Below are 144,179 nucleotides of genomic sequence, written 5' to 3'. Positions count from 1 at the left end.
AAATCTCCTTAACAAACTCTTATCTGTAAAAGTAAGAATGAAAAGGCAGTGTAGCCCCAAAGGCTATTGTGTGAGTTAAAAAATGATTGTACCCTTATGGTTGAGAAGACCACTAGTATCCCATCATGCTAAGCAGGTGACAGTTGCTTCAGTTTTTTTAAATAAGTTACCAGTAAATGCAATACTTTCCTCCGCTATGTCTACTGGGGAGAAGTGAAGACTGCTTCTAACTGCAACAGATATTCCCCTACAAGAGACCTGGAGTTACAGGTAAGAAACTATGCTTTCTCTCGTAGAGGATCTTCTTTGATAGTCATAAGTATTTGAACAGAATAGCTAACCCATTCTCCATAATCGCAATGGCAAGAACAGAGGAGCGAACATCAGACTAGGCAAATACATTTCTGATGGCAGCTAATCCTACTTGAGCAGCTGTTCTAGCATCAGAGTGAAAACAGTAGAGTTTGGTGAATGTGTTAACAGATTTCCATGTAGCCGGTTTACAAATTTCAGCAATAGGGACATTTTTCATCAAAGCAGCTGTAGCTGTGTTGCCCCTTTTGGAATGGGCCTTAGGTCTTGCCAACAAAGGCGTGTTGGCCTTCTGGAAACACAAAAGTATGCAGGATACTATCCAGCGTGAGAGGGATTGTTTGGAAGTGGCCAAACCTGTACGGACCAGCCCATAGTTGACAAAAAGTTGGTTCAATGCGCACATGTTGCACGCCTTGTCCAGATAAAATTTCAAGAAACTCCTTACATCTAGGTAAATGAAGGGTTCTCTGCTGGAGTAGTAGGATTCTGAAAAAAGGTTGGCAAAGAAATCTTTTGACTGACATGAAAATCCGAAATTACTTTAGGAAGAAATTTCGAATGGGTTTTGAGAACTACCTTATTAGAGTGGAAAACTGTACAAGGTTGGTTATCACATATTAACTGGATTTCACTAACACTATGAGCTGATGTGATCACTACTAGGAAAGCTGCTTTCCAAAAGAGATGTTGTAGAGATGACTTATGAATAGGTCAAATTAATCTTGCATTAAATATGAAAGGACTATGTTAAGCTCCCACGGAGGGGAAGGACGCCTGACGGGAGGGAAGACCTTTAACCCCTCAAGGAAATCCTCAATTACTCGGATTTTTTTTTTTTTTTAAAAAGGTTTGTGAAGGGCATTTCCTGTAGGCAGTAAAAGCCGCCAAATTAACTTTTATGTAAGAGAACTGTATGCCAGATTTTGCCAAATAGAGGAGCTAGGGAAGGATGGGTTCTTCTTGACAATATGTAAAGTCTAAGCTCTTGGAAGAGCATCGAATGCAGAATCTCTTTCACTTGAAGGCATAAGCTGTACGGGTTGACAACCGCTTAGCCTCTGAAAATGTCCATGCAGTCTTATGGGTGCTTCAGGTGTCCATACTGCACTAGCTCAGAAGCTAGCTATGTTGTCAAATTTAAAGAGGAGAGAGTGGAGTGAACCATCTGGTCTCCGAACTTCGTTAGTAGGTCTGGCAAGCATGGCAGATTGAGATGTGGATGCTGTGACTGGTGGATATCCATGACCCACCACTGACGTGGCCACTCAAAGGCTATCAGGATGAGTCTGGCTCTCGTGTGGGACAGCTTGAGGAGGACTGCCTGGATGAGAGGGACTTGAGGAAAGGCGTAGAGAATTTTGCCTGACGAGTCGATCCACACGGCATTCCCCAGGGTCCCTGGCTGAAAGTGCCCTGAGGCAAAGTCTTGGCATTTCTTATTTTCTGCAGGGGCAAACAAGTCACTGCGCGGAGTGCCCCACACCCTGACGTTTTGCAGGAAGTCCCTGTGAAGGATCTATTTGTGGTTTTCTTGCATGGCCCTGCGGATGGCATCTGTCTGCACATTTTGCACCTATGGAGGTGAACTGCCGTGATCTGCATGTTTCTGGCTATGAGCCATCCCCAAATTGCCTGTACTTCGTGGGACAAGGATCTAGACCTCATTCCTCCCTGCTTGGTGAGGGAGTACATGTTGGTTGTGTTGGCTGCCTGAACAAGCAGGGACTGGGTCTTGAATGACAAGCAAAAAGCTTTGAACAATAGGTGCCTTGTCCTGAGCTTGAGGAGGTTGATGTAATAGGTCATCTACTTCGAGACCATTTGTCTTGTATTTGCAGATGGCCCATGTGGGCTCCCCACCCAAATAACGATGCATCCGTTACTATGGTTTGAGAAGGGGCCTGTTGGTGGAAAGACACCCCGTGAACGTGGTTGGTCAGAGAGCATCAACACGTCAGAGACTGCCTCAATGAGAGGAGAGGATAGTCTTGTCTTCCCAGTTGCCTGTCACTTGATCCCACGGATTCTCAAGACATTCCTGAAGGTGACGCATGTGAAGGTGTGCATTCAGAGTGAGGAAGCTACATGAGGCCATTGAGCTGAGGAAGAGGACACCAACCTCACCGTGGGATAAAAAGCTTTCATTAGTGTGACATTTCCGAAGAATCGATGAAAATCTCTCCTCCGGACACACACTTGCCTGCATGGTGTAGAGGTTGTCTCCTAAATACTGCAGAATCTGAACTGGATTGGAGATTGACTTACTGTGGTTGATGTGTAGACCCAACCACTGGGAGGACTTCGCAAGTCCAGTTGTAATGTTGTTGTGTTTTTTGTGAAGTTGACGCTTTGATTAGCCAATTGCCTATATAGAGATGGACAAAGATTCGGTGCCTTCTGGGATGTGGAGCCACTGCTGCCATCCACTTGGTGAAAGTTCTGGGAGCTAACTTAAGGCCAAATGGAAGACCTGGTATGGATAGTGGTCCTGCCCCGCTACAAACCAAGAACATGTGGTTTTTCTTTGCAATGGGTACATGAAAATAGGCATTTTGGAGGTCTATAGAACACAGCCAATCTCCCTGACGTAGTTGGGGATAGGTCTGAGGTAATGGCAGCATCCAAAATTTCCCTCTCCGAAGCCATTTGTTGGCTGTTTTTATGTGGACAATGGGTCTGAACTCATTCTTGTCTTTTTTCTTCACCAGAAAGTATCTGGGGTAGCTATCTGTTCCCTGTTTGTTGGGGGGGACACCCTCCACCACATTCTTCTGAATCAAGACATTGACTTCTTTCCGAAGTATGTGCAAATGATTGTTGGATGGTTTTGTTGGTATGGTCAAAGGGGAGCCGGTGAATCTGAGACAATACCCATTTTGAACAATATTCAGCACCCAGGAGCCTTTTGTGGTCTTTTGCCACTCTGCCAGATAATGTGTGATGCTTCCCTCCACTGTAGTGGGTAACAGAAGAGAAGGAAGATTTATTGTTTGGCACCTGTTGTGGGTTTACCCCCTTGGGTGGGTTGTTGCAAACCTCCTCCTCTAGATTGCCTTCGTTGTTGGTGCTGCTGGTAAGGTTGCTGTTGGCAACTGGTACGAATGAGGGATTTGAACACCAAGGATAAAACCGGTATTGCTAAGGCCTGAAGGGACGTCTTGGTTCTTTCTAGGCCAATAGCCTTTAGGGTTTCCATTTCCGACTTCATGAAAGTCATATTGTTATCCTTATGGCTGCCAATGAGGGTAGATCCAGAAAATCAAAGATTCAAATTCTGTTGCTGTGACTCAGATTTCAACGAGGTGAGCCATAGCCAAGAATGTCCTTTCAAGGATATGCCATGACAATATAAATGAGCTGCTAATAACGAGGAATCTGCTGCAGTACTGATTACTTGGTTTGATACCATGAGGCCTTTGTTAACTATCAGTAGGTAGTCCTCTCTATTGTTCCCGGGAAGACTGTCAGCAAATTGTTGGATAGAGTCCCAGAGCGCTCTATCATATCTACCCAGGAGGGCAGTGGCACTTGTGGCCTTCATGGTTGTTACAGCCGTGTTACAAACCTTGTGACCCACAGAGTTTAATTTCTTGCTCTCCCTACAAGGAGGAACAGAAGAAGCATGAGTGGTAGCGTGAAACTTCTTGGCTGCCAGAATGACTACTGAGTCAGGGGGTGGACCCACCCTAACGAATAGAGGATCTTGTTCAGGAGAGCTATATTCCTTCTGGAGCTGTTTGGTGATTGCTGTGGTGAGAAAATACTCCACTGCAGGCTCCAACGATCCTGGCAGCAATGGAAGTAGGGGCCTTGATGCAGATCTTTGTTGAAATGGCTCAAAGATAACAGATGTGGTTGGAGTAGGAACTGACATATGGATGTTTAGCTTTGTTGTGCCCCTTACTAAAACCTCTTGGAAGGTGGATATGTCGTCCATCGGAGAGATGCGAGGAATCTGTTAATGCCGGTGAATAGCGTCCTGTTGAAGAAGAGGACACTGTGTGTTTGGATCGATGTCTAGAAGCCCTTGTCCGATAATGGTGGCTGCAATGGAGAGAGCCCCTAGAAGATGACGAAAGCCTGGAATGATGCCTGTGGTGATGTGATTCCTGGCCGCGATCTGGGCTGTGGCAGTGGTGCAGGTGGATGCACAGGAGTTGCAGGTTGAGGAGAAGGTGGAAGTGGTGGAGGTAGAGGATGAGGTGGAGGAGACCGCAAATTCAGCAGTACTATTGGTGATGAAGGGGATAGGCAATTGAGTACTCCAAGTTGATATATGTCGAGATGGACTTCGACGTAGATGGTGACCGCCGTCAACAACACTTCAACGTTTAATAGCTCCTTGGTGTCGAAGGATCTGTCCTCAACGTCGATACGCTCCTCGATGTCAATCTCACAGTGCGCATTGATGGTGTATGGATTCCACCACGTGCCGATCAGTGTCGTTTCCTCAATGGCGATCCAGTTCTTGATGGCGAGCAAGACAATGCCGTACTTGTTCTCAACGTCGACTCTCTCGGATTCGACTGGGAAAGATGGTATTTTTTGAACTGGCAATCTTTTTGGACCTTCCACGTCCCTTCGAGGCAGATATGAGAGCCCTGGTAAGGGACTGACCCTCTCCTCGCTCTCAAGTCTCACCTTGAGGCTGGACTTGCTGTCTGCGCTATTCTTCCATTCCATTAAGGCAAATCTCTCTCCGGATACAGCGCAAAAAAGTCTTGCACTGCTAGCAGTGGTCTAGAAGAGGACTAGAGGTAAGGCAGATAATACAGACATTACTATGGTCTGATTTAGCGGATTCCTCCCAGAGGCAGGACACTTGTCAAACAGAGAAGGCATAAAAATGGAAAAAGTGCCTCAAGTTTGTCAGAAAAAGCCTCAAAATGTCAGAGAATGATGAGACGTTGAGTGAAATAGTTTTAAAAGAAATTCACATATGAATTTAGACGAAAAAAGACTTAAAAGGCCAAGATCAGTGCTCCATGATCCTGTGACCAGGTACTGGAAAAAAGAACTGAAGCAACTGCCATCAGCTGAGCATGATTGGAATCAGGTAGTATCTGCAGCCTTAAAGGCACTGTCACTTTGTAGACTCACATAATAGACAAAGTGACTACACTGTCCTATTCTTCATCCCTTACTTTTACAGAAAAGTGATTGTGAAGGAGATTTGAGCTCTGGTGTAAAACATTTACCTCAAATTATGCATGAATTTGGGTATAAAAACCCTTTTCTAAATACAATCTAAAGAACTACACCACTGTAGCCTGTTTGCCCATGCTGCATATTATTTTTTTTCATAAGTGTTTCTACAGGACTTCCTGAAGTAAGGCAAACGCCTACACTTAAGAAGATATTACAGAAAGAAGTGTTCCGGGATACCCACACGTGGGCAGAACTATTCAAATGCTTATGACCATCAATGGAGATCCACTACGAGAGAACTCACATTATTTTTACTGTAGCAAGGCGAAAGCCTCATCTGCTAACATGGAGTTTTACTAGTCCACATGTTAAGTTTTCATTTCCATTTGGGACCACCTAACCTGGTGCTCCAAGGTATTACATTTATTGTTACATTATCACCAAACCTAATGCTTAGGTCGGATTTAAGGTAACTTTTAATTTCAAGATGACTTTAGAAAGTCACTACTTTCTTGCCCCTAACTACTGGTAGCTGCTTCTGATTAGCTGCAGTAATTCCCACTCAAGACAGCCTGCTGTCCTTCTAAAAGGAGGGAATCGCTCCCAGGATGGAGGACAAAGGGTTTGTTGGAAGGAAATATGACCACCTGCCAGGATCGCTCAACAGCAGTGTCTACCGATGGCCCAGCTTCAAAGGGGGTACCTGCCTCAGTGAGGTAAATGAGAGTCCCACCTTAGCTTACTCACTCCTTTGTGTAGGTAAGACTGGCGTCTCCTCCAGAGTGAGAGGGAACCTGTTGCAGAACCTATTTAAGGTAGGGTGCCTCACTATGTAGACACATCTCATTAGTGGGCCCATGGCTCTGTCCCAGGGAAGAAAGGTCCCAACATCTTGGATTGTAGCAGAGATGTGCCAATTATACAGGAAATAATGTATAAGTGAGTAGGGTCGCCTCGCATAAAACTGCAGCTCCCTAGGGAGTCCTCAGACCCACAAACTTGGAATCGACATAAAGCTCCATTTGGATCAAAGGACACTGCCCTCCTCCATAAGCTTAAAACCCTCAAATATGAATATAATTAAATACTTAGCTGCCATGCCCACATCTGGATCACCAAACCCAAAGACAAGAAATTTATCAAACAAAATAAAGACAGAACAAAAATGGCCATTTATCTTAAATATAAAGGACCTAAAGAATCTAATGGCAATTAACGGTCTGTCTGGAAACACTCAAACAGAACCCTGTCTCATTGTGCATTCTTTCAAAGAGCTCTATTCTAAACTCTATAACCCAAACTCTTCTTCCAGACTAGAAGACTGCCAGTCTTACCGCAATAATATGGACATGCAATTGCTAAGTAGTTTTGAAAAACAGATTCTCAACAACAGTATTACTGCCGCAGAAATTACCTTGGCCATTAAATCTTTAAAAAAGGGCAACGCACCAGGCCCAGAGGGTTTCCCCCTGCAGCTCCTATACAAAATTCCAAGATGTCCTAATCCCAGGCTTTGAGAAATTACTCTACCATTTTAAGGTTTCAGGGACAATCTTAGGAATTGCCCCAGAGGCTATCATCACAGTTATTCATAAAGATGAGAAAGACTTCCTTGACAGATCAATATTTTCACTAAATGTTGACTGCAAAATCTGTGCCAAGATTCTTGCTCCAAATCTAGAAAAGGTCTTACCCTTTTTAATTCACAGGTCACAAATTGGATTTGCAGCAGACTTTTGGGAATATATAATTGAAAAGGCAACATCTTAAATGTCACTAGCAATGGCCATGACACTGGGAGCAGATAAGGCCTTTGATACAGTTTCTGCTCCTTTTCTATGCTCGGCCTTCCAAAAATAGAATGTGGGTGAGAAATCTGAAAAATTCTATTTGCCCTCTATACTCAAACAGCAGTACATATTAACTCACAAGGTACTAGACAAAGCGGGCTCTCATCCCACTCCTTTTCTTACTAGCCGTTGGACCTTCATTATCCTCAGTAAGAGCTGACTCCGCAGTTAAAGAGATTCCCATTCCCGGACTCAGTGTCTAAAATAGCAGTTTAAACAGTGGAAGGTCTAAACTTCATAGAGGAAGCACACTGCACAGTCATTTTTATTTGTAACCAGATAAACACTATGCTAAGTTATCTGGTTACTCCCTAAGCTATGATAGAACTGACATTTCCCCTCTCAACAATCTATGAACACCCTCAACAATAGAGGATAGCAAATTACCATAACAAACTAAACAACGTAAATACCTAGATCTCCATTTTAAAAGAAATCTAGAGGAGACCAGAATTCTTACTGAAGAGATCCTTATCAACAAACTTAAAAACCATGTATCCATGTGGACTCTTAAATACATGACCTGTTGGGGCAAACTTGAACGTGTCAAGATAATGCTTGCACTTCCAACTCAATTTTTGTCTCATTTATTCTTCCTTTACAACTCTCCTCTAACTTTTTCAAAAGCCTAAAACTAGTTTTGGATTTTGTCTGAAGGACAAAAAAGGTCAGAATCTCTAACAAAAATTGACAATAACACCAAGGTGTAGTTAACCTACGTACCTTTTAAAAGAACCAAACAGCTTTCTTGTGCAGACATGCTGTTTTGTGGGTCCATCCAGACGGATCTGATTCTCCACTATGAGCACCTATCTAGAAACATCTCATACACCCCTATTTCCATAGTCTCTTCCTTAAGGATGAAGAAAATTGAAGTACCACACCTGTTTAGCATTATGGGGAATAGTTAGAACCATTAAGTTATTGGATTAAAAAAGCTTACAAAATTCAAGGCTCCGATTATGTCTCGCTGTGGAGCAACGTAAAAATAATGACTGAGGGATCCTCGACTGACTGGGCATACAAAGGGATTCTTTTTATCAAAAATCTAGGCTGCCAAGAACACCCCCATCCCAATGCGCCTGCTGTGACACACAGGTCATGGCTTACATAACCCAAATTTTTATAGTTTAGCTTAATAAGTTTAAGGTGGTCATCAATAAACTAAGCAAACCCCATGGATCTGACCTTACCGATCTCACAAAATTATCATTGCAAACCCAGGCTACTGCAAAAGTCTATATTAAAAACTTAAACCATGCCCACAGTAACACATCCCTAATAACTACATATAGAATACATGTCTGTAATCTAACCAAGCATCCACTTGCCCCACTTCAATGGATAAATCTTACATTTCTTGATATAATGGAATCTTCAAGCAAACACAAAATCTACCCAGTATTAACACAACGCAAAACCTCGACACTACACAGAACATTCTGGACCCCAGAACGACTCCACAATTTGGGCCTTACAAAGTCTGATGAAAGGTAGACCTGCCAAATACAAATGGTTCTCTGAATCACATGATCTTTAATTGTTAAATCCTTCTGGTTGTAAACGGAATTTACCATAAATAATACTTCACATAAAACTAATGCTCACATCGATTTAGAGTTAGGCCCCTGGTCCATCATGCCTGTGCCTAACATCAGTAGTCATGACTTTTACCTCCTAAGACCTTCTTCCAGAAAATAAAAACCAAAAATGCATCCTGTGTGAATGAAATTCATTTAAGAACCTTTCTTACCATACATGGTGGATTTCAGAGTCTTTCACTAGAAGCACTGTAAATCCATTTAGCTGTAACATCCAAAACCTGTGCAAGCTATGGAAAAAACTATTATACAAAAATCCAAACTGCCATGAAGAACAATGTAATCCTTACATATGGTTCTTAACATGTGCAATGACCAAAACTTCCATTCCTGCTCCAAAATCCACACAAGACTGTATTGCTAGTGCCCAACAAAATAAACCCCACATCTATGTCTCAACAAGAGCTTATACACTTCTCCATTACCAACGGTCAATTTCCTCTTCCTTTCTCCCTCCTTTTTCTATTGCTTTATTTCATAACTAGTCAATGATGCACAATGCATACTTTTCTTAACTGTACTTCCTTTATATATTCTCTATTTTCACTCATGCTAAAACAAGTGTTCTTAAGACAGCTTGGCCTACAGTGCGTGTTGCTGTGGAAAAAAAAAACATCAACACAGTAGTGTTTTGTAAATGTATGAGGAGTTGACCATATGGCTGCTTTACATATATCAACCATTGGTATGTTTCCTAAAAATGCCATTGACGCACCTTTCTTGTAGAATGTGCTCTAGGAGTAACCAAAAGTTGTCTGTTTGCTTTGATATAGCATGTTTGAATGCATCTAACAATCCATCTTGCTAAACCTTGTTTTGATATAGGATTGCCTTTATGTGGTTGTTGAAAAGCAACGAAAAGTTGCTTTGTTTTTCTAAAATCTTTGGTTCTGTCTATATAGCACATAAGAGCTCTTATGAGATCTAGGGTAGGAAGATCTCTCTGCCACAGAGTCTGGCTGTGGAAAGAAGACTGGCAATTCTACTGTTTGGTTGATGTGAAAAGGAGATACTACTTTTGGTAGAAATTTTGGATTTGTTTTAAGTACAACTGTATGTTTGTGCACTTGAAAAAAGGTTCTTCAAGAGTGAATGCTTGTATTACGTTAACTCTTCTTTAAGAAGTAATAGCTACAAGGAAGGCGACCTTCCATGTTAAAAACTGAATCTGACAAGAGTGCATGGGTTCAAAAGGTGGTCCCATGAGTCTGGTAAGTACGATATTTAAATTCCACAACAGAACAGGTGTTGTTCTAGGTGGAATAATGCGTTTTAATCCTTCCATGAAGGCTTTAATAACTGAAACTCTGAATAGAGAAGTATGATGAATAGTCTAAGTCTGCAGATATTGCAGTAAGGTGTATCTTGATGGCTGAGAAAGCTAAATTCGATTTTTGCAAATGAAGTAAATAGCATACAATATCTTGTATAGATGCTGTAAGTGGATCAGTGTTTTTAGATTGACAGTAGTAGACAAATCTTTTCCACCTATTTGCGTAACATTGTCTAGTAGTAGGTTTACACGCTTGTTTAATTACTTCCATACATTCTGGTGGAAGCTTTAGGTACCCAAACTCGGACTTCAGGCGCCAAATCGCTAGTTTGAGAGCATTGTGGTTTGGGTGTCTTATTTGATCTTTGTTCTGTGCTAACAAGTCTCGTCTGTTTGGGAGTTTGGAATGAGGTACTACAGACAGATCTAGGAGTGTTGTGTACCAGTGCTGGTGTGCCCATGTTGGTGCTATTAGAATCATGGTGAGTGATGTTTGACGTAGTTTGCTGACCAGAAAGGGAAGGAGTGGGAGAGGGGGAAAAGCGTAAGCAAATATCCGTGACCAATTGATCCATAGAGCAATGCCCTTGGATAGAGAATGTGGGAGTCTGGATGCGACGTTTAGGCATTTTGTATTTTCACATGTTGCGAATAGATCTATCTCTGGTGTTCCCCACTTTTGAAAGTACTTTTGAAGTACTTGGGATTGAATCTCCCATTTGTGTGTTTGTTGGTGATTTCTGCTTAGGAGATCTGCCAGCTGATTGTCTATTCCTGTAATGTATTGTGCTAACAGATGAATGTGATTGTGAATTGCCCATTTCCATATTGTTTGGGCTAGTAGGGACGGTTGCGATGAGGGCGTCCCACCTTGTTTGTTGAGGTATTACATGGTTGTCATGTCTGTTTTTATTAGAACAGTCTTCTGTTTGAGAAGCGGTTGAAACGCTTTTAGGGCAAGAAATAAAGCTGATGATTCTAGGTGGTTTATGTTAAACCGTTTCTGCTTGGCATCCCTTTCCCCTTGAATGGTATGATTGTTGAGATGAGCTCCCCAACCTATCATGGATGCGTCTGTTGTGATTATGTTCTGAGGCACAGGGTCTTGAAATGATTGCCCCTTCATTAGATTGCTGAGATTCCACCACTGAAGGGACATATGTGTTTGCTGGTCCATCAATACTAGATCTTGAAGTGGACTGTGTGCTTGAGACCATTTTTGTGAGAGACACTGTTGTAAGGGTCTCACGTTTAGTTTTTCATATGGAACTATAGCTATGCAAGATGCCATCATCTCTAGAATCTTCATGCTAAATCTTACAGTATATTGTTGATTTGGCTGTATTTGTGGTATGAGATTTTGGAAAGCTTGTATCCTTTGTGGATTTGGATAAGCTGGGGCTTTTTGAGTATTTAGGTTCGCACCTAGGTAAGGTTATACTTGTGCTGGTTAAAGATGTGATTTTTGGTAATTGAGAGTAAACCCTAGCGTATGCAAGGTTTCGATCTTATAATGAGTGTGTTGTTGGCATTGTGTAAAATTGGTTGATTTTATTAGCCAATCGTCTAGAAATGGAAAGACGTGGATGTGTTGTCTTCTTAAGTAGGCTGCTACTACTGCTAGATACTTTGTGAAAACACTTGGAGCAGTTATACCGAACAGCAGCACTTTGAAATGGTAATGTTTTCCTGCTATGACGAACCAGAGGTATTTTCTGTGAGCTGGATGGATGAGTATGTGGAAATACGCATCTTTGAGGTCTAAAGCAGTGATGTAACTTTGCAGGATGTCATTCCACTACTACAAAGACAGAGTTACCTTGTGAAAATGTTCTGACAGGATGTATAGATTGAGAGGCCAGAGGTCCAAGATGGGCCTGAGGGTGCCGTCTTTTTTGGGAATGAGGAAGTATAGTGAGTAAACTCCTCTTCCTTCTTTAGAATGTGGAACCAATTCTATTGCTTGTTTCAATAGCATAGATTGTACCTGATTTGTTGCAACAGAACGCTGTGTTCTGGGGACAATTTGTGGTATCGTGGTAGAATGTTTGGAGGGGTGGAGATTAATTCAAGGCAATAGCCATTACAGATAATTGATAATACCCAATTGTCTGTGGCGATATTTTGCCAATGAGAGTGGAATTGCTGTAGTCTTCCCCCCCACAGGAGAAGTGTGGAGTGGAAGGAAGTCACTGCTTAGGGGGTGTAGTGGCTTGCTTTGAGGTTTTGGAACTTGCCTCTGTTCCTAAAATATTGTCCTCTATAGGACCATCTAAACTCCCCTCTTTGATATTGGGTTTGTTGTCCCTTCTTTGTCTGGGAGGTAGAAGCATCAGAGGACTGTGGCTTAAAGCCTCCTCTAAACTGGGGTCTATGAAAGGAGCCTCTATATGGCTGGTATTTAAAACCCCCATGGCTTTCGCAGTATCTGAGTCTTTTCTCAGTTTTTCATTAGTGGTGTCTATTTCTGTGCTGAATAGATGTTTCTTGTCAAAAGGCATATTAAGCATTGCTTGTTGAATTTCTGGTTTGAAACAAGAGGAGCGTAGCCATGCATGCCTTCTAATTGTAATGGCAGTATTGACACTCCTTGTTGTATGAGCAGCATCGAGGGCAGACCTTATCTGGTTATTGCTTATAGCCTGTCCCTCTTCCACAACCTGTTGGCCTCTCTTTTGATGCTCCTTTGGGAGGGGCTGTATGAGATCTTGCATCTCGTCCCAATGGGCCCTGTCATATCGGTCTAGAAGTGCCTCAGAATTGGCAATTCTCCATTGGTTAGCCGCTTGTGTGGTGACTCTTGCCAGCTGCGTCAAATGTCCTACTTTCCTTATCAGGAGGAGGTGCGTCTTCTGATGACTGTCTGTTTGCTCTTTTCCTTGCCGCACTGAATACCACTGAGTCTGGAGGGACCTGATGTGTGATATAGTCTGGGTCTGTAGGGGCAGGCTTATATTTTTTGTCAATCCAAGGAGTGATGACTCTAGCTTTGACATGCTCATTAAAAATGTGCTCAGCATGTTTACCCATTCAAGGCAACATTGGGAGACACTGGTACCTGGAGTGCGTGGAAGACCGTGTGTTAAATAGAAAAAGTCTTCTTCCAGGGGTTCAGAATGCATAAGCACTCCATGATAATCCGCTGCCCTAGAGATTACTTGAGTGTAGGCAGTGGTGTCTTCTGGAGAAGGTTTAGATGGGTAGAGGTCTGGATCGTTGTCCGGAATGGGATCAGTCAGAGATCCCATGGGTCTACTGTATCGCCATGTGAATATAATGAATGCGTTGGAGAAGGCAATGGTGGTCAAATATTGTGAGGTGAAAAAGAATGCTGTGGAGAGTGAAGAGGAGAAGTAGGGAGAGGTACCTCTTTTGTTTCTGCACTTTTACTGGTGGTTGACCAGAGTCCAACTCCTCTTAAAAAGCCAGCTTTCTTTTAGTCTTTAAAGAAGGTGCAGTGATGATTTGTCAAGTCTCCTTATGTATATGGATTCTCAATTGTCTTTCATCCATAACCTCTAATATTGGCTCAATCGCAGTCTCTTCTTCAGAAGCTTTGTGAGATTCCAGCATGGGCTTTGAGATTTGCTTTCATTTTCTCAAAAGTTCCTGATCCTCGGTGTATGAGGATTTTTACAGCTTCAAAGTTGGATCTTTTTCTGTCCCAAAAAAGTAGTCGATTGTTCTGGCTCCAAAACTGTGCCGAATTTTCGACTCCGATGCACGAGGTCGTTTACTTGAGCCTGAAGTGGAAGCTTTAACCAATTTAAATAGACTCAGAGGTGGACGGAGGAGTGGCCTTTTTCAGCACCATCGCCGACGGTCGGTCGCCAACAGTCTTTTTTCAGGCCAAACCATGGCTTTTCGGCTGTGGGGTACCCAAGGCCTTGGGAGGTTTTTTATGTAAGGGTGTAGGGGCAGACGTACTCTCATGCTGGCCAGCTGTGATGGGTCTATCGTCTTCCAACTCTTGTTCAGAGTCAGTGTCTCGGATGGAGACTGCCGTCTGCACCTGCTCTTCCTCCATGACGTGGAGATGTTCGGTGCTTTTTGATGTCATTTCCAGTCTTCGGGCCCTGCAATCTCTCAAGGTCTTCTTTGATTGAAACGATCAACAGGCCTCGCAATCTTCCTCCCGATGGTCTGGATAAAGGCACAAATTACAAACCAGGTGTTGGTCTGTATAGGGATGCTCCGCGCGGCACCGAGGGCAGAATCGCAATGGAGTCCGTTCCATCAGGCTTTCCACACGGTAGGCCAGAGTTGGGCGCACACACCCCGAAGTGGGGAAATGAAGGTTCTGATGGTACTACCGGTTCGATGCTAGATGGGAAAAACAATCAAAATAATAATGACGAATAAGTAGGTTTTCTGATTCAAAATCTCGGAGCAAGAGGAAACGCGCCCAAACCCGACAGTGGAAAGAAAACAATCTAACAATGGAGTCGATGCTCATGCGCACTGTAACCGAGAAGAGTCACTCGATACCGTGACTCCGAAAAGACTTCTTCGAAGAAAAACAACTTGTAACACTCCGAGCCCAACACTAAATGTCGGAAGAGATATGCATAGCATGTGTATCTACAGCTAAACATGCCATCGAACATATATATGTAGGTAGAACCAAATAAAGGGGTTTTGATTTGAAAAGTCTTTGTATCCTGTGTATTTCCCTAACTTCTTTGAATTACTAAAGGTTAATTCAGTTTTTGAATTCTGGTTGTTTTGATAGTCACAAAATAATTTGGTCAGATTGAATGTTGAATATATTTGGAATATTTGTAGGATGTTTTTTAAAACCTATAACCAACAAGGTTTTCTCAAATCTGCTCGATAATTCTTTCCTCACAGGATTTGTTCGTAAATGTCAAATTTATCGACAGGTGAAGTTGAATTGTCCTTTTTATAACATGTGAACGAAACTCGCCTCAAAGAAAACTTCTCCTCATAACAAACGTTTGACTTGTTTCTAATGGTTACATATTATTGAAAGGTTAAACTTGAATTGTCCTTCAGAAAGCGTGCAAAGCGGAATTTGCCTCAAAACTTTTACCTCATAACAAGCGCTCTTCTCACACATCTGGATACCTGTCAGGTCTCAGTTAAGAGTGAAGCTCTTTAGCGGCTTGCGCGTATTGTAGCAACCAAAACTGAATGCAACACTAGAACTGTAATTGAGCCCTTGGACTACTCATCGGCCATCTTGGATTTCTCGTTTCTGCATTTCCTTTGCAACACATGCAGCACGACTCAGGCAAACCATCTTCCAACACTGACTTTGCCTTTTCCATTGTGGATACTTCGTTACACATACTCCTACTGCTTTTCTCTTTCGTTTTACAGTTGTTGCATGGCATTTTTGATGGTTCTTGACAGAACTACTGCACTAGGCTATCAGTATAATACTTTCGATACCCTTTATAAAAATAAAAAAAACTTCAACAACCACCAAATCAAGTGCAGTCACCCTCTAGACACTCCCTAGAGAGGCAGAATCGCTCATATTTTCAAGCACAAGTAGGAATAACATCCCTAGTCACAAGGGGAGACTCTCAGGAAAGAAGGGTGGGTCGCATGTGAATCTATGGAAGATACAAATATTGGGTAACTGCAGTTACAGGTAACTTATTTAAACTATTGTAGGCAAAAGATGTACCTTTAGAGGATGGTGGGTAAATAAAAAAAAACAAAAAAAAAACACTGATAAACAATTTAACGTAAAATATCTATATATGGGTATGTAATTATAACTATACACATTAATATACATGGAAATCATAAGTATGCATACCTAAAACAGTTCGATAAATAAAATTAGACAATCAGGAATATACAGCAATCTGAAAAGCATTTGAATGTATCATGAATGAAACATCTCTATTGAAAGAGGCTTCCCTTTTCGAAAAAGATGGCATAGCACCACTTGTCCAACGGCTGCATCATTGTGCTGTGTCGATCTGAGGCAGTAGTGCTGCGTGAAGGAGTGGGTGCTCTTCCATGTCAAAGAACGGCACATCATGGCCAGCAGTATTGCCTGCAAACAGAGCAGCAGAAGTGGATACTGCCCTTGTAGAGTGCGCTTTAGCTCTTTTTGTTAGAGGTTTGCCCACTTTAGAGTGGCAAAACTGAATCGCTGCTGAAATCCATTGTGCTATCGTAGTTTTCGTCACGGCAGTCCATTGGTGTCCTTGTCCATAAGAGACTAGCAATTGATCCGTCTTGCAAATATGTTTGGTACAATGAAGGTAAAATTTGAGACATTGTTTAATGTTCAACATGTGTAAAGTTATTTCTGTTGGTGTGGCTGGACTAGGAAACATTTTTTCGAAGAATTATCGGTTTATTGAGATGGAACTGAGAAGGAACCTTCGGAATAAATTTTGGATTTGTTCTGAAAAGTACAAACTTGTCAGTGAAATGTAGGAAAGGTTCTTGGGTAGTCAGGGTTTGGATCTTACTACCCCTTCTGGTAGATGTTGGAGCCAGTAACAGAGGAACTTTCCATGAGAGGAACTTTAGCTCAGTCTTATGAATGGGTTCAAAAGGAGATTTTTATCTTTTCCCGAAGACCACTTTGAGATGCTGTTCCGGAGGAGGAGACTGCACTTGCGGGAAAGTTCTAAACAACCCAGTCATAAATTGCTTAACGAGTTTTGTGGAACACAGAGATAGAGTCTGTGCAGATCACCTGTACCTTGAAATTGCAGCCAGGTGGACTTGTACAGAAGCCTAAGCAAGGCCGGATTTGGCCAGTGATAGGAGATACGGCAAAATATGCTCTGGAGAGGCTTCGAACGGGTGTAAATCATTTTGTTGACACCAGGAACAAAACCTTGTCCACTTTAACCTGTACGTCTTGTTCGTGCCTTCCACTCTTACTTTGGATATGATCCCTTTGCATTCTTGAGTGATGTTGAAGTCTCGAAATTCACAGAACTCCGGAGGCATGGGTGTAAATGTAGAGAAGCTCGTTCAGGATGTAATATTTGGCCCTGATTCATTGTCAGGAAGAGTTTGAATCTTTGGAAGGAGTATAAAACGCCACCGACGGCAAACTGAGTTCTGTGTACCCGTGTTGCCTGGGCCACTTGGGAGTAATTAGAATAAGGTGACAGTGTTCAGCTTTTATCTTGCTGAGGACCGTGGGAATCAGTGGGAAAAGCATGTGCATATATTCCAGACCATTGTATCGAAAGGGCATTCCCCCCCCCCCCATGACCCTCGGGAGTATCGACTGGCATAGAACTGGCATTTAGCATTGCTGTCTGTGGTGAACAGATCCAGTGCTAGGATCTCTCATTGTGAAAATATTTTGTCCAGCTGTCTTTGGTCCAGCTTCCCCTTGCGGCAATTTTCTTCATCCATGCTGTAGGAAGTTGGCTCTGTATGCACTATTTCAAAGTAAGAAATAGCATGCACAGAGTCCAAGGGTTCCCCTTAGAGGTAAGATAGTGGCAAAAAGAGATAATTTTAATGCTCCATTTTGTGGTAGTGTGGTCGAGCAGTAAGCTTATCAGAGGGTAGTGTTAAGCATTTGTTGTACACACACAGGCAATAAATGAGGAACACAAACTCAGACAATTCCAGGCCAATAGGTTTTTGTATAGAACAATATCTTTTCTTAGTTTATTTTAAGAACCACAGGTTCAAGATTTACAAGTAATACTTCAAATGAAAGGTATTTCACTTAGGTAACTTAGGAACTTTGAATCAGCAAAATAGCATGTACAGTTTTCACAAAAATGGCAATAAGCTATTTTAAAACTAGACAGTGCAAATTTCAACAGTTCCTTGGGGAGGTAAGTGTTTGTTAGTTTTGCAGGTAAGTAAACCACCTAAAGGGTTCAAAGTTGGGTCCAAGGTAGCCCACCGTTGGGGGTTCAGAGCAACCCCAAAGTTACCACACCAGCAGCTCAGGGCCGGTCAGGTGCAGAGTTCAAAGTGGTGCCCAAAACGCATAGGCTTCAATGGAGAAGGGGGTGCCCTGGTTCCAGTCTGCCAGCAGGTAAGTACCCGCGACTTCAGAGGGCACACCAGGGGAGTTTTGTAGGGCACCAGGGGGGGGACACAAGTCAGCACAAAAGTACACTCTCAGAGGCACGGGGGCGGCCGGGTGCAGTGTGCAAACAGGCATCGGGTTCGCAATAGGTTTCAATGGCAGACCCAGGGGTCTCTTCAGCGAAGCAGGCAGGCAAGGTGGGGGTTGGGGGGCTCCTCGGGGTAGCCACCACCTGGGCAAGGGAGGGGGCCACCTGGGGGTCCCTTCTGCACTGGAGGTCAGATCCTTCAGGTCCTGGGGGCTGCGGGTGCAGTGTCTTTACCAGGCGTCGGGTTCTTGGAAGCAGGCAGTCGCGGTCAGGGGGAGCCTCTGGATTCCCTCTGCAGGCGTCGCTGGGGGGACAGGGGGGTCAACTCTGGCTACTCACAGGGTCGCAGTCGCCAGGGAGTCCTCCCTGTAGTGTTTCTCCACAGGTCGAGCCGGGGGCGTCGGGTACAGAGTACAAAGTATCACGCTTCTGGCGGAAAATGTGGAGTCCTTTTAAAGTTGTTTCTTTGTTTCAAAGTTGTTTCTTCTTTGGAGCAGAGCCGCTGTCCTCTGGAGTTCTTGGTCCTTTTAGATGCAGGGTAGTCCTCTGAGGCTTCAGAGGTCGCTGGACCCTGTGGAACGCGTCGCTGTTGCAGTTTTTCTTGAAGTGGGGAGACAGGCCGGTAGGGCTGGGGCCAAAGCAGTTGGTGTCTCAGTCTTCTCTGCAGGGCTTTCAGGTCAGCAGTCCTTCTCTTCAAGTTGCAGGAATCTATCTTGCTTGGTTCTGGGAGCCCCTAAATACTCAATTTAGGGGTGTGTTTAGGTCTGGGGGTTAAGTAGCCAATGGGTACTAGCCCTGAGGGTGGCTACACCCTCTTTGTGCCTCCTCCCAGAGGGGAGGGGAGGGGAGGGGGGGGGAAACACATCCCTAATCCTATTGGGGGAATCCTCCATCTGCAAGATGGAGGATTTCTAAAAGTCAGTCACCTCAGCTCAGGACACCTTAGGGGCTGTCCTGACTGGCCAGTGACTCCGCCTTGTTTTTCTCAATATCTCCTCCGGCCTTGCCGCCAAAAGTGGGGCCGTGGCCGGAGGGGGGCGGGCATCTCCACTAGCTGGAGTGCCCTGGGGCGCTGTAACAAAGGGGGTGAGCCTTTGAGGCTCACTGCCAGGTGTTACAGTTCCTGCAGGGGGAGGTGAGAAGCACCTCCACCCAGTACAGGCTTTGTTACTAGCCACAGTGACAAAGGCACTCTCCCCATGTGGCCAGCAACATGTCTGGTGTGTGGCAGGCTGCTAAAACTAGTCAGCCCACACTGGAAGTCGGGTATGGTTTCAGGGGGCATCTCTAAGATGCCCTCTGGGGTGTATTTCACAATAAAATGTACACTGGCATCAGTGTGCATTTATTGTGCTGAGAAGTTTGATACTAAACTTCCCAGTTTTCAGTGTAGCCATTATGGTGCTGTGGAGTTCGTGTATGACAGACTCCCAGACCATATACTCTTAAGGCTACCCTGCACTTACAATGTCTAAGGTTTTGCTTAGACACTATAGGGGCAGAGTGCTCATGCACCTATGCCCTCACCTATGGTATAGTGCACCCTGCCTTAGGGCTGTAAGGCCTGCTAGAGGGTTGACTTATCTATGCCATAGGCATTGTGAGGCTGGCATGGCACCCTGAGGGGAGTGCCATGTCGACTTAGTCATTTTCTCCCCACCAGCACACACAAGCTGGCAAGCAGTGTGTCTGTGCTGAGTGAGGGGTCCCCCAGGGTGGCATAAGACATGCTGCAGCCCTTAGAGACCTTCCCTGGCATCAGGGCCTTTGGTACCAGGGGTACCAGTTACAAGGGACTTACCTGGATGCCAGGGTGTGCCAATTGTGGAAACAAAGGTACAGTTTTAGGGAAAGAACACTGGTGCTGGGGCCTGGTTAGCAGGCCTCAGCACACTTTCAAATCATAACTTGGCATCAGCAAAGGCAAAAGGTCAGGGGGTAACCATGCCAAGGAGGCATTTCCTTACACATGCGGAGGGTGTCCACTTGAGTGTTGTGCACTCCTGACGTGTTCGGCCTTCAGGGACATTTTGTGGGTCGTGAGGCAACTCCATAGCCCCTGGGCTTTGTGAGATATTGTTAGGGATTTGGTTCCTCCTTGATTGTTGATGTAATACATGTTAATCATGTTGTCCGCATTGATCAGCACTGAAGATTCTGCTATTCTTGGAAGAAAAGCTTGTAGGTTGAGAAAATGACTTATTGCCAGCCTGTTGATGTGCATATTCTGTTGACCTGCTGACCAATTCCCTGAGATTTGTAGGTCCTTAAGTGGCCTCCCCAGCCATTAATGGAAGCACCATGGTGATTACGAAATCGAGAAACAATGGCAGAAATGTGAGGCCTTGTGATAGATGAAGCTTGTGAGACCACCATCTTAACGTGTCTATCATCCTTGGGATTATGAATATCAAGTCCTCGACGGAGCCTTGCGGTTGGATCCATTGAGGCTGTAGTTCTTGTAATGATCTAATTAACTAATCTTGGTGTGTGAATGGGACTAAATTGATAGTGGAAGAGCCTGGGAGTGACTTGAATAGTCACACCGAAACATACTTTTTTCCTGATATTTTGCAAGCCGTCTTCTAGTCTCGCTTGTCTTTCCTGCAAGAAGTTGGCTTTGTTCTGAAATGCATCTAGGTAAGCTCATAGAAATGTGGGGCACTTGAGGACTTTTGCCGGTTCACGTTGGGACGCAGTTTGAGAAACAGCGACAGGCAGGCTTTTGTGGCTTTGGCTCCGTGCCTTGGAGTTGAAGCTTTTAGTAGGCAGTTGTCTAGGTAAGGGAATACCGGATGACCTTGCTTTTTGAGAGTGGCTGCCACCGGGGCCAAGCATTTGATAAATATGCAAGGGGCTGGCTTGAGGCAAAATGGAAGAACTCTGAATTGGTAATGGCTACCAGCTGCAGTGAAACTGAGGAATTTACGGTGTTTGGGATGAATGTGGATATGGAAATATGCGTGTTTTATGCCGAGAGAGGTCATGCAGTCCCTGCTGTTTAGTCGGTGGAGGATGCCAGAGAGAGTAATCACCTGAAACGATTGTTTGCAAAGAAACCGGATTATCTTCAGGAGATCTAGGATAGGTCTCCATTCCCCTGATTTCTCGCATACAAAGAAAAACAGGGATAGAAATCTTTTTCCCTTCTAAGAAATTGGAACTCTCTCCATTGCTTCCTTGGAAAACATTAGGGCTGTTTTTTTAGTAAGTGAAGATGAAGGGGTGCAATCCCGTAGGTGGATTGTTTGGTGGTTCCCCATAAATTCCAAGGTATGGCCATAGGTGACAAGGTACAATGCCAGTTTGTCGGATATGATGCTCTCCCAATGATGGAGATGCTTGGAGATGTTAGCACCTATGGAATAAGAAGGTTGCGTAGCTGGTACCTGGATGAGGTCATTGCTTGTGACTTGTATCTCGGGTCTGATGTGTCAGTTTCAGCGTGCTCTTTGTTTGGAGACACCTGCTGTAGATGGCTGGTGGTATATCGTTGCTGATATGAATCCTGTACTGGGTTGATAGGGTGGATACTGCTGGGAGCTCTGGCGTACGCCTCTATAGGTGAAGGAACCATGACCGCCCCGTGCGTCTTGAAAGGTCAACTTCCTATACTGCAGGGATCCGAGGGATTTAGCCGCGTCAGTATCTGTCTTAACCCATTGGGTGCCTGGGACGTAATGGTTACGTCCTGGGCAGCACAGGTATTTTTCTTCTTTCTTTTTTTTTTTTTTTTTTTTTAACAAAAATTAAGGAAAGCGACCCCAAGGGTCGCTGCCCTGGGGGCCAATCATTTATTAGGCCATTTCTGCCCCGAGGGCAGATAGGCCTATTTTAATAAGGCCGATCTGCCCCGGGGTTGGGATGCTAATAAGCCACTAGACACCAGGGTTTTTCTTTTTTTCTTTACAAAAACAATGAAGGGTCGCTCCCCTGGTGGGCAATTTTAGGCAAGGGTCACTCCCCGGGTAGGGGTGTCAAACTTATTCTAGGCCATTTCTGCCCCGGGATTGGGTGGGGGAAGGTTAGGGTGGGAGACACAGGAACCACTTAGACACCAGGGATTGGTGTGTGTCTGTGTTTTGTTTGGGGAGGCTGCCTCTTGGGCAAGGGTCACTCCCCTTGGGGGCACCTTACTGTCGGCCATTTCTGCCCCCCCCCGCAAGCAGATTGGCCTATTTGTGTAAGGCCTATCTGCCCCTACGAGGGGTAGAAAGCCCAGCAATGACCAGTGAAGATTTCTTTTTTCCAAAAAAGAGTGTGGGAACCCCTACCTCAAATAAATGGGGACAAAGTTGTTCTGCCCACAGGGGTGCAGATGGGGCAATTACCCCTGATCCACTCCCCGGAGGGAGGGGCAGAAAGCCTACTATGATGCCAGGGAATTAAAAAAAAAAAAAGTAAATAGTGGGGTTATGGCTACCAACCAGTATGGGCATGGTTATGCCCCCACCCCAACTGAAGGGGGTAACAGTCTTTCAGCTCTTCCCACGCACACTAAAACATCTTATCCCATGGCAAGCAAGAGGACATTTGATTATTTTGGGTTTTGGTTAAGACATTTGGGCCATGAGAGCTTGGCTAACTCTCAAAATCGTCCCACTTAGAATGGTGAGGGCTTCACATTTTGGATATTGGGGCGCTGCCATGTCGAAATATCTACGAGACCTAGACACATCTGAAAACTAAACATCTGGGTGAGTCCAGGGTGGTGTGCTTCACATGCACCTGCACCATTTTCCTACCCACAATGCCCTGCAAAACTTTCCTTGAAATCACACATTTTCCCCACATTTATGTGATGGAACCTTCCGGAATCTGCAGGAATCCACAAAATTCCTACCACACAGCATTGTCACATCTCTACCGATAAAAATTCTGCCCCACTTATCAGCACAAAATTTTTTTTTTTTCCCCCAAACCGCCCTTTTGGACCCACTCTGGTTCCCCCCTCAATTTCGACATGTTTTTGGGTCTTCCCTGTCACAGGCACTTGGCCCACCTACACAAGTGAGGTATATTTTATACCGGGAGACTGAGGGGAACGTTGGGTGGTAGGAAATGTGTGCTGGTGCAGTGATCCCACACAGAAATTTGAGGCTTGCTGAGGATTCTGGGTAAAAAACAAACAAACAAAAAAAAAACACTGGGGGATCCCACTCAAGTCACACCTCCCTGGACTCCTTTGGGTGTCTAGTTTTCAGAAATGTCTGGGTTTGGTAGGTTTCCCTAGATGGCTGCTGAGCCCAGGACCAAAATCGCAGGTGCCACTCCTCCGCAAAAACAAGCAGTTTTGTATTTGATAATTTTAATGTGTCCACGTGGTGTTTTGGGGCACTTCCGGTCGCGGGCATTAGACCTACCCACACAAGTAAGGTACCATTTTTAATCAGGAGACCTGAGGGAATGCTGGGTAGAAGTAAGTTTGTGGCTCCCCTCAGATTCCGGAACCGAAATTTGAGGAATAGTGTTTTTTTTGTTTGCCAAATTTTGAGGTTTGCTAAGGATTCCGGGTAACAGAACCTGGTGAGAGCACCACAAATTACACCATCCTGGGTTCCCCAAGGTGTCTAGTTTCAGAAATGCCCAGGTTTGCTAGGTTTTCCCAGGTGCCGGATGAGCTAGAGGCCAAAATGCACATCTAGGCACTTTTCAAAAAACATGTCAGGTTTCAATGTAAAAATGTGATGTGTCCATGTTGCGTTTCCTGTCGCGGGCACTAGGACTACCCACACAAGTGGGGTACCAGTTTTATCCTGAGACTTGGGGAAACACAGAATAGAAGAACAAGTGTTACTGGCCCTTGTCCCTCTACATTTTTCCCATCCAAATGTAAGACAGTGTGTAAAAAAGACGTCTATTTGAGAAATGCCCTGTAATTCACATGCTATTATGGGGACCCCCAGAATTCAGAGATGTACAAATAACCACTGCTTCTCAACACCTTATCTTGTACCCATTTTGGAAATACAAAGGTTTCCTTGATACCCATTTTTCACACTCTATATTTCACCAAATGAATAGCTATATACCGGTATACAATGATAACCCATTGCAAGGTGCAGCTCCTTTATTGGCTCGGGGTACCTAGGGTTACTGATGAACCTGCAAGCCCTATATATCCCCGCAACCAGCAGATGTAACAGTATATTGCTTTTGAAAAATCTGACATTGCAGAAACAAATTACGGAGTAAAACGTGGAGAAAAATGTATTTTTCACCTCAATTTCAATATATTTTTATTTCATCTGTTATTTTCTTGTAGGATCTACACAAATGATCCTTTGCTGGATTCAGAATTTTGTCTACTTTTTACAAATGTTTAGCTGTCTGGGATCTAGCACTGGTTTCACACCCAATTCTGTCACTAACTAGGAGGCTAAAAACACACACAAAAAAAAGAAATTGTAAAAATGGGGTATGTCCCAGTAAAAAGCCAAAATTGTGTTGAAAAATGTGTTTTTCTGATTAAAGTCTGCCTGTTCCTGAAAGCTTGAAAGATGGTGATTTTAGCACCGCAAACCCTTTGTTGATGCCATTTGCAGGGAAAAAAACAAACACAAAAAAACAAACAACATTTTTGCTGTATTTTTATTAATTTCTCGGTGCCTTCCAGGGGAACTCACAAACTCTGGGCACCTTTAGAATCCCTAGGATGTTGGAATGAAAGTACTTAAATTTGGTGTGGGTAGCTTATGTGGATAAAACGTTGAGGGCCTAAGTGCGAACTGCCCCAAATAGCCCCCAAAAAATGCCTGCCACCTGAGGTGGAGAAAGAGGCCTGGCAGCGAAGGGGTTAATGGCAAGAAAAACTTCATCAGTGTGCTTGCCAAAAAGTGTGTCCCCATCATATCCCATATCCAGTATTTTCAACTAAACCTCAGGTCTGAATGAAGTTTCCTTAAGTCATCCCTGGTGTCTAAAGACAACTGCACCTGCAAGTTGCTGGAATCCTGTGGATGCAATGTCCATTGCGCAGTCAACCACGGCAGAGGTGCGCTCACCTTCTTGCAAGATCTTTTTTGGCATCAGGTTTTTGATCTTCAGGGATGAGCTCCAATGATGGTAAGGTACTGGTGTCTCACCACATCTGCAGGCTATAATGGCCTAGAATAGCCAGAGTTGGCAGCTCTGTCAGTGATCGCAGATATGATGGAGAACCTCTTGCCTATAGTGCCTAGGCAATGCCCATCTCCATCTGTTGGTAATGATATTGGAGCAAACTGTTTTTTCGATCTGCATTGAGCCGCTTGGGAAATGACAGTCTCAGGTCTGGGATGTCCTGTCAGGCATGCAGGGGAAACCTCTAGGGCTCTATTATTTTTTTTGATCAATATGCAGTAGAACAGCTGTCACTGTAGCCTGTTCTTCATGATCTTGATACCCTCTTGCCAGATATATTCAATTAAGGGTATGACCCCGACTTCTTTGTCTGTTCTTTAAAAATCATAAATAAAGCAGTTGGACTGCTTGACTGCTATGGGGAGATGCAATCTGGCTCCTGCCCTTTCCATATAGTTGAGAAATCCTCTGATGTCTTCTGGAGACTAAACAACCGGATGTTGTGGAGATGGAGATGGTGTGGTTATCACAATCGTCCCAATCAACAGATGGAGATTGAGGCTCCAGAAGCTCACTCTCCTCTCGGTCATCTGAAAAAAATGGGCCGCTCCAAGGTGGTGCTGCGCTATGGGACGGAGGCGTCAACCTGGGAGTGGCAGGTGGAGGAATGACTGTTGGGGCTGGAGAAGCAGGCTGTGGTGCTGTCAGTGTCATTCTTCTGGCTTCTGTGGAAAACGCTTTCAATAGCCAGACAGCATAGCCTGAAGATCCTGGACCAAGGAACGTGTATAAAGAAATCATACTGGGTTTTTTTTTTGGGGGGGGGGGGGGGGGGGGGGGGGGGAGGAGGCCGTTCAGAATACCATGTGAAATGTTTAGAGTGTCTGTATGCAGAAGGCTGATAATTGTGTCCTTCCTCATAGTTGTCCTCCTGGCATTTGATGTAAAGTTCAGAGGGGCTATGAGCTTGCCCGAGCAGGGCCTCACTATCAGAATCCTCAATATCCAATAGATGGCTTGGGATTAGAGGCAATAGGTTGGTTGTGAAGAAACTCTAGGTTGGAATGATGTCTTGGTAATTTTGATCTTCGTCTACGATGTCGTTGACGGTAGGTTTGTCCTCAACATCCGTTGTAACCGGAATCATTGTCAACAGAGGTCATCAGTGAGGCAGTCATCAGAAGAGGTAGCATCGGAGGAGCTGTTGTCAACCACATAGCTGTGCTTTTAGTCGCCTCCACAGTGTTAAGATGGGAACATCGGTGGGGGCTGTCGTCTTTTTGCTGTTGAGGGTTTTGATGACGACATAGTAGTGATGGTCGATGTTCTTGAAGTCGAAGGTGATGGTGTTGACGATGGAATTTTAAAGGCAGATTTTTTACTTTTGATGTGTCTGAAGAGGAGGCATGAGGGAAATCTTTATCTCAGGTAGAAGGTGTAGAGGGAGCAGATAAGGATGTCTCTAAAAGAACTGTTTTTGTTTCACCTTTTTCTTTGAGTACTTCAGTTGATGATAGGTTTTGAGGGATTCTCTGCTCTCCTCAAAAGTTCCTTTTCCTAAGATCTGGTCCTTTTGTGAGATTTATAGGTGGCCCTGTCCTCGTCAGAAGATGTTCTCTGGGCTTCAGCTTTCTGCAGCCACAAAAGGAGCCTATCTTTTGTCTTTTACTGTTCTAGTGGAGAAAGTGTGGCCTATTTTGCACTCAAAGTAAATGCAATTCTAATGTGGGTCTTCCACATGTACCCTTTCACTCCCACAGGTCTTGCAGGGACGAAAAAGGCTTTTAGAGTTGGACATGGTAGAAGAAAAAAAGCTCTGAATAGCTTCCTGAAAAGAAAAACTGAGCTGAGTTCAGGGAGACTCCCTTCATACTGACTGGTCATTGTTGAAGTTTGGTCATTTTTTAAAAAGACAAAGACAGGCTAATAAACTGATGGTGTAGTGCCATTATAGGCTTTGATAGTTTTACAAACTGTTACCATGGTACTGCAGGACTCATACTTCAACAACAGGGAATGATTCAAGTATGTAAATCTATTAAAGATCCAATACTGTATAACTTTGTCCCAGACACTCATGTTTGAGGCTTATATACTACTGCTAAGACTGGAAAGCAGTGAGTTATGAAAATCTTACAAAATTAACTGGTTCCCTTCTTCTGATTTCTGCCTTTTTGGTATCTAATTAAAGGCTAAAATATATGGAAAATGTCACTTGCCCAGTGTACATCTGTTCGTGGCATTAGTCGCTGCAGATTCACATGCTGTGCACATCCCGCCATCTGGTGTTGGGCTCGGAGTGTTACAAGTTGTTTTTCTTCGAAGAAGTCTTTTCGAGTCACGAGATCGAGGGACTCCTCCCATTTCGGCTCCATTGCGCATGGGCGTCGACTCCATCTTAGATTGTTTTCCCCCGCAGAGGGTGAGGTAGGAGTTGTATATGCTAGTAATAGTGCCCATGCAATGGAGTGAATACGTATGTACATAATGTAGTTTAAAGTAATATATATATTTACAAATATACAGATGTTCAAGATCAACTTCTAAATGGCTACAGGCTCCCGGGGAGGCGGGTGGGCGCATGTGAATCTGCAGCGACTAATGCCACGAACAGATGTATACTGGGTAAGTGACATTTTCCGTTCGGTGGCATGTGTAGCTGCAGATACACATGCTGTGCATAGACTAGTAAGCAGTTATCTCCCCAAAAGTGGTGGTTCAGCCTGTAGGAGTTGAAGTTGTCTGACACAATGTTCGTAGTACTGCTTGGCCTACTGTGGCTTGCTGTGTTGTTAGCACGTCTACACAGTAGTGTTTGGTAAATGTATGAGGCATAGACCATGTAGCTGCCTTACATATTTCTGTCATTGGAATATTTCCTAGAAAGGCCATGGTAGCACCTTTCTTTCTAGTTGAGTGTGCCTTTGGAGTAATAGGCAGTTCTCTTTTAGCTTTAAGATAACAGGTTTGAATGCACTTAACTATCCATCTAGCAATGCCTTGCTTAGAAATTGGATTTCCTGTATGAGGTTTTTGGAAAGCAATAAATAATTGTTTTGTTTTGCGAATTAGTTTTGTTCTGTCAATGTAGTACATTAAAGCTCTTTTGATGTCCAATGTATGTAGTGCTCTTTCAGCTACAGAGTCTGGCTGTGGGAAGAACACTGGTAATTCTACTGTTTGATTTAAGTGGAACGGTGATATGACTTTTGGTAAAAATTTAGGGTTTGTTCGTAGAACTACTTTATGCTTGTGTATCTGAATAAATGGTTCTTGTATGGTAAATGCTTGAATCTCACTTACTCTTCTTAAAGATGTGATGGCAATTAAAAATGCAACTTTCCATGTTAAGTATTGCATTTCACAAGAGTGCATGGGCTCAAAAGGTGGACCCATGAGTCGTGTTAAGACAATGTTGAGGTTCCATGAAGGAACTGGTGGTGTTCTTGGTGGTATAATTCTCTTTAGACCTTCCATAAATGCTTTTATGATTGGTATTCTAAATAGAGAAGTTGAGTGCATAATTTGCAGGTAAGCTGAAATTGCTGTAAGATGTATTTTAATGGAAGAAAAAGCTAGCTTTGATTATTGCAAATGTAGTAAGTATCCTACGATGTCTTTGGCAGATGCGTGTAAGGGTTGAATTTGATTATTGTGGCAGTAATAGACAAATCTTTTCCACTTATTTGCATAGCAATGTCTAGTGGTAGGTTTCCTAGCTTGTTTTATGACCTCCATACATTCCTGTGTAAGGTCTAAATGTCCTAACTCTAGGACTTCAGGAGCCAGATTGCTAGATTCAGCGATGCTGGATTTGGGTGTCTGATCTGTTGTTTGTGTTGCGTTAACAGATCTGGTATGTTTGGTAGTTTGACATGAGGCACTACTGAGAGGTCTAGTAGTGTTGTGTACCAAGGTTGCCTTGCCCATGTTGGTGCTATTAGTATGAGTTTGAGTTTGTTTTGACTCAGCTTGTTTACTAGATATGGAAGGAGTGGGAGAGGGGGAAAAGCGTAAGCAAATATCCCTGACCAACTTATCCATAACGCATTGCCCTGAGACTGATCTTGTGGGTACCTGGATGCGAAGTTTTGGCATTTTGCGTTTTCCTTTGTTGCAAATAGATCTATTTGTGGCGTTCCCCAACTCTGGAAGTAAGTATTCAGTATTTGGGGGTGAATCTCCCATTCGTGGATCTGTTGGTGATCCCGGGAAAGATTGTCCACTAGCTGGTTCTGAATTCCTGGAATCAATTGTGCTATTAGGCGAATGTGGTTGTGAATCGCCCAATGCCATATTTTCTGTGCCAGGAGACACAACTGTGTTGAGTGTGTGCCTCCCTGTTTGTTTAGGTAATAGATCGTTGTCATGTTGTCTGTTTTGACAAGAATGTGATTGTAGCTTATTATGGGTTGAAATGCTTTCAGCGCTAGAAATACTGCCAATAGTTCTAAGTGATTTATGTGAAACTGTTTTTGGTGAGTGTCCCATTGTCCTTGGATGCTTTACTGATTGAGGTGTGCTCCCCACCCTATCATGGAGGCATCTGTTATTACGTATTGTGGCACTGGGTCTTGGAAAGGCCGCCCTTGGTTTAAATTTATACTGTTCCACCATTGAAGCGAGGTGTATGTTTGGCGGTCTACCAACACCAGATCTAGAATTTGACCCTGTGCCTGTGACCACTGTGATGCTAGGCACTATTGTAAGGGCCGCATGTGCAACCTTGCGTTTGGGACAATGGCTATGCATGAGGACATCATGCCTAGGAGTTTCATCACCTTTTTGACTTGTATTTTTTTATTTGGATACATGGCCTTTATTACATTGTGAAATGCCTGAACCCTTTGTGGACTTGGAGTGGCAATCCCTTTTGCTGTGTTGATTGTCGCCCCTAAGTATTGCTGTGTTTGACACGGCAGAAGGTGTGACTTTGTGTAGTTGATTGAGAAACCTAGTTTGTGTAGGGTTTCTATGACATACTTTGTGTGTTGTGAACACCTTTCTAGAGTGTTGGTTTTGATTAACCAATCGTCTAGGTACGGGAACACATGTATTTGCTGCCTTCTGATATGTGCAGCTACGACTGCTAGGCACTTTGTAAAAACTCTTGGCGCAGTTGTTATTCCGAATGGCAACACCTTGAATTGGTAATGTGTTCCTTGGAATACAAACCTTAAGTACTTTCTGTGTGAAGGATGTATCAGTATATGGAAATATGCATCCTTTAAGTCTAGTGTTGTCATGTAGTCTTGTTGTTTGAGTAGTGGGATTACGTCTTGTAATGTCACCATGTTAAAGTGATCTGATTTGATGTAGGTATTTAATGTTCGGAGATCTAATATAGGTCTCAGAGTCTTGTCTTTTTTGGGTATGAGAAAGTACAGAGAGTAAACTCCTGTTCCTTTCTGGTGTTCTGGTACTAATTCTATTGCTTCTTTTAGTAGGAATGCCTGAACTTCTAGTCCTAGAAGATCTATATGTCGTTTTGACATATTGTGTGTTTTCGGTGGCACGTTTGGAGGGAATTTGAGAAATTCTATGCAATAACCATGCTGGATAATTGCCAGTACCCAAGTGTCTGTTGTTATCTCCTCCCAATGTTTGTAAAATTGTGTTAGTCTCTCTCTCCCCCCCCCCCCCCCCACAGGTGTTATGTGTTTTATGTGTTGGGGATGTGTGACTTGGAAGTCACTGTTTGTTTTGAGGGGTTTTGGAACTTCCCTCTATTTTTTGGGAATTGTGCCCCTCTATATTGCCCCCGAAAACTTCCCCGCTGGTATTGGCTTTGATAAGTGGGCCTTGCTGGTGAGGTTGTGGCCTCTGTAGGTTGACCTCGAAACCCTCCCCTAAATGGTGTTTTGCGAAATGTGCCTCTGCTTTGTGGGGAGTAGAGTGCGCCCATGGCTTTTGCGGTATCAGTATCTTTTTTGAGTTTTTCAATAGAAGTGTCGACTTCCGGCCCAAACAACTGCTGTTCATTAAAGGGCATATTCAGCACGGCTTGTTGTATTTCCGGCTTGAATCCTGACGTACGCAACCATGCGTGTCTCCTTATTGTTATTGCAGTATTTACTGTCCTTGCAGCTGTATCTGCTGCGTCCATTGATGACCGTATCGGATTATTGGAGATACTTTGTCCTTCTTCTACCACTTGTTGTGCCCTTTTCTGGAACTCTTTGGGTAAGTGTTCTATGAAATGCTGCATTTCGTCCCAATGAGCTCTATCGTATCTTGCCAAAAGTGCTTGTGAATTGGCAATACGCCATTGGTTTGCTGCTTGTGCTGCAACTCTTTTACCCGCAGCATCGAATTTGCGACTCTCCTTGTCTGGAGGTGGTGCATCTCCCGAGGTATGAGAGTTTGCTTTCCTTCGGAGCTGCCCCAACAACCACAGAATCTGGTGTTAATTGCTGCGTAAGATAAACAGGGTCTGTTGGTGGTGGCTTATGCTTTTTTTCCACCCTTGGAGTTATGGCTCTGCCTTTAACAGGCTCCTGAAATATTTGTTTTGAATGTTTTAGCATTCCTGGGAGCATAGGTAAGCTTTGGTATTGGCTATGAGTGGAGGAGAGTGTATTAAATAAAAAGTCATCCTCAATTGGTTCTGAATGCAAGGTGACGTTATGAAACGCAGCTGCCCTTGAGACCACCTACGTGTAGGATGTACTGTCTTCAGGTGGCGACGGCCTTGTAGGGTAACAGTCTGGGCTGTTATCTGATACAGGAGCATCATAAAGGTCCCATGCATCAGGATCATCTGGACTCATTGCAGTATGAGTCGGAGATTGCATCAGTGGTGGAGTGGCTACCGGTGATGTGTGCATTGATGGTGGTGGAGTTGTTTGTCTTGCCACCTTTGCCTGTGGCTGCTTGTCCTTTTCTTTAAAGGCAAGTCTTCTTTTCATCTTAATTGGGGGAAGAGTGCTTATCTTCCCTGTGTCTTTTTGAATGTGTAGCCTTCTTTGAGTGTAGTCTGGCTCAACAGATTGAAGTTCCTCTCCGAACTTATGTCCTTGCATCTAGAAGGACAATCCCTTTTCCTCTGTGTAGGAACCCGTTTTCGGTTCCGATGCTGGATGTTTCGGAATCGAAATCTTTTCGGTCGCCTTTTCGGGCTCCGAGGCAACCTTCTTTATTTTCGGCGTTGTGGTTTCTCGGTGCCGAACCATTTCGGTGCCACTGTCTCGGTGCCGAATCTGTTCGGGCCGGTGTCTCGGGCCCGAGATTGCTGTGTGGCGGTATCTCCACCCGAGTCGGATGACTTCGCCACATGCATGCCCTTTTACGGTGCTCATGATCGGTCACCTATCTTTCGGGTTAAGCCATGGCCTGTTGGCGGTGGCGTCCCCTGGGCTTTTGTTGTCTTCTCGTGAGTTTTATGTTTCGATGTCTTACTCACGGTTTTTGGTGTTTCTTCGGGATCGAGCTCGTCCGAGTCCGATTCATGGATGGAGAAGGTTTCTTCTTCCTCCTCGAAACGCCCTTGTCCTGTCGGCGCCGACGCCATCTGCAGTCTTCTTGCTCTTCGGTCTCTTAATGTCTTCCTCGACCGAAACGCTCGACAGGCTTCACAGGTATCCTCCTTGTGCTCTGGAGACAGACACAAGTTACAGACCAGATGCTGATCTGTATATGGATACTTGTTATGGCATTTTGGGCAGAAGCGGAATGGGGTCCGTTCCATCAGCCTTGAAGAGACACGTGGCCGGGCCGACCAGGCCCCGACGGGGGGGATCGAAAAAACCCTGAAGGGCCACCGGAGCTCTTCAAAAGTTGGTGTCGATCTGTTATAACTAACCAGATACCGAACGCAAACAATACCGACGATTTTTCCGAGATTCTAACTAACTTTCTGACCTGAAACACGGAGTGAAAAGGAACACGTCCGAACCCGATGGCGGAAAAAAAACAATCTAAGATGGAGTCGACGCCCATGCGCAATGGAGCCGAAATGGGAGGAGTCCCTCGATCTTGTGACTCAAAAAGACTTCTTCGAAGAAAAAACTTCTAACACTCCGAGCCCAACACCAGATGGCGGGATGTGCACAGCATGTGTATCTGCAGCTACACATGCCACCGAATATATATATATATATATATATATATATATTTTTTTATAAATTGGAGTGTTTTTCTTTTTTTATTCTGCTGTCATTCTTACTGACTGGTTTTGGTACTGATAAATGCTTTACACTTTTCCCTTTGTGAGTTAATCCAGACTGCTCTGTGCCACAGCTACCCACGACTGAGCTAAGGTTTGATTAAAAAAAAAACTTACCTGGGCCTGATACCAATTAGTGAAATTACTTGGTGATGTCTCACAACCATTCCAATAATCCACTTTTCTCACAATAAGATTCTGCACTGCTACAAAACCACATTTCCCATGTTTTTTTAAATAACGCCTTTTTTCTTCTATATTAACAACTAGTAATAACTCAGCTCTTAAAACCTGACATTGCTTATTTTCTTAAAAGCTAAACAAGTGCTATTTAGGTACCCTATCACAATAGCAAAGGCCTGAAAATGACAAACTTCCTGAGAGTAGCCAATAGATGGCGACCTTGTCAGAGGCACCAGCGACATGGTGGGGGTCGCAGAGAAGGTGTGGTTGCTATGTAAAATAAAACACAAAAGTTCAGGAGACCAGAGCAGCCTAACTTAAACACAATGTTAAAAGTAAGATAAGGAACAGATGCGACACATGCGCAGCCTCAGTACTTGCACAACTTTTGCTCACTGATAGACAGAAGATGGCTTGCTTACAGCTGGAGAGACAGATTCCTATTTTTGATACAGAAACAAAGTCATCCACAAGGGGGAAAAAAAAGACTCACTTTTAGATATTTTTATTAAAACAGGTGTGTCTACCAGGGAAAAGTACAAAATAAATTTGGTCCATCAAAAAACAATGTTAAGTTAATAAAAACATGACATTTGCCAGGATCCAAGTTTTAATGGAACCAAGGCACAAATGACAGGACAGGCAGGGGCACCAGGTATGAATCCAATCTCAGGAATACCAGCTTTGGGGCCAGTGGCACACTTACTTTGTCAGTACAGACAAAGGGACTCCATTTCACCTTGGTAGCTTTACAGCACCATCAAGACCTTTAAGGGGTTAAGGAATTTGGGGTACTCAAAGTCAGGAAAAAGTAAGGGTTGCTTTATTAAGGCAGGCACCCAGAAATCTTGTGACCGGATTCAAATCAGGCAGGAGCGTGCTAGCATTAAAAAAAAAAGGACCAGCACACCTTCCAATGTGGTTTATCCATTTCAAAAGCCTGGAGCAGCTTGGTCCGAAAGATTACCACCAGTTGTGGTAAATAAACTGACATTCAATTTCACCTAAAAACCTATTGATAAGTAATTCTGCAAACTACTGGTGCGTGTTTTGTCCTAGAACTGAAGCCTGCAGTAAAAGCAAATCAAGCCGTGCCTCATTGATTACTGTGACTGATAATAGACCTGTGACGAGTCAACGTAAAGCAACTGTGTAAGTCGAAAATGAATAACTCTAAAGAAAAAAATCTCTCACTTTTAGAAAAGTTGGATCTGGAAATTCGTCTTCCTACACAACTCTACCAGCCAATTACTGACCAGTAGGTTGGGATTTTATGAGAAACTGAAATGTACTTGTCAACATCATAAGAAGGTCATCCATTAGAATAGCAGGCTCACTGCTAGCTCCTAAGAAGCTCAAACGTATTTGGATCAACATTCACCTACTGCCCCAAACATCCGGCCACCCTTTATCTTCCGCTTTAAACAGCTGACCAGGCTCATTCAGATTCAAGACACTAAAGATGCAAAGATTCAACATTCTCACACACTAAACGAAGATTCTCAAAGGAAAATCAACATATCACGACTAACATGGGTCAAATAATTACACCTTTCGGAATGGATAAAATGTAGTTCACACATCCTAACGGCTTCATTTAACTGTGCCCCATCCCCTCCTTTCACACTGCCCTACAGACCTTAAGGTTGTGTCAAGACCAAGACACCACTCAGTTTAGACAAGGTCAAACTGACCAGTGTAGTAATGTGAACCAAGAAACCAGACAGCAGCAGAAGACAGTTCTAGTGAATATCAGAGTCGTGGCTGGCCCGTCTCCATGCCTGTCCAAATGTGGACATGTGTCAGAAGAGAACTACAAGGCTTTGTTCCAGAGTGGGCGGTTTAAAGACTTTTCTTCTTCAAGGCCCCAAGAAAGTTGTATCCTTCCTGAAACAATCTGAGTGTAAAGAAAAGGATAATTAACTTGCAAGAGTGGCAGCCACTAGGTGAAAGTTTTAAAACGTCAGGGACGCCAACTGCCTGGTACGGAGACAAAGCCACAAAAAAAATGTGACAGCTTCAGCCAGTGTCCTGGTGAGTCGAGGTATGTGTGTCTTGTGATCACATGTGTGCTTCCAGGTGATCACATGGGTGTCAGTGCTGGAGTCAGGCGGCACACCCATGCCGTTTCCAAGGCGATAAACTGTAGGCTCGTATAGCCCGGCAGCTCAATGAAGCACTAACAACCTGTCCCTAATTTTAGGTGTTTCGGATTCCCAGAGCTTGCTCAAGCTCCTGTCGCCTCTGTTGCACCTGTGGGAGAAAGATTCAAAACAGTTAGTGACACATGAAACAGGTATATACTGAACATCTTGTTTTCATTTCGCTGCATTATATCTGCCTGTTATATAATTCAACCAAAAACACACACTTCACAGTTAGTGCAGCATGCTGAAACCACTTTAAAAAAAATCACTGAGAACACCTAGCAAAAGAAACAGATTAAATTTAACCTTCATCTTTATACTCGCCTCAGTCCAAAAGCCACCAGTGTTCTTGCTTCCACTACTACAGACCCTCCCCCCTTACGTCCGGCATCCCAACACTGTCCCACAGAGACCTCAAGTTTTAGGTCTACACACTAGACAATCTACAGTTGTCAAGTAAAATCAGGGCAACATGATTTTCAGATGCAAGTCCACTTCGTTACCATCTTGTTGAAGGTCACCAAGTTAAGTGGCATACACTTACTGGTACTTAAAACTGCAGAAACTGCACACATGCACAATCCTACATAGGGCGCAATGATGTTTCACATCTGCTAGCAACTCGGGAAGCTTGACAACCAACAATAACAGACAAAAACCTTTCCTCTAAAAAGCATTCATAGTGATTAATACAAAGACTGTTAAGCAAGTTTTCAAATTGTGTTTCAGAGTGTGCTAAGAATTTACAAACATCTTTGTATATTATTAAAGATGGTGCCCATTAAGAACAAAGATGTTGTCAACGGGTCCTGGAGGCCACAATAGCAACATGCACGTGCAAATATACTGCAACTCCCCACACTCTCCTACGCAACCACCTCGAGAGGGCCAAAGTGGAACTTAATGTCCTGTACACCTCCCAGGTGGAATACGCACTACAGCAGATGAAGGGACGACATTATGAGCAAAGAGAAAAGGCAGGTTTGCCTCCTGGCAGCCCAATTAGACCAACAGGAAGCAGCACTAGCTATTCCGGCCATCCAGGCCATGGACAGCACAACCCTCACTGACTCTCAGGCGACAGCCTGCAAATCTTGGAACTTTTATAGGACTCTATATGCTCCTGAGACAGAGGTGTATCACTTTCGCCTCGCTGCGTTCTTTGAGAATGCCCGTATCCCCCGTCTCACTGATGAGGGTAGAGGACTGTTGGAGGGAGAAATAAGTACAGAAGAGATAATCCAGGAAATCTCCAAACTCCCTTACCATAAGGCCCCAGGTGAAGACGGATTCCCAGCAGAATTTTTCACACGGTCGGGAATGGAAATGGTGAATTCATTATATGAGGCCTTCTGAGTAGCGGAAAACACAGGCTCCCTGACCTCATTTCTAATAGAGCATCCATAGTGGTCCTACCGAAATCCATGAAGGACTCTACTTTGCGGCAGCTACAGACCCATCTCCCTCCGCAACAGAGATATTAAGATTCTGGCATGGGGCACCTGGCAGTTCACCTTAGAAAAGTGATCCCGTCCCTCATTCATCATACTCAGGTGGGCTTTGTACCCGGACAGCCCTGCGCATACTCTTTGGATCGCCAAGGACTTGCAGGGTGAAGCCCTGGCTCTCTCCCTGGATGCCGAGAAAGTGTTTGAAAGGCTTGAGTGGTGGTACCTATTTGAGACCCTATGACGTTTCGGGCTGGGAGAAGAGATCATAAACAAAGTCAGCTGGCTTTATGATTCCCCTACGGCGCAGGTCAACTGTGGGCGATTCCTTTCAGAATCGTTCTCAAATTAGGCACGGAACCCGATGAGGCTGCGCACTGTCACCTTTGCTGTTCCTTTTGGCTTTTGAACCCTCGGCAGCTTCTATCTGGCAATCGCCTCTCATTGCCGTAACTCCCACCCCAGGTGGCTGCTCCACAATCTATCTGTATGCCAGCGATATCCTGCTCACACTTATTGACCTTACCTATTCCCTTCTGGCATTGTGATCCCTCCTAACCGAATTTGAGGCACTGTCAGGATAGAAAATAAACTCTGACAAAAGTGAAGCATTACCCCTGTCCCCCCCCAGTAACCACATGTACTGCAATAACGGACTTTCCAATTCACTGGAAACAGTCACACCTCCAACACCTTGGACTCTATATTAATAGAAGCCTGGACAAAATGTTGACAGACAACCAGGAACCACTGCTTGTCTTCACAAACAGTGGTTCTTTGAGAAATGATCTCATCTGGGTTTATCCCTATGGGGAAGGGTGCAGTCAGTTCAGATGGTAAACTTGCCACGCTACACCTATGTCCTAGGAATGCTACCATTACAGGTTCCCCCTTCCAATGTTGCGAGCAGTGGCCAAATACATATGCGCTTTTGTGTGGGGGTTAATGCACCCACAGCTATCCATTGCTAACCTCATAGCTTGCCAGGCGTGAGACTGTTTGGGCCTACACTCTGTGGAGCATTATGCACTGGCCCTTCACCTTTCCGAACACACTTGGACACCTTTACCAACGACTGAATGCATACTGTTGTGGAGCCTGCAGGGACTCAATCTGCTTTACGGCACTGGGGACACCAAGATTTGCCCTGCCAACCCAATGATGCAGGCCATGTTGAAATCTTGACATTGGGCTTACCGCCTTTTAGGAGAAGACTTGAGGATCAGTGATCATGCACCACTCTTGGGTAACACCAGTTTGCTAATCGGAGGGGAAACAGCTGACTGGGAGGGTTGGAGATTGGTGGGCATTTTGCACATAGGCAAGCTTTTGCTAATGGGGGTTTTAAGCCCTTTACAGCCCTACAAGATGAATTTGGCCTCCCAAGACAACAATCCTGGCAATACCTACAACTCCAGCATTGTTTTACCCGCCGTATGGGTGTTCATCCGTGGACTCTCCAGTCTTCTCCTGTGCTTTCCTATCTTAAGACCTGGGGCACTTCCTGGGGAGTAATGTCAGGCATCTACAACCTGAATGAACTGCCACTTATTCTCCCTACTCCTCTCGACCGCCCTTTGAATGAAACGCCAGTCGAGTCTACAGGTAGAATACGAGATGGAAGACTGGGTCGACTTATTAGAGGCAAAAGAATGCGATGCACGGGAGGCTCGGATGAAATTCTGCCTTTTCTGCCTTTTTAAAACTAGATGATATTGATCTCTCTCGCCTGCAAAGTCACTTATCACACACATCACTGGTCACAGCCAAATTGTGTACGCGACCATGCCCACCACCCACGATAAATCGCTTGCGGCAATGTACTAAACAGCCACCCACTAACAAGTTATATACAGCCTACAGGATGGAGGTCTTTCTCCAAACCTGGGCCCCCTTCCTGCATAACACTCCATAACGCTGAGAGCTGTTGCTGCCAACTTGGCCCCTCTGGGGTTCTCCTAGATCTTAGCAGGTCCTTCTAACCCACGCTGTGCCTTCCTACTCTCAAGATCGTATCTATATCCATTAGGTCACTTATGTATGGCTCCCTGCTGCCCCGCACCTCTTCCATTATCCCCTCCATGATCCCCCTCTAAACGGAAGGTGGAAGGTTTCCATGTAAATCTAGGAGTTTTTCAAGCTGTAAAAGTTTAATAACAGGCAAAAAGCTGTTTTTTTATTTTGCAATATGAAATCTTTTCTAGATTCACATGCTTTGCATAGATTATGTAGCTTTTTCACCCACTTTGTAGAGGAGGGAGTGGAAGCAAACTTTTTTTTTTTGTTTTAAATTAATGCCAGACCTGCTGCTCCTTCCTGGAGTAAAAAACCTATATAGTACTGTTCGGTAAATGGACGTTCAGAACCCCATGGGGTTGCTTTGCAAATCTCACGCATAGATTAATTTGCTAAAAAGGCCTTAGCAGCCCTTTTTCTTGTTGAGGATGCCCTTGGTTTGTTGTTTAAACAATTCCTCTAGCCATAGCGTTTTTCGTCACTGTTGAACTTAGGGCTTGGTTTGTGTGTTCCAAAATGAAAATGTCACTTACCCAGTGTACATCTGTTCGTGGCATCAGTCGCTGAAGATTCACATGTTGTGCATAGCCCGCCATCTGGTGTTGGGTCGGAGTGTTACAAGTTGTTTTTCTTCGAAGAAGTCTTTCGAGTCACGGGACTGAGGGACTCCTCCTCTTTGTCTCCATTGCGCATGGGCGTCGACTCCATCTTCAATTGTTTTCCCCGCAGAGGGTGAGGTAGGAGTTGTTTGTTAGTAATAGTGCCCATGCAATGGAGTGAATAAGTATGTACCTATTTAAGATTTAATATATTTACAAATGTACAAAGTTGAAGCTAACTTCCAAACGGCTACAGGCTCCCGGGGAGGTGGGTGGGCACATGTGAATCTTCAGCGACTGATGCCACGAACAGATGTACACTGGGTAAATGACATTTTCAGTTCGATGGCATCTGTCGCTGTAGAATCACATGTTGTGCATAGACTAGTAAGCAGTTATCTCCCCAAAAGCGGTGGCTCAGCCTGTAGGAGTGGAAGTAGTCTGAAATAAGGTTCTTAGTACGGCTTGACCTACTGTGGCTTGTTGTGCGGATAGCACGTCTACACAGTAGTGCTTGGTAAATGTGTGAGGCGTAGACCATGTGGCTGCCTTACATATTTCGTGCATTGGAATATTCCCTAGGAAGGCCATGGTAGCGCCTTTCTTTCTGGTTGAGTGTGCCCTTGGTGTAATGGGCAGTTGTCTTTTTGCTTTAAGGTAGCAGATTTGGATGCACTTAACTATCCATCTGGCTATACCCTGTTTTGATATTGGGTTTCCTGCGTGAGGTTTTTGAAATGCAATAAACAGTTGTTTAGTTTTTCTGATGTTTTTAGTTCTGTCGATGTAGTACATTAGTGCTCTTTTGACGTCTAATGTATGTAGTGCCCTTTCAGCTATGGAATCTGGCTGTGGGAAGAACACTGGTAGCTCTACCGTTTGATTTAGGTGGAACGGTGAAATAACCTTTGGCAAAAATTTAGGATTGGTCCTTAGGACTACTTTATTTTTGTGTAGTTGGATAAAAGGTTCTTGTATTGTAAACGCCTGAATTTCACTTACTCTTCTTAGAGATGTGATGGTGATGAGAAATGCAACTTTCCAGGTTAGGAATTGTATTTCACAAGAATGCATAGGTTCAAAGGGTGGACCCATGAGTCTTGTTAAGACGATGTTGAGGTTCCATGAAGGAACAGGTGGTGTCCTTGGTGGTATAATTCTTTTGAGGCCTTCCATAAACGCTTTAATGACAGGTATCCTAAATAGTGAAGTTGAATGGGTAATCTGCAGGTATGCAGATATTGCTGCAAGGTGTATTTTAATGGAAGAGAAGGCCAGGTTCGATTTTTGTAAGTGTAGTAAGTAACCCACTACATCCTTTGGAGATGCGTGTAATGGTTGAATTTGATTATGATGGCAGTAGCAAACAAACCTTTTCCATTTGCTTGCATAGCAGTGTCTAGTGGATGGTCTTCTAGCTTGCTTTATGACTTCCATACATTCTTGTGTGAGGTTTAAGTGTCCGAATTCTAGGATTTCAGGAGCCAGATTGCTAGATTCAGCGATGCTGGGTTTAGATGCCTGATCTGTTGTTTGTGTTGTGTTAACAGATCTGGCCTGTTGGGCAACTTGACGTGGGGTACTACTGATAGGTCTAGCAGTGTTGTGTACCATGGTTGCCTTGCCCATGTTGGTGCTATCAGTATGAGTTTGAGTTTGTTTTGACTCAATTTGTTTACTAGATTTGGAAGGAGAGGGAGAGGGGGAAAAGCGTACGCAAATATCCCTGACCAGTTCATCCATAGGGCATTGCCTTGAGACTGCCTGTGTGGGTATCTGGATGCGAAGTTTTGGCATTTTGCGTTCTCCTTTGTTGCAAATAAGTCTATTTGAGGTGTTCCCCATCGTTTGAAGTAAGTGTTTAGAATTTGGGGGTGAATTTCCCCATTCGTGGACCTGTTGGTGATCTCGAGAGAGATTGTCTGCAAGTTGATTCTGGATCCCTGGAATAAACTGTGCTATTAGGCGAATGTGGTTGTGAATTGCCCATTGCCATATTTTTTGTGCCAGAAGGCACAGCTGTGTCGAGTGTGTCCCCCCCCGTTTGTTTAGATAATACATTGTTGTCATGTTGTCCGTTTTGACAAGAATGTATTTGTGAGTTATGATTGGTTGAAATGCTTTTAATGCTTGGAAAACTGCTAGTAGTTCGAGGTGATTTATATGCAGCTTTCTTTGAAGTACATCCCATTGTCCTTGTATGCTGTGTTGATTGAGGTGTGCTCCCCACCCTGTCATGGAAGCATCTGTTATCACGTATTGTGGCACTGGGTCTTGGAAAGGCCGCCCTTTGTTTAAATTTATATTGTTCCACCATAGAAGCGAGAGGTATGTTAGGCGGTCTATTAACACCAGATCTAGAAGGCGACCCTGTGCTTGTGACCATTGTGATTCTAGGCACTGTTGTAAGGGCCTCATGTGTAGTCTTGCGTTCGGGACAATGGCTATGCATGAGGACATCATGCCTAGGAGTTGTAATATCTTCTTCGCCTGTATTCTTTGTGTTGGATACATGCGTTGTATAATCTTTTGGAAATTTTTAACCCTTTGTGGACTTGGAGTGGCTATTCCCCTCGTTGTGTCTATTGTCGCTCCTAGATATTGTTGTACTCTGCACGGCAGAATGTGTGATTTCGCATAGTTGATGGTGAAACCGAGTTTGTAGACGGTTTGTATGACCTGATCTGTGTGGTGTGAGCACCTTGTCAGTGAGTCGGTCTTGATTAGCCAGTCGTCTAGATACGGGAATACGTGTATTTGCTGCCTTCTGATGTGTGCAGCCACTACTGCTAGGCATTTTGTGAAGACTCTTGGTGCAGTTGTTAAACCGAACGGCAATACTTTGAATTGGTAATGTATTCCTTTGAATACGAACCTTAGGTATTTTCTGTGCGACGGATGTATTGGTATGTGGAAATACGCGTCTTTGAGATCTAAGGTTGTCATGTAATCTTGTTGCTTTAGCAATGGTAACACTTCCTGTAGCGTGACCATGTGAAAGTGTTCTGATTTGATGTATGTGTTTAGTGTTCTGAGGTCTAGGATTGGTCTCAGTGTTTTGTCCTTCTTTGCTATTAGAAAGTACAGTGAGTAAACCCCTGTATTTGTTTGTGTATCTGGTACCAGTTCTATTGCGTTCTTTTGCAGTAATGCTTGAACTTCTATTTCTAGGAGGTCCAAATGTTGTTTTGATATATTCTGTGTTTTTGGTGGTATGTTTGGAGGGATTTGTAGAAATTCTATGCAATAACCATGTTGGATAATTGCTAAGACCCAAGTGTCTGTTGTTATTTTCTCCCACGCTTGGTAATACTGACTTGTTCTTCCCCCCACTGGTGTTGTGTGGAGGGGATGAGTGACGTGTGAGTCACTGTTTGGTTGTAGGTGTTTTGGGGGCTTTGAAATTTTCCCCTGCTTCTAGGGAATTGTCCTCCTCTGTATTGGCCCCGAAAGCCTCCCCTTTGGTACTGTCCCTGGTAGGTGGACGGTGTTGAATGTGAGGTACTGGCTTGTGTGGCTTGACCCCGAAACCCCCCTCTAAAGGTTGTCTTGCGGAAGGTGTTGAAAGTGCCTCTGCTCTGCGGGGAGTAGAGCGCGCCCATGGCTTTTGCAGTGTCAGTGTCCTTTTTTAGCTTCTCAATTGCCGTGTCCACTTCAGGTCCGAACAATTGTTGCTCATTGAATGGCATATTGAGCACCGCCTGCTGTATCTCTGGTTTAAAACCAGATGTTCGTAGCCACGCGTGCCTTCGTATGGTTACTGCCGTGTTAATTGTTCTTGCCGCTGTGTCCGCTGCGTCCATAGAGGAGCGTATCTGGTTATTGGAGATGTTTTGGCCCTCCTCAACCACTTGTTTCGCCCTCTTTTGTAGTTCTGTGGGTAGATGCTCAACGAGGTGTTGCATCTCGTCCCAGTGGGCTCTGTCATATCGCGCTAGGAGCGCTTGAGAGTTAGCGATGCGCCACTGGTTTGCAGCCTGTACTGCGACCCTTTTACCGGCTGCATCGAACTTGCGGCTCTCCTTATCCGGGGGTGGTGCATCGCCCGATGTGTGAGAGTTTGCTCTCTTGCGAGCTGCCCCTACCACAACCGAATCTGGTGGCAGTTGTGAGGTGATGAAAGCTGGGTCTGTGGGAGGTGCTTTATATTTCTTTTCCACCCTCGGTGTTATTGCCCTACTCTTGACAGGCTCTTTGAATATGTCCTTTGCGTGCCTTAGCATTCCTGGGAGCATAGGCAGGCTTTGGTAGGTGCTATGTGTGGAAGAGAGGGTGTTGAAGAGGAAGTCATCCTCGACAGGCTACGAGTGTAGAGACACGTTATGGAACTCTGCTGCTCTAGCCACCACTTGTGAATATGCTGTGCTGTCTTCTGGTGGTGAGGGCTTTGTAGGATACGCCTCTGGACTGTTGTCTGACACTGGGGCGTCGTATAAGTCCCAAGCATCTTGGTCCTGGTCACCTTGGCTTAAGGTGGTGTGAGCCGGCGAATGTGACGGAGTCTGTGCCGGTGAAATGTGAGCTACAGGTGGAGGAGAGGGTGGCGGAGTTACCTTCTTCACCAGTTTTGTTTGTGGTGCTTGTTCTTGTTGGAATTCAAGTCTCCTCTTCCTCCTAATAGGGGGAAGGGTGCTTATTTTCCCTGTTCCACTCTGTATAAAAATCCGTTTTTGAGTGTGGTCCACCTAGGTGGATTGCAATTCCTCCTCGAATCTATGCTTTCGCATTTGAGAGGACAGTGATTGTTCCTCTGAATAGGAACCGGTAGTTGGCTCGGTTGCGGGTCGTTTTGGCACCGAAACTATGTCCACGCTCTTTTTCGGCTCCGAGGCGACTTTTCTCTTTTTCGGAGTCGAACCCTCTCGGCGTCGATCCTCCTCGGTGCCGCTGTCTCTGCGTCGAGCAGCTTCGGCTCCGCTATCTCGGCGTCGATCTTTGTCGGCAGCACTATCTCGGTCCCGAGATGGCTGGGTGCCTGTGTCTCGACCCGAGTCGGACGATCTCTGCACTATTTCGGCCTTCTTCGGTGCCGATGGTCGGTCACCGCTTTTATGGGTTGAGCCATGGCCTGATGGCAGTGGCGTCCCCTGGGCCTTGTCAGTTTTCTTATGTGCTATGTTCGACGTCTTACTCACTGTTTCATGGTCGTCGAATTCGTCCGATTCATGGATCGAGAAGGCTTCTACTTCTTCTTGTTCCTCGAATTCTCGGTGTCCTGTCAGCGTGGACGCCATTTGCAGTCTTCTGGCTCGTCGGTCACAGAGCGTTTTTCGGGACCGGAACGCACGACAGGCCTCACAAGTTTCTTCCCTGTGCTCGGGCGACAGGCACAGGTTACAGACCGAATTTTGGTCTGTATATGGGTATTTGTTGTGGCATTTAGGACAGAATCGGAACGGGGTCCGTTCCATCAGCGTCGATGTCACACGCGGTCGGGCCGACCAGGCCCCGACGAGGGATCGAAAACTACCCCGAAGGGCAACAGGGATGTTATCGTTTCGATGCGATGTCGATGCTACCTAACCCGATCCCGAACGCAACAATACCAACGTAATTTTTCGATTTTGAGCTAACTTTCCGTTCCGAAACCCGGAGCGAAAGGAACACGTCCGAACCCGATGGCGGAAAGAAAACAATCGAAGATGGAGTCGACGCCCATGCGCAATGGAGACAAAGAGGAGGAGTCCCGTGACTCGAAAGACTTCTTCGAAGAAAAACAACTTGTAACACTCCGACCCAACACCAGATGGCGGGCTATGCACAACATGTGTATCTACAGCGACAGATGCCATCGAACAGAAGAGTTGTTTTCATGACATCTTTGGAGGTTTGGATATAGTACAGGATCACTTCTTACATTTGAAGTGTACAGCGCACTCACTGCTGCGTTTTACATCTATTGGAATTAACAGTAGGAATGTGTGTGTGTGTTCTCATGACCACCTGGTCTTTGTGTATAGAAATGAAGGGTTCTTGCACTGTGAGTGCTTGCAACTGGAGCACCCTTCTCAGGGGACGCGACAGCTCCTAGAAAAGCGGCCTTCGAAGGGAGATGTTTGAGTGTAGCTTTGTGCATGGACTCACAAAGTTCTTTCATTAACCTTGCTAGGACTAAGATAAGATTCCATTCTGGAGTAGGTGCTGCCACTGCAGTGTACAGTCTTTAGATGCCCTTCTTGAATCTCTTAATTAGGTTAGCGATAATCTTCGCAATTGTTTCTCATACAAAGGCTGTGAACACTAACAAATGCACCCTTAGTGAAGCATAGTATAATTTACATTTAGTTAAATGTGTAAGGTACTGGACTATTACAGTTTCATTGGGCAAACTATGAATAAGCAGTATGTTTTCCACTTTAAGACTCAGCATTGCCTGTCGGATAGCTCTCCTTGCCTCTAATAATTCTTACTGTTGTCCTTACTAACTGCAAATGCTAAAACTTTGCTATTTCATAAGCCTACAATTAACTGTGTGTCTCACAGAACACTGATTTGGGTGAATCCCCTTCCCTGATGTATGGGTAAATATGTCCTTGGGTAAGGGAACACTGATAATTTTTTTGTTTTGACAATTAGAGAAAGTGAAAGAACCAAGGTTGTCACAGCCATCTTGGTGCAAGATTGTGAATGGTTATGTCTTGATGCGAGGACTGGCATTTTTTTCCCTTCGTTTGTGAATAGTTCCACCTAATGTTGACCCCAGTGTTGGAAGAGTATGTCTATTCTAGACTTAGTTCCCATTTGTGAGTGCAGGATGTTCTTCCCCTTGACTCTCCTGCCTGTGTGTTTTCTACTCTGGAAAATGATTTGCCATCAGTGAAATGTTTGTGATGTCTCATTTCCAGATGGCTTAGGCGAGCTGGAATCCAGCCAATAAAATATTTTTTTCATCACACAGAAGTTCAAAAAATGGTCTTGTGACTTAGTTATATAAATGTTGTGTGTTACAGTTCACCTTACAAAATCCTGGAACTCTACAGTCACAAGGAAAAGTATCTGCATTGCAAGAAGACAAACTGACTTTTGACCTCTGTCTCTGAACAGAGCAAATGTGACAAGAGTAAGATTTAAAGGAGTCTTAATTGCTAATAGGGTTTCTGACTGGACAGAACACCTGTTCTTTGTCCACTTGCCTGATCGAGTGGAATCTAAAAATAGCTCGACCTCATAAAATAAAACTCGCCACAGTGAGTGGTCGAGTAGATTTTTCAAGCTCTGAGAGGTCCTATTTATGTTAATCCCACTCTCAAACATTTGTTGCTGCCAAGCAAGACCCTTCCAGACCCAACCACTAGATGGCCAAACTGAGCCAAGCATTTCAATGTAGAAGAGATTTTATGCTGCAAAATGGGCTTTTTTTTCGGGAGACAACCTGACAAGTTTCCTCTTTTAGATTTAACACCACTGAAGATTAACTAACTGCGGGCCAAGCCAGAGTAGGCAAGTAAGCAAGAGCTCTCATCACACCTGGTAGCCACTTACTCTGACACTCATGGCAGTCATTCAGAAATTTGTCATACTTTAAGCTTCCTGTTCAGTTCTGAGGGACTAGTGGTTGCACTGCAGCACTGGTTGCTGTTCAAAGATTCAGTGTCAAGTATCTACTCTGCATTATTTGTCCTGAGGAAAACAGATGAAATAATGAAAAGCTAAACAGAATTATATCTATATTCACAAAAAAGTTACAGGGACGTTATATAGTTAGGTTCATGTTTTACCCACACAAAACCATAGAAATTCAGCAGGTACAGTTATACTTATATTAAGGAACTTTAACTCGTAGCCCAACACTACTTTCCGGCACAAGTTAGTTTCCTCAGATAACTGTAACTGCAATTATAACTATAACTGTTGAATTTCTATGGTTTTGTGTGGGAAAAACATCAACCAAACTAGAACGCCCCTAGAACCTCTTTTTTTTTTTTAATGCATTATGTTTGTTTTTTTAATGTAAAATAAATACGGTACTATAACTCGCATCTTTTCCATGCACAGCTTATTACTCCACATATATCACTGATGGGATCTTCTATGGCATCTTTGATATTATCACTGCAAGATTTGCAATAAAATTATTGATAGGAAAACTGAAGGCAGGGGCGCAATTGATAGTTACCTTAGGGCGCGAGTTATAGTTACTTAAAATAACTAACTATAACTGCTGAATTTCAAAGGTTTTGTCCGAGTGAGTTCAGAACCTAACTATAATGTCCCTGTAACCTTTGTTTTTTTTTTCTTCCCCAGTGAATATAATGTTACTTACCCAGTAGACATCTGTTCGTGGCATGTAGTGCTGTAGATTCACATACTTTGCATAGGCTCGCCATCTAGTGTTGGGCTCGGAGTGTTACGAGTTGTTTTTCTTTGAAGAAGGTTTGAGTCACAGGATCGAGTAACTCCTCCTCTCGGTAATACTGTGCAAGGGCATCAAGTCCTTTGTTAGATTGTTTTCCCGCAGGCGGGTGAAGTAAAGAGTGTATAAATGGATATAAAGTAAATAAATTAGATGCCCATGTGATGTATATACATATTTACAATATATTGTACTACAATGGCTACAGGCTCCCGGTGAAGAGGGCGGGCGCATGCGAATCTACAGCACTACGTGCCACGAACAGATGTCTACTGGGTAAGTAACATTTTCTCTTCGATAGCATTTGTAGCTATAGATACACATGCTTTGCATGGACTGTAAAGCAGCCCCCTCCAAAGTAAGTGGTGGTTAGCCTGTAGGAGTAGCTTGAAATAGTGTTCTAAGTACTGCCCGTCCAACATTGGCTTGTTGACGAGTTAACACATCCACACAGTACTGCTAAGTAAATGTGTGTAGTGCAGAGTCTGTAGAGCATGTGGCAGCTTTACATTTGTCTGCCATTGGTATAGTCCCTAAAAATGCCATTGAAGCTCCTTTTTTAGTAGTGGAATGTGCTTTAAGAGTTACTGGTAACTGTCTCTTAGCTTTAAGATAGCAAGTATGAATACACTTCACTATCCACACCTGGCTAACCCATTTTTTTAAAATAGGATTACCATTGTGAGGTTGTGAAAATGCCACAAAAAGTTGTTTTGCTTTCCTAAACTCTTTTGTTCTGTCTATACAGTACATGAGAGCCCTTTTAATACCAAGGGTGTGTGGAGCTCTTTCAGCAACTGACCTGGCTGTGGAAAGTAGACTGGCAATTCCAATGACTGATTAATTTGAAAAGGTGAAACTACCTTTGGTGGGAATTTTGGATTTGTTCTAAGAACTAAATTGTCTTTATGGATTTGAAAGAAAGGATCTTCTAAAGTGAGTGCTTGAATTCCGCTAACTCTTCTTAAAGAAGTGAATGCTACTAAGAAAGCAACCTTCCATGATAGAAACTGTAGAGTACAAGAATGCATGGGTTCAAAAGGTGACCCCGTAATTCTTGTGAGTACTATATTAAGATTCCATATGCAGGGGCTGGAGGAATTCTAGATGGAATAACTCTTAAGACCTTCCATAAAGGCTTTTATAACAGGAATCTTAAATAGGGAAATAGGTTGTTTGTTTTTTAGGAAAGCAGCTATAGCAGTTAAATGCATTCTAATGGACGAATAAGCCTGATCTGCTTCAAGTGTAGCAATTAGACGATAACCTGTATTGAAGGCTTGAGTGGATCGATATTTTTGGGTTGACAATAGTAAACAAAACTTTTCCATTTAGCAGCATAACACTGTCTTGTTGTGGGTTTGCGTGCTTCCTTTAGAATACCCATACATTCCAATGGAAGTTGTAGATAGCCAAATTCTAAGACTTCAGGGGCTAAATCGCTAGGTTGAGTGTGCTGGGAATTGAGTGTCTGATTTGGCCTCTTCTTTGAGTCAACAAATTTGGTCTGTTTGGCAGCTTGTGATGTGGTACTACAGACAGATCCAATAGTGTTATGTACCAATGTTGACGTGCCCATGTGGGACCTACGAGTATCATAGTGAGTAAGGTTTCATCTTTATTATCAGAAATGGAATGAGTGGGAGAGGTGAAAAAGCATAAGTAAATATCCCTGGCCAGTTCATCTATAAAGCACTGCCCTTGGATTGAGGGTGTGGGTCCCTGGATGTGAAGTTTTGGAATTTTGAGTTTTCTTTTGTGGCGAAAAGGTCTGTCTGGTGTGCCCCCATTTAGAAGTATTGTTGAATCACTTGTGGGTGAATTTCCCATTTGTGGACTTGTTGCTGCGTCCTGCTTAGGAGGTCCGCTAGTTGATTGTGTATCCCTGGGAGATACTCTGCCACTAATTGAATGTGAATCGCCAACTTCCGAATTGTCTGCATTAAAAAGGACAAACGAGATGTGCACCTCTTCCCCCGTTTTTGCAGATAATACATTGTTGCCATATTGTCTGTCTGTATTAACACTATCTTGTGTGTTATTTGTGTCCGAAAAGCTTTGAGTGCTAGGAATACTGCTAGTAATTCTAATTAGTTCATATGATGTCTGTTGGATTGAATCCCATTCCCCTTAAATGGTGAGGCTGTTGAGATAATAGTCTGAGGCACAGGGTTCTAAAGGGGCCTCCCTTTTGATAGGTTGGTGTAATTCCACCATTGCAGAGCGGTGAGTCTGGCGGTCCAACACTAGATCCTGAATTTAACCCTGTGACTGAGACCACTGTTGGTAAAGACACTTCGTAGTGGTTGCATGTGCAGTCTTGCATTTGGTACTATGGCTATACATGAAGCCATAATTCCCAACAATTTCACCATTAGCTTTACTGTGTATGTGTGGTTGTGTTGTAGTTGATATATTAGATTTTGAAATACTTGAATCTTTAGTGGGTTTGGATATGCTAATCCGAACTGAGTGTTCAGAATTGCTACCAGATACGGTTGTATCTGTGATGGTTGCAGGTGGGATTTGTGGTAATTGATTGCAGATCCTAGAGTGTGTAGGATATCTATGGTATATTGAGTGTTGTTGACAAATTTGGATTGTACTGGCTTTTATTAGCCAGTCGTCAAGATATGGGAAGACATGTATGTGTTATCTTCTGAGGAATGCTGCAACCACCACTAAGCACTTGGTGAACACCCTTTGCGCTGTTGTTATTCCAAATGGTAGTACTTTGAATTGGGCGTGCTTTCCTGCTATGACAAATCTTAGATATTTGCGATGTGGTGGATGTATGGGAATGTGGAAATAGGCAACTTTGAGGTCTAATGCTGTCATGTAATCCTGATTTAGCAGTAGAGGAATGACGTCTTGTATAGTGACCATATGAAAGTGCTTTGAAAGGATGTATAGATTGAGGTGTCTGAGATCTAAAATTGGTCTTCGAGTACCGTCTTTCTTTGGTATGAGGAATTATAGTGAATTTACTCTGGATCCCTGTTGGGATAAAGATACTATCTCTATGGCTCCTTTGAGTAGTAGCGATTGTACCTCCTGTTTTAATAGAGTGAGATGTTTCGGAGAAAGTCGGTGTGAATGTGGGGGAATTTTTGGTGGAGTGGAAATGAGTTATAGAAATAACCATGTTGGATAATGGACAGAACCCACTGGTCTGTAGTGATGTTGTGCCATTATGGATAGAAATGTACAAGTCTTCCTCCCACAGGAGATGTGTGCTTTGTGGGAAGGGTGAGAAAGTCATTGTCTATTTGAGGTAGAGGAACCTCTGGAAGTGGATGGTTTTCCTCTAGTGTTGGATTATCTCTGGGAGCCTCTAAATGATCCTCTTGTGAAGAAATGTGGGGATTGTTTTTGTTGGAAAGTTGTCATGTCTGTGGCTGATGCTTTGAAACCCCCTCTAAACTGTGGTCTATACAAATTTCCTCTAGAGGGTGTAGTATATAATGCACCCATTGCCTTAGCGGTTTCGAAATCTTTTTTAAGTTTGTCTATAATTGTATCAACTTCTGGGCTGAATAGATGTTCCTTGTCAAAGGACATATTTAAGACAGTTTTCTGTATTTCAGGTTTGAACCCTGAACATTTTAACTAAGCAAGTCTTCTAATAAGTGGTGTTGACTGTTCTGGCTGCTGTATCAGCTGCCTCTGTAGCAGATCTAATAGCATTATTAGATATTGCTTGCCCTTCTGTGAGTATTTGCTGTCCCCTCTTTTGATGTTCTGGGGGAAGGTACTGCAACAGTTGTTATATTTCACCTTTTACCTGCAGCAGCTATCTTCTAGCTCTTTTTGATTGGAGGAGAAGCATCACCTGTGGATTGGCTGTTGGCCATTTTCCTTGCTGCACCAACCACAATTGAGTAAGGTGGTAACTGAGGTTTGATAAACACTGGGTCCGAAGGTGCTAGTTTATATTTTTTATCCACTCTAGGAGTGATAATTCGGGCCTTCACTGGTTCGTTAAAAATGTCAGGTGAATGTTAGAGCATTTCTGGAAGCACTGGGAGACAGTGATATTCTTTGCATGTAGATGCTAATGTGTCAAATAGGAAATCTTGCTCTACATGGTCTGTAGGCATCTGTCCATTATGACAGGCAGCTCCTCTGGCTATAACTTGGTTATGTGCAGTAGCGTCTTCTGGTGGGGAAGGTCTAGCAGGATACAAGTCTGGATCATTTGAAAGAACTGGATCAGGATCATACAAATCCCATGGATCCATATCCTGCTGGCCATTACTAAGACCATCCCTGTGTGGGGAGAGCGAGGATGTCAGGTGAAAACAACGATGTGGGTGATGGTGGTAAGGAAGGAAGGAATAACAGGAGAATGCGGTGGTGAAGGCTGTTTTATTGTTTTGTAGCCTCTTCCTGCTCCTTGTGTTTGGAGACCTTTTTTGGAGGAGGTGTATCTTTTAAGGTCTCTTAAAAAGTTAATTTCCTCTCAAAGGGCATTGGAGGAGGGGCAATTATTCTTCCTGTGTCCTTCTGAATATGCAATTTGTGCAGTTCAGCATCCATCACCTCTAAAATAGGTTGTATGTCCAATGATTATTAGGTAGAAGAAGTATGTTTACTACTTGTGGCTTTCCACTCCAAAGGTTTAGACACAGAGTCTTTAACTGGAACTGAAAATGTCAGCTCCGAAGTTGTTGCCAGTTTTTTTGCATTCTAAGATGTCCCTTCAATTTTTGAGCTCTGTACAGGGACAGCTGCAGCAGTCTGTTTTGTCGATGCTGAACCCGAAGGTTGGTCATTTGGATCCGACCATGATCCGAAGGCAGTGGAGGACTGAGGACCAGTCCTGGAATCTTTTTTATAGTCTTTGTGTGACGGCGCAGTTGTACTTACGTACTGCGCTGGAAGGATGTTGTGACTGTCATCAGAGTGTTGATCGGAGTCCGAGTCTTGTATGGCAAATGCTGCCCCTTGTCGAACGTCCTCCTGGGTGTGTTCTTCACTGAAAATATCAGGTGTGTCTTCTGTGGATTTGGACGCCATTCAAGACGATGAGCTCTACTGTCCCGGAGAGTCTTTTCAGATTGGAATGATCTGCAGGTGTCACAAGTCTCTTCTCGATGATCGGGAGATAAACAGATTACACATGGACTGCATGGCTGGTATCTGGGAATTTTGCGTGATCTCGGACAGAATCCTGTGATTCGAAAACCTCCTTTGAAGAAAAACAACTTGCAACACTCCCAGCTCAACACTAGATGGCGGACTTATGCAAAGCATGTGTATCTACTGCTACACATGGCATTGATCATAAACATTACTCCAACGGTCAGTCAGATTCAAGAACCAGTCAAATCTGTTTCTCTGCTTCAAAGGATGACCAAGTGAAGTAAGAGATCAGATGGACAGCCTCTTTTAGTCACAGTCGTAGGGAAGGAAGCAATCAAGACTTGCTGAAAGACATCACAGACATTAAAACCTCTTAAGAATTGCAGATGTCCCCCCTCAAACTGGAGTGACAAATTTGAGTATTAGTAATCCACTTCATTCGTAAATCTTTAGAAGCTAAACACTACCTTTAAGGCTTAATCTTGAGAATCTAGAATCAAAGGAAAATCTTATGTATCTAATTTCTACCTTTTGTATGGGATCTAAAAAATATGAGGAGCTCTGACAGAACTGGGCATTTTTCACATCAGTACTTGCACTGCAAAACTTGCATTAACAAAAATTAGAACATATGGTGTAGGAAGTTGGCTCTGTATGTGCTATTTCAAAGTAAGGAATAGCATGCACAGAGTCCAAGGGTTCCCCTTAGAGGTAAAATAGTGGTAAAAAGAGATAATACTAATGCTCTATTTTGCGGTAGTGTGGTCGAGCAGTAGGCTTATCCAAGGAGTAGTGTTAAGCATTTGTTGTACATACACATAGACAATAAATGAGGTACACACACTCAGAGACAAATCCAGCCAATAGGTTTTGTATAGAAAAATATATTTTCTTAGTTTATTTTAAGAACCACAGGTTCAAATTTAACATGTAATATCTTGTTTGAAAGGTATTGCAGGTAAGTACATTAGGAACTTTGAATCATTTCAATTGCATGTATACTTTTCAAGTTATTCACAAATAGCTATTTTAAAAGTGGACACTTAGTGCAATTTTCACAGTTCCTGGGGGAGGTAAGTTTTTGTTAGTATTACCAGGTAAGTAAGACACTTACAGGGTTCAGTTCTTGGTCCAAGGTAGCCCACCGTTGGGGGTTCAGAGCAACCCCAAAGTTACCACACCAGCAGCTCAGGGCCGGTCAGGTGCAGAGTTCAAAGTGGTGCCCAAAACACATAGGCTTCAATGGAGAGAAGGGGGTGCCCCGGTTCCAGTCTGCCAGCAGGTAAGTACCCGCGTCTTCGGAGGGCAGACCAGGGGGGTTTTGTAGGGCACCGGGGGGGACACAAGCCCACACAGAAATTTCACCCTCAGCGGCGCGGGGGCGGCCGGGTGCAGTGTTAGAACAAGCGTCGGGTTCGCAATGGAAGTCAATGAGATCAAGGGATCTCTTCAGTGCTGCAGGCAGGCAAGGGGGGGGCTTCCTCGGAGAAACCTCCACTTGGGCAAGGGAGAGGGACTCCTGGGGGTCACTTCTGCAGTGAAAGTCCGGTCCTTCAGGTCCTGGGGGCTGCGGGTGCAGGGTCTTTTCCAGGCGTCAGGACTTAGGTTTCAGAGAGTCGCGGTCAGGGGAAGCCTCGGGATTCCCTCTGCAGGCGGCGCTGTGGGGGCTCAGGGGGGACAGGTTTTGGTACTCACAGTCGTAGAGTAGTCCGGGGGTCCTCCCTGAGGTGTTGGTTCTCCACCAGCCGAGTCGGGGTCGCCGGGTGCAGTGTTGCAAGCCTCACGCTTCTTGCGGGGAGATTGCAGGGTTCTTTAAAGCTGCTCCTTTGGATAAAGTTGCAGTCTTTTTGGAGCAGGTCCGCTGTCCTCGGGAGTTTCTTGTCGTCGTCGAAGCAGGGCAGTCCTCAGAGGATTCAGAGGTCGCTGGTCCCTTTGGAAGGCGTCGCTGGAGCAGAGTTCTTTGGAAGGCAGGAGACAGGCCGGTGAGTTTCTGGAGCCAAGGCAGTTGTTGTCTTCTGGTCTTCCTCTGCAGGGGTTTTCAGCTAGGCAGTCCTTCTTGTTGTTGCAGGAATCTAATTTCTAGGTTCAGGGAGAGCCCTTAAATACTAAATTTAAGGGCGTGTTTAGGTCTGGGGGGTTAGTAGCCAATGGCTACTAGCCCTGAGGATGAGTACACCCTCTTTGTGCCTCCTCCCAAGGGGAGGGGGTCACATCCCTAATCCTATTGGGGGAATCCTCCATCTGCAAGATGGAGGATTTCTAAAAGTTAGAGTCACCTCAGCTCAGGACACCTTAGGGGCTGTCCTGACTGGCCAGTGACTCCTCCTTGTTGTTTTCTTTGTTCCCTCCAGCCTTGCCGCCAAAAGTGGGGGCCGTGGCCGGAGGGGGCGGGCAACTCCACTAAGCTGGAGTGCCCTGCTGGGCTGTGACAAAGGGGTGAGCCTTTGAGGCTCACCGCCAGGTGTTACAGCTCCTGCCTGGGGGAGGTGTTAGCATCTCCACCCAGTGCAGGCTTTGTTACTGGCCTCAGAGTGACAAAGGCACTCTCCTCATGGGGCCAGCAACATGTCTCTAGTGTGGCAGGCTGCTGGAACCAGTCAGCCTACACAGATAGTCGGTTAAGTTTCAGGGGGCACCTCTAAGGTGCCCTCTGTGGTGTATTTTACAATAAAATGTACACTGGCATCAGTGTGCATTTATTGTGCTGAGAAGTTTGATACCAAACTTCCCAGTTTTCAGTGTAGCCATTATGGTGCTGTGGAGTTCGTGTAAAACAGACTCCCAGACCATATACTCTTATGGCTACCCTGCACTTACAATGTCTAAGGTTTTGCTTAGACACTGTAGGGGCACAGTGCTCATGCACTGGTACCCTCACCTATGGTATAGTGCACCCTGCCTTAGGGCTGTAAGGCCTGCTACAGGGGTGTCTTACCTATACTGCATAGGCAGTGAGAGGCTGGCATGGCACCCTGAGGGGAGTGCCATGTCGACTTACTCATTTTGTTCTCACTAGCACACACAAGCTGGTAAGCAGTGTGTCTGTGCTGAGTGAGGGGTCTCTAGGGTGGCATAATACCTGCTGCAGCCCTTAGAGACCTTCCCTGGCATCAGGGCCCTTGGTACCAGAGGTACCAGTTACAAGGGACTTATCTGGATGTCAGGGTGTGCCAATTGTGGAATCAAAAGTACAGGTTAGGGAAAGAACACTGGTGCTGGGGCCTGGTTAGCAGGCCTCAGCACACTTTCAATTCAAAACATAGCATCAGCAAAGGCAAAAAGTCAGGGGGTAACCATGCCAAGGAGGCATTTCCTTACACAACCCCCCCCCCAAACGAAAGAGGGTGAGACTAACCTTTCCCAAGAGAGTCTTCATTTTCTAAGTGGAAGAACCTGGAAAGGCCATCTGCATTGGCATGGGCAGTCCCAGGTCTGTGTTCCACTATAAAGTCCATTCCCTGTAGGGAGATGGACCACCTCAACAGTTTTGGATTTTCACCTTTCATTTGCATCAGCCATCTGAGAGGTCTGTGGTCAATCTGAACTAGGAAGTGAGTACCAAAGAGGTATGGTCTCAGCTTCTTCAGGGACCAAACCACAGCAAAGGCCTCCCTCTCAATGGCACTCCAACGCTGCTCCCTGGGGAGTAACCTCCTGCTAATGAAAGCAACAGGCTGGTCAAGGCCATCATCATTTGTTTGGGACAAAACTGCCCCTATCCCATGTTCAGAGGCATCTGTTTGCACAATGAATTGCTTGGAGTAATCTGGAGCTTTTAGAACTGGTGCTGTGCACATAGCTTGTTTCAGGGTGTCAAAGGCCTGTTGGCATTCTACAGTCCAGTTTACTTTCTTGGGCATTTTCTTGGAGGTGAGTTCTGTGAGGGCTGTCACAATGGATCCATATCCCTTCACAAACCTCCTGTAGTACCCAGTCAAGCCAAGGAATGCCCTGACTTGAGTCTGGGTTTTTGGAGCTGCCCAGTCCAGAATAGTCTGGATCTTAGGCTGGAGTGGCTGAACTTGGCCTCCACCTACAAGGTGTCCCAAGTAAACCACAGTTCCCTGCCCTATCTGGCATTTGGATGCCTTGATAGAGAGGCCTGCAGAGCCTTCAAAACCTTCTTCAGGTGGACCAGGTGATCCTGCCAGGTGGAGTTGAAGACAGCAATATCATCAAGATAAGCTGCACTACAGGATTCCAGCCCAGCAAGGACTTGATTCACCAACCTTTGGAAGGTGGCAGGGGCATTCTTTAAACCAAAGGGCATAACAGTGAACTGATAATGCCCATCAGGTGTGGAGAATGCTGTCTTTTCTTTTGCTCCAGGGGCCATTTTGATTTGCCAGTACCCTGCTGTTAAGTCAAAGGTACTTAAGAATTTGGCAGCCCCTAATTTGTCTATTAGCTCATCAGCTCTAGGAATGGGATGAGCATCTGTCTTTGTGACAGAGTTGAGACCTCTGTAGTCCACACAAAACCTCATCTCTCTCTTTCCTTCTTTGGTGTGAGGTTTGGGGACTAAGACCACTGGGCTAGCCCAGGGGCTGTCAGAGTACTCAATTACTCCCAATTCCAGCATCTTGTGGACTTCCACCTTGATGCTTTCCTTAACTTGGTCAGACTGTCTAAATATTTTGTTTTTGACAGGCATGCTGTCTCCGGTGTCCACATCATGGGTACACAGGTGTGTCTGACCAGGGGTTAGGGAAAAGAGTTCAGCAAACTGCTGCAGGACCTTCCTGCAGTCAGACTGCTGTTGGCTAGAGAGGGTGTCTGAGTAGATCACTCCATCTACTGAGCCATCTTTAGGGTCTGATGAGAGGAGATCAGGGAGAGGTTCACTCTCAGCTTCCTGGTCCTCATCTGTTACCATCAACAGATTTACATCAGCCCTGTCATGGAAGAGCTTAAGGCGGTTCACATGGATCACCCTCTTGGGGCTCCTGCTTGTGCCCAGGTCTACCAGGTAGGTGACCTGACTCTTCCTTTCAAGTACTGGGTAAGGGCCACTCCATTTGTCCTGGAGTGCCCTGGGAGCCACAGGCTCCAGAACCCAGACTTTCTGCCCTGGTTGAAATTCAACCAGTGCAGCCTTTTGGTCATACCACAACTTCTGGAGTTGTTGGCTGGCCTCAAGGTTTTTACTTGCCTTTTCCATGTACTCTGCCATCCTTGAGCGAAGGCCAAGTACATAGTCCACTATGTCTTGTTTAGGCTCATGAAGAGGTCTCTCCCAGCCTTCTTTAACAAGAGCAAGTGGTCCCCTTACAGGGTGGCCAAACAGAAGTTCAAAGGGTGAGAATCCTACTCCCTTCTGAGGCACCTCTCTGTAAGCGAAAAGCAGACATGGCAGGAGGACATCCCATCTCCTTTTGAGTTTTTCTGGGAGCCCCATGATCATGCCCTTTAATGTCTTGTTGAATCTCTCAACAAGGCCATTAGTTTGTGGATGCTATGGTGTAGTGAATTTATAAGTCACTCCACACTCATTCCACATGTGTTTTAGGTAAGCTGACATGAAGTTGGTACCTCTGTCAGAAACCACCTCCTTAGGGAAACCCACTCTGGTAAAGATACCAATGAGGGCCTTGGCTACTGCAGGGGCAGTAGTCGACCTAAGGGGAATAGCTTCAGGATACCTAGTAGCATGATCCACTACTACTAGGATGTACATATTTCCTGAGGCTGTGGGAGGTTCTAGTGGACCAACTATGTCCACACCCACTCTTTCAAAGGGGACCCCCACCACTGGAAGTGGAATGAGGGGGGCCTTTGGATGCCCACCTGTCTTACCACTGGCTTGACAGGTGGGGCAGGAGAGGCAAAACTCCTTAACCTTCTGGGACATATTGGGCCAGTAGAAGTGGTTGACTAACCTCTCCCACGTCTTGGTTTGTCCCAAATGCCCAGCAAGGGGAATATCATGGGCTAAGGTCAGAATAAACTCTCTGAAACCCTGAGGCACTACCACTCTCCTAGTGGCACCAGGTTTGGGATCTCTTGCCTCAGTGTACAGGAGTCCATCTTCCCAATAGACCCTGTGTGTTCCATTTTTCTTGCCTTTGGACTCTTCAGCAGCTTGCTGCCTAAGGCCTTCAAGAGAGGGACAGGTTTCTTGTCCCTTACACAACTCTTCCCTTGAGGGTCCCCCTGGGCCCACCAGCTCAACCTGATAAGGTTCCAGCTCCATAGGCTCAGTTCCCTCAGAGGGCAGAACTTCTTCCTGAGAAGAGAGGTTCTCTTTTTGGTGTTGTGTTGCAGCTGGTTTCCCAGCTGACTTTCCTTTTCTCTTGGTAGGCTGGGCCATTTTTCCAGACTCCAGCTCTACTTTTTCACCCTGTGCCTTGCACTGTGCCCTAGTCTTGACACACCAGTTCAGGGATACCCAGCATGGCTGCATGGGTTTTCAGTTCTACCTCAGCCCATGCTGAGGACTCCAGGTCATTTCCAAGCAAACAGTCTACTGGGATATTTGAGGAGACCACCACCTGTTTCAGGCCATTGACCCCTCCCCATTCTAAAGTTACCATTGCCATGGGATGTACTTTAGTTTGATTGTCAGCATTGGTGACTGGATAGGTTTGTCCAGTCAGGTATTGGCCAGGGGAAACCAGTTTCTCTGTCACCATGGTGACACTGGCACCTGTATCCCTCAGGCCCTCTACACTTGTCCCATTAATTAAGAGCTGCTGCCTGTATTTTTGCATGTTAGGGGGCCAGGCAGCCAGTGTGGCTAAATCCACCCCACCCTCAGAGACTAATGTAGCTGCAGTGTGACACCCGATTTGCTCTGGGCACACTGTTGATCCCACTTGGAGACTGGCCATTCCAGTTTTAGCTGGATGTGAGTTAGAAGTGGTATCTTTCTTGGGACAGGCCTTGTCTCCAGTTTGGTGTCCAGACTGACTACAGTTTCGACACCAGGCCTTTTTGGGATCAAAGTTTTTACCCTTGTACCCAGGATTGTTTTGTGAAGAGGCTCTGGGCCCACCCTCCTGTGCAGGTTTTTGGGGGCCTGTAGAAGACTCTTTACTATTTTTATTTTTGGCTGTCTCACCACCTTTCCCCTGGGGAGGTTTTGTGACCCCTTTCTTTTGGTCACCCCCTGTGGAAGTTTTGGACACCCTAGTCTTGACCCAATGGTCCGCCTTCTTTCCCAATCCTTGGGGAGAAATTGGTCCTAGGTCCACCAGATGCTGATGCAGTTTATCATTGAAACAATTACTTAATAGGTGTTCTTTCACAAATAAATTGTACATCCCATCATAATCATTTACACCATTTCCTTGAATCCAACCATCTAGTGTTTTTACTGAGTAGTCTACAAAGTCAACCCAGGTCTGGCTCGAGGATTTTTGAGCCCCCCTGAATCTAATCCTATACTCCTCAGTGGAGAATCCAAAGCCCTCAATCAGGGTACCCTTCATGAGGTCATAAGATTCTGCATCTTTTTTAGAGTGTGAGGAGTCTATCCCTACACTTTCCTGTGAACATTTCCCAAAGGAGAGCACCCCAGTGAGATTTGTTCACTTTTCTGGTCTCACAAGCCCTCTCAAAAGCTGTGAACCATTTGGTGATGTCATCACCATCTTCATATTTAGTTACAATCCCTTTGGGAATTTTCAACATGTCAGGAGAATCTCTGACCCTAGTTATGTTGCTGCCACCATTGATGGGTCCTAGGCCCATCTCTTGTCTTTCCCTTTCTATGGCTAGGATCTGTTTTTCCAAAGCCAATCTTTTGGCCATCCTGGCTAACTGGATGTCCTCTTCACTGGAGTTATCCTCAGTGATTTCAGAGAGGCTGGACCCTCCTGTGAGGGAGCCAGCATCCCTGACTATTATTTTTGGAGTCAGGGCTTGAGGGGCCCTGTTCTCCCTAGATAGGACTGGTGGTGGGGAATCAACCTCCAAGTCACTATCATCCTCCTCTGTGTTATCCACAGAGGGGTTGGCTCTATCATATTCTGCCAACAGCTCCTAGAGCTGTGCTTTGGTAGGTCTGGAGCCCATTGTTATTTTTCTTATGTTACAGAGTGACCTTAGCTCTCTCATCTGGAGATGGAGGTAAGGTGTGGTGTCGAGTTCCACCACATTCACATCTGTGCTAGACATTATGCTTCTAAAAGTTGGAATACTTTTTAAGAATCTAAAACTAGTTCTAGAATCTAATTCAAACTTTTACCAAACTTTTAAACTCTAAAAGAAATGCTAAACAGGATCTAACACAAGGCCCTAGCAGGTCTTTAAAGAATTTAGAAAACTTTTCAAATTGCAAAAATCAATTTCTAATGACAATTTTGGAATTTGTCGTGTGATCAGGTATTGGCTGAGTAGTCCAGCAAATGCAAAGTCTTGTACCCCACCGCTGATCCACCAATGTAGGAAGTTGGCTCTGTATGTGGTATTTCAAAGTAAGGAATAGCATGCACAGAGTCCAAGGGTTCCCCTTAGAGGTAAAATAGTGGTAAAAAGAGATAATACTAATGCTCTATTTTGTGGTAGTGTGGTCGAGCAGTAGGCTTATCCAAGGAGTAGTGTTAAGCATTTGTTGTACATACACATTGACAATAAATGAGGTACACACACTCAGACAAATCCAGCCAATAGGTTTTGTATAGAAAAATATCTTTTCTTAGTTTATTTTAAGAACCACAGGTTCAAATTTAACATGTAATATCTTGTTTGAAAGGTATTGCAGGTAAGTACATTAGGAACTTTGAATCATTTCAATTGCATGTATACTTTTCAAGTTATTCACAAATAGCTATTTTAAAAGTGGACACAGTGCAATTTTCACAGTTCCTGGGGGAGGTAAGTTTTTGTTAGTATTACCAGGTAAGTAAGACACTTACAGGGTTCAGTTCTTGGTCCAAGGTAGCCCACCGTTGGGGGTTCAGAGCAACCCCAAAGTTACCACACCAGCAGCTCAGGGCCGGTCAGGTGCAGAGTTCAAAGTGGTGCCCAAAATGCATGGGCTTCAATGGAGAGAAGGGGGTGCCCCGGTTCCAGTCTGCCAGCAGGTAAGTACCCGCGTCTTCGGAGGGCAGACCAGGGGGGTTTTGTAGGGCACCGGGGGGGACACAAGCCCACACAGAAATTTCACCCTCAGCGGCGCGGGGGCGGCCGGGTGCAGTGTTAGAACAAGCGTCGGGTTCGCAATGGAAGTCAATGAGAGATCAAGGGATCTCTTCAGCGCTGCAGGCAGGCAAGGGGGGGCTTCCTCGGGGAAACCTCCACTTGGGCAAGGGAGAGGGACTCCTGGGGGTCACTTCTGCAGTGAAAGTCCGGTCCTTCAGGTCCTGGGGGCTGCGGGTGCAGGGTCTTTTCCAGGCGTCGGGACTTAGGTTTCAGAGAGTCGCGGTCAGGGGAAGCCTCGGGATTCCCTCTGCAGGCGGCGCTGTGGGGGCTCAGGGGGGACAGGTTTTGGTACTCTCAGTCGTAGAGTAGTCCGGGGGTCCTCCCTGAGGTGTTGGTTCTCCACCAGCCGAGTCGGGGTCGCCGGGTGCAGTGTTGCAAGTCTCACGCTTCTTGCGGGGAGATTGCAGGGTTCTTTAAAGTTGCTCCTTTGGATAAAGTTGCAGTCTTTTTGGAGCAGGTCCGCTGTCCTCAGGAGTTTCTTGTCGTCGTCGAAGCAGGGCAGTCCTCAGAGGATTCAGAGGTCGCTGGTCCCTTTGGAAGGCGTCGCTGGAGCAGAGTTCTTTGGAAGGCAGGAGACAGGCCGGTGAGTTTCTGGAGCCAAGGCAGTTGTTGTCTTCTGGTCTTCCTCTGCAGGGGTTTTCAGCTAGGCAGTCCTTCTTCTTGTTGTTGCAGGAATCTAATTTCTAGGTTCAGGGAGAGCCCTTAAATACTAAATTTAAGGGCGTGTTTAGGTCTGGGGGTTAGTAGCCAATGGCTACTAGCCCTGAGGGTGAGTACATCCTCTTTGTGCCTCCTCCCAAGGGGAGGGGGTCACATCCCTAATCCTATTGGGGGAATCCTCCATCTGCAAGATGGAGGATTTCTAAAAGTTAGAGTCACCTCAGCTCAGGACACCTTAGGGGCTGTCCTGACTGGCCAGTGACTCCTCCTTGTTGTTTTCTTTGTTCCCTCCAGCCTTGCCGCCAAAAGTGGGGGCCGTGGCCGGAGGGGGCGGGCAACTCCACTAAGCTGGAGTGCCCTGCTGGGCTGTGACAAAGGGGTGAGCCTTTGAGGCTCACCGCCAGGTGTTACAGCTCCTGCCTGGGGGAGGTGTTAGCATCTCCACCCAGTGCAGGCTTTGTTACTGGCCTCAGAGTGACAAAGGCACTCTCCTCATGGGGCCAGCAACATGTCTCTAGTGTGGCAGGCTGCTGGAACCAGTCAGCCTACACAGATAGTCGGTTAAGTTTCAGGGGGCACCTCTAAGGTGCCCTCTGTGGTGTATTTTACAATAAAATGTACACTGGCATCAGTGAGCATTTATTGTGCTGAGAAGTTTGATACCAAACTTCCCAGTTTTCAGTGTAGCCATTATGGTGCTGTGGAGTTCGTGTAAAACAGACTCCCAGACCATATACTCTTATGGCTACCCTGCACTTACAATGTCTAAGGTTTTGCTTAGACACTGTAGGGGCACAGTGCTCATGCACTGGTACCCTCACCTATGGTATAGTGCACCCTGCCTTAGGGCTGTAAGGCCTGCTAGAGGGGTGTCTTACCTATACTGCATAGGCAGTGAGAGGCTGGCATGGCACCCTGAGGGGAGTGCCATGTCGACTTACTCATTTTGTTCTCACTAGCACACACAAGCTGGTAAGCAGTGTGTCTGTGCTGAGTGAGGGGTCTCTAGGGTGGCATAATACCTGCTGCAGCCCTTAGAGACCTTCCCTGGCATCAGGGCCCTTGGTACCAGAGGTACCAGTTACAAGGGACTTATCTGGATGTCAGGGTGTGCCAATTGTGGAATCAAAAGTACAGGTTAGGGAAAGAACACTGGTGCTGGGGCCTGGTTAGCAGGCCTCAGCACACTTTCAATTCAAAACATAGCATCAGCAAAGGCAAAAAGTCAGGGGGTAACCATGCCAAGGAGGCATTTCCTTACATATGGTCAGACAGATATTCAGCAACCTCAACCAGTAGTAATTTACAGTATTAATTTATTTGGCCATTATAGGCACTGAGCCAGCAAGTACAATGGAGACACCAGTCCTCCCCTTCGTGTGCCGTTTCACTTCAGTCGCACTGTACTTGTGAACATGGGAAAGTAGTTCTGTGACTAGGGCCTGTGGCTTCAGTCATTTCAACAGAGCCCCACCATTGTCCCCAGAATTTACATGCTTAGCACAGATTTCCCATGATTTACGTGGACATCCACAGGCTGTGCACAATGCCTCCTCTGCCCTCATACAGATGTGTGGTTCAGTCTTCCCATATCGACACCACTGGACTACAACATTCTGATAGTCTCGCATGGCCATAATAAGGGCTATGTTACATAACACTAGAGTCTCTCTCAGGAAAGTCCGCTTTCCCTATGCCCCCAAGATCACTGGTGCTGGGTAAAGATCAATGTCTACTCCCACCACCTGTGAAATCGAACTTTCAACCTGCGACCAAAATAGTTGTAGTCGCGGGCAGTCCATATGGTGTGAATCAATGTAACAGTTTGGCTGCAGCCTCTCAGGTACCTGCTATTATTGATCTTCCCCATGTGAACAGCCTGTTATAATATGCTTGGTGCATACCTTAAACTACACCAGGTGCAACTCTACCCTAATAGTCACCTCGCTTGCGTAGCAACATGCTTTGTCCTGTCCCCCATTGTCTAGGTTCCCTAAATCTCTCTGCCACCTATCCTTCATGCCTCTAGTGGGGGTTTTGTTTTTTGCATTGAGTGTTCTGCACATATGGGATACTGCATGTTTACACAATGGAAATGCCAGCAGTCTGTACTCATGAGAAATCTCCTCCTCTACCTCCTGAAACTTGTCCCCGAATCTCTCTAGGGCAGGGTGTGGTGTAGCTGTGTGTAACAAAAATGTTGCATGACTAAGTTTGTACTGCCCCTGGGGTTCCCAAAATGAGATAATCTCCTGCGTTTCCCAGATATCTCCCAGCTTAGAGATCTCCCGGTATTTCCAATACTCTGTCTCTTTATGTGTTTGAGCTTCTTCAATACATTGAATACCCATGGAGGGATAACCAGTTTCGCTTTCCTTCCTATAAGTCGTGTCGCCTTGTTCCCTGTTTATCTTTAATAAGTCCATCGGAGAGTGGCCTGTTGCCGGTCTCATGCTGCACAGTCTACAAATGTGGTGCTGAAGGTTCAGTTGAAAAGTAAAGTGCAGGTTCTAACCTTGGAGTGACTACACTTGTTGCTTGCTGGCATTATGATTAATTGTTTGTGCACATTTTTGAATTTATCTTTCAGGCTTTAAGCATCTGTGTTTTGTTCTACTTTCGAGTCCTGCAGCCTGGTACAGGTGGCTCCAAGTGGGCGTATTCCACCCATTCTAGGCCCCTCTTCCAAAGGATAACAGTTAAAGGGTGAAGTTAAGAGCAGTTTCCCTGCCTGGGCCTAATGCCAGAACCCCTTCTCTTTTAGCCCACACTACCGTCCTCGCAGCTCTCTTTCTCCCACCCATATTTTAACTTTACCTAACACTATTCTCATAGATCACCCCCTCCAGGATTTTTCGATTTTGTGCTATGAATACAAATTTGAATAATTCGGAATTTTGTAAAAATCCCACCATTTTATATGAAAGCCCCTGCAAAGTCTTTAAAAAGTGATTTGAGAGCTTAAGTGAACCTCTATCAATCCCGTGGCTTGGTCCATGAAAGAGGGGTCGGCTGTCCTGCTCTAGGGTGCCATTATGAGCTTCCTGAAACAGAGCTTGAGTTCAAGAATCTCAAAACAAGCTGCACCGGGCCTGCACACAAAAGGAGAAAGACTGCTGGAGACTAGGACACTTCAGGTATGTGAGCAACACGGCATCTTATCAGTCACTCTCATTTCCGGCTCTGTGAAACACATGCTGCCGAGGGAGGTGTTACAGTGGCCCACACTCCACACTCCTTATACTAATACGAGAGGAGGATGGAGAGGGCACATTAACAGCTCCCTCAAACAGCACATATATCATGCTGAGATGGGACAGATGGTGCCAGGGAGAGTGCAAATATTAAACCGTACTCCCTCTGGCATCAGACATTCCGTTCCATAGCCTACACGTGTTGCACAGTTCTAGCTTACTGGCTAGGGCACAGTATATTTGCGACAGACAATTTTGTGCCGGCCGCAAAACTACTTCAAATTTTGCATTTGTGGCTGCAATTTTCTTGTTTTGCACTCAAAGATTTGTCAAATCACTACACAGGCAGATAGCTTCACATGGAGTGTGTCTCGCTCCTGGATGGACTCCATATAACGGTGCTGTTGGCAGAACATTGCCTAGCACAGTTTGGATTAGTTGCTTTTAAGTGGGCTCAATACAGCATTTACTAGTGACAATGGCTCGAGCGGATGAGCTTCTGGCTCTCCTGTGTGGAACCAAACAATTGATACTGGTGGCTTAATGCTTCCGCGGCTTTGGCTTCTGTCGCTCCTTGATGGACCCAAACAAAAATCACTGACAGCTCAACAGTGCCTCCGGTTGACGACTACCATTGCACCCGGGTGAGCTCCACCAAAATTCAAAATACACATTGCTTTCTGGACTTACCAGCGCAGGAACACACACACACACACACAGGAGATTAAGGGGGTTAAAACAAAGCAGACAACAACAGCAATGATTAACAGGTTGCTCCCTAAACTCAACTGACTCTCCGACTAGGAGTCCAAATGGGTTGCAAATACATGGTGCAAAGTTACAGTGACATTCCCTCAGCAATCTGCTCCACATGAATGGTGCTACACTCCATTGCGCTAAGTCTGCAGTTTATCTCTAAGCCACACAAAACACACTACTCTAATGAGACAGCTTCCAACATCCTTTTTCGCCTGTGCACAACAAACAGACTGGTTACTTACTCAACCAAGCAGAAAGAGCTTTTGGTCATTGCCAAAGAATAACAAAATGCTACCATACACACCCCTTAATATCCACTTTATGCCTGGGAAAGAGTGCCCACCAGAAATGGAAGTCTGAACCAAACCCTACTTTCAGAGATCCCCAATAACATGTCAACTGAAGTTACCACACATTCAATGCAATATACCTTTCAAAGCACTTGCAATTATGCTAATGCAAGTAGTACCATTTAGGATAGTGCAACAAACTTTAGAATTGCAGTGGCAGTCAAGAATAAGTACATCAATCCTTAATCTCCAGGGATAATTGTACAAACAGTTCCTCCACCACTTCCCAACCAACAGTGTGCTACTACTACCAGAGGCTTGACCCTGCGATGAGCTGATTCTTGCTGTACCAGGCCCGCCAAATCTGATACAACCCCTTCACTTAAGTCCTCTGTTGCCAGAGGGGCAAATTGTTTAGTAATGGGCATGACTGGATGCATCAGATTAACTACCGGGCTTGTTTCCTCCAAGGCCGTCTCCTTCCTGCTCCTGGCCTCCATTCCCTTTGGTTAGATAAACGTTCTGGTCACCCTCATCCTGCCCTAAGATTCTCTCTCTTGATTCCCAGAGTCCACCTTCACCTTAAAGATGAACCTTAGGGACGGTGCAACTCCCTCCGACACCTCTAATGTTTGTATTGTATGATTTCTCCTTCGGACAGGCACACTCTTTACTAACGCTCTAGTTAAGAATTTCTGTGAATTTCGCATATTTGTCTTTAGCTTGAACTGCTTTACTGGCTGCTGACCGCTTCTCTCGCTGGCCACCAAACCAACTTCGGGCTTCACTAAGAGGGGATTTGCAAACCTGACTGGGGAGATCAAGACATGGAGCCACAGCCCAGATAACTGACTGAATGTGAACCCAACACGGAGCACGAGGGGTAGTCTAGAATACAGAGCATGCTCATTAGAGGTGATACGAGGACAAAAAAATAATTAAGTACAGCAGTACATACATAGCACGTCACTAATCTGCACCATCTAATCCCTTTGCCAAATTTTGGACTTTTTGTTTGAGAAGTAGACATTCAGGCATGAGACACTGCAAGACTGCGATGTATACTCCATCCAATAAGTACAACCTAAACGGGAAACAATATTACTACCACTACTACCCATTTCACTCCATGAAAGTGCCCTGCCCATGTTTGTCCCACAGTTACCTCACCTAAAAGCTTCTGCAGAGTACAACTGGTAGAAATAGGATCATGGTGGTTGTAAACTTTGCTGAATTCCTGTCAGTCTTGTTTCGAACGTTTGTTCTCAACTACCGTGAGAAGTGTGCAATGAAATCAGTCATATCTGTGGCGGTCAAACAAGGACATCAGGGTCATGAAGAACCTGCTTTTACTAAAGTCCATTTTCTGCTCCATGAGTCAGGGCATGCGGAAGTGGGAAAGCTAGCAGAGGTAAAACATCCCATAATAGGACAGAAAATAAGCTCCAGGTCTTAGGAAGCATAGAAGGTCACAACCATTTATTTCGAAGCTTTGCAGGGAACACGTATAAAAATGCTTGATTTAAAGAGAAAAAAGTAAATGCAAACGAGTTTCAAGAATGTTCAGTGATGGCATATCACAACTTAATTCTAGAACCATTCTCTAGCATCAGTCACCATCTGCTTACAATGATGTTCTGGTAATCAAATAATCCTCAAAAGTATGCACGTATTGTCCCTTTATATCTATCATGGTTACTAGACAAAGTGGTGTAAGAACTTCTTCACTAATCAACTGTACCCAGTACATGAAAGGACATGTCTGTATGTTGCTGTGGCTGGGACAGCACACCAAGAAACTGAGCAGCTATCGCCCTCAAAATTTAAAAGGTCCATTCACTGAGCAAACAAATCTTTTGTATGGTTAGTGTCCCCTTTGGAAATTTCCTCAGATAGTAGATTCGGTGCAGGACCTTTTCCAAATCAGCACATTCACCAGAAAATGTGTAGGTTCAAATAAATCGAAGGGAAACAAAGCGAGGTTCACACAGAGGAGTAGGCAGCAAAGTGCAAACAGCACCCTAGATAACACACAATTTTGCTTACCTCCCCCCGAAGTAGGTACAGAAACAAAGGGAACATGGTGCCCATAAAAAGGGTTTAAAATCCACTTGCAGAAGCGCTACATGACAGCTGCAAAAGTAATCGGACAAGAGCAAAGATGCCCGACTGAGGTGCTAAATACAACGGCCATAGTGGATAACAGACAGCACATCACACTCCTACTCAAAATCTACAACCGTTCTTTACATATTCAAATATAGTTGTGTACTTATGGAAAGGAGGGGAAACAGGGTCACAAGCAGCCATACAAACATCTCACTCCTCCCACCATGCTCCTCAGCCACAAAGCTGGAAATGAGCCATTATGAACATTCAATAAAAAAAAAAAATAACCGCAAGCTCAACAATGTGGGGGAGCTATATTGGGGAGCGTACTGCAACCACCGCATGTATAACCACAGGCTTGAATACTTCGCACTTAGTACTTTCACTTAATAGTAATGCTACCCACATCCAGCACTCACCTTCGAATAGAAATATCTACACACTGCTTCTTGGGCCCAAGGCTGAAAGTAAAACTCGGCTCTGCGCTCCTCCTCCGGATTTCCCACCACATCTGTCATGGTCTAAATTTACCAATGAGAAAAAAATATATATCAATCAGAACTCAGCTCAGAAATATTTCCAACAAGTACGCGCTCAGAAACACAGTCAGTGACAGTCATGGGGTCGAAAACGTTCTGTGCGTAAGACCTTCAAGCACGACTGGTACCAATGCCAAAAACATGATCCCAGCTTTTCTAGAAGGGTTTGCGGAGACTCGTACCTTGAGATCACGGCACTGGGACTGCAGCCAGTCATTGATGAAGCCCTGCGGGTCTCGGGCAAAGCTCAGCATGAACTCCCTCTGCGTCTTTAGGTGGTTAATTGTTTCTATGGTCTCGTGAATCTATTGGAGGGAGAAAGGTTGTTTTTTAGGTCTACAGTTGACAGGGAATGAAGTTGGTAGGGCAGAAAGGGTTGATTGTTTAAGCAACCTACTGGGAAACAAACAGTGGAATCAATGAAGATGAGTGACCAGGATGGGCAAATATAAAAGACATCAAACATCAATGTGAATCAAGGAAAAAAACTCAATGATTAGGAAGTTTAAGTGAGGGAGAGGTGAGAGTCGGCAAGGAGACAATTTACTGAGGCTAAAAGTGCAGTGACCAGATGCCCTGGGTCTGCCAGAACAACCCTAATTTTGGGGGAATGTACGACAGCCCGATAATTTTGAAAACACTTAATGCGTCCCACTTTTAGCAAGAGGGCTAGGAGAATATGTTCAACAGGATTTTTATTTTATTTTTACCATTGCTCACACTTCCGGTAATTCTCTAACTAGACCAGAGTATGAGGGTGGAAGTTAATTTAAAAGAAAGCTCATTAGTCATCTCTTCGTTCGCAAACCAGTTTTCTTTAAAAAAAAAAAATATATAAAAAAACAGGCGATTTAAGAGAGCATCAGTTTAAAATTCTCATTGTAGCGATACTGAGCAGGAAGCAAGAGGCCTGAATGTTCTCTTTCTGCTGCCATCTGAAATTAAGAGTAAATGATTGACATCAAAGGTGTATCAGAGTTTCTCCCTCACTGATGAAAATCTTTCTTCTGCTCTCAGTTTCTGTTAAGAAGCCTTGAATTTCACCCTGGCTGACCATTTCACACCCATGCAGCACCACCGGCAATTACAGCAGCAACGTCATCCACGTAGCATTAAGACACCCAATGACAGTATTCCACACCTAGCTTACAATTCAGGTGTGGCTGCCATCGCTCTTCCCTATTCTTACATCAGTAACATAGTATTGTCAGAGCTCTCACATTGTTTGTTGGGTTACACTGGAAACCCAGTATATGTAGAGGAGTTAAAATGAAAACGGACTAGGTGCATCCCTGAAGATAATGGGTAATATTGTTGCAAGGCTGTGACGAGAAGAGAACGGTTGATGTGAAAAAAGGACTGGGAAGGAAGAAGACAAATGGAGAAAAATACACACAAAGCCAGTAGGTATTACTTTGATTTAGTATATGCACAGACAAAACATATATGCATATATTCACATATAGTTCACACCTACAGACATATGCACAGTTTCAAGAGTTAAGAACTGCTATAAGCCAGCTACGACAGATCAAGAATACATGACACCCAACATTTTATCAATATGGCACATCATAAACACGGTCTACGAACCACTCACAACAAAATGAGTAGAGGTATACTTGCTTATTCAGAAGTGCTTTGTGAACTTACTAGAGTTATGAAGCGCTGGTCAAAAGTTTACAATGCCAGCATATAGGCCCAAGTAGCTGCAGAACCCCCATACACTCAGCACATTGAGGCACACGTATGGACAGATAAGGATAACCTCTACAGATAAACCACCCCTCATGCATCCAAAGGCACGGATTAACAGACTGTTGAAACAATGAAACAAACCTCCAGCTATACATAAATAAAGACCAACATTAACAGGAGCACCCAGATATTTAGATACCATTTTACCTGCTTTAAATAATAAAGTCTACTATTGCACACTTGACACTCAAGCTTCCCTACTGCTACATCTATAAAGGAATGGCAATCAATGCTGCAAGAAGCCAACCCTCTAAATGAGAAGGTAAGGATAGTCTAATGGGGGAAGGTAAAGGAGACATCTGGGAAAAATAAGGACATTTATCAAATTGTAGTTAATGAACTGGAAAAGTGAGCCGTAGTTAAGCAAAACGGGCATTCTTCACAGGGAAATTACTTGGTACAGTATGAAATCTAAGGGATGGCACCACCCAACGACTGGACCCGGCTCAAGAAGTGACCAAGTCTTAGAAGATGGGTTCAAACTAATGCAACAGGAAATTAAACAAGGACCACCGCACAGCAGTAGCCCACTCATGGGAGATGTTTATTTTAGACCCATCAAATGTTAAATGTAAAAAAATAGGAACGAAAGACATGTTTAGAGCAGGACTAACTAGGTCTAGGTATACTGTTTAAACATCAGCCACTAAAGGGAAAACCCTAACTGTTCTACACAGGCTTCCACGGTGTAAAGTTAAAGTGAAGCAACAACTAAGGCGCCCAGGAAGGACGCATTACCTTGTTGTCCAAAGCAGCAATTTCTTGCTGACTGGCCGTAGAAAGAAGGAAAGAATTCATCTGCGTCTTCAGTGTGTCATCCACTTCCACATCAATGTCATAGCATGCAGTTTTCTTCTGGTCATTGGGGTCAACGCTAAAAAACAGAATATAGAAGAGGAGGTATTGCACAACTAACTGAGTAATGTATAGGCCCCAGGACAGAATATTATGGTGTGTTGTAGGTCAGGATTAGGTGCCTCTGTAAGGCTATGTGTGGTTTTTACCACTGTAACGCCCGAAAATGCTGCATGTTGCAAATGAAGCACAATGGAAGAGCTGGGTTTGTGGCAGAGTACCTGAATTCCACTTATCCCATAATACAAAAACAATCTTATTTTTTTCTCTTCCTACTTCCACACTGCTGATGCTCCGCTCACCAGGACTTTGGCAGAGTTACAGCTGGTCATGTATGTACTGGTCTCACCTGATTACATGATTTATAATTATTGGCTCCGGGGGCATCAGCAATGCATGCAGGCGCTGAGGAATCTCAGAGAATTTCATCCGTTGAGATTCAAAGATCTGCAATAGATAGAAACGACAGACTTACAAATCAGGAACGGCATTATCTGAGAACTGCACGAAAATCATAGGTAGAGAGTGATGGTGTGCCAAGAACTAGGCAAGTGACGCCAATGAACCAAGGCTGAAGTTCAAGTGATGGTATATGTAGGAAAACTAAGAAATATTTACTAAAACAGCTACTCAAATAAGAGGCAAGAGGAGAAATGTAAAAAGCAAGAGGGTGAGCGACAGACTAAGGAATGACCATTAAGTTCAAGCAATCCTAACCTGCTGCAGGTACTTGTCACAGATCACAAACTCTCTCTCATGGGGGTCCTGAAGCTTGTGGGTTTTAATGTACTGCCACAGAGCTTGGATAATTACAGGGCGCGTCTGGGTATGGATCCCCAGAAGGCGAGCAAGCCGTGGGTCCAGCTTGAACTGTGGAGGCTGCACAGAAACAAACAGTAAAGAACAATTAGACATGGAGAGTCCGTGAAACTTGTTGCCAATGCTACCCTGCAATAAATTCCATCATCAGTTCTGTGAACATGTTTTGCATTGCAAGGAGCCAACGAATGAGACATTTGCAAAGAAGGATGCCTGCATCTATTTACTTCCATCTTGCAGAGAGTTCAGGCCAGGGCAGACAGACCAGCTACCACAGACTTTACTACGTCTCAGCCATTCACCTACCTACCTGATAGTCCAGCATTAGAAGTACAGTGCATCGCACATTGACGTCACCCGGCCGTTTAACCTGGAAGCCATCTGTCTCCTGGGTGGTCGATGTCCTATGCCACTGAAAAAAAGATACACTAATCTTAGGGCATCAGACAAGTAAAGTAACTGTCACAAATAAAAGTGGAATTGAAAATCTGTATATCTGTTGTCTCATCAATCTTATTTGGTGTATGAGAGCTCCCCAAATGCAGCACAAAATTAATGCTTATCCACTCATTACACACAGTAGCGTACTGCCAGTGTACCCATTCTGTCCCACAGGAGTTGCCCCCCTGGCTGCCTACCTCCACAAGATGGTTGTCTGGCCCATACAGATCCTTGTCCAGCTCGATCACTAGAGATTTAAAGAACGATGAGAACTTCCTTTTCTGTTTTGTTGCATCGTATTTGGACAAAGCAGACTGCACAGAAAAATAAAGATATCTGCATCACAGAACATTTTCAGAAATCAACATTGCTAGTTCACGTAACAGTTTGAGTGCTTCCAAGAAAATTAGTTACATAGCATTTTAAACGCTTAAGGCCCTAAAAGAAAGATGCACATTGAATCGAAGACTAAAAGTGAGAAAGATGCAGATTGTTTTCTTTAAGAGAAATGGCCCAAAGAGTGCAGGGATCCTAAATTGCAGGATATGCACAATATTAAGGCCTCATATCTATTTCTGTGTTAGAATGAGGGCAAGTGGTGAATTTGATAACACTGTCCAACAGCATTGAAGCAAGTTACATGAGCAACAGATTGCATTACGCAAGGTCAGATTCATTTTATTATAAGCACAGGAGATTAACTGATTTGCCTAGAATCAAATGATGTTGAGCGAAATCCAGGACGTGGACCTGGTTCCTGAGATCCAAAGTCAGCAGCTCTGGCAACATATTTATTTCTTAATTTCTGTGTGAGTGTGATACACAAGTGGCATGGTTGTGCATGATCACATATTGTGAGTGCAATCTCTTTTGAAATAGCTTTGTGGAGTGCAGCAACAACAAATGCTGGAACGTTCAACCAGAGTAGTACTTGGGAACAACTGAAAGGATTTGTTTTAAAACTGGACTTAACGCCATAGCTACGCACATTTGCACTGGTGCACAAACAGTGCTAATCGTTTTAAATAGGACATATATATAGGGCAGGACGATTGCAACCCACCTAAAATCAGGTTGCGAACCACAGTTTGGGAAACAGGGCTCTACCACCTCCTAGAATAAGCCTAGTCAGTTGTAGCTCTGGTAAGCGTACAAATGAAATGACATGGTTAGCTAACTGGAATGCAATGGCATGTAAGGCCAGGGGATATCAGTGGTGAATAAAAGAAAGCAGCCATATGCTGCTAAGTAACCTACCATCACCCTGGGACCGCAGCCTTATTTATCCAGGGATATTAATGAGACAGTGATATGTCTAATCTGTTATAGCTAATAGCTAGTAAGATGCAGGTATCTATACAGCCTTGAACTTGCAACATGAAGACTAAGATTAAACTGCTTTAGAGGTATTAAACCCAGCAAAGCTTCAAACACGTAGTTTGACAGCCACAGACAGACTTGGGTGCCAAAGAAATTCTCAGCAGAGATGCGTTTTCCCTTGTGGTGGATTAGTTATGTTAATTTCTCAGAAACGTCAAATATACTAAAACAGATATTCATGAAGCATTAATAAGACTAAAGCCACAGACAATGCAATAAGTAAGGTGGTCTCGGTCCTCCCAATCAGTTATACACACTTTTCCAGAGTCAAAAACATCTTACTGCTGACTTCACTTACAGCTAAAGCAAAGAATATTCTTGTTCCAACTACTTCAACGTATTATCACCCCCTACCCACCACTATTCCCTGCCGAAACCAACGTTCACAACTCACATCCTCCAAGAGCCGTCCCTCGACGCGCAGCTCCCACGATGCCACAGTCCCTTCGCCATCCTCCACATCAGACTTGGCTGGGTTGAAGGTATTGGAGATAAAAATGCGAAGCTTTCGCTTTTGCTAATGAAAACAACACAATCCTTATTGAAGAGGTTCAGCAGTAATGAAAGCGCAAAGCTATTAAAGCAGCCAAACATGTTTTCCAACAGCTGAAGTCCAAACATTCCAGCCACGTTTAGCAATGGCAAAAAGAATGGGCAGATAAGTGTTTCTACTTCCTTCGATGCAGATAGGGTGCATTTCTTTGCCAACTACCTTCGATTTAGGAAATTTTGCCAATGCTATTTAAACAGGCTACCAAAATATTGGAAAAGGCTATAAAGTTGGATTCTCAAATTTTGGCATTTGAAGATTCAAGTATGTTGGCGAATATTTTATTTGCCATGACTGCATATTTTCCGAAAATGGAAAGACAGACTGTTCTACCTTTGTGAACTCGTGGAGTGAACTGCATGAATCCTTTTCACTGATAAAAACACTGCTCATCTGCTTTGCATTGGCAACATTTTAATTAGTGGAGGCTTAATTTCCACCAAATACAGACATTTAAGGCAATTACAAAGTTGTGCTTCATTTTCTCTTTCAAATTCTTTTTAGTATTACGATCCATAACCTTACGCACCTATAAGCAAATTACTCAGCAATGTAGCACTAGGAAGATCAGAAACACGAGAGGTGAGCATACACAGATACCACACTATTAAACCTAGAAGAACAAAAGCTCTGAATACAGGGCTCACTACATCCTTTAGACTGGCGTACATTTAGCAGACTTGTCCACAGTGGGCTGTGGATAGCGGGAAAGTACGGAAAGTCCACTCTACTCATTTTATGCCTCAAGGCGTTGCCCCTCGCTTATGACAACTTTGAAGAGAACCATAATTTTTATTTAGCTTTCAATTCTTTCATGTTTCTTCATTCCCACCCATGCTGGCCCCTCAAGCGACGCATCGGTGACCAGGCCTCGAAAATTCATATAAAAGTTACTAGACCTGCAGGTCAAGCAACTTGAATAATCTACTTGACCACAACTGCAATGTACTTGACCCATAAACAGGTCTCAAATTTTGTGATCCAAGTCAAATATTTTAGTTTACAGAGCTGCCTTTTTCTTCATTGTCACATGAGCGCACCTTCAAATGTATGAGCTCAGCATTTCTTCTGTACAAAAAAATATCTCTGATTACGCAGACAATGTTTGCTCCATGTATCAAAATAATCAAGCCCACATATAGGGAACATGTGATCCATTACTTGCCATCAGGACAGGAGTGTTTCTCATTTTATATTTAAACACTCATTTTTAATACATATATTACTAAAGCATGATGTGAATACGCACTGTCATTTACAGACAGAACATTTCCAAGAAATGTCAAAAAACCTTCCCACTACCTTGCAGCTTTACAGATAACACTATATAACGTATTAAACTGTGAAAATCGGGTTTCAGAAAACATTTATTCTTTACACCTAACCACGTAAAGTGTTCAGGACTTCCCTTGCCACATCAATTGGTCAACCCTTCCTCATAATTTCGTATTTTCCTGCCATATAATCCCAATGGCCCTGCACATAACTAAATCACTTCAAACTTACCTTCTTCCTCTTTGTGCAGTAAAATGAAAATGTTGTCATTTAGCACCCTAATTTAAATCTTCCATGCTAATTCCAATAGAATACCACATTCACCACCAGAGTTGCTGACTGGCTGAAACAATTCTCCATAAAAAAAGGCACAAGACAGCCACAGAGGAAACAAACTAGAAGTTCACCCAAACATATCAAGAGTGTTCAAACAGTCATAGTGTAATAAGGATGATAAGGTGGCTTGAATCATGGTCATAATTGTAATAAGGCGAGATTCCTAAAATATATACAATTATCATATACATCTTTAACAGAAATACTTTTGGCATTAGAATGTAATGCTCAAAACAGCCCCTAGAGTGCACCATAACAAAAACATAATTTGTAAGAAATATGACCATGTAACCATATTATTAGCCCCTACAGGGCATCTCCCAATGAGAAAAACAGGAGAGTAATGCAGTGTAACCATATACTTTACCCCTAGAAGGCGTTTTTAGGGCTAGCAGGCCTACTGCAATAATATTACAAACAAGGCATTTAAAACAAAACTTCTCCCAGCTGTAAAACAAAGGTTCTAACCAGGAGAAAGCTTAAAAGACACTGAATGTTGGGAGGGGTTATTTTGGGGTCCCCACTAACCTAGTGTCGGGACCCAGAGATGATGTAGACAGAGTCCCATTGTCCTAGGACCACCACAGGGTGAGTTATGGGCAAAAATGTTTAGTGAACGTAATGCCCTGCAAAGCATTATGGGGAGAGTTTTCCCAAGTGCAGTGAATATTGTAGTATCAGCTCCTGCACTGTGCTGTGACAGCTGCTTTCGCTTTGAGGATTTCTGTTTTACGTAAAGCATTTATCAATTTAAAGTCTTTTAAGGGGAGAGACTAGAAATTACTCTGATTAGGTAACTGTGAACAATGTGACCAGCGCTCCGCCGATCCAAGTTCACACCGTTGTGCGAGTTTGTGCTGTGGGCGCCATGCAGCACAAGGGGGAAGAGACAAAAGAAATAGTTCGCCCACGCTGGAGTATATCATCAATTGTGGTCAATCGGGCAATAATCCACGCAACTGGGGCAGTCTGAAAGGCGTGACAAAAACAGCATCAAGGTGGGAAAAACAAAGCACTTACCAATGACTGTAAGGAAATGGCTCCCTGTTGCAGTTACCCCCCACTTTTTGCCCGATACTGATGCTGACTTGACTGAGAAGTGTGCTGGGACCCTCCTAACCAGGCCCCAGCACCAGTGTTCTTTCACCTAAAATGTACCATTGTCTCCACAATTGGCACAACCCTGGCACCCAGGTAAGTCCCTTGTAACTGGTACCCCTGGTACCAAGGGCCCTGATGCCAGGGAAGGTCTCCAAGGGCTGCAGCATGACTTATGCCACCCTAGGGACCCCTCACTCAGCACAGACACACTTGCTTGCCAGCTTGTGTGTGCTGGTGGGGAGAAAATGACTAAGTCGACATGGCACTCCCCTCAGGGTGCCATGCCAACCTCCCACTGCCTGTGGCATAGGTAAGTCACCCCTCTAGTAGGCCTTACAGCCCTAAGGCAGGGTGCACTATACCACAGGTGAGGGCATATGTGCATGAGCACTATGCCCCTACAGTGTCTAAGCAAAACCTTAGACATTGTAAGTGCAGGGTAGCCATAAGAGTATATGGTCTGGGAGTCTGTCAAAAACGAACTCCACAGCTCCATAATGGCTACACTGAATACTGGGAAGTTTAGTATCAAACTTCTCAGAATAATAAACCCACACTGATGCCAGTGTTGGATTTATAAAAAAATGCACACAGAGGGCATCTTAAGAGATGCCCCCTGTATTTTACCCAATTGTTCAGTGCAGGACTGACTGGTCTCTGCCAGCCTGCTGCTGAGAGATGAGTTTCTGACCCCATGCGGTGAGAGCCTTTGTGCTCTCTGAGGACAGAAACAAAGCCTGCTCTGGGTGGAGGTGCTTCACACCTCCCCCCTGCAGGAACTGTAAAACCTAGCAGTGAGCTTCAAAGGCTCAAGCTTCGTGTTACAATGCCCCAGGGCACTCCAGCTAGTGGAGATGCCCGCCCCCTGGACACAGCCCCCACTTTTGGCGGCAAGTCCAGGAGAGATAATGAGAAAAACAAGGAGGAGTCACTGGCCAGTCAGGACAGCCCCTAAGGTGTCCTGAGCTGAGGTGACTGACTTTTAGAAATCCTCCATCTTGTAGAAGGAGTATTGCCCCAATAGGAATAGGGATGTGCCCCCCTCCCCTCAAGGAGGAGGCACAAGGAGGGTGTAGCCACCCTCAAGGACAGTAGCCATTGGCTACTGCCCTCCCAGACCTAAACACACCCCTAAATTCAGTATTTAGGGGCTCCCCAGAACCAAGGAACTCAGATTCCTGCAACCTAAGAAGAAGAGGACTGCTGAACTGAAAAACCCTGCAGAGAAGACGGAGACACCAACTGCCTTGGCCCCAGCTCTACCGGCCTGTCTCCCCCCTTCGGAAGAAAACTGCTCCAGCGACGCTTTCCCCAGGACCAGCGACCTCTGAATCCTCAGAGGACTGCCCTGCTCTAAAAGGACCAAGAAACTCCCAAGAACAGCGGCCCTGTTCACCCAAGACTGCAACTTTGTTTCTAAAGAAGCAACTTAAAGGCAACAGCGTTTCCCGCCAGAAGCATGAGACTTGCAACCCTGCACCCGGCGACCCCGACTCGACTGGTGGAGAAACAACACTTCAGGGAGGACCCTCCGGCGACTCAGAGACTGTGAGTAACCAAAGTTGTCCCCCCTGAGCCCCCACAGCAACGCCTGCAGAGGGAATCCCGAGGCTCCCCCTGACCGCGACTGCCTGACTCTAAGAACCCGACGCCTGGAAAAGACCCTGCACCCGCAGCCCCCAGGACCTGAAGGATCGGAACTCCAGTGCAGGAGTGACACCCAGGAGGCCCTCTCCCTTGCCCAGGTGGTGGCTACCCCGAGGAGCCCCCCCTTGCCTGCCTGCAGCGCTGAAGAGACCCCTTGGTCTCCCATTGATTTCAATTATAAACCCGACGTGTGTTTGCACACTGCACCGGGCCGTCCCCGTGCTGCTGAGGGTGTACTTTGTGCTAACTTGTGTCCCCCCCGGTGCCCTACAAAACCCCCCTGGTCTGCCCTCCGAAGACGCGGGTATTTACCTGCTGGCAGACTGGAACCGGGGCACCCCCTTCTCCATTGAAGCCTATGTGTTTTGGGCACCACTTTGAACTCTGCACCTGACCGGCCCTGAGCTGCTGGTGTGGTAACTTTGGGGTTGCTCTGAACCCCCAACGGTGGGCTACCTTGGACCCAAACTTGAACCCCGTAGGTGGTTTACTTACCTGCAAGAACTAACAATTACTTACCTCCCCTAGGAACTGTGAAAATTGCACTAAGTGTCTAGTTTTAAAATAGCTATATGTGTTTTATTTGAAAAGTATATATACTATTGTGATTATTCAAAGTTCCTAAAGTACTTTACCTGCAATACCTTTCATGCAAAGTATTAAATGTAGAATTTGAACCTGTGGTTCTTAAAATAAACTAAGAAAATATATTTTTCTATACAAAAACCTATTGGCCTGGAATTGTCTCGGAGTGTGTGTTCCTCATTTATTGCCTGTGTGTATGTACAACAAATGCTTAACACTACTCCTTGGATAAGCCTACTGCTCGACCACACTACCACAAAATAGAGCATTAGTATTATCTCTTTTTGCCACTATCTTACCTCTAAGGGGAACCCTTGGACTCTGTGCATACTATTCCTTACTTTGAAATAGTGCATACAGAGCCAACTTCCTACATTGGTGGATCAGCGGTGGGGTACAAGACTTTGCATTTGCTGGACTACTCAGCCAATACCTGATCACACGACAAATTCCAAAAATTGTCATTAGAAATTGATTTTTGCAATTTGAGCTATTTTCCTAAATTTTTAAAAGTCCTGCCAGGGCCTTGTGTTAGTCCCTGTTAGCATTTCTTTTAGAGTTTAAAAGTTTTGTGAAAGTTTGAATTAAGTTCTAGAAATAGTTTTAGATTCTTAAAAAGTATTCCAACTTTTAGAAACATAATGCCTGGTGCAGAAGAGAATGTGGTGGAACTCGACCTCACACCTTACCTCCATCTTAAGATGAGGGAGCTAAGGTCTCTTTGCAAAATAAAGAAAATCCCGGTTGGCTTAAGACCCTCCAAACAACAGCTCCAGGAGCTATTGGCAGAGTTTGAAAAAGCCAACCCCTCTGAGGATGACAACCCAGAAGATGATGTTAGTGACTTGGTGGAGAATTCCTCCCTTCCAGTCCTAACTAGGGAGATCAGGGACCATCAATCCCTGTTTCCAACTGTGATAGTCAGAGATGCTGCTTCCCTCACAGGAGGGGCCAGCACCTCTGAAATCACTGAGGATAGCCTCAGTGAAGATGACCTCCTGTTAGCCAGGATGGTCAAAAGATTGGCTTTGGAGAGACAGCTCCTAGCCATAGAAAGGGAAAGACAAGAGATGGGTTTTGGTCCCATCAATGGTGGCAGCAACATAAATAGGGTCAGAGATTCTCCTGACATGTTGAAAATCCCTAAAGGGATTGTAACTAAATATGAAGATGGTGATGACATCACCAAATGGTTCACAGCTTTTGAGAGGGCTTGTGTAACCAGGAAAGTAAACAGATCTCACTGGGGTGCTCTCCTTTGGGAAATGTTCACTGGAAAGTGTAGGGATAGACTCCTCACACTCTCTGGAAAAGATGCAGAATCTTATGACCCCATGAAGGGAACCCTGATTGAGGGCTTTGGATTCTCCACTGAGGAGTATAGAATTAGATTCAGGGGGGCTCAAAAATCCTCGAGCCAGACCTGGGTTGATTTTGTAGACTACTCAGTGAAAACACTGGATGGTTGGGTAACTGGAAATGAAGTGCATGACTATGTTGGGCTTTATAATTTGTTTATGAAAGAACACATTTTAAGTAACTGCTTCAATGAAAAGTTGCATCAGTATCTGGTAGACCTAGGTCCAATTTCTCCCCAAGAATTGGGAAAGAAGGCAGACCACTGGGTCAAGACTAGGGTAACCAAAACTTCCACTGGGGGTGACCAAAAGAAAGGGGTTACAAAACCTCCTCAGGAGAAAGTGGGTGACACTAGAAACAAAGAAAAAGAGTCCTCTGTAGGCCCCCAGAAACCAGACCAAGTGGGTGGGCCCGAGAGACAACCAAAAACAAAAGTGGGTACCAGGGTAAGAACTGGGATGCCACGAAGGCATGGTGCCATAACTGTAGACAGGCAGGGCACCACACCAAGGACACTTCTTGTCCCAAAAACAAGCCCCCTAGCAAAATCCCAGGGGTGACCAGTGTAGCCATTGGGGATGACTCCTCAGATGAGGAGGTCTTCATAGCCTTCAACTGGAAAAAGGGCCCAACAGGTGAGTTGGAGATTCCAGAGGGAAGTAGACACTTCCACCACCTACTGGTGAATGGAATCCCAGCCACTGCCCTAAGAGACACTTGTGCCAGTCACACTATTGTGCATGACAGGCTGGTGTTCTCAAACCAGTACATCCCAGGTGAGCTGGCCAGAGTAAGAGTTAGCCCAGACAGGGTCACTGATAGGCCTGTGGCTTCTGTGCCCATAGAAGTGGGTGGGACTTTTAGCTGGAGAAGGGTGGTAGTCAGTACAGACCTCCCCCTTGATTGTCTCCTTGGAAATGACCACCCAGAGGTTAGTCAGAGCCCAAGAGAGGAACTGGTCCAGTGCCAGTCCTCTCCCAAGGATTCTGGAGGTCCTACCCCTGCAGTAACTGCAAGCAGGCCCCAGAAGAAAAAGAAAAGAAAACAGTGTAGGAAGGGTGGACAACCTTTAGCCAAGGTTCCAGCAAGCCAAGGAGATTCTGCTCCAGTAGGGGAGAACTCCAAAAGTGGCTCTGATAAAGTCCAACCTGACCCACAAGAAGTCCTGGCTAGTCAGGCAACTGTTAAGCCTGAGTGGGTGGCTCCTCAGCTAACAGAAGAAAGAGTGGAAGAAGGGTGTTTACTACAAGATGTGGTAACCCCCCACTCTAATACAGCAGACAGGCACCATGAACCCAAAGAAGCCTGTAACTTAGCCCCTTTCCTTGTAGGTGAAGAGCTAAAGGTGTGGTTCTGGGCACTGACAGCTGTCAGTGGCCTCTGCTGGGTGTTAGCCTTTATGGCTGCACTATCCTTGGCATGGTGGTCAGACCCCATGCCAAATAGCAAGTTAGGCCCCCTGACCCTGTTGGTCATGGTGGGGTTACTCCAGCTCTGGGTAACCTCTTTGGGTAAGCTAGGGGTGACCCTGGCTAAAATAAGATTAGCAGAGGTGGATACCTCTAACCCCAAAATAGAGAGAATGGGTGAAGACATTAAAAGCACAGACAAGAGGCAATTCAGACTAGGTCCTATCACTGTGGATGTGGGTCAGTTCCCCAGAGGGAATGACCTGAACAGGAGGATGTGAGGCAGAGTAGGCCCTGCAACAAACCAGCCTATTTCCTCTACTCTTCCTCGCCTGACAGACTAGGAAGACACTCCCAGCTTTGGCTGAGTCTCCTGGCCTGTGGGCTTGGGGGGGGGGGGGGGGCTTGTGTAAGGAAATGGCTCCCTGTTGCAGTTACCCCCCACTTTTTGCCTGATACTGATGCTGACTTGACTGAGAAGTGTGCTGGGACCCTCCTAACCAGGCCCCAGCACCAGTGTTCTTTCACCTAAAATGTACCATTGTCTCCACAATTGGCACAACCCTGGCACCCAGGTAAGTCCCTTGTAACAGGTACCCCTGGTACCAAGGGCCCTGATGCCAGGGAAGGTCTCTAAGGGCTGCTGCATGACTTATGCCACCCTATGGACCCCTCACTCAGCACAGACACACTGCTTGCCAGCTTGTGTGTGCTGGTGGGGAGAAAATGACTAAGTCGACATGGCACTCCCCTCAGGGTGCCATGCCAACCTCACACTGCCTGTGGCATAGGTAAGTCACCCCTCTAGCAGGCCTTACAGCCCTAAGGCAGGGTGCACTATACCACAGGTGAGGGCATATGTGCATGAGCACTATGCCCCTACAGTGTCTAAGCAAAACCTTAGACATTGGAAGTGCAGGGTAGCCATAAGAGTATATGGTCTGGGAGTCTGTCAAAAACGAACTCCACAGCTCCATAATGGCTACACTGAATACTGGGAAGTTTAGTATCAAACTTCTCAGAATAATAAACCCACACTGATGCCAGTGTTGGATTTATTAAAAAATGCACACAGAGGGCATCTTAGAGATGCCCCCTGTATTTTACCCAATTGTTCAGTGCAGGACTGACTGGTCTCTGCCAGCCTGCTGCTGAGAGACGAGTTTCTGACCCCATGCGGTGAGAGCCTTTGTGCTCTCTGAGGACAGAAACAAAGCCTGCTCTGGGTGGAGGTGCTTCACACCTCCCCCCTGCAGGAACTGTAACACCTAGCAGTGAGCTTCAAAGGCTCAAGCTTCGTGTTACAATGCCCCAGGGCACTCCAGCTAGTGGAGATGCCCGCCCCCTGGACACAGCCCCCACTTTTGGCGGCAAGTCCAGGAGAGATAATGAGAAAAACAAGGCCAGTCAGGACAGCCCCTAAGGTGTCCTGAGCTGAGGTGACTGACTTTTAGAAATCCTCCATCTTGTAGAAGGAGGATTCCCCCAATAGGAATAGGGATGTGCCCCCCTCCCCTCAAGGAGGAGGCACAAGGAGGGTGTAGCCACCCTCAAGGACAGTAGCCATTGGCTACTGCCCTCCCAGACCTAAACACACCCCTAAATTCAGTATTTAGGGGCTCCCCAGAACCAAGGAACTCAGATTCCTGCAACCTAAGAAGAAGAGGACTGCTGAACTGAAAAACCCTGCAGAGAAGACGGAGACACCAACTGCCTTGGCCCCAGCTCTACCGGCCTGTCTCCCCCCTTCGGAAGAAAACTGCTCCAGCGACGCTTTCTCCAGAACCAGCGACCTCTGAATCCTCAGGACTGCCCTGCTCTAAAAGGACCAAGAAACTCCCGAGAAAAGCGGCCCTGTTCACCCAAGACTGCAACTTTGTTTCTAAAGAAGCAACTTAAAGGCAACAGCGTTTCCCGCCAGAAGCGTGAGACTTGCAACCCTGCACCAGGCGACCCCAACTCGACTGGTGGAGAAACAACACTTCAGGGAGGACCCTCCGGCGACTCAGAGACTGTGAGTAACCAAAGTTGTCCCCCCTGAGCCCCCACAGCGACGCCTGCAGAGGGAATCCCGAGGCGCCCCCTGACCGCGACTGCCTGACTCCAAGATCCCGACGCCTGGAAAAGACCCTGCACCCGCAGCCCCCAGGACCTGAAGGATTGGAACTCCAGTGCAGGAGTGACCCCCAGGAGGCCCTCTCCCTTGCCCAGGTGGTGGCTACTCAGAGGAGCCCCCCCCCCCCCCCTGCCTGCAGCGCTGAAGAGACCCCTTGGTCTCCCATTGATTTCAATTATAAACGCGACGTGTGTTTGCACACTGCACTCGGCCGCCCCCGTGCTGCTGAGGGTGTACTTTCTGTGCTAACTTGTGTCCCCCCCGGTGCCCTACAAAACCCCCCTGGTCTGCCCTCCGAAGACGCGGGTACTTACCTGCTGGCAGACTGGAACCGGGGCACCCCCTTCTCCATTGAAGCCTATGTGTTTTGGGCACAACTTTGAACTCTGCACCTGACCGGCCCTGAGCTGCTGGTGTGGTAACTTTGGGGTTGCTCTGAACCCCCAACGGTGGGCTACCTTGGACCCAAACTTGAACCCCGTAGGTGGTTTACTTACCTGCAAGAACTAACAATTACTTACCTCCCCTAGGAACTGTGAAAATTGCACTGTGTCTAGTTTTAAAATAGCTATATGTGTTTTATTTGAAAAGTATATATACTATTGTGATTATTCAAAGTTCCTAAAGTACTTACCTGCAATACCTTTCATGCAAAGTATTACATGTAGAATTTGAACCTGTGGTTCTTAAAATAAACTAAGAAAATATATTTTTCTATACAAAAACCTATTGGCCTGGAATTGTCTCTGAGTGTGTGTTCCTCATTTATTGCTGTGTGTATGTACAACAAATGCTTAACACTACTCCTTGGATAAGCCTACTGCTCAACCACACTACCACAAAATAGAGCATTAGTATTATCTCTTTTTGCCACTATCTTACCTCTAAGGGGAACCCTTGGACTCTGTGCATACTATTCCTTACTTTGAAATAGTGCATACAGAGCCAACTTCCTACATTTGACAAAGTGATTTTTTAAACCAACAAGTGAAAGTGATGGGTGTGATTAAAAGCCCACAATACTTATAACAGGTATAATCACTTGTGCGCTTGACCTAAAAATGTGATGGACAGAATGCACTGATTAATCCTAGCATCTGCCAATTACTAGGGGCAGAATTCCAGGCCATGATTTTTTTTCTTCTCACTATTACCCTCTGCAAATGAATAACCTAATATTAATATATAAAAGTCAACCTCTCACTATGCCATCTCGTGCAACGCACTCACAATCACATTCTACTTCAGAAATGTGGTTTCAGCTGGGTGACAAATGCATATTCTGATTTCTACAGGACATTACCTCGAGATACCTCTCACACTAGAAATCTCCCCTAAATCACTTTGATCTATATCAGACACATACAGGAAAACATTAAAGACAAATAAACAGATCAGAAAGGATCCGGAGTCTGTTCCCTGAAGCAAAAAGTCTAAATCATATTCCGGTCTTTTCCTAAGTGGTCAAATCATGTGATCCCTCTCGCCAGGTGCATGCTCCTTAAGAGGGGTGTATTATTTCTTCCTTCCCAATGCTAGGCCTAAACGAGCAGCAGATCAAGAATTTCAGGTGCCTGTAGTTATCTGCTGGAGGAATCCTTGCCCACTCTGCAGAGATCAGAAGCTCCCAGTAATCCCTTCCATCTCAGTCTCACTTTACCTTAATGGGTCGCTTCAAAGCTTCCTGGATATCTAGCCTTTTTCTCATGATAGTCTGGTCCAGCTTCCTTTCAAATGCCAACAAATCCATGTAGGCCTGAGACTCCGGAACCAGCTCCCGGATCTGCAGCGAAGAAGAGAACTGGTCAAGCAGAGACACCAACAGGCAGTGGCTGTAAACGTCCTGTTCACCAGGGACTGTCAGATACACGATCTTACCAAAACTGGACACCAATCAAATCACATACAATCTGGCCTATCAGCATCACAATCTGAGATACCACATTTATCATACTTCCTGCTAAAGCACTGCTGAAAATAAACAATATGTAAATAAATACGTTCACATTTATTATTCAGTAAAGCAGTTCATCATCCAGGGTACATACAGAGAACTCTTTAAAAGAACAGTCATTTCATAAATGGACATTAGCAACCTCTTTCTCTAACAAATACCCATTTGCATAGGGCAGTTGCAGGGTGCAGAGAACTGGTCATAGGACAAGCATGATGCACAACCATCCATGACCATTTGCTCCCCTTCAAACATTCATTATAGAAGGTCAGCTACCACAGACTTTAGGCAAGAGAACAAAGGTTAAACTATTCAGGATTTTTTTGGGGGGGTTTGGGGGGGGGGGGGGGGGGGGGGGAATAAAGAACACAGGTATCTAGCACATGCAAAAAGGGACAGAAAAGGCTACATTCCATGATAGAGATTTAGAGCTGGCAAAACTTGTTGTGACGCGAAGCAGTAATGACAGTTCTACGTACTGCAATTAATAAGCTGGTTTATGCATACATTACAGGTAATATCAACAATGTCTGGAATGGGTGGGCGGGGGGTTCTTGTGAATTTTTAGCCAAGTCAATTCCAGATGTACGTACTAAAAATAAATTACAAACAAAACAAAAAACAAAAATCAATAAAAATAAACTTGCATAAAAATACTGCAGACCCCTCATCCAACGAAAAAAACAGAGAAGTCAAACATACACCAGTTGTTAGATGCAGGAAAAAAGAAGCCCACAATTTCATGTTTATTTTACTGAGATAAAAGACGAAGTGCAGAGATATCTAGTACTAAATAGCTTTATGCTAATCAAAAATCTAACCAAGCTCATGAACTGGTGAACCAAACATCTGCCTAATCTCAAATGGAGCGAAGCTCTTGATGGTGCTTTGAGCCTCATGGCAGTAGGTGGCAAATATGCAAGTTACAGAGGACCTGGCTTCATATGGCTGAGCAAGACGGAAATTAGTGTCAAAATAACAAGTGAACGCACGCCAAGGTCATACACCTTAGCAAGATCTATTCAATACACAAACCACTAGTATTCCCACATGTTTGCCCAAACATTGGAAATCTCTTTGGAAGGAAAATGTCACTTACCCAGTGTACATCTGTTCGTGGCATTAGTCGCTGCAGATTCACATGTTGTGCATAGTCCGCCGTCTGGTGTTGGGTCGGAGTGTTACAAGTTGTTTTTCTTCGAAGAAGTCTTTTCGAGTCACGAGACCGAGGGACTCCTCCTCCTTTGTTCCATTGCGCATGGGCGTCGACTCCATGTTAGATTGTTTTACCCCGCAGAGGGTGAGGTAGGAGTTGTGTATGTTAGTAATAGTGCCCATGCAATGGATTGAATAAGTATGTACCAAATAAGGTTTAAGTAATATATTTACAAATGTACAAATGTTGAAGATAACTTCCAAACGGTTACAGGCTCCCGGGGAGGCGGGTGGGCACATGTGACTCTGCAGCGACTAATGCCACGAACAGATGTACACTGGGTAAGTGACATTTTCCGTTCGGTGGCATGTGTAGCTGCAGATACACATGTTGTGCATAGACTAGTAAGCAGTTATCTCCCCAAAAGCGGTGGCTCAGCCTGTAGGAGTGGAAGTAGTCTGAAATAAAGTTCTTAGTACGGCTTGACCTACTGTGGCTTGTTGTGCGGATAGCACGTCTACACAGTAGTGCTTAGTAAATGTGTGAGGCGTAGACCATGTGGCTGCCTTACATATCTCGTTCATTGGAATGTTTCCTAGGAAGACCATGGTAGCGCCTTTCTTTCTGGTTGAATGTGCCCTTGGTGTAATGGGCAGCTCTCTCTTTGCTTTGAGGTAGCAGGTTTGGATGCACTTAACTATCCATCTGGATATACCCTGTTTTGATATTGGGTTCCCTGTATGAGGTTTTTGAAATGCAATAAACAGTTGTTTTGTTTTCCTAATTTCTTTCGTTCTGTCAATGTAGTACATTAATGCTCTTCTGATGTCTAATGTATGTAGTGCCCTTTCAGCTACTGAGTCTGGTTGTGGGAAGAACACTGGTAGTTCTACCGTTTGATTTAAGTGGAACGGTGAAATAACTTTTGGTAAAAATTTAGGATTGGTTCTTAGGACTACCTTATTTTTGTGTATTTGAATAAAAGGTTCTTGTATAGTAAACGCCTGAATTTCACTTACTCTTCTTAGAGATGTGATGGCAATGAGAAATGCAACCTTCCACGTTAGGAATTGCATTTCGCAAGAGTGCATGGGTTCAAAAGGTGGGCCCATGAGTCTTGTTAAGACGATGTTGAGGTTCCATGAAGGAACAGGTGGTGTTCTTGGTGGTATAATTCTTTTTAGGCCTTCCATAAACGCTTTAATGACAGGTATCCTAAATAGTGAAGTTGAATGGGTAATCTGCAGGTATGCAGATATTGCTGCGCGGTGTATTTTTATGGAAGAGAAGGCTAGATTTGATTTCTGTAAATGTAGTAAGTATCCCACTACATCCTTTGGAGATGCATGTAATGGTTGAACTTGCTTATTATGGCAGTAGCAAACAAATCTTTTCCATTTGCTTGCGTAGCAGTGTCTAGTGGATGGTCGTCTAGCTTGTTTTAGGACTTCCATACATTCTTGGGTGAGGTTTAAATGTCCGAATTCTAGGATCTCAGGAGCCAGATTGCTAGATTCAGCGATGGTGGGTTTGGATGCCTGATCTGTTGTTTGTGTTGTGTTAACAGATCTGGCCTGTTGGGCAACTTGACGTGGGGTACTACTGATCGGTCTAGCAGTGTTGTGTACCATGGTTGCCTTGCCCATGTTGGTGCTATCAGTATGAGTTTGAGTTTGTTTTGACTCAATTTGTTTACTAGATATGGAAGGAGAGGGAGAGGGGGGAAAGCGTACGCAAATATCCCTGACCAGTTCATCCATAGAGCATTGCCTTGAGACTGCCTGTGTGGGTACCTGGATGCGAAGTTTTGGCATTTTGCGTTCTCTTTTGTTGCAAATAGGTCTATTTGAGGTGTTCCCCAAATCTTGAAGTAATTGTTTAGAATTTGGGGGTGAATCTCCCATTCGTGGACCTGTTGGTGATCCCGAGAGAGATTGTCTGCTAGTTGATTTTGGATCCCTGGGATAAAGTGTGCTATTAGGCGAATGTGGTTGTGAATTGCCCATTGCCATATCTTTTGTGCCAGGAGGCACAGCTGTGTCGAGTGTGTTCCCCCTTGTTTGTTTAGATAATACATTGTTGTCATGTTGTCTGTTTTGACAAGAATGTATTTGTGGGTTATGATGGGTTGAAATGCTTTCAACGCTAGGAATACTGCCAACAATTCGAGGTGATTTATATGCAGCTTCGTTTGATGTACGTCCCATTGTCCTTGGATGGTGTGTTGACTGAGGTGTGCTCCCCACCCTGTCATGGAAGCATCTGTTATCACGTATTGTGGCACTGGGTCTTGGAAAGGCCGCCCCTTGTTTAAATTTATACTGTTCCACCATAGAAGCGAGAGGTATGTTTGGCGGTCTATCAACACCAGATCTAGAAGGTGACCCTGTGCATGTGACCATTGTGATGCTAGGCACTGTTGTAAGGGCCTCATGTGCAGTCTTGCGTTTGGGACAATGGCTATGCATGAGGACATCATGCCTAGGAGTTTTAATACCATCTTTGCCTGTATTTTTTGTGTTGGATACATGGCTTGTATAACCTTGTGAAAATTTTGAACCCTTTGTGGACTTGGAGTGGTTATTCCCTTTGTTGTGTTGATTGTTGCTCCTAAGTACTGCTGTGTTTTGCACGGCAGAATGTGAGATTTTGTATAGTTGATGGAGAAACCAAGTTTGTAGAGGGTTTGTATGACATAATCCGTGTGGTGTGAACACTTTGTTAGGGAGTTGGTCTTGATTAGCCAATCGTCTAGATACGGGAATACGTGTATTTGCTGCCTTCTGATGTGTGCAGCTACTACTGCCAGGCATTTTGTAAATACTCTTGGTGCGGTTGTTATACCGAACGGCAACACTTGGAATTGGCAATGTATGCTTTTGAATACGAACCTTAGGTATTTCCTGTGCGAGGGATGTATCGGTATGTGGAAATACGCGTCCTTTAGATCTAAGGTTGTCATGTAGTCTTGTTGCTTTAGCAGTGGTAACACGCCTTGTAGCGTGACCATGTGAAAGTGGTCTGATTTGATGTAGGTGTTTAGTGTTCTGAGATCTAGGATTGGTCTCAGTGTTTTGTCCTTTTTTGGTATTAGAAAGTACAGTGAGTAAACTCCCGTGTTTTTTTGTGTACATGGTACCAATTCTATTGCGTCCTTTTGCAGTAATGCTTGAACTTCTAGTTCCAGAAGGTCTAGATGTTGTTTTGACATATTCTGTGTTTTTGGTGGGACATCTGGAGGGAGTTGGAGAAATTCTATGCAATAACCATGTCGGATAATTGCTAAGACCCAAGTGTCTATGGTTATCTCCTCCCAAGATTTGTAAAACTGACTTAGTCTTCCCCCCACTGGTGTTGTGAGAAGGGGTTGAGTGACTTGTGAGTCACTGTTTGGTTGGAGGGGTTTTTGGACTTTGAAATTTTCCCCGGTTTCTAGGGAATTGTCCTCCTCTGTACTGGCCCCGAAAACCTCCCCTTTGGTACTGTCCCTGGTATGTAGACGGTGTTGATTGTGAGGTGCTGGCTTGTGTGGCTTGACCCCGAAACCCCCCTCTGAAGGTTGTTTTGCGGAAGGTGCCGAAAGTGCCTCTGCCCTGCGGGGAATAGAGTGCGCCCATGGCCTTGGCTGTGTCAGTGTCTTTTTTCAATTTCTCAATTGCCGTGTCGACTTCGGGTCCAAACAATTGTTGTTCATTGAACGGCATATTGAGCACCGCTTGCTGTATTTCCGGTTTAAAGCCAGATGTGCGCAACCATGCGTGCCTTCTTATGGTTACTGCGGTATTTATTGTTCTTGCGGCTCTCCTTACCCGGAGGTGGCGCCTCGCCTGATGTGTGCGAGTTGGCTCTCTTGCGAGCTGCCCCTACCACGACTGAATCTGGTGGCAGCTGTGAGGTGATAAAAGTAGGGTCCGTGGGCGGTGCTTTATATTTTTTCTCCACCCTTGCAGTTATCGCTCTACTCTTGACAGGTTCTTTGAAGATCTGCTTTGCGTGCCTTAGCATTCCTGGAAGCATAGGCAGGCTTTGGTAGGTGCTATGGGTGGAAGAGAGGGTGTTGAAAAGGAAGTCATCCTCGACAGGTTCTGCGTGTAACGACACGTTATGGAACTCTGCTGCCCTAGCTACCACCTGTGCATACGCTGTGCTATCCTCAGGTGGTGAGGGCTTGGTAGGGTACGACTCAGGACTATTGTCTGATAATGGGGCGTCGTATAGGTCCCAAGCGTCTTGGTCATCTTGGCTCATGGTGGTATGAGCCGGTGAATGTGACGGAGTCTGTGCCGGTGATATATGAGTTACAGGTGGAGGAGAGGGTGGCGGGGTTACCTTTTTAACCACTTTTGTTTGTGGTGTTTGTTCCTGTGTTTGGAACTCGAGACTTCTTTTTCTCCTGATTGGGGGAAGGGTGCTGATTTTCCCTGTCCCACTTTGTATGAAGATTCGCTTTTGTGTGTGGTCCACGTCAGTGGTCTGCAACTCTTCCTCAAATCTGTGTTTGCGCATTTGAGAGGACAGTGATGGTTCCTCTGAATACGAGCTGGCAGTCGGTTCGGTTGCCGGTCGTTTTGGCACCGAAACTGTGTCTTTGCTTGTTTTCGGCTCTGAGGAGAATTTCCTCTTTTTCGGAGTCGAGCCTTCTCGGCGTCGATCATCTTCGGTGCCGCTGTCTCTGCGTCGAGCAGCTTCGGTTCCGCTGTCTTGGCGATCTTTTTCGGCAGCACTGTCTCGGTCCCGAGATTGCTGCGTGCCTGTGTCTCGACCCGAGTCGGACGATCTCGGCACCGGTTCGGCCTTTTTCGGTGCCGATGGACGGTCACCTACTTTATGGGTGGAGCCATGGCCTGTTGGCAGTGGCGTCCCCTGGGCCTTGTCTGTTTTCTTGTGTGGTGCTGGCTTCGACGTCTTACTCACGGTTTCTTCGACGTCGAATTCTTCCGAGTCCGATTCATGGATGGAGAAGGCTTCCTCTTCTTCTCCTTGTTCCTCGAACCCTCGTTGTCCTGTCAGCGTGGCCGCCATCTGCAATCTTCTGGCTCGCCGGTCACGGAGCGTTTTTCGGGACCGAAACGCACGACAGGCCTCGCACGTCTCTTCCCTGTGCTCGGGCGACAGGCACAAGTTACAGACCAAATGTTGGTCTGTATATGGATATTTATTGTGTCATTTAGGACAGAATCGGAACGGGGTCCGTTCCATCAGTGTCGATGTTACACGCGGTCGGGCCGACCAGGCCCCGATGGGGGATCGAAATTTCCCCGAAGGGCTACCGGAGCTCTTCACGATTCGGTGTCGATTCTATTCGAACCCGATACCGAACGAAACAATACCGACGTAGTTTTCCGAAGTTATGACTATCTTTCCGTCCCGAAACCCGGAGCGAAAAGGAACACGTCCGAACCCGATGGCGGAAAAAAAACCAATCTAACATGGAGTCGACGCCCATGCGCAATGGAACAAAGGAGGAGTCCCTCGGTCTTGTGACTCGAAAAGACTTCTTCGAAGAAAAACAACTTGTAACACTCCGACCCAACACCAGACGGCGGACTATGCACAACATGTGTATCTGCAGCTACACATGCCACCGAACATATGGTTCTTGGACCACCTACACTGACTCTTTCCCATAAACTAAAACAAAAGCTTGAATATTGAAATCTTTAGCAGTGTCTCACCCTCTGAGGTAGAATCTTGTCTGCCATCTTCTTCTTCTTTGTGCTGCTTAAAGACAAAAATGACATTCTTATACTACAAGTCAACACCAATCCAATTATGCATTATTTACAGTGGATCCTTATAACACGGACCCATCATGGAATAAACAGATCCTCTATTTGACGGAATGCCAGCTCTCCCACACCAGCAGGCAACTAATCTCTGAAATGCTCGTTGTCAACATTTAAACAATGTTCTGACAGTCTCTAAACTGCCTGAAAATCAGCACCGTGACCAAGGCACACTTATGCGCTAGCAGACCAACATTCTGAATTGTCCAACAGACACTAAAAACATCTGCAGGAGCCCCCTTCAGCAAGTCTCACTTCATAGTTTCTGCTGGTGTATTTGCTTTAACAAGGACATCGCTGTTTTCCATTTTAAGCTAAAGGGTGCCGTCTGCAGCTCAGTGATCAAAGTGACCCTAAATTTGCAACTTGTAGAACTGTATACAGATATAAAACAAGTTTGTCTAGAGTATGCCCATCACAAGTTTTGTGTGGGCAGGTGATTACAATCTAGCGATTCGGCTCTCTCATGCCCCTATAGCTTATTACAGGTGGCGATTTACCTCTACTTGCAAACCTATGGTTTCATTGCTATTCCTTACTGCCTCAGTCCTGATATGTGTGTGGATAACTCCCTTCACCTAAATGTGAGCCTCTAAGCTACCACAGCTGCTAGGGTCCTTGGCTCAGAATTACAGGTCTGCTATTACCTGTGGTTACGGTTCTGTGCTGCCTGTGCCTGCTGCTGCTGTTGTTGCTGCTGAATCTGCTGGGACGCTGGCCTCTTGCGGGCAGGATCCATCCCCGACTGTGCAGAACCAGTCCTTGCGCCTGGACTCCCACCATACCCTGGTGGTCCCATGGGGGGTCCCTGAGGGGTCATTCGGCTTCCTGGAAGCATGCCAGGGCGCTGTGGAGGAAAATTGATTAATAACAGCTTCAGATAAATAAAGTCAACGTATGTATGGAAGAGCAAGTATTGCTGCAGCACATGAACCCCATTCACCTTCCCAATCACAGTGACCCATTTTTCAACAATTCATTGACAATACACTAAAGTCCACGGAGAGCTTCAATGCTTGGCATAAAAGCTTTTGGGTAAAGGCTTGCTTGACCAACCCCAGATGTACCTCTCAACGCACTTGGTTATGATATTTTCAGAGTGGTCAAGAAAAAGCACCATGCGCAATAAAGGCCCAGGCACCTGGCTTCAACCCCTGGGAACATACTATCAAATGAGTTATACAATAAAGCGTGACAGGGAAATAAACAAATTGTCTGGGTATGGGACAGTCTCAAACGGAGCTTCTATTTTCTAACCAGATCCCAGCACCTTACACAAACAAGTTCCCGAATGATGTCGAGGCAAACAAGCCCCCCACAGTAAAACGGCTCTCTCATGTTACGCACCCTCCTCTCGAGGAGTTTAGATAATTCCCCTCTAACCACACAGAACACAAGTTCCTGTAACATTTTCTCCAGAATCTCTCCTGTAACTAAAGATGTTTCTCAAACCTTCTTACCTTGACTGCCACCCTTATCATTGCTGGCTACCACATTTGTCAATAACCAAAATCCACATCACAATCATAAAAACTGCACACTAGCACTGGCAAAGCTAATGTGGGTCACTTTGTCAATGCCTGGCTGCGAGCACTGGCAAAGCCAATAGTGGAACAGCCAGGTTGGCATGTTATTTTTTTATATCTACTTCAAGGCAATCTTTCAGCGTTGTATCTTACACTTATAAGATAACTCAGCAATAAATATACATCTTGTGTATTTAAACAAAAAAAAAAAAATCAGGAAGAAAGCAGTGCTCAGTAACATGATTAGGTGAAAAATTCCACTCCACCAGTGGAGTTTTACCCACTCCTCGTGGAGTTCCTTCAAAACATAGCCAACAGCGTGGTGGAGTTTTTTCCTTGCATGCAGCTTGCCAATGTCAAGTTGGTGAGAATTTGTGTTCCCTAGTGCGTTTTTTGGGCACAAGAACACCCCCTGTTGAGATTTTTCAATGCAGGTGGTCATGGAAGGTCATGACAGTTCACGTCAAGAAAGCTGCCACACGAGTACAAAATCTACTACAGCAGCAGAAAGAAGCTGAGCCCTTTGGTGAGCACCATGGTGTCACCTGCTCTGATTTTACAGCACGGAACAAGCGCCTGGTGCTAAAAATCAGGGCGAGCAACGTGACAGGCCCAAATTCTGCCTGCTCATGGAACTTGGTGGAATACTGCAGTTTTTAGGTAACTATGCAAAATTCCACAGAGTGAAACTCCACAAGTTCTGACCAGGCCTAGACACGACATCCATGTTCTTTTGGCTGCTGAAACACCTTGGCCTGGCCTAATCCTAGAGTGCTCTCCATGCCACAATAACAGATTCATCTATCTTGTGGTTTATCTTCAATAAGTCACAATGCACGATAGAATTGAACAAGAATGTATTCTTCCATCTTTGTCGCTTCTTTGGTAAGCTCCCCCTACTGCAAGCTAGCTAGCTAACTAACTAACCTAATTCTTGCAGTGGAACTACTCTTGAATCAGTGGCTGCAATGGAGTGGACAGACGCCTCTAAGTAAACTGAATAATCTTAAAAAAACAAAGACGTTTGTCATCTGGTCTCTGTCAACATAACTTCCAAGGATTTAAGTTTCCTACTTGGCTGTCAGTCAAACAAGGATCTAAATTTAAAACCGCTTGGTCAACAGTGCTTTAAATGCTACGGTACAAATAAGCTTTTCAAACTCTTTACCTATACCATTGGCTTTCAAAAACCACCTCGCAATGTTCCAGCCAAAGTAAACATGGTTTGGTGATAGGCAAGGCATAATCAAGGCTCTTCCCTCTCAAACACTTCCTCTCCTCTGCCTTCCACAATTTCCTGCATGTAAAAAAAAAAAGATATTTTTCTCAAAATATATGGTTTTGACTTCACATCAAATGTGAGTACAATTACTTGTGTCAGTTTCTAACTCAGTACCACTTTCTACAATAAGCCTTGACTGTTCAGCCCCTGGTAAAGTGGGCAAATGAAGTGATATGGTTATCTAACCAGAGTGTAATAGAACTGAATGCTAGAGAAATAAGTGGGAAATAACTGAATAACTGCATGGTGAAAGAAAACCAAAGCATTCCTCAAACACTGTGAGATCAACGTCTTTGACAAACAGTTTACTTGAACGGCTCAGGAATGCTAGTGTACCCCCAACTCGCCCAAAATCAAGTAGACCCTCTAATCACTCAAAAAAGCTTTACTCTCTACATATCATATCCTTTACACACCTTTTGTGCTCCACCCTTCCTTTCCATATACAGGTAAGGCAATACCAAGTGGGTAAGAGTCTTGTCTCACCTCTATATAACTAGTCCCAAAAATGCACCTATATACGTACACTTCTATCCCGGATACAAGCAGCATTGGCACATCCAATAGGTCTCGCCTATTTGAGAGCTATAGGCTGTGCCAATGTATTTTATCCAAGTTGGAAAGCAGCGCGGCTGCTGTGCAGCATGGCTAAAAGTTAAATATAAAAAAGTGCTATGACGTGAGAACAGGAGACAAAAAAAAAAAAGCACAAGGACACAGTCAGCACTGGCTGTCAATGGGAAGGTGGGGGTGAAGGGAAGAGGCAACACAGACAATGGGTGGATTGGGGAGGGGGGGCAGGGTGGGAAGAGGGGACACAGAAAACCAAAAAAAAAAAAAAAAAAAAAAAAAAAATGCAACTTGGAGAAAGAAAGGATAGGGTTGGGAGTAGGCCAGGAGGGAAGAGGCAACAAGGAAAAAGCTAGCTATACAGTAATAAAACAGTACCTCTATCACAACACCAGTATCGAAGTACTGCAATGAAGATGACGCATTCAGCACTTGATCCATGCTTCAGAGGAAGGAAGACTAAGCTGTCAAGCACTGCCGAATTAGAAGGCAGCAAATAAAAGGGACAATGAAGCCCACAAATGGTAAGCATTTGGTGGGCTCCAAGCCCCTTGTCGAAAACAATATATCTAGCAAGCATAAGATTGTAGGGTAACAACCACGCTTTTTCTTTTTTTAAATAAATCAATGCAGGTCTATGGAGTGTGAAGCCACGGAGCATTGCTTAGACTTCAAAACAAACATCGCTCATTCTATCCTTTAACTGGTAATATTCCATAACTTAATAATAATATGTCTCTGAAGATGGTTAGAATTGTTCACACAAATGGAGCAATGTCCTTTACAAGTATGAGAAAAAGGATATTTACCAAACCCTGAATTCTCTGGATCCCCTAATTAACAGGACTATATTTCACTGGCAGCTGCAGCTACGGATGATCCGTGCTATCAGCACCATGAAAAGATACTGGGAATAAGTCAATCCCCAAGTGTCCTAATTGTAATTTCCCAGAGGTCATTCAAAAAAACCAAGAAGGAAAACCAATCTGTTATATCTTTTGTAACATTCAGCAGAAACACTAAGTTTGTCTCTGCAAACGAGAGGCAGCAATATAGTTGAGGGCCCTAATAACAAATATTAGGCACATTTACTCCTATGTACAATGTATGAGTTTGGGTATTCACATACATTTCCAATAGTGGTAGTCATATATTGTGTCCTTGATCGTATGTGCTCATTTAGTAACCATTTGTGAAAAAATAAATCTTCAAGAATATCTGGAGGCTGAAGAGAACAGTTGTCCTCGCACAATATTATTCCTACGAAGGAGGTCTTCACTTTATACAACAGCCATGTCACTGAAAGGGTCTTCCCTTTGGGGTCAGGATAAGATTATTTGAAGTATGGAAGTGCCTCGAAAAGAAAAGTCAGCTTCTCTCCTCCTGTCTGGAGAAAGTTTAGGTTGCAATGATGCATTGTATTGTAACATTTATAAAATTTCAAATAACCAGGGCCGCTAGAATTATGCGATTTAGCAGCTGGTATATTTTCTACATACCCACGGTGCTATCACACTTGCCGCACAGTCCACATTTTGCTGCATAGTTTGTGGATTTAAAACAAAAATTATTCCTAGCTCAAAGGGATCAAAATTGAGTGAAAAAAAATCTCAGCACGTGGTGCTGTTCATTGGCAGGCACTTAGCAATGGTGCTACTGAGGTAAAACGTTCGCCCTAGACAGTATAATAGGGTTAAATGACAAAGTAGCAGAATATTACTGCCACCGTACGTGTGCTGCATCCTGCTGCATAATTTGCCTTGCATAATATAGTTAACCTAGCTGCACAGACCTTGCAACAACCCTTTAAATACACCACAAGAGGTACTTACACTGCGAGCTGTTATTATCAGCTTACAACGTTAAAGGTAAAGCCCTTTCTAAATAACAGCAATAACTCCTGCTAGCATTACAAGGGTAAAACGTTCCTTTGGACGAATGCACGCCAACAGCACCTCTGGGGACAACTGCAGTACTCTGTGACCAACGGTGATAATATGCAAGTGAAAAGGTGACACGAGAAAAGAATACACATTTTTAGAGTTAGCAAAAAAGTACTGGGAAGAAAGAAGGGCAGGGGTAAGAGAAGAGGGAGGGGGGGGGGGGGGGGGGGGGGGGGACGACGACAAAATAATGTCCCTGAACCATAATGAAAAACTATTTAACACTGTCAGCCAACTCCTAATTGCATGACAGGAGCGTAGTTGCTCGTTGCACTCCTCTCTCAACATCACAGACTCGCGTGCTTCTCTGACCCATTTTCTTCTTGTGTTTTTGGAAGCCACTGAAGATGCAAACACAGATGTATATCAGTCAGTTGTTTGGCTTCCCTCTCAAGTTTTCTCCGGGCCGCAGCATGAGGTAGCGTGGAGGTGCCCGGCTGTGTTTCCACACACAGACCGAGGCAAAATCTGGTATTTAGAGGCAGGCATCAGAAACACTCCGTGGTTCTCGGTGCATGATGCTTTTTCAACAACAGCTGAATTTATTTTTAACCAATTGACCCCGCGTTTGCGAGATGCAAGACGCGCATCAATAAATACTAAGACACAATGGTGACTGTTGAGAAATAGTCTGTTAATGTTTAGGCGAAAAAAAGCAAAAAACTAAACATAACCTTCACCACATACTTGCAACGGGGACGTGGAGGTGTCAGGTGGGTGAAAGGGGTAATGCAACACGAACGACGATAGGGGTGGTGGTGATAAAGCAACAAGCTGAGCAAGGAGACAGAGGTGTTTGGGGGAGGTAGAGATTAAGCAACAAAAACGTAAACAGCGCCTGAGGCACAGTATGAGCAGCTGATGGACCTAATTAAACTAAATCAGTCATTCGTCCATGCTCCACACAAAATAACAGAAAGTGACACCAGCAAGTGCTGGCCAATTAGGAGCTAGCAAATACGAGTGATAATGAAGGTAACGAATTGAAAGTAATGGGTGGGTTGAATGCTCCTTATAGTAAACAATACCCTTCCCAGCAGACAACGCATGTGCTGTCAGCAACGAGACCTAAAAATACACTGCCGAACCCCCACCATTGCATTCTCCTCCAGCATTTAACCATAGCTGCAATCCCAATGATATGCACTTTGATCACAAAACCTTCTATTGTTTTGTACTACTCCTTCACCTGTACCATCACAGCACCAGAATCAAAACCAACAAACTACCCTAAAGATCCATGGCAAAGCACATCTTATTTTCCTTTTTTATGTCCATGTCCTGTCTACAAAGCTCATACCATGCACTCAGGACTTTCGTTCTCAGATGACAAACCAGTACAATGCAAAACCAAAAATATACCATTGTATCTTTGGTTCATAGCAACGAATCAGTGTAACACTGGAGATTAAAAATCAACATGTTCTGACCGACAATCTATTCCATCCAACCGTGCTGAAGAAAAAACAAGCTCTGGCAAAGCTGATATGTCTCACCTATCTGAATCGATGGCTTTAGCAAAGATTTCTAGCCATGCTCTATACCAGAGCAGATGCTTTCTAGTGTGGCTAAAACTAATTTTAAAAAGTGCTATCATGCTGCCAAGACTAATGCCACTTCCCCTTTAACTGCATTAGCGGCTGACGCATCATAGCCCTTTAATATTATTTTTAGGCATACTGCTATGCAGCATTGCTACAAATAAATGGCAAAGTCAGGAATATCTATGTTGTACAGCAGGAACAAAAGGCAATGGCAGAGACAGTAGTCTCAAAGGCAAAAGACCAATTTGCTTTGCCAATGCTTCTTAGGTCTTGGTACAACACACTGTGACTGAGGAAATCAGTTAATCTCTCCATGTGTGAAAAGGAGAAAAAATGAGGGCATTTGGAGGGGAAAAAAATCCTATCCGAAAGAAAGCAATTGTGCCAATGTATATGTTAGTGAAAATACATTTGAAAGCAGATAACATCTGTTGTCACAATAGAAGAATAGGACACTTCTGGTCCCAAACATCCATTTCAAAAAGAGAGCAGGGCTTTTTTGAAGTGTGTGTGGCATACTAAAACAGCTGCAAATGGCAAAAGGTTCATTGAAGACAAAAGGGAAGAAGAAAAAAATATAACCAATACCTTAATCATAGCGCTCTCAATGGAAGGACAGCAATCCAGCTGATGCAATCAGTACTTGGTCCATGCTCCAGCCGAAAGAAGAGCATGCGCTGGCCAATCAGAAATCAGCAAATAAAAGTAACCGTGAAGCCAGTGAACGCTAAGTAATGGGCGGGCTGCAAGCCCCATGTTGTATACAAAATCTCTTGCAAGTGAGAGCGCATGCGCTGTTGCAGGTGAGACCCCATAATGAAAAAGCAAAGCCATAACTGCATCATTAGCATGTATTTCACAAAAATATTTTGACAAATCAATTTGGCTTGTCACAGTACAAAAACCATGCCACTAACAGGAACAGACAGTTTTACCTTAATCAGGCCTACCGAAGGGCTTGCAGCTCTCAGACTCCATATTTCACATAAACATTGTATGCCAAACGTTCAAAGGCAGAAAAGGCTGGCTGGGGCTGTACTATAGCCCCTTCTTCAATCTGTGATCTTTCAACCTCACCACACAATCTCCCACTTGGTGTCCTCCTTTCATCACTCCGATTTAAAGCTTTTCAATTTTAGGTGGTAATATCTCCAAATAAGCATCTCTTTGGTTCACTGAGAGTATATGTCCAAATTCCTACAGAGCACAAAAACAGCATCACGCTCCTTCCCACTTGAACAAGTTGTGCACTCCTATACAAATCACCTTTTTTTGTGCATTCCACAACTTTCCACAAAATGATTACTTAGAAGTAAGCCAAAGAGAACTATTAATATGTACGCAAAATCTAGACATTTGCTATTCTTATGTTGGTCGCAATTAAAAAAAAAAGAAAAAAAAAAGCAATAGATCAATGCTTCAGAAATATAAGATCTTTGAAAAAACCTATGGTGCTTCTACTTCACCACAAAGAGCGCTGATATGCCCTCCTTCTGACAAGTTACCTCGAGTGGGTCTTGTTCGCCCTGCTGTCTTTTACTTGCAGCACACTAGGTGTGGGGAGTAGCCTGGTTCCTGTACGGGTCAGTGGACATCTTAGGTCGGTCTGCCGGTTTTAATTCAGTTTATATTTTCTTTTGGCACTGTTACTTTTTTTTTTTATTTCACTGTTTCTTTCCCAGTATCACTATCTGGGAGGGTAGCCTGCAAGGTAGAAGCGAACGAAGTTGCTGGGCTCCAGTGTGTTTTTATTTGGCCCTTCTTGATCTCGGTGTCTGCCACACCCTCTTGTAGGCAGGCTACTTCAACACAGCTGCACAGACACTTGCAGTGGGCGCGCCAGAAGCAATCCCGTCTGCGCCCATCCATGCCTGCACAGCCCCTGGGGCCAGGACCCCTGCGGATTCAGAACCAGCCACTCTGTGATACACTGCCAAGGTGATTCTTCAACTTGCCCCCTCTATCGCGGGAGACAGGGAGCATTCTATTGACGTTTCCAAGGGAAAAACCGGTTGTGGTAAGTGTGGGTTCATTTTCTGAAGACCTACAATCTAGGCACTTGAGGGAAGTAAAGGTGGTCCTTACCCCACACACACAGCACAGTCATATTTACTGAACTGCTGCTCCATCACCAGGCTTGACATGCTTTTTCTTGTCGAAACGTGGCTAACAGTGCAGTCGGCCTCTAACATACTCGATGCTATCTCGCACAACTATGCAATCATGAGATCAGACAGACCAACCAAAGGGGAGGTATTATTGTGGTATTTTTTCAAAGTACATATCCCATGTACCATCTCAGAAGTGGAGATTGCTGGCTGTGAGGCGACCTTCTTTACATTATCTCTATCCATTAACTGCACTTTAGCAGGGTTCATGATTTATCGCCTGCCATGCCTAGCTCTTGATTTCTAACTGCCTTAGTGGATATTTTACCAGTTTATGCGCCACACTATTGCAATTTCCCAATTCTCTGTAACCTCAATTTGCATATCGAGGAAGCCACAAGTTGTTTGTTAGAGTCCCTTATTGAAGACTTAGAAACACTTCAATTCTCTCAATTGGTTCATGCTCATACACATGGCCACACTTTAGACCCTATATTCACCTATTCCCCCTGTGTAAGCATGGCTTCCCCCCACGCCGGAGGTATGGTCGGACTACTTTGCTCTACTTCTCTAGATCACCATGTCTGCCATGTTACCCACATCATCAGGAGACCTGTGTTACAAATTGCACAAATGGTCTACGGTTACCTCTCATGCATTTATGGCAGCCCTGACTGCCAATCGTCCTATTCTTAGAATGTTAATTTAGCCAACTCGCAATTAGAAACATAATTAGTGATGCACCGAGCTGTATCACACTTATGAGAACTTGCACTGCTGCCTGTTCCAAGCCTTCAGCGGAATGGATAAGTGATGAACTATTGCTAATAAAGAGGTCTTGTAAACGCCTTGAACGTCTCTGGCACAGGAACTACAGTACACTAGATAAGACGAATTAATTATCACAAGGCACTGAAGGTATACCATAAACAGATCAGACTCACATTCAGCCAGCATTCCGCTCAAAAGACTGAGCATGCTGAGAATTCTTCACAGGAGCCTTTTCTTACAGTGACATTTTTTCCCGTCCTGGAGCGTGTTTCTCACTCTACCACCCCTTCAGTAGATAACTGCAATCGGATTGCCCAGTTCTACTCTGACAAAATTGCGAAGATTTATGCTATCTTTCCAAAGAAAGCTAGAGAGACCTTGGGTCCAGCAACAAGGTCTTTGTCATCTAACTGTGGACGATCTTCTTAGCATAAACACCTTGTCCTCAATAGAGCTATGTGCAATCTGGTTTACCAGTTGACCCAGCGTCACCTGTGATTGTGGCGCGTGGGATGGAAGCCATTCTACCCATGCTGTGTGCGCTGCTTAACATGTCTTTTACGACAAACCAGACCCCTCCCCCCCCACCAAAGTAGAAACACACTACTGTTCCACTTTTGAACAAACCCACACTAGATCCTGCTAATCCTGAAAATTTTAGGCCCATCTTCCTGCATACGTTTTTCTCCAAAGTAAACAGCAACTGATCAGGTACACTGAGGACAAAGATCTTTTGCACGAGACCCACTGAATCTGCACTGCTGCTTGCCTCCGACTCACTCAAGACTTATTGCTGATTGGGGTAAGACCGCTGTGCTGATACTGCTGGTCCCGAGCGCAGCCTCAACACCGTATCCCATGGCCGCCTTCTTCAAGGCTCTGGCTGTACAGTGTCGGGGACCTGGCTCTGAGATGGTTGGCAGGTTTTCTTCAAAATCGCACCTTCCAGGTGACCCAAAAGCCATGTTCATCTCAGGTCATTTCACTGCAGCAGGGGTTGCCACAGGTCTCAGTTCTGGGCCCAACATTACTTAATCTGTATATGCGCCCCCTTTCTGATGTGATTGAGCATGATGGCTTTAAAATCCTGTCCTACCCCAATGACCCACAGATAATCACCTTGACGTCGGAGGGAGGAACCTCCTCGGCCAACTTTAGATCCTGTCTGCTTGGATTAGCAAAGTGGAGTCAACCTTTTGCGGCATTATCATAATCCATGATCTGCTGTAACTGATAACAGGAGTGTTATTCAATGACTCGGTGGAGCAGTGGCAGATTCTGCATAGGATGCTAAATATTTTCATTATGTATGCTAGTATCAAAGCTCTTAAGATTAATGGAAACAAACATTGACAAACCCAGTATGTCTGATTTCCTTGCTATGCTCATGTGCCAGCACAAACTTTGTGCACGTATGTCACCTCCATTTTTCTAGGGTACAATGGAGACTACGTGACTGTTTGGGATCAGCATGCAGCTAAGCAACATCAGAGGGAGAGAACAGACAGAAAGGGATTGAAAATGGAAGGAGGAACAAGGAGCAGAGAAGTAACAAAGTGGGAAAGGAAGGTTGAGGTGATGGTTGCTTAGTCAGGGGGGAGAGAACAGAGACCAAAAAAAGGACTAAGTGGGAGGAACGAGCAAAGGGTTAGCAGTGGTGTGGGAAGATGAATTGATGTAGCATAAAGGAGGAGTGGGAGAAACTGAGTAGATGCTGAGCTAAGTGGAGCGGATAGCACAGGGAAAAGAAGCAATGTCAGCTGAGAGAATGGGCAAGAGGCAGAGTGAATAGAGGCTATTCAGGGGAAGAGAATGGAGCGCAATTAGGAGTAGTCACCAACTGCGCTGCTGGCATTCCTTCTGTTTGAATCACTGCCTCTGCGTAAGAGTCTGCCCATTTACCTGTAAAAGGAAGAGGCCAGCTACATTTGAGTGGGTACGTATTTGGCATGTGGACATATTAGATGGGCTTAAGTATATTACTTCACATACAAGCTATGAGGCACGCTGTCCCTGAATGTAGCAGCATAAAGCAGTTTTCTGTTGAGGAGTAATCTATGACAGAAAATAAGGGTGGTACATGCAATGACAGAGAAACATCGGGCACCCCCACAATATTTGTGCTGTACTTTAGTGTTGTCCCTGCCAATTCAGAGGTGCCACAAAAGCAAAACAATTAAAACAAAATGTAACTAGCCACCGTGAGGAAATACGGAGCGCTGCTCCTTACAGACATTTTATTGGAGGCGTTATTTTTCATTGGGAGCAGATTCCAGCAGGCTCCCCAATGTGGCACCCATCATCCGGTTTTAAACAGGAACCAGCAACAGTTCTTGGAGCTCACACCGGGCTGAAGTAGCCCTCTTTCTTGGTTATGATGGAAGTCATGCAGATTCTCCATACAGAGAAGCAGGGCAGGCAGGGTGGCATGAGGCCAGCACCCCCGCACCCCCACCCCGATCACACAAAGGAGGCAGCAATGCAAAAGGCCACAAGTTTTTTCTTCTTACAGCCCTCCTCTAGGAATAGGGGTTCCGGGATCCATTCAATATTGGCTAGCCCTGGGGAGATGAAGAGCAGTACAGGTGGAAATGTCTAGATGCCACGTACCACAGGCAAATCCTAGGATGCCACATCATCCCTCCACTGCTGCCCTACCCCTCCTGCACAGCTTTCTAGGAAAATCCAAGACTGACTTCAAAGGGGTGGGGGGGGGAGGAGTCTGGAGTCTGATAATCAGCTGAGCCAGGGACATATGATAAACCCTTAAGTCACACAGGATGTTGATGTAGTGTGCTGGAACTGAAAATTAAAATTTGTTTACATGTTTTACTCCAGTTTGATACTCTGCTGAGCCCTGCAGGTCTTAGTGGAACGAAACGGTACTTCAGCCCTAGAAACAAAACTAATTTTATAAGGACGAATCCAGATCGGCAACATTCCTTGCAGAGCACCTTCTGCTGCAGGCTACCTGTGTCCAATTACCAAGCTGTGCACAATGGTAGTCTTGCACATGCAGCCTGCACATGTTTTTATGTGTAACCAACCCAGTGCCACTTACTCCAGCTGTGCAGCTATGGCTTTAGCTTAAAAGGCAAACTGACAAAAATCACAGTTTCCACTTACCTTGAATTCACCATGAGTAAGACTCATCTAATGAGATTGACTCAAAGTAAAAGTCAAAAGCAAAAATAAAAAATGGGCTAGGTGGGAGGAATTAATTTACTACAGGGACTATTTGCTACAACACTACTGTCTTTCAAAAGTAAAGGATGACCACAAACAACATATAATGCAGAATTTCTGGGGCTGTTTGTTATGGCAGGTGCCCACCAAGATTCACACATTCTTTAGCTTGTGGGGATAAAACTAAAATACCTCTTGCATGTTGAATGTAACATTAATAGTAGAAAGAATGGCCCAACCTAATTTCAACCTGTTGTATGCGGAGGATGGCTTGGAGCTGTCCTGCGCCACAGTGCTCCTGTGGCGAGGTCAGCTCCAAGCCGCTTTGGCACATGAGGTGGGAAATCCCTCTGCTGTATAGCAGCCCGAGGATTCCCCCCCCCCCCAATGTAATGATGATAGGCACGCTGGCGTACCTACATTGAAAGTCGAATGAGCTGATGGGCTCATTTCACTTTCACTGTGTTGGTGCAAATACATCCCTTCCCCAAAGCATTGAAGCACACAGGAGAGTTATCACTGGAAAGGGGAGAATCTCACCTTTCCCTAGTGGATCCCTCCTTGGGTGGGGATTGCCCCAGGAGGGCATTCCCCAAGCACAAATCCATCTACTTGACCGCAGGGAAAAGAGGTGGGGGGTGGGGGGGTGTTGCAGAAACCCCACCAGACACCAAGGAGTTCTTTAATTTTGGGGGCGGGGACTGCCCAGCATGGGCATGGGCACACCCCTTCCCCCCCCCACCCAAAAAAAGGTAACAGTCTTTCTGTGCCCCCTCCCCAACAGAATTTGGGTGGGGAGACAGAAAGCCCATTAGATATCAGAGATGAATTTTTTTTTCCAAATTGTAGGGGCGAGTGCTGCTCAGCTCAAAAAAGGAGCAACAGTCTTTCTGCTCTGGGGGTGTGGGGTGGGTGGGGCGCAAAAAGCCCACTCACTACACACCAGGGATTATTTTTGTTTTGTTGCACGGGTGGGGCTGCTCAGCATGGCAATGGCCATGCCCCCACCTCCTCAAAAATGGAGACGCAGACTTTCTGTCCCTGCCCACCTCCAGTGGGGCAGAAAGTCCATTGTATTCCAGTAATATATTTTTCTAATAAAATAATGGGGTGAGTCTGTCCCAGACTAACATCAGGCCCCACCCTCACCCCTAAAACCTCAACAGTCTTTCTGCTCCCCTGCAGGCTAAAGCATATCATCCCAATGGCAAGCAAGAGGACATTTGATTCTTTTGGGGTTTTTTCACAAATGGGCTAGGAGAGTTGACTAACTCCCAGTATCATCCCACTTGCAATGGTGAAAAGTTGCACTTTTTGGGCTTGGGTAGGCTGCCACTTGGAAAAACCTACCAGACCCAGACAGTTCAGAAACTAGACATCTGGGTGACCCCAGGATGATGTGCTTCGATTGCATCCCACACCATTTTCTTACCCACAATGCCCTGTAAGCCTCAAAGGTTGACTAAAAAACCATTTTCTTCACATTTCTGTAATGGAAACTTCCAGAAACCGCAGGGAACCACGTGTGCAAGGGATTCTGGGTAAAACAAACACGGCCAAAAATCCATAGCTAGGCCTATTACAAAAAAGGGTCAGTTTTCAATGATCAAATTTGATGTTTCCATGTGTTATGGGGCTTTTCCTGTCACAGGGACTAGCCCTATCCACACAAGTGAGGTACCATTTTTATCGGGAGTCTTAGGGGCACACAGACTAGTAGGAAAAGTTATTATAAATGTATTTCTCTACATTTGTGCCTTCCAAATGCAAGTCAGTGTGTAAGAAAGAAGGCATTTTGAGAAATGTCCTCTAATTCACATGCTAGCATGGGTACCCACAATTTCAGAGATGTGCAAATAACCACTGCTTCTAAATTCCATATATTGTACCCTTTAAGGAAATACATAGGTTTCCCTTATACCTATTTTTTTCACTATTTATACTTTACCATATGATCCAGGGGGGATCCACAAACCTGGGGAACCTTTAATATTCCCATGAGGTTGGAAAAAGAGGAGGACAATTTGGCACGGATATCTTATGTGGACAAAGAGTTATGGGGTCCTAAGCGCAAACTACCAAGAATAGCCAAAAAAAAAGCTTAGCCCTGGGGGGAGGGGGGGTTGGAAGCTGGCAGCAAAAGGGTTAAGGAAAATAAACATATACAACCGTGTGATGTTTACACGTGTAAGCACTGAGATGCTCGGTTGTACAGCTCTGTAGAAGATATTAGATTACTTAGAAGGAAACCCGATTAATCGGACTTTAAATTCTTCGAATGATGAGATATTGTGTTACATGGATCATCTGCCAGGCCAACAGTTAACGTTTAGAGGTATTCAAATTTCAGCTTGGTACTAATCCTGTGCATGCCATCCAGAGTATGGATTCACTGATTACTGCCAACAAAGGATAAATATATATATATATATATATATATATATATATATATATATATATATATATATATATATATATATATATATATATATATATGCGCATCTTGAACTGCAAATGTTCTTGCACTCATTTTGATATTTTATATTTGCACTGGCAGTTTTAAAAACTTTAATTTATCGAATATAGTACAATATCTGGTTGCCTGCAATTATATTTTTAACTGATCTGCGCTTATTAGACATGATATTTGGTCTTGATTGTTCTTTACTCGCTTTGTAAATGTGTAATTTTGCTTTATATAATCCGTGTATTGTGTCTTGGTTTATATACTGATGTGTTGACAAGACATTGGTGAGTTTTCAGTAGCACGCGTGGAGGCAATTGTGACATGGAAAACTCAAACAAATAAAACACACTACATTCCACATGACCGACCAAAAAGCTACATAAATGATAACTTAATCATCATACTTGCACGCAGTATACTTCCATGGCAGGCCTAATCCTACATATCAATATATACACACAAGCAAAACCAACAACTGTAAGCTTGCATACTTTGTTTAGTGTATCCTGCCACGGTGCTGCCTACATGCATGTCTGATGAAATGTCAAGGGGGCAGGAGGTGATAGTCATGCTAAGGGGGTGCTGTCTGAGACAAGCTGCAATATAATGTTGGATACACCTGTCAAGGACACAGGGAAAGGGTAGGTTACCCCTAGCTCGATCATGAGCTACCAGCAGATTCATTACCAGTACATCCTTGTCTTATGCCATCTCCGTAACGCAGGGTGGAGGTGCAGATAAGGATACGGGCGTTGTCTGCTGTTGGGGCTTATGTTACTTACTGCATAGAACGTTGGTGATGCCAGAAAATCATAATTATGGAGTTTGTTTGTGCTTGCCTATTTACCCTTGCACCCTCACTTGATTAAAGGGTCAGTTCCTCACAATACCTTTTTGCCTGCCTCCTTGCTCACCAATCCAGTCTCTAGTACGTCGTTACGAGACGCCAATTAACAGGTTCGCTAGTGCCCATAATTGTCTGGCGTAGAAAGGTACTGGTACTCAAGTCACATATGGGGTTCCAATGGCATGGTAACTTAGAACCTCAACAGCAACATCTGGGATGTTGAGGTGCTGGGGCAGTGAGGCAGGATGACCTCCACACATTGCAAATGCCAGCTAGAAGGCTTGTTGTGGCTCATTAATGTGTCCTCGGGTTCATTTAGAATTTAATCTGTAGCGGAAAGCCTGTGTGTTTGCGGGTCCGCTCTGTATCACAAACATTTAGCTTGTTGTATATGACACAACTACCTAATTGAGCACTATTTAAAACATGGAATGGGTGGGTTTGGAAATGTAATACCAGCTAGGCACACATATATATTACATTGAAATAATTATGTTACACTGCAGAAATTACTAATGAAAACACGCAAAAATCCGGTATCAACACTTTAAACACCTTGAAAGCCTGCAGCAACACACGGTAGTATCGTAAGTGACCCACAGGTGATGACGCATACCTATTTTTTATGAACACAACACGATTACCACCGCTGAATATCAACCAAGACAAACACATACCTCTTTTATACACAAACACATATCCACTGTGACCACACTGTCCCAAAATCCTCACACATATATTTAAACACATTCATATCTGTGAGACTAACACTCGCTCTCCTCTTCAACTGCCAGCCCACACCGCCCTGGCCACTGTATATATAATTTCTTAAACATTCTCCGTCTCTCCACGTAATTACATCTTTTCTACAAATTAAGACAGATGTGTCATCTTGAGGGTATGAGTGACAATGGCATCATTTGGCTCTTTCATGAGCGACAAGAGAACAAAGTGATTACTTTGTACAAACCGGTAAACTTCCATGTTTTTTGAACTCATCGCCATTATCCCCGTTATTCACACACAAATGATGCCCCTTATGTATAACCTCTACACCTTAAGGACCATCCTCGAATGACCGCCACCTTTATTTGACTCCCCAATGGCCTGCCCCCTCCCACCAAGTGCAGGCTTCTCTTCGCCCCTCTCCTCACCGGATAGGCGGCGCCGGGCATGGGGGAGCGGTACATGCCCTGCCCTGGAGCGGGACCCATGCGCACTGGGGCCCCAGCGGTTCCTGACCCCAAGGCCGCGGCGCCACCTCCACTTGGTGGCGCCGCCTGGAAGCCCGCTCGAGCCGCCATCTTCTCGGTCAGCAGCACAATGAAGCGGAACCGGAAGTGACGCGCGGCCGCCTTGTCCAGGTCGACAGAGAGGAAGGAACGAAGAGAGAACCATAGAGGAGGAAACGGAAGCAGATAGAACAGAGCTGAGTTACTGCCGCTGGTTCCAATTCGCCGCCGTCATAGACGTCAGAACATCTGTTGGCAGTGATCTGAAAACGACGTTTACAAGGGGGGTTCTTACGCAGAAAGCAAAAACTCACATCATAACTTTCAAGTCTCCCTGGTCTGTTTGTGATGTGTGGTCTAGTCAAGGTTTTTTATTTTGGAACACTGTGATTTGTAGTCCAGTTTAAAATGGAACAAACAGAACTATAAGTCATTGAATTCAAACAAAACACCAGGACTAGAGCAACATATCACAGCTGGGTGTGGGAAAACTTATCAGGGTTGCACTTTATTCTCTTCAGCAGTTATTACCAAGTGCATCCCTTAAACTGTTATAAAAACTACATTTTCCAACAGAGACAGGAAAATCAGATTGCTACAAAATAACCATACGGTCCATCAAACACTGTACTTAGTCCATAATATTCTATCTACTTCAGAACTACTTCTTGCAAGGAAATCCTAACCTCTCTTTTTTATTTCAAAAGGAAATTGTTGAATTTTTTAACATAACAGGGTACATAATTTAACATAAGAAAATGCTATATTGATATAGATAACATATACGTTTCACGTCACATAAGTATAATTATGTTGGTAGAACAATATAGATACTGCTTCGAGAAAAGAGGAAGGAAGAAGAAGGTAAGGAATGGAGGCAATTGAGGAGGTCAGCACTGTTGGTGGTTATAGTTTGACATACACAATAGGGCAGGTGTGAGTCCTGAATTACAGTTTATGGTGGTTTGTTGGAAGCAAAGTAGATATCTTACATTTTCCAGATGAGCCCGCGTTGTGGCTTCTAGGAGGTATGTTGGAAGGCGATGTTATCAGTGTAAAGAGTTAACGGAGAGCCACGCGGGCTCTCCCTGTGTGCCTAACGTGCTCTGCGTGTCCGGGAGGGGCACGGAGCACGAGAGTATAAATAAAGAAGGAACTGCGGGTGACGCAGTTCCATGCGTGTTTGCAAGTAAGCACAGTCTCCGTGTGATAATTTACTGTGCGGGGTGTGGCAATTTACATTGGTGACGAGCGGGATGCAAATGCTTCACGACAGGAGAATATAAGAGAGAATGTCGATGCCAAGCTGAAAAAACAACGTACCGGGAGGAGTGCGGTGCAGTGTCGGCTGCCGCGATCCTGGTGCCGGGCCAGTTGCCGAGAAAAAAAAACCACGAAGGAGGCTGGTGGCACGAGACTGTCTCGCGGCGGGCGAAGAAGAAACTGTAGCCGGTCTCCCGACCGGGAAGCCCGAAGACGGTGAGCCGCGCCCCGCGCCCCGCCCCCACTCGAGAAGCACCACGTGGAGCTCCAGCACTCCACCCCCGGGCGTCCCTCGCTGCCCGAGAGCAGCTGAAGCAGACGCGTGCTTCCCCAGCCAGGCGCGCGGCTGCTAAGCGCCGCTGTGCTGCGGCAGAGCAGCCGGGCGCGCCGCGTGTCTCCCGCGAGGCCGTAGGGCCTGGAAAAAAAAAACGAAAGAGAAAGAAGCGACGCGTGCTGCACGCGCGTCTTTCCCCGAGGCTAGGGGATCAAAAAAAAAAAGGAAAGAAGCGACGCGGGTTGCACGTGCGTCTTCCCCGAGGCTAGGGGGTCAAAAAAAAAAAAAAAAACAAAAAAAAAAACTCAATAAACTAAATTTAAACAAAAAAAGGGAAAACGAGTACATCCACACAGGCAAAAGTGCAAGAAAAGGGGGTAAAGGGGGAGAAGCTGCACCAAGAGACAGTAAGAAAAAAAAAGACAAAGACGGAAGGACAGCATCACCTCGTGTACATCACAGGAGTGAGAGACCAGGCGACGGCGAGTGGCCCGGTCTTCGAGGAAGATGAAGAAGAGGACATATTTGTAATATCTTTCACGGGGGGTAAGACACGGAAAATGAGACCGCCGCCCATGAGTGACGTTCACGTCAATGGCATGCTTGTCTCCGTACTCATTGACACAGGAGCGTCGGTCAATGTCATGGATGAAACTCTCTTCCACAAACTAGTACCTGCCCCGCCACTGACCCCGACAGCTACTAAGATATACAATTATGGAGGGCGAGACCCTCTTCCCCTCAAGGGAACAGTGGAGGTGGCTGTAAGCAGTGGGGACAAATCAACAGAAACCAAGTTCTATGTGGTGGCTGGGGATCATGGCACTTTGCTAGGATGTCACACGGCAGAAGAGTTGGGACTAGTGTTTTTTGCACGACAAGTGTATGATACTCAAGTGGAACGCCTTCTCAACGAGTTTCGGCAGCTATTCGAGGGGTTAGGACGGTTAAAAGGAAAACGCATCAAGTTACACATAGATCCCAACGTGGCTCCGGTGGCACTAAGACATCGTCGGGTACCCTTTCATCTGAGACCTGTCGTTGAGAAAGAGCTGCAGCTGTTGGAAGACCAAGGGGTCATAGAGAAGGTGGATGGGCCTACGCCGTGGGTGTCGCCGCTGGTGATTGCGCCAAAACCCAAGCAGCCAGGAGCGATTCGCCTCTGTGTTGATATGCGCCTGCCAAATAAGGCTATTCGAAGGGAGAGGCACATAACGCCCACCATGGAGGACATCATTGCAGATCTGAATGGGGCGCAGTGGTTCTCCAAGCTGGATCTCAATGCGGGGTATCATCAGCTAGAGCTAGACCCGGAAAGCAGGAATATTACCACGTTTTCGACACATGTGGGGCTGAGAAGATATAAGAGACTGAGCTTTGGAGTGTCCTCTGCGGCGGAGGTGTTTCAAAATGCGATTAGGGAAACCTTGTCGGGATTACCAGGAGTAATCAACTTGAGTGATGACATTCTAATACACTCCAAGACGAGAGAGGAGCATCATTGTCATCTACGTGCAACGTTGAAACGGCTGTCTGAAGCAGGACTAACGCTTCACAAGAAGAAGTGTGCCTTTTACCAAAATTCGGTAGAGTTCTTCGGATATGTATTTTCGAAAGAGGGCCTGCAAGTGGACCCACGGAAGGCTGAGGCTATCCGTCAGGCTGCGGTTCCGCAAAATTCCACGGAGGTTCGTAGTTTCCTAGGGATGGCCACGTACTGCGGAAGGTTTATACCACATCTAGCCACCATGTCTGAACCTCTCCGGCGGCTAACGAAAGGGCAACACTGTTGGGACTGGACTCCCGAGGCACAACAGGCCTTCATGGGTATTAAGGAGGCGTTGCTAGACAAGGCAACTATGGCTTATTTCAACCCCAGCAGAAAGACCGAGGTAGTGGTAGATGCGAGCCCCGTTGGGCTTGGAGCCGTTCTCTTGCAAGAACAGAGGTATCAGGAATGGATCCCGGTCGCATATGCCAGCCGGGCGTTGTCGGCCGTTGAAACCAGGTATGCGCAAATTGAGCGTGAGGCTCTAGCCATTCGGTGGGCATGCCGCCATTTTCACTTGTACTTGTATGGGCACGAATTTCAAGTAGTGACTGACCACAAACCTTTAGTTCCGTTGTTCGCGGGTTGCCCGCGTCTTGCAACTCCGAGGATTGAGCGGTGGACCGTTCTCCTTCAGCCTTATAGGTTCACTGTTGTTTACCGGCCAGGTGCGAACAATCCGGCAGACTATCTGTCTCGCCACCCTTGTCCGCAGGTGTCGGATGCGCAACAAGAACAAGATGAGGAGAGTACGGAAGTCTTTGTAAGCATGGTCGTGCAGTCGGCGTGTCCTAACGCCCTTCTCGTACCAGAGATTGTAAGTGCCACACAGGAAGATATCATATTGGGCCATGTCAAAGACGCGTTGAGCCATAAAAAGTGGAAATATTTTCTAGAAAAGACACATGCGTCTCGCCCTGAACAGAAAGTGGCCATGCAAAGTATATGGAAAGTGCGAGATGAACTATCTACTGATAATGAAGGGTTGGTTCTAAGGGGAAGAAGGATTGTACTTCCACAAAGTCTCTGGTCTAGAGTGATTGAGTTGGCACATCAAGGACATCAAGGGGCTGCTAAAACCAAAGCGAGATTACGTGCCAAGGTATGGTTCCCAGGTATGGACAGCCAGGTTGATGAGATGGTAGGACAGTGTCACTCCTGTATCATCACGTCAGTGGAACCTCCGAATTGTCCAGTGGTAACCGAGCCGGCTACTCTGAAACCATGGGCTAAAGTAAGCATGGACTTCGGAAGTTTTCCAGATGGGAGGTTAACTGCTGTTCTGATTGACTCCTATACTAAATTCCCGGTGGTTGAGGTGGTGTCGTCGACGGCGTTTGAGAATGTGCGGCCAGTTCTACAAAAGACATTTGCTTTGTTTGGTTTGCCTGATGAAATTCGAACGGATAATGGTCCCCCATTCCAAGGCCAAGAGTTTCGGTTATACCTTGAGGGTTTGGCAATTCGTCATCGGAAGATAATGCCTTACTGGCCTCAGGCAAATGGAGACGTGGAAAGGTTCATGCGAACTTTGAACAGGGCTCTTCGGATTGGAGTAGAGAAAAAGGAAGACAGCGAACAGTGTCTATACCAATTCCTGAGTGCTTATCGTCAAACGCCCCATAGTACCACTGGTTGTGCTCCCTCCTCTTTGATGTTCAAAGTATCTCCACGTGACTGTATTCCATCAGGTCCTAAATGGAAACCTCCTGTGTTGGATGTTAAAGCCACTCAAAAACGACGGCGAGCTACTAATCAGAGGGCGAGTGCCCAACGACGAGCAAAGTATCGAGGGTTCCAAGAAGGAGACCAAGTGGTGGTGAAATGTCGGAGAGGAGGAGGAAAGTTTATAACTCCGTTTGAACCTGAGATATGGGAGGTTATTGGTGTGAAGGGATCCATGATCACTGCGGCAAGAGGAAGACAAAGGGTGACACGAAATGTGTCGCATTTTAAGAAAGCTGGACGGAGGGAACCGACGGATGAAGAAGGAGAGTTTGATGATGTTACAGGCGGGTCATCAGTGGTGGCTAATGAGATGGAGAGTGTTAGGAGGCCAATGCTGACTGAACAAACCCGACCTGTTTGTGCCCCTGGGCAGGAAAGCTTGTGCACAAGAAGCAACAGATATGATTTACGTCCCAATCCTGTACCGAGTAGTCAGTTGAAAGACTTTGTCTGGAATATAGGGTGCTCATAGTTGGAGTTTCATTGCCATGTGATCATAATAGGATACCGAGGGGAGATCTCCTGCTGTTTCATAAGGACAGTGTTTTCGTTGTGGTGGACTGTTCACGTTTGTTTTCTTAAGAACTATCACTAAGTGACTCTATACCGTCATGTGTTAATTTTGGTTCAAGTTTTCGTTAATTCCAGTCCCCATGTGGAGTAAAACATGGGGGGGATGTAAAGAGTTAACAGAGAGCCACGCGGGCTCTCCCTGTGTGCCTAACGTGCTCTGCGTGTCCGGGAGGGGCACGGAGCACGAGAGTATAAATAAAGAAGGAACTGCGGGTGACGCAGTTCCATGCGTGTTTGCAAGTAAGCACAGTCTCCGTGTGATCATTTACTGTGCGGGGTGTGGCAATTTACAATCAGCACCCTTAATGTCAGAGACACAGTTTAGACATGTATGGAATTAATCTTTATGTGTGTTCTTCCAATTAGCGGCGACTGTTTTAACTGCCGAATATAGTAGGGGATCAAATAGGACGATATCATCAGAGTTCTTAATCTTAGGATCTAGGAAGCCTTTGATTAAGTATGACAGATCCTTCATGGGGTGTATGTTAAAAAGCTTTGAGATGAATTCAAAAACATAATCCGAGAAAGTGTTTACTGATTTGCAGTAGAGGATTAAGTGGGCCAAGTCTCAATTTATTTCGTTGTATTTCCAGCGAAAGGGGCTATCGAGTATCTTCAGAATATGTAGTCACATGGGTGTCCAGTAGGTTTTGTGTAGCAGCCAGAATTTGGTTTGGGAGAGTACTGGTATTATTTTTTGTGTGGTGACTAATTTACATATTGCATTCCAGTCTGTTTCTGATGTCGGCTTAGAGGATTGGATATACCAAAATACTTTTGTTGTTTAGTTTTGTTGATTTAGGTTGTAGGAAGTCGTAATATTTTGATACTTGGTCATCTAGTGAGTCAAATTTGTGGATGAGTGACAGAAAGGAGGGTTCTTTGTAGTGATGGTTACATATGCTGATAGCCGTCTTAATTTTAAGAAAGTTGTAGAATTCTCGATCATCCAAATGGTATTTTGACTGTAGATTCGAGAACGTCAGGGGAGAAGATTTGGAGCCTTATTGTGGGAAAAATATACTTTTGGAGGTCCATGACTCCCAGTAGAGAGTACGCCTTTTATATGTAATGTTCGGATTGTGCCAGATAGAGGCTAAATTAGAAAGTTTCATTTGGATAGGTAACTTTATCTCAATAGGTAGCAGTGCGTTTTTGGTATTATTAAATATGTACTTGGAGGTGCTGAGGTATTTGTCATTGGTGGTGAGCAAGGCTTTTTGGGTCTAGATTGTTCAATAGTGCTCCTTCAACTTCTAGCCAAGTGGGGGGTATTTTGGTGAGGTATATGGAACCAGTATGATCTTTTTTTGGCAAGAAACTCTGTCTGGTAGTCTCTGAAATTGGCAAGATTGACTCCACCTAATGTATTGGGGAGGCTGAGCTTTTTCAGTGATATTTTTGATTTTTTACCCTGCCAGATAAAATGTGTGAGTCGTTTATCTAGTCCGTGGTGGAAATCATCAGAGGGTGATAGTGGTAGCATGTTGATTAGGTAATTTATTATTGGGGGGATCATCATTTTTATTGTTTCAATTCGGCCCCACCAGGTGATGAATTGGGTTAACCAGTTTTCTGGTAGAACAGTTATTTTATGTAGTGGGAGCTTTTCATTGTGTTTAATGGTATGTATCAAGTCAGATCTGAATTCGATATCTATATATTTTATATAATTGGGTTGCCAAGACAAACCAGAGTCTCTTAGTATGTCATTGGATTTGTAGAGATTAAGGGATTTAACTTCTAACTTGTCTCTGTTCAATTTGTAAACAGAGACTTCCGAATATTGTTCAATGGTTTCCATAAGAGTGAGGCTAGGGGACTTAGATTTTTTGATAAGGATTAGAATATTATTCATACGGGAACAATTTCACCACTTTCCCTTGGAAGTTGGTCCCTGCTATGTTTGGGTCATTTTTCATGTCTGTGATCAGTGGGTACAGGGCCAGCAACGAGAGGGACAGGGAGAGTGGACACCCCTGTCTGGTACCTTTCTTGAGCTTGAAAGGTTGGGAAAAGAAACTATTGTTAAACATTCGGGTGCTTGGATTAGTGTATAGTACCATAATCATTTTTATGAATATAGTCCCTTAGTTAAATGCTTTAAAGGATTGTCTGAGAAAAGTCCATGATACTCTGTTGCACTCTTTCTCATCATCTAGTGCTATTGGCACAGGTGCTGAGGAGGATGTTTTCGCTTTATCAAGGGCATGGCACAGTAGCCGGGTATTGTCGTTTGACATGTATTTTTTTTAAAACCCTGCTTGTGTGTTGCTTATTAATTTTGGCAAGAAGGGGTTAAAATGTTTGGCTAGAATTTTGGCATATAATTTGCAATCTAAATATATTAGCAAGATGGGTCTGTCCTTTTTGGGTAGTAATAGATGTTTCCCTTCTTTGGGAATCATTACAATGTTGGCCTACACTTTAGTACCACTAATAGAGCCAGATGTTGCATAGTGTTTAATAAGCTCTAGCAAGGTTGTTTTGAGTGGATGTGCAAATGTTTTATAAAATTTGGCTGTATAACCATTTAGGCTGGGGGCTTTTTTTTCTTTATGAGAATCAATTGCGTCTCTGATTTCTGTTAGTGTAAACAGTTTGGACAGGGACTTCTTGTCTTCTTCAGATATACGAGGTAGCTGTAATTTGTTTAAGTAATCGTAACACTGAACAGGGGTGCATTTTTGGTAGTCAATATACATTGCTTCATAAAATTGTCCGAAAGTGTCTAGAATCCGTTGGGGGTTAGTGAGGGTTACGTTTTTATCATCTTGGATTGTGGTTATCCTTTTCTGGTTTTGTCTATGTTTAATTATGAGGCTAACATTTTGCCTGCTTTGTTACTTTTGCATAGATTAAGACCTTTAAATCTGTTAATCCACACAGCCGCTTTTTTGCTTTACAATCTTGTTGTATTCGTATTTTTTATGTGTGAGTCTGGTTAGAGTATTTCTGTCTAAAGTTTTAATATGTAAAGTCTTGAGTTGTTTAATTTCTTTTTCAAGTTGTAGTAATGATTTATTATTCTTTTTGTTAATTTTACCTTTCATGTCAATGACGGTCCCTCTCAGTGTTGCTTTGAGCGCGTCCCAGAATGTTTGTATGTTTGTATCAGGTGAAAAGTTATCAGTAATGTAGGTTGCTATTGTTTCATTGATTTTGGTTATGTTATCTGGAGTATTTAAGACATCATTGTTGAAACGCCAGATTTTTGTGGGGGCTTTGGGGTCTGTACTGGATATCTCTGTATTTATACAGGAGCAGTCAAAGAGTAGTCTTGGTGAAATATTTGTGTGGTCTACCAAATGTGTGTAGGCACCGGAAATGAGCATGTAGTCAATTCTTATATACAAGTTGTGTGGAATAGAGTAGAAGGTATATTCTCTTGAATCAGGGTGCTATAGGCGCCAAGAGTCTTAGAGATCATATTTGGCGCACATATTTTTTAACATTCTGTGTGATTTAGGCGGGTGGTATTTATAATTGGATTGGTGATCTATGGTTGTTTCAAGCAGAAGATTGAAATCCCGCCTACAATAATGCGTTTTTTGAGGGGTAGACGACCTATCTTATTCAATAGTTTAGGCCAAAAGGAGGTGTCAACTTTATTTGGGCCTTATAAATTAATTACATGGCACATTGAATCTTCTCTGCATAAGATAGTGATGATCCATCTGCCTTCTTTGTCTGTAAAGCTTGATTCAAGTGTGATGTTGGAATGTTTTGGAAATTAGAGTGATACCTCTGTTCTTTTTGGAACTGCAGTGGAGCAGTAAGTCTCCGCAATTCAATTATTTTTAAGAAGACTAACTTCTTTATCTTTAATTTTTGTTTCTTGAAGGAGAATTATGTCTCCTTTGGTTTTGTAGAGGTAGTCCATTATTTTACATCTTTTGAGGGTATGTGTTGTAAGCAGATTTGGTATTTTATTGAGTTGACTGGTACTGAATCTGTGACCTGAGTAGGACTCTAGAACATGTTAAAAATAAGATGAGAACTATTGTTATTTCATGTACCATTGACCTTAGTTTTGTTGATATGTAAAGTCCCTGCTTGTGTATCACAGGTGGCATTGTCAGGGAAATTATAAAACCTTCCCAGTACGAGTTTGGTTTGGTGTAGTACAAGAAGTGATTGATTATTTGTTCATTTTTTGTGTAAGTAACATGAGAAAACGTCTGTGTAGGAGTTTCACAGAGGAAAGAACAAACAAGTGAAAGAAAAGGAAAAAGAAGAAAAGGAACAAAAAGCATAGTCAGTTCACAGTGCATGGTCTCAGAGACTGTCAGAAGGTGAACAAGTCAGGATTTTACTATGGAAGGCAACACATTTAGAGACTAAACTGGGAGAAATTTTGTGTCTAGGCCCCATGGAGACTGGGGTGGTGTGCATAATATCAAATCCCTTAATCTATCAAGGACTTGACATCAAGAGCCTCTCCCAGGTCAAGTTATGATTGGATCCCTCATGTAGAGTCATTAAACATATTGAAATGTGGGATGGAATAAATACTTATCTAAGATATGTGGTTTTGTCAAGTAGAGTGGTGAGTAGAGAACAGGTACACAGACAATAATCAAATGGAGATGAGTCACTTATGATTTCCTTTTATTGGATGACAATGTGGAAGTTTCCATCTCTTGTTGCATGAGTTCGTCCAGGAAGGTCGACAGATCTTTAAGATCTTCAAAGGTATGAAAATTGCCTTTTATCAGGATTGTGAATCTTGCCGGTCCTGCAAAGGAAAATTAAAGGTTAATTTTTTTCAGCCTGTCTCATAAGGCCAAGAATCCTTTCCTGGTTTCCACCGTTGTTTTGGAGTAGTCTTGCTAGATGTAGAGATTGTGTCCATTCCAGGTGATGTGGTTGTTTTTGCGCATATAGGATAGTATATATTCGGTATGCTGGAAGCATAGAGGCTTGCAGACTATCGGTCTTGTTATGTTTTTATTTGCTGCTTTGAAGGTCGGGACTCTGTAAGCTCTTTCAAGTTCAAATTCTTTGGTGAATTTGATACTAGTAGTTTGGAGAAACCACCTCCCAAGGAAGAATAAGCAGGAGTTAGAGGCCTCCTCAGACCTCTTGGGGATACCAGAGATTTTCAGGTTTCGTCTTCTGTTTCGATCTTCGAGTTCAGCAATATCTCTTTTCATGAGTTTTGTAGATAGGTGAAGTGATTGTAGGCCTTTAGTTGTTTGATGTGTGGAGTCCTCTACAGTACTGATCCTTTGTTCTGCATCTGTTATCTTGATATTTTAGGTGTTGATATATGCTCTTATCGCTGTCAGTTCCAGTTGCATGGAATCAGTGTTTTGTTGCATAGATTTTGTCAAGTTGTGTATTTCAGGCAGTTTTTTGAGTATCTATTCCATTGTGGTATTGATGTCCTTCTTCCTCTAACCTGGAGACTCAGGGGAAGGTGGATCCGCCTTTGACAGTTGGAAGTGGGGTTTACGTTCTTTGTCTGCCAGTTTGTTCTTTGCTGGGCCCATTTGTTTGGCAAATATAGGTGTTATCTGTAAGACTAACCTTTAAGCCTTGGTTTGGCCTGGTATTCCTTAGTTATAAGTATGTAAGCCAGAGGCAGCTCCTCCATAAGGGCGGAGGAACGTTGCACCCCTGCCAGCAGTGGCAGCTGCAAAACCTTTCAAAGAAACGATAATAAACTATGTTTATTAGCCTTTTCTTTGAAAGGGGCATGGCCACAGGGGTTGACGTGCACTGAGGAGGAGTGCATAGCACTCCCCCTCAAAGCGCATGCATGTTTGGCCGGCCATCTCGGACCAGGCTCTCCCGGCCAATTCCGGGAGAGCCTGGTCTTATTGTGCGGTGAGATGCGAAGCTTCAGGGGTCTCCAAAGATGTTTTACGGGCCTGATCTGTGGTCGCTATCTTAGGTTCAGGCAGGGTCAAGCATTTTCGACAATTAATCAGATCAGGGTGAGAGGTCCATTTAGGTTTATACATTAGTTGTGATGGTCATACCTTTAGTTTCTTGATGTCCGGGCGTCCAGAAGGTACTTCTTATTGCACTTCTAATCAGAAGTTAACCGTATTAGTCAGCGCATCTGCCGCCATTTTCTGACTCTGGCCGCCAGATGGAATCTGAAGCCTCTGGTTTAACATCTTCCAGGAGGATTTGAAAATGTTTGGAAGCTCGTTTCTTTATCGGTCACCTTTCCAGTACCTAAAACTTCTTTGTGCTTCATGAGAGCATGTCTGGATGGTGAAGAAATAACTGCTTTTCGTTCCCTGCCGGGAAGAGTAATGGAGCTAAGCAGCCATGTGCTTCTCCGTCCAAGCCACGCCCCCATCCTAACCTCTCTTTGACTCCTAGTCTATGCTTTTGGTCTGAACCCAAGAAGGCAATGCAAAACCATTTTCTAGTTCTTTCAGAAAACCCTGTATCAAATAAAACCCTGCCTGAACAGATTCTAGTAACAACATATGGTGAACATAGTGTAATCTATGAAAGAAATACGTGATTTCAGGTATCACAGTGTTTTTATTAATGATCATACATATACCAGGCCCTCCTGCTTTTAGTGATTTCATGAATCACTAATTAAGCACACAATTACTGAAATCCCATAACTTCTACTTAACAGCCAACCATAAAAACTGTGTCTTGGTATTTGTTTCCTTTTCTTGTTCACTGTGAGACTGTTTACATTTTTTTTTCCAGTACAGAAATTGTTTGCTCTGCTGTGCACCATAAATAAAGTTATCTAGTTCCTTGACAGAGGAGTCTGAGGACAGTCACAAACCAGCACTGGCATTTCCTTTCCGTTCCAGTATCACTGATGAAGCAATTGCTTTGCAGAGTCTGTTAGTCACAGTCCTCCTGTTGCACCACTTTGTTTTAAATATGAAGGCCCAGATCTACCAATGCATTGCACCAGGTTTGCATCACTTTTGTGACGCAAGCTTGGTGCAAAGTGTTAGGGTGGAACTTACTATCCAACACAAATCAGGTTTTGCTTTGGATTGCATCCCAAAGTAACACAATGTAGTGCTATGTGCTGCTTTGCATTACTTTGTGTCAAGGGGTGGTGCATTGGCATTCCCATACAAATACCCATGGGTTTTGATACAAATCACAATCTATAAACATTGATAGACAGGGAATTGTGCCAACATTTTATGCCTCCTCAAAGCAGGCATAACAAGGAGAAATGTTTTAACTTCTAATTTTTCCAACTTTGCATATATGCAGCATTGTATAGCACACATACAAAGTGGGAAAAACCTTAAAACATAGTTCTTGTACTGGAAAGGTTTGTACTAGAAAGAACCCCTTTCAGTACAAAACCTAAACTTCAGAGAACGCACGCACCCTTGTAATATTGCATCTGCATTGGTGCAAAGCTGGCCAAAAGTGCACCTGGGTTGGAGCAGAGAAAAAAACCCACTATCTGTTAGTAGGTATTGTACTTGTAATCGTAAATTGTATTTAAATAGTGCTTACTGCACCTGACAGGTTATTGACGTACTTTGCAGTGAGTCTTATGCTACTCCGGAACCAAAGATAAGAGTTAACTAGTTAGCAGATTGGTAATAAGTGCTTCCTTTTCTCTTGTGGATTAGCTGTGGTAAGTTTGTTAAATTTGTGCTTTCGAGTTCTCATGTTTTTAGTAGTGCTCTGAGTTGGGAAAAAACAATAGAAGTGGATTAGAAAAGGGAAGGGGTGAGTTGTCATTGGGCATAGTGGGCAGAAAAAAAGGGGGATTAGTAGTGGTGGTTAGACGGGGTGCACTTCCCACATGTTAAGCGAGTATAATCAATAGTAGTTCATCTTGAGGATTGTGCAGAAATGGGATAAACTATGGTGCTATGCGATAAAATATGCTCCACTACCCAAGAGCATGATGTGGTCCTTCAAAGAAACACCATACATGTAAATTTTACACAGAAGCCGCAGCACTCAAAGCAATGTTTGTAATAAAAACAACGTCTCTATGTATATTTTGCAGCCCTGAAAAATCACCTGTTGTGACGAAACACGTGTTGGCTGTGACTATGGAACAATGCGCATCCGGTTACTTTGATGTCCATGTCTACTAATTAAAGGGATCCACTACAACCAACTCAACTGGAGGACATTTGTATTCCGAACATTGTTTTGAGTGCTGCGACTTCTGTGTAAAATTGGGCATATTGGACATGGGCACCTGTTAGTTGCACAAGTTGAATGAAAAGGAGATGGAAGTTTGAAAAGGATGTTTGCGAGTTTGCAGTAGTCAGAAAGGTTTGGGATGAATCAGGAGAGATGGGACAAAGGTTGAAGGCATTTTTTCATTAACAAAAAATTTAAATAAACACATACAGACATATCCCACCTCTAAGTATATAGAGGTAACTATGTATACATATACATATATTCACATGACACTTAGTAAAATTTTAGTACTAAGCATAAGGCCCTCTATACAGACATCCATGTGTACATAGAAGCAGCAATATTTAACTGGTCTGATATGCACATTTATGTTGTGGCTGAGGGTCTATACTAATGTATCTACTTATAAATTGAAGCATGGTTCCATGTACAGGGACACCTATATAACAACAACCTCATCTCAATACTTTGACTTGCATATTTTGTCATGCCTTAATATATCCACACATTGTGTGTGTATTTTTTTAATCTAAAGTATAATGTTTTAATACTCTTACAGGTACCTTCTGTAAAATCAGATATACACACAGTGACATATATGTTTTTTCATAGGAATAAATAAATATAATGCCATATGCATACACTCATTTACCTACATGCAATGCAATGACAATGCATTTATTATATACTTTATATACTGTGATGTATATATTGGTGTGCGTAGTGCAAAATACATACATTTATTGCTTTATACAGATTCTTTTTTTTTTGCTATAACTAAAATAAAAATACATATATGCATGTATACAGATATACCCACATATCTAGATCTAACTATGTGTATAGAAATATTTATAACATTCACACATAGAAGCATACTACGTATTAATATTGATGGACATTGAATAAATCCATATGTATCTGCATCCATATTTACATGCATATAATAGTAGTTACATGTTCAGGCCTACCTATATTCGTTGTGTGTATTTATAGAGTGTACATATATATTCATGTTTTTAAATTCAAATATGTCATACACTTATATTGTAGTTACTTTTCTCTCTAATCATATTTACATACTCTGACTTGTATGTATTATCCTGGAAAGAGCAGAAACATACATGCAGACTCTCATCTACATATATATTACACATAGTTTATCTCATATTGCAGATATGACACATTTCTTTCTTTCACTTTGATCCACAGTAGCGTAGCAACTTTGGTGCAGCATTGCCTTGCGTCAATGAATAGCAAGTCTGGTCCACAGTGGAGAGAATTTAATTTATTTTCTCAACTGCTGCACTTTCCCTCTTGTGAGTCTTATTTCTCACCAGGATTCTATTGTTGTTCTGGTGTCAAAATATAGCCAAATTTGCGGACTGACTATCTCAGGTTGGAACATTGTGGGACAGATTTATCAAGACTTTGCACCAGAGCAAAGCCACAAAAAAGTGACCAAACCAGCACAAAGTCTTATTAAATCTTATAATATAGTCTTATTAACCTATTTACTTTTCAGAGCAAATATTGTGTTGAACTGGAGTGGTGAAAAAGTAACACTACTTTGGCCAAAGGGGTGTTCCATCAATGGTACATGGGTATTCCCATGCAACCACCAATGGACTTTGATGCAAGTAAGTGCTTTTATATTTTTACCCATGCACTCATGGGATCTGGTGCGATTTCATACTGCTAAGCATTACTGTGCCTCCTCTTTCTAGAGTGTGACTACAGGGACCTCCCCCCTTGAATTTCCCTATGATGCTTTTATAACAGATAGGCTATATAGGTAGACTTTTCCTACTGTCACTTTGTGTGTGTATGCTGTACACAACTGTTTCCAATTGTGTTTTTTTAAGTTACTTCATGGCTATTGTGCCTTTTAAATGTATATATTTGTGACTTTTAAAAACATTAGTTGACACCATGAGGGGAGACTCACAAGAGTATTCATGTTTTCTGTGCTCTTTAATAGGGCTACTGTGCCTTAGTAAGAGAACATGGCATGTCCCAGGTACACATGATTATGATATATATTCTCTCTTTTTCAGCAATGACCAAATTGAGAAGATTGTCCTAAGTTGGATCTGTATTTTGCGTGCATACCTCCTTAAATCTAATATGGGAGCATTAGTGTAGGCTGAAAATCTCAAATACACTAGGCAGGGATTTATAATTTTGTTTTGGTCCTGAAGAAAGCCGATTTACCCTTTGGGACAGCAACACGTCTGAAACATGTCGACCTATTTGGTGTCAAGGACCATAGTATCCTTATGACACCCCTCTGTTTTGAAATTTGCCCAAGACTTTGCTATTTATTAAAAAATATTTGTAGGATCTATGAGGCAATTTTAACTTACCCCCAAAAATCGCTTGCCTTTCATTTTAGAAGTGCTCCGCTTACAAAAGTGTTGAGCCCACTCACTCACAGTAGGTGAGTTGGGTGTGGGTCCAATGAAGAAGCAGGCCACAGGTGGTACCTGTGGGTGGGGACCCAACAAACATATACAACAATATCTCCAAGTAATGTGGTGAGAGCACTATTTTACCATGGTGCAGCTCGTACACTCCACTTGAGATGTGTGGAAGCTAATGCAGTCAATATCAAGTAAATGGGATTGAAGACAGTTGGGTCTACCCTCTTTTATAAATATTTCATATTGTAGTTTGGGAAGTAGAGGGTTCACTCCTTAGCAACTTCTCGCTCCTTCCTAGGTATTGTTGTACTAAAAAAGGTAGACAGAACTTTATGCAAAAAATGTACGTCGAGGCAGGCATAAAGTTTGAGAAAGTTTTCCTTTCTCACAAGTTTTCTAACTTTGCATGTGTGCTGTACAGTACAGCACACAAAGTGGCTAAAATGTTGAACTATTTTGAAGCATAGTATTTTGCACTGGAAGGGTACCCTTACAGCACAAAGCCTATGCTTGAATTAATGCACATCACCTTGTACTCCGGTGAAGGGGTGTGTAGGTTGACACATGACAGCCTTAAGTGCGGCAGCACAGGGAGAGCGGAAAACAGAGCCCTATTTGAATAGCTTAATAGATGTAATGCTGTTCTGCTCTTTCCCCTTCAAGCCGCATGGCCACTGTGGTTACTGGAGTGTGTTGCATGTAAAGTTGGTAAATCTTCCTCAAATTTTCCAACAGGGTTTCACCCAACCACAAACACAGGTATCAATATTGCGGCAGGTGGTGACACTTGTGCCCAGTGTCTCAAGGGCCCCTGATATGGCTGTATCATAGTGATTAATGCAGGGCTGGAGCAGGACGCGGACAATGTTTGCTTGCTTTCATTAAGGTTCCTGATATCCCTGTTATGACACTATTTATGGCAAGTGAATTTGTAGGATAATTATCCAGTTTTTCAATCCCATTGCAGCCTAAATGACACTTGGGTCCTCATTATGAGTCACGTAACTTCATGTGGAGCAGTAACCTATGGTGATAGTCTGTTGCCTGCACTTCCAACTTTCTGGAATTATCAGGTTCGTTAATTCAGACCTGATAATTCCAGGCCCAGAGAAACTGGACTTCTCTTTGCTGCTGCAGGAGCTGTATGCATCATCTAAGTTCAGTCACGCTCAGCTTGTGAAACAGTACGGGTGGACACATTGCTCCCCCAGACAGACTAAAGCCTGCCGTCTCCCATACGCTACACACCACCGGCCTTTTCCAAACACTTTCCGCCTGCAGACAGCAGGCGAAAAATGTCTGCATTTTCTCCCTGGAATCAAAGAACGTCATATGGAAATAAAACCTGCATCTCTTGCTCACTGTGTTTTTTTCCCATTCCAGGAAGACAAATACCAATTGACAAATTTAGGTCTGGGAATATTGTTTGGAATCCAGAATTCAGGCACTCTGGTATCCCCAAACGTGAACCCTTCAAACTCGTAATGGAGGTGTTGTACTGAAACACCACTTACCACAACACTTAAAAACAATCTTTGTAAGGTCATGCACTCTAAAGCTTCAACATAGTTTCAGGTAGCCACAGCCCCATCTTAGAAAAACAGAGTACCAGGGTATGTTTTATATTGTGACCAGAAGAGTAGAAAACAAACAAGCATTGGCAAAGTAAACATGTCTTGTTTTTCAATGACAATTACTGACATTGTGACTTCGCCGATCCTTTTTCATGATGCTGTTATGTATCTGCAAAAATAAATATGCTAGTTTCCATGTGCAGGACAGCTTTAGGGAGAAAAGGATATCACAGCAGTGCAACGTTGTATACAAGTGCATGTGTGACAATGGCTGCACATGAATAAATCATGACAGCTGAACCTTGCTAATAGTAACGACTGTAAATAAAATAATATGCTGCAAAAATGCTTACAAAAATGCAAAAGCGTACCACAACATTTCAATTTTGTTGCTGTAAAATTTCCATTTTGGTGCTGCAATTACATCAGGGGTCTGGACACACCACAAGAATCGATAAATTAATCATAATAGGCTTACTTACTCTCAATTGCATTTCTTCTGGGAGGGAAGACCTTTCTTTCAAGAATCCAGAGTAGGATAATCCTTGACTCTGTGTTCTTAACAGAATAGAAACTTTCCTTCTCGATAGTTAGGAAATGTTGCATATCTTTGTGAGGACTGAATAGATCTGTGCATGTTTAAAGCCTAGTTACTACCAAAGACTCCACCTCTGAAATTGGATTGATGCAGAATTTCTTAAGAGTTGATTCTGACAGCCAATCTGTCGTGTTCATGATGTATTCCAGTCACCCTCACACTGCAACTGATTTAGATGCCATAACACTCTTCATTGAATGTGCTAAAAAATGTTTCACATCTATGCCTGCCTCCTGCATTACCCACCAAACCCAACTGGTGATGGATGGAAATGAAACCGTTCTGAAAAGTTTCTTCAGGGAGATCAGTAGTAGCCTGGCAGTCTTACCTCTGCTGCCATATTTTCATAGGCCTTCATGTATAAAACCAGACACAGCTTTGGTTTATTCTAAAAAAATTGATACAATATAGACCTGGTATTTCTCTCGGTCCTCCTGGTAATGGTTAGGATGACTTCTTCTCTTATGAACGTATACCTGGAAATTATGCTGATAGTTCCTTTTTGGATAGAAATTCATTGGCCTTCCAAGACAGTAGCAGGTTTAAAATTGAATCTACATTGCATACGCCGGATTATCTAGCTCCAGCTGATTGGATACTATTATGCCTCTAATGAGTTTACACACCCAAGGGTGTTCCCCCCCAGGCTCTCATTCACTCGACTGTGGGACACGCAGATTGCCAACCTAAAGGTAATCATTGATGTATAGGTCTGAAACTGTCACACCTTTTCCGTTGTTAAATTGAATATGTGGACAATTCCTGTTCCCAAAGGACCAATACTTTTCTCCATACTCCAACCACACCATTTCCTCCAGACTGAGCAATATCTCTTGACCATGCTTCTAGCTCATGCTTTTTGGATGAAGTCTGCAGTGACATCTGAAATTCCTTTGTCCGTCTCATGTCCCCTGAAGTCCTCCAGGCCATAAACCCGAGATGAACCTCCTGGACCAAAGAGTGGAGTCTATCCAGCCTGATGGGTAGTACTATTGGGACCTCCCAAGATAGTTCTAGCAGACTTGGGACCACACTTGCAAGCTCCAAATATTGGTCACCAGGATCAGATACACTATCTGTCATCTCACATGAGCTGAAACCCTGACTAGCATGGTGAACAGGGAAAGTGGGGAAGACATAGTTCTGAGCTCCCAACCAGTCTTGCAAGAAAGCACCCACTACTTTAGTTCCTGGATCTGTTTGTAGTAGTGCAGGAGCTGGTTGTTTGTCCTTGATGCAAAAAGGTCCAATTTCACGGTTCAGTCTCCAGTTGATGCAGTCCTGTCTTAATCTTGTGGTCCAATCTGCTATCTCATTTTGCTTGCATGGCAGATACTCCACTGTCTTTGATATTTGCTTCTCCAGGCAGAAATGACAGAAATCCATTGCCAGTTCTGTCAAGATCCATGATATTGTGCCTCCTAAACAATTGATAGATCTTATGGCCGACACATTTTCCATTTACAGGAGTACACAAAGAGGCACCATGTCCCTATTAAGGGCTGTGACCGCAAACAATCCCACCAGTAGCACCAGGCAGTTTATGTGAAACTGTAGTTCATCTCCTCCTCTGGAGATGTCCCCACAGTTGGCTTCCCAGCCCCAATGACTGGTGTCCCAATCTTTGATCAGTGACTGTGGTGGCCCCAGGGAAACCCTGCCAATTCCATCCTTCCATATGATCCAGCCACCACATGATCTTCGTTCTGATTTCTCTGGATAACTGGATGAGCTCTGAATACTCTACACACTTCCTAAAATTATTGACCTTCAACCTCTGCAGTGCTCTGTAGTGTGGAGGTCTCAGAAAGATGGCCTGAAAGGACGACAATAGTAGTCCTACAACTCTGGCCAGTTGTCTGACACCCACTCAGTCTCCTTGGATGACAGTTTGCAGTTCCTTCTTAATGGTCGTCATCTTCTTCAACAAAAGTCTGAGGATGGCTTTCACTGAGTCTACGGCAAATACCAGAAATTACATAATCTGGCTTCGCTGTAGATCCGATTTCTCCTGGTTGATGATGACTCTCAGGTCTAGTAAGAATGCAGGAGTCATGTTCACGTTGGTGCACAGACGGTGTCGGGACTGATCGATTAGCAGATTAGCAACAGCGTGTTTAGAAAGATTATCAGTCTGACACCATTCATTCTCAGTCATTCTGCAGTAGTTCTCATGAGTTTGGCAAAGCACTATGCGGCTGACAACAGCCCAAACAGTAGTGCTTTAAATTAAAATATTTGATCCATTGTCATGAAATAATGAAATCTCTTGTGTGAAGGAAAGATAGAAGCCTTCAGGTGTGTGTTTTTCAGATCGAGTGTGACCCTTGAGTCCTCCATAAGAAGCTCGTACCTCAAGAGATGGAGGCCTTCATCTTGAAGTGCAGATAAACCAGCTGTACATTGAACTCCTTTAAGTTTGTCATCAGGTGGACACCTTGCTCCTATTCCTGACCAGGAAAATATACTTAGGAAACCTCATGGGTGCAATAATGTTGACTCTATCTCATATAATCTGATAACAGAGTTAGAGAGCTTTCTCTGAATCGGGGAGCGATGTTGCTTGTAAAACTGATGAGGAAATGTGCTTGTAAATTTAAGATTCAATAACATTTCAAATAGCAATCAATAAATAATTAGCCTCAACTCAATAAGGCTTGGGATCAGTAATTTAGAAGCCAAGAAGGTTTATTAAAATATTGAAGTAGATTACAGAAGGCAAGAATATATCAAGTCAGTCAAAAGGCATAACGTTTCAGTCATAAGCATGAAGCTGAGAAATCATTCTAGTCGATGCATCATGGACAACTCTGAAAAAATAGCCTGAGTCCAAAATATGCAGCAAATCAAAGGAAAATCGGGCCCATCCCTAGAGCACCGGAAGGAGACTAAAAGATCATCTGGCTCACCCCCAAAAGCATATCTTTTATATCAAAATTCACTTTAGAAAACAATGGAAATCGCACAGTCAGCATAGGTTGAACAAATATATCAACATATCATCAAATCATAATATAGCATTATAAAACGTCACATAATATTATCATCTTAGCACTATCCCAGTTAACAAATATTGATAAATCTCCACTGACCTAATGTCATCAGATATATTAGCAAAAATGTGGTCGCGTAAAAAGAGCATCCAAATGATGGAATAAGCCCTCGGAATACAGAGCAGGAAAAGACCTTGGAAAGCAACACTTTAACTAAAGAACTTCCTTTGGGGCTCTTTAGGAGCAGCCTGTCAACTCAAAGCATTAGTGCACATTTAACTGCATGTGGTGTAAAAGAGAAGCGAAAACATGGACAATTCTAAATCCATCACGGAATCGGGTGTAATTAAGGCCTAGTTTGGCCAATGCCAGGAAAACGCAGTTCTGTACATTACAGCATTGTTTCAAGTGCAAATGCTCATATTACAAACCAAGTATTATTTAAACGAAAAATAACACTAAGAATACTGAACTGTGAATTGCACCTTTGATCCCCATCAACTCATTATCCATGAGGATCACTTCTTGTTTCAAAAATCTCAAAGGGTAAGCAGTCTGATTTGGGGCACCATAAAATGTTATGTTGAAACCCAGAACTGTTTCTAGAAGAGTTGTCCATCAATGTCTTCTACTTGTTGCTGAACCATTTCAACTACTCCCTAACTCTAGGAGGGAAACATGGACAATCCTTAATTGAGAGTCCCCTCTGGGGCATTGACTCCTCATCTGAGAGGTCCTCTGCCCTGTGTCTTGAGAAGCCTGGCAAAGAGAAGAATGTTCCTGATTGGAGACTATTGTGCCAGCCATTATTTCTCCTGCTCTGCCCTCTGCAGAATCCTTGGTTAAATGGGTGGCTGGAGGAGTAGTCCCTGCTTCTTCTGGTTCCGGGGAAAACCTTTCATGGGAAAATATTCTTATTAGACAATTGGGTCTTGTCCAGGACTGAGACAGTTATGTCAAACTTCCCCAATTCTTTGACAAAGGAATCTTAGAAGATGTACCCTTTGGGGATGGACCTAACCTCTGATGTGGCCAGATTGCCAAGAGTCAATTTCAATAGTTAGGGACCTACGTCTTTCTGCTGACAGTGCACAGGTGACATTATCCATCATGCACACTACCCGCTAGGCCCAGTGTGAAACTACCCCAGTAAGCATAGGCATATCCGAGGTCTTGGCTTCCTCAGCTAACTTCAAAATCTTGGTGAGAGAGCCTACCACGTATAGTAGCTTATCCTGGTAGGCCCACCAGGAGCGGCTAATTCCTTTTTGGGGGGTAATTGCATACTTTGAGATAAAGATGCACATTCTGGTGCCGGTCTTCGGAATCTAGGCCATTTTGCCCTCCAAAGAAGGTCTAAGTTTATCTCCTTGTCCAGTGTCTGTCTGTTGTCTTCTATTGAAATAGTCTGCCACGTTTGCAGTCGGAATCCATTTCACTGATCTGATGAATCTGATCGGTTTCGAACATGTCTAGGGTTGGTTCATTGTCTCGCCCAGCCCCTCCCTTGTAGGCAGGCTCAGAAACCAGGGTCTGCTACGCACTGGCTCGTCATCTGATCTGTGCCCGGCGCGAGTCGAAATCCGGGGTGAAAGCGTTTCTATTGTCCCATGGAAATAAAGCCTCCAAACGTGTTTCAGCATGCACTCGCGCTTACGGAAGGATTCCCTTAGTCTGTAAATCCTTCCTGATGCCCCCTGTTATGCTTTTCAGAAGCCTTGGTGTGTTGTTCATTGCTGCTACACCCAGGCTTCTCCTGGTTATGCCCTCCCAGAGGGTTTTCTGGAGCGTAGCTGCCTGCAGTAGGGGTCATAAGCTGTAGAGCCTCTGACATCACCTGGGAGAGTGTTTTACAAAAATCATCAGGGAGGCACCCTCGATGGGGTGGGGAGGCAATCCTCGCCCCATAATTATGGTAATGAAAGGCTGTATACTCAGAAACTGTATTTAACATATTAATAACTGCCTGCAAATACCTGGAAGAGGAAGGTCACATTTGACAAAATCGCCCTTACAGTTGAATCAGGTGCCCTGCTACTGGTGCAGCTTAAAAGAACCCTTTTTTAGGAGAAATTGCAGTCCTGCAGTGTCAAGTCTAACGCTTTTGCAGTGTTTCTTGAGCAGTATGGTGATCATAAATGGGCAGACTTGATTAAGTAATTATCAGAAGGAACTCGGCGCTCGTGCCTGAGTAGTCATTGAGCGAGCTACTCTCGCCTCCTGTACCTGAACGCACAAATTCCGTCACAGAGTTATCGGCTCTTGAAAAGCCATCTCAGTGACTTCTGACGGACTAAAGGGACCTCAGCGTGCGCTCCGTCTGAACAGGGGCTCAGACAGCATAGAGTGAGGCCAACTGGCACAGCGCCCTCTGGCGGTTTACCACTAGCATGAAAATTAACTCGCTACACTCCAGTATTCCGATGTAGGGGAACTACCGCACAGCTAGAAAAACCGTAGAATGATTTCCCCAACTCAGGCTAATATTAACAGCAGTAACAGTATTAACACACTACAAGTTAAAGAGAAAGCTAACGGCGACTTAACTTTTCTCAGAGCAGTGAAGAAAGCGGAGTTTTGAAGGTTTTGTACTAAACAGAGGACAATATTATGGACTGAATTCCGTGAAGGGTGGAATGTATTTGTCATATTGTTGTATTTTGATTTCCCTGTGTCTGTTGGAAAATGTAATGTTTAGTGTTTAAGAAATGCATTTGGTTACGACAGCTGAGGAGAAGAAAAGGGAAGAAAGGCTTGCATAATCCTCACCTTGATTTGACATAGAATTATTCAGCTGCAGTTGTTTTTTTGTTGATCTGCGACACACTGTCACAGTTGAGTTGTTTCACACGGTATGTGAAATTCACGTGTTTTGCTTTTGCATAATTCTGCTAAATTTTGAAAACAATATGCAAAATTATGCTTAATTGCATGAAACAGAAAACGGATATTTGATGCTATATTTTACTGCAAAATGCGCCCTAGAGTCCATTTTGGAAGTGAGGAGCATTTCACGCTAAAAAAATCATGCAAAAAACACAAGCACTGGAAACAGAAACCATTTATGTTCTGGCTATGCACATTGTTCCAGTGCGTTTGTGCAGAATTTTTGCCACAAACATCTAGCAGCAGCTCCTTCGTTATAGTGGAGTGTCACCCCACTGCCTCACCGCATAAAAACATGTAAAATAAAATGATCGTAAAGCAGTTTTATGATCATTTTATTTTACAGTGCCAGCCGAGTCTGGGGGGGGGGGGGCAAGGCAAGCATGGAGGGTACTTGCAGTGGTGGCACTGCAAATGCCATTATGGTTTGGCCGACTGTCTGAGGACGACCAAACCGTCATGCTAACTTAGATGTCTCCAGGCTATCGCTGGAGATCAGCAGGCACAGGCTTCCACTTCCTCGGAGCGTAAAAGCAGCCACCTCCGCCCAATCCCAGTGCTGCTCTCATGCTGGGTAATAGTATTACTAACATCAGAGCAGCATCTGGATTGGCACCGATGAGTTTGGGAGCCTGTGATCAGAAACACACAGAGGCAACAGGCGGTAAGGGAGTAGGTAAGTTTTATTTTAAATGTAGTTCTTATTGTCCCCCATGCTGCGCAACCACTTTTCCCTCCTGGCAGCCGCCACTGCAAATGGCATGTAATTACAGGAATTTTATGTAGCAAGCATAACTTGAAATCACAGAAATGTATTAAGATTAGGCCAGCATAACAGAAATTTCGCTCAGGCTTAGTGTTGTGATGGGCAGCAGATAGAGGTTAAAAAGGTTTGTGGCAATATCATCAATTTTGTTTATCAGATGCTCATCTTTTTGATCAAGCCCTTTGTTGATTGCTGGTTGACTTCCAGCAGGTGTTTCTCTAACATCACAATTTCTATATATCTGTTCTCTGTGAAGGTTCTTGTGAAGCAAGGGATACTTCTTGCTATCCTTAGGGCCTCGTTTTGGAGTTTTTGTAGACGTTTGTGACACTGCTCCTGACACTCCCCCACACTAGCAGAGCATATGATATAGTGGTTGGATAATTATGTTGATTATATGAACTTTGCTCTGCAAATGCATTGGTGTTGTCCTTGGGAGTGGGTACAAGGCTGACAGTTGAGAATGTTCTCAATATGTTTTTTTCCAGCTGAGTTTAGAGTTGAGTATCACCACCAAGTAGGAGGTGCTGTTTTCCCACTCACTCCTCCCTTGAGGCACACCTGTGGGTGTTCTTTTTTCACAGTGTTTCTTTATTCATCCACACAACAGTGATTACCTACTAATCTTATCCGTACAGCACAAAGGCAACAACCCATTGTCTTGGGATGCCATATGGAAAACAAAGAACACTGGGTATAGAAAGTTATTGAACAATACATAGAACATATTGACATGTGACTACTAATATAAACCACAGAGCCATTGGTCAGGCAGTGGAACACAGCATAGGCCCCTCATCATTAACAGCAACACCGATCAAGGTGGGGTCAAGGAGTGAAATGGGGTCAATTTCATCAGCTTCACCAGATCTGTAAGCATGACCCTTCTGCGTTCACCGGTGGCACATCCTCGATTTTGACATCGTGCCTGGCATGGCTGAAGGAGACCTGATGTCTGATTTAGCCTCCACCTCTTGCAAATACTCCTCCCATTGTGTTGCTTGGGGGGACCTTGCAATAACAAAGCTGCATCCCTTTCTTTAGGTCTCTAAATAAATTCACCAGTGGAGGGAACAAGGGGACTACTTGCTAAGCACCGTTTGGCAAGTATTAAAGCAAGATCCAAAAATCTATACATATTTTTGTTATGTTTTTGTACGTGTTGTCAGTCCTAGCAAGCAGTGTCTGCCCACAATATTTGGTAAAAGCGCAGTCACCGCATCCCAGTATGCAGCAATGATCAGACAGAGCGACACCATATGGTAAAAGTCAGTGTCTAAATCAGTGCACCTTAGGCACGTACGGCCCACCCCTGAATACATGTAACCTTTCTGCACAAGAGCCAGGTAAGTGTGGTGTAGGTAGTTGAATTGCACATATTTTAGGGGGTACGTTGAGTGAGATAAGCTTAGCTACAGGTAAACACTGCACCCATTGGGCATCTGTCAGTTGGTGCTTAACCTCAGCCTCCCATTTTTCCTTTAGTGCGGGGAGGCACGCCGTCCGCTGTAGTGTATTGCACTGTAGAAGCACATAACCGCACTCCTGGCCCACCCATGTACTAACAGAGTTTGTAGTAAAACGACAGTCTCGCTATCTATAAGGCACCTTCTGCTCGGGTCCTGGTAAATGGTATTTTATCCTCACATTTCAGAATTGAAAGGGGGATACGACAGGGCTGTCCCCTCTCCCCTCTTCTTTTCATCTTGTACATTGAACCCTTCGCCAGGAGAATTAGATTAGATCAGAGAATTTTACCCTTCCAGTACCACGACTGGGTCCTAAAGGAAGCTCTTTATGCAGATCTCTTGATTTATGCACAGAACCCCCAAAGTACTTTTCCGGCACTCTCTGAAATCATTGCTAGCTTTGGGGAAATTTCAAGGTACCGAGTTAATATGGATAAATCTGAAGTAATGACATGGAGTGGCCCACAGGATAGTCCATTAGAGAAAAATTTGATTTGTTACTTAGGGGTAAAAGTGGTTAAGAACCTGGCAGAGATGGCCCCGGTGAATTTTGCGCCCCTTTGTAGAGAAACAAAAAAGCTACTCTCTCAGTGGTCACACTTCCAGCTCTCTATATTAGGCAAAACACATTTAATAAAAATGGCGGTACTGCCCAAATTTACTTTTATTTTTAATGCCATCCCCTTACTCTTTAAATCTGATTGGTTAAGGAAGCTACAGGGGGAATTAGTTATCTTTATCTGGTCCTATAAAAATCCCAGGATACCATGGAAAAAACTAAGAAAGAAGAAGCTGTAAGGTGGAATTGCATTCCCATATTTCCAGCTTTTACTATTGGGTGACCTGCAACTGATTCCATAAGTTATTGGCAAGCTATGATAGGTTATCCCTTCCTCGACTGATGAAGGAATTTGCGTGCAACCATAATATTCTCTCACATTAAGGCCCTCATTCCGACCCTGGCGGTCTAAGACCGCCAGGGCCGCGGGCAACGGAAGCACCGCCAACAGGCTGGCGGTGCTTCAGTGCCCATTCTGACCGCGGCGGTAAGGCCTGGGGGTTCTGGTCCCTGTCCCTCATGCTGCAGCCTGTGTGTTCCTACCTCCCCTCACGCTGCGTGTTGTGTGTTTTCTTACTGGGTCTTTATGGACCTTTCCCTTCTGGTGTGTTGGTTGTCTATTCTCTGCTTTTCAGTGGTGCGTACTGTCACCGAGTTCTGACTTGTTGGATGTTCCTATTCCCCACGTCCACAGCTTGACCCTCGCTGTGGTTTGGATGGGTGCACTTCTTCTGTGGGGGAGGAGTTGCAGATCCTGGTTATGGTGGCTGGTGCCTTTGAGCGCGGCCTGCTGGTCCTGTTGTGGAGGTCCTTCCTGGGTCGGTATGCATGTACCTGCTTCATTGGCCGCCCTTATGGGGCACCCTCTACTTCTTGGGTGCAGAAGTTTGTTTCCCGTATGGCGTGTTGGCCTCTTCTGGCGCCTGTGCAGGACTTCTTGTGGGTGTTCCGTCCTTTCTGGTGGCAGGGTTTGGGGGGCTCTGTTTTCCCGTTTTTCTCCGCTTGTTGGATTTCCATGCCCTTCTGGGTCCTGTTGGGTCCTGGTTATGTTGGTGGAGCAGGTTGTTGCTCTGCTTCCTTTCCATCACTTTCTGCAATTGCTGTGCCCTTCTTTGGGGGGGCTGTGGAGGTTGCTCCTCTGGGCTCTATTTTTGTCTTCCCTTCTTTTGCTCCAGTATGTGGTGCTCCCTCTGCTGAACTTTTGTACCATTCACCTGTGGTTTCAGGGCTGGTCCTGCTGGGTTGCTGGTTTTATCCTCTGGTCTTTCTCACCTGCTTTGGCACTCTACTTGGTACTGGTCTTCGTTTAGCTGGCTGTGGCCTTTGGGTTGGCTTATGTGTGCTCTTCTCTGTTGGCTGCTCTGGTACAGTGGGCAGGGTTGTTGCAACTGTTTAGTTAGCCGACCTCCTTCTTCCTTGGGTCTCTGGCTGAGGCCTGGAAGGGCTTTTTTGGGTCGATGATCGGTGATCCTGTTGGTTGCTGACTGGCTGTTTCATTTGTTGTGAGTCCGGCGCTCTTGGTGGGCAATTTTCTGCCCTGTTCTCCAGGGCCTTTCCTGCGTGTTTGCTTACCTTGCCCTTGGCAGTGTGTCTGGTCATTGGGTCTGGGTCATTGTGGCCTGTGCCTCTGCTGTGGGCTTCGGTCCTGTTCTCCCTTCTGTTGGCATTCTTCTGCCTCCGGTTCTGGTGGCCTTGGGGGTCTGGTTGGCCCTTCGGTTGGCATTCGGGGGTTTGTGGGCATTTTGAGCCTTTTGTGTGATGCCTGTTTCTGGTCTTGAGGTCGGGCTTCTTCCCTCATGTTTCTGTGTCTGTTGGTGTCTGGGTCATTTTTGCCAGCCGGGGTTTGCGCTTGGGTCAGTCCCTGGGGGTGTTCCATGCTATCCACGCCTCGCCTGGGATGGTGTGCGTTCTACCAATACAACATACATTTCTGTCTGGGTGTTGTTTACATCTGTGGGTCTCTGGCCTCTCTGCACCTGCCTTTCACTGTTCCCTTTCTGCAGGTTCTCCTGGCTCTGGTTCATTTGTGGACAGACCTTTGGGGTCCGGTGGTGCTGGTTTGGATGGACGGTCTGGTGCTGCGTTTTTCTGTCCTTTGGCTCGGCAGGGCCCGTTCCCACTCCCTGGACGTGCTTGCTCTGGGCTTTTTGCGCCTGTCCTCTGGGCTCGGTTCGGTCTTGGATTGCTGTTTACCTTCAGTCGGTGGACCTGTCCGGGTGGGTCTTTTGGGGAGCACCTTTCCGTTCTCTTGTCTATTTCTCCCTGCGTCCCGGCCTGTTCATTATGTTGGTCAGTAGAAGGGTGTTCAGGTGTCGGTCCTGGTTGTTTCTATTTCTTTTGAGACTAGGCTAATGTTTGTTCCAGGGACTGTTTCTCTCCTGCTTGGGTTCCAGCTGCTGGCCTTGTCCCTGACCTCTGGGTCATTGCAGGGGTCCTCTGTGGTTGGGGTTTGTTGGGCTATGCCTTGGGCTTTCTGTAGGAAAGTACCATCTTTCTTGGCATGTAACCCCCAATTTCTGCCTGTTTGTCAGTGTGTTTTTACTGTCTCACTGGGATCCTGCTAGTCAAGACCCCAGTGCTCATAGTTTGTGACCTGTATCTCAGTATGTTTTACTGTTTTGTCAGGATTCTTGACTGTGTCACTGGAGTCCTGCTAACCAGAACTCCAGTGCTCATGCTCTCTCTGTTTTTAAATCTGTCACTATAGTCTAGTGCAGTGGTTCCCAAACTTTTTCGATCCCCAGCTCCTTTGACCTATTGGCCGTGTTGGCCACGGCTCCCCATTATGTTACTTTTGTTTGGCGGGTGGGGGAACGTAATCCCAGCCTCGGGAGTACTACCATTTTTAGCCTGGAAAATAATTGGGATGAAACTGATGAGGGCATTAGAGAGCTTTAGAAGAGCACCAGATGACACTACATAGGGTCAGGCTTTATTTTTAAATAGGCACTGATGAGGTCAAGTAATTTGCACAGAATCAAAGGATGGTAGCTGACGCCAGGACTCCAGCCTGGTTCCCAAGTTCTAAAGTCAACAGCTCTAACTGCTAGGCCACATCTCCTCCTTTGACAAAACTAGTGAAAGGATGTAACCCATCTGGCAGCTGCTTCTGACATCTCCTTCCTGTGCTAGAATGGGTCAGTTATTATTTTTCAGTCTTTCTTGGATATTCTCTTTTCTTCTCAGACACCTTCATACATTATGGGCCTCATTCCGACCCTGGCGGTCATAGACCGCCAGGGTGGAGGCCGGAGGTAGCACCGCCAACAGGCTGGCGGTGCTACATGGGCAATTCTGACCACGGCGGTAAAGCCGCGGTCAGAAAAGGGCAACCGGCGGTTTCCCGCCGGTTTACCCCTGCCCAAGGGAATCCTCCATGGCGGCGCTGCTTGCAGCGCCGCCATGGGGATTCCGACCCCCTTCCCGCCATCCTGTTCCTGGTGGTTGTTACCGCCAGGAACAGGATGGCGGGAACGGGTGTTGTGGGGCCCCTGGGGGCCCCTGCACTGCCCATGCCACTGGCATGGGCAATGCAGGGGCCCCCTAACAGGGCCCCATTAAGATTTTCAGTGTCTGCTTTGCAGACACTGAAAATCGCGACGGGTGCCACTGCACCCGTCGCACCCCTTCAACTCCGCCGGCTCCATTCGGAGCTGGCTTCATTGTTGAAGGGGCTTTCCCGCTGGGCCGGCGGGCGGCCTTCTGGCGGTCGCCCGCCGGCCCAGCGGGAAAGTCGGAATGACCGTCGCGGTCTGTTGACCGCGGAGCGGTCTTCCGACGGGGTTACTTTGGCGGGCGGCCTCCGCCGCCCGCCAAAGTCGGAATGACCCCCTATGTCTTTCTGGTGTCTGTCTTGCTTTGTCAGAGAATTGAACTCTGGTTTCATTATTCCCACATTCAGATTTGTCACAGAGGCTGGGCGCTCTGGAGTCTCATGTGTGTCTCTATTTACCTGTACCTACACTATTTACAGTTTGTCTTCTTTATTCTCTCGTTTAGGTTGCTGAAAATCAATTATTGGAAACTATTTTTGTTCTTTTGTCATAGGGATATTATTAATGGTACTTTGGCGCCCTCCGCTGGTCACAATACTTAATGCAAGGTGTTTTGTTTCCAATACCACGATGAAAAGCTACCGATTCAAAGCACCTCCGAGTGGTTTCCAGACTGTGTGCGGCGCCCCTGGCTAGTTTTGAAGGCGCACCAGGGAGCCGCGGCGCACAGATTGGGAACCACTGGCCTAGTGGCTCCATATTCCACTCCAAATAGGCATAATGGGCCACCCTTATAAGTCCCTAGTATATGGTACCTAGTTACCCAGGGCATTGGGGTTCCAGGAGATCCTTTTGGGCTGCAGCATTCCTTTTGCCACCCATAAGGAGCTCATACAGACACTTCTTCAGGACTGCCATGGCAGCCTGAGTGAAATAGTGCAAGCACTATTTCACAGCTATTTTCACTGCACAGGTAACTTATAAGTCACCTATATGTCTAACCTTCAATTCCTGAAGGCTAGGCACAAAGTTACTGTGTGTGAGGGCACCCCTGCACTAGCAGAGGTGTCCCCACATTGTCCAGGACTCATTTCCTGGACTTCGTGAGTGTGGGGATGCCATTATAAGTGTGCACTACATATAGGTCAAGCCATATATGTAGCTTCACAATGGCAACCCCGAATATGGCGATGTAAGGTGTCTAGGATTGTGAATTGTACTCCCAATCTGATTCTGGTATGGGGGGGAATTCCATGCACCCTGGGGGCTCCACCATGGACCCCCAGTACTGCCAAACCAGCTCTCTGAGGTTTTCACTGCAGCCCCAGCTGCTGCCACCTCACAGACAGGCTTCTGTCTAACCGGAGAATCCACTTTTGCACCTTCATCAGGGTTAGCTAGGGCTCCTGTTACTCCTGGACTCTTCAGGTGTTCTTGGACTGGGTGTCCTCTCTCCACAGGTCTTTAGGTTCATGGAATCCATTGTTGGTGTCTTGCAGTCTTGCTTGGTTTTTGCATAATTCTTTATCACAACTTCTAGTGTGTTCTGAGGAAACTTGCTGTATTTTACTCAGGTTTTCCTGGGCTCTGTGGTGGGGTACTTTACTTACCTTTGGTGTTTTCTTACACTCCCAGCGCTCCTCTGCACACTACTTCGTATTCCACTATTTTAGTATATGGTTTGTGTTCCCCCTATGCTCATTATAGCCTGTGGTGATTTTCTCTGTTTGCACCATTTCATGACCGTTTACTTACCTGATTTTGGTTAGTAGTGTAAATGTTGTGTATAATACTTACCTCCTAAGTGAGTATAGCCTCTAAGATATTTTTGGCCTTGTGTCACTCAAATAAAGTACCTTTATTTTTGGTAACACTGA

At 44.6% G+C, this 144,179-nt stretch overlaps 1 protein-coding gene across 4 annotated transcripts; it reads right to left on the bottom strand.

The window, feature by feature from the left end:
• Positions 1 to 34,172: 34,172 nt before the first annotated feature.
• Positions 34,173 to 112,178, bottom strand: SMARCD1 (SWI/SNF related BAF chromatin remodeling complex subunit D1). Of its 4 annotated transcripts, none has more exons than XM_069230680.1 (14): positions 111,952 to 112,122; positions 97,248 to 97,376; positions 95,201 to 95,400; positions 94,443 to 94,488; positions 87,318 to 87,440; positions 75,674 to 75,796; positions 74,097 to 74,213; positions 73,769 to 73,870; positions 73,357 to 73,518; positions 72,989 to 73,086; positions 72,523 to 72,658; positions 70,209 to 70,331; positions 69,907 to 70,008; positions 34,173 to 35,936 (listed from the first exon to the last, which is right to left on the bottom strand). In XM_069230680.1, the coding sequence occupies exons 3-14, from the start codon at positions 95,389 to 95,391 to the stop codon at positions 35,883 to 35,885; spliced, it is 1,377 nt and encodes a 458-aa protein (XP_069086781.1). In that variant the 5' UTR covers positions 95,392 to 95,400; positions 97,248 to 97,376; positions 111,952 to 112,122; the 3' UTR covers positions 34,173 to 35,882. The 4 variants fall into 4 exon arrangements, with proteins under 4 accessions (XP_069086781.1, XP_069086782.1, XP_069086780.1 ...); XM_069230681.1 differs by having other exon boundaries at positions 94,443 to 94,485; XM_069230679.1 differs by lacking the exon at positions 97,248 to 97,376 and having other exon boundaries at positions 94,443 to 94,485; positions 111,952 to 112,178.
• Positions 112,179 to 144,179: the final 32,001 nt, after the last annotated feature.

The sequence above is a fragment of the Pleurodeles waltl genome, chromosome 4_2 (assembly GCF_031143425.1).
Source record: "Pleurodeles waltl isolate 20211129_DDA chromosome 4_2, aPleWal1.hap1.20221129, whole genome shotgun sequence".
NCBI classification, from domain to species: domain Eukaryota; kingdom Metazoa; phylum Chordata; class Amphibia; order Caudata; family Salamandridae; genus Pleurodeles; species Pleurodeles waltl.
This window is presented reverse-complemented; position numbering and strand designations above follow the sequence as displayed.

Coding starts and splice junctions, on each gene's coding strand:
- SMARCD1 (XM_069230678.1), bottom strand. CDS start 112,101: ATGGCGGCTCGAGCGGGCTTCCAGGCGGCGCCACCAAGTGGAGGTGGC. Junction 74,214..75,673: donor AGGGACGGCTCTTGGAGGAT/GTGAGTTGTGAA, acceptor TTTTCTGTGCAG/TCTGCTTTGTCCAAATACGA. Junction 73,087..73,356: donor GTGACAAGTACCTGCAGCAG/GTTAGGATTGCT, acceptor TATCTATTGCAG/ATCTTTGAATCTCAACGGAT.